Source organism: Diadema antillarum, unplaced genomic scaffold, assembly GCF_040938485.1.
Source record: "Diadema antillarum isolate AM-2024a unplaced genomic scaffold, OU_Dant_1.0 scf00000022, whole genome shotgun sequence".
NCBI classification, from domain to species: Eukaryota; Metazoa; Echinodermata; class Echinoidea; order Diadematoida; family Diadematidae; genus Diadema; species Diadema antillarum.
Window position 1 is genome coordinate 299,411 of NW_027270911.1, and position 144,179 is coordinate 443,589.

The 144,179-nt window shown below is 39.1% G+C and overlaps 4 protein-coding genes across 4 annotated transcripts; 3 read left to right on the top strand and 1 right to left on the bottom strand.

Moving 5' to 3' along the window:
* Positions 1-13,787: 13,787 nt before the first annotated feature.
* LOC139730794 (proteasomal ATPase-associated factor 1-like) lies at positions 13,788-88,467 on the bottom strand. The gene is made up of 11 exons (XM_071641667.1): positions 88,412-88,467; positions 88,268-88,308; positions 86,813-86,916; positions 85,131-85,220; positions 83,798-83,896; positions 82,665-82,815; positions 81,239-81,433; positions 80,503-80,594; positions 79,100-79,215; positions 76,103-76,185; positions 13,788-13,945 (listed from the first exon to the last, which is right to left on the bottom strand). Exons 1-11 carry the CDS (start codon positions 88,465-88,467, stop codon positions 13,788-13,790), a joined length of 1,185 nt encoding a protein of 394 aa, XP_071497768.1.
* Positions 88,468-91,414: 2,947 nt separating this feature from the next.
* LOC139730201 (UBX domain-containing protein 11-like) lies at positions 91,415-105,830 on the top strand. The gene is made up of 13 exons (XM_071641102.1): positions 91,415-91,485; positions 91,902-91,945; positions 92,597-92,743; positions 94,009-94,103; positions 95,849-95,903; positions 96,797-96,879; positions 97,602-97,740; positions 99,226-99,449; positions 101,077-101,154; positions 101,875-102,082; positions 102,561-102,664; positions 104,317-104,558; positions 105,698-105,830. The coding sequence occupies exons 1-13, from the start codon at positions 91,415-91,417 to the stop codon at positions 105,828-105,830; spliced, it is 1,623 nt and encodes a 540-aa protein (XP_071497203.1).
* A 15,659-nt stretch (positions 105,831-121,489) lies between these two features.
* LOC139730805 (cytochrome P450 2D28-like) lies at positions 121,490-129,071 on the top strand. Its single transcript, XM_071641677.1, has 6 exons — positions 121,490-121,838; positions 124,206-124,514; positions 125,808-126,107; positions 127,036-127,221; positions 128,005-128,211; positions 128,893-129,071. The coding sequence occupies exons 1-6, from the start codon at positions 121,490-121,492 to the stop codon at positions 129,069-129,071; spliced, it is 1,530 nt and encodes a 509-aa protein (XP_071497778.1).
* An 8,568-nt stretch (positions 129,072-137,639) lies between these two features.
* Positions 137,640-139,930, top strand: LOC139730814 (histamine N-methyltransferase-like). Its single transcript, XM_071641686.1, has 4 exons — positions 137,640-137,841; positions 138,337-138,471; positions 138,822-139,022; positions 139,566-139,930. The coding sequence occupies exons 1-4, from the start codon at positions 137,640-137,642 to the stop codon at positions 139,928-139,930; spliced, it is 903 nt and encodes a 300-aa protein (XP_071497787.1).
* The last annotated feature ends 4,249 nt before the right edge of the window (positions 139,931-144,179 follow it).

The following is a 144,179-nucleotide window of genomic DNA, read 5'->3' on the forward strand; positions in this document are numbered from 1 at the left end:
TTTGAACTTAACTCGTTACTTAGAAAACCGAACGTGCTGTATTCACGCTTGGAAAAAAAAATCTTGTATTCAGGGGGTTGATATTCTTAGACATCCCACACACACTCACCATTTTTGTTTCAAATGTATTTATTCGTCACCGTTCACATAACATGAATAATACAAAGGCAATAATTATCATAAACTGGTACAATGTTCTGCTGTACAAATTAAGATAATTTGGACGTAGGTAACAACAGCGATTATAATCTTTCCCGTGCAATGATGTACACATTTTTTTATTCATAGAAGTATATAGATGTAGAAATTATAACTAGATATCATAGACCCTATATAGCATCTAATTTTTCAGATTGATAACTGAAATGAAACACACACACACACACACACACACACACACACACACACACACAGCTGTCCCAAAAATAATGTATGGACATAGAGAATAGGGGAGTTTTGACCGTACGTAAACACCATTATATCTATTCTAGTGTGCCCGTGACATTTCATTCAGTTCATAATTCCATTCTGTCCTTGTTCAAAAACACGCAGACACCCACTCAACGCACAGGTAAAAATAAACGCCAGACAGGATGCCAAAACGACTAAATAATAATCGTATGAAATTGAAATATTGAATCCGCATGGCATTTCCTCAAGGCCAATTGCTTCCGCCTATATCCGACTGCTGTTACAAAATAGTTGAATTTTCAAATAATATTTTGATATTCTTCGTGTGCGAAAACATAATTAGTTGTTCAAGTTAAAAAGAACCAGATATGCCCACATACAGATACAATAATATTGACCAAGATGTTAACTGCTTTAGGCTAATGTCCCTTCTCCTATTACCTTTAATACAACACACCTATATTTAACACACAACACAAGGATGTAGGCAAGACTAGACCGACTCTCACAGATCAAAAGTTAAACTGAGGTATAGTGAGAAACATTACGAAGGCAAACACAAAACAAAACTACAGCACATTTGGTTGAAATGCAAAAATCACATACAGTACTTACAAATGAGCTAAATCATTTTTCTAAAAAAAAAACCTCAACCTTCACCCCTCTGCTTAATATTTCGGGTGCTGTTCGTTATTCCGAAGGTTTGCTTTTCCGAAGGTTCGTTATTCCGAAGGTTCGTTGATCCGAAACACGCAAATTCCCTATACCTAGAGGTTCGTTAATCCGAAAATGAAAAAGGGTTCGTTAATCCGAATATTTGTGGCGTTATTCCGAAGGTTCGTAATTCCGAAGGTTCGTTAATCCGAAAATGAAATTCGGAACAATGAACCTTCGGAATAACGAACCTTCGGAATAACGAGCTGTAACCAATATTTCCTTGCTTTCAATATACCTTCCCTTTCAAGAACATGTATGTTGTCATTATGAACGAAGAAAAACATACATTTGTACTTATGATTTAAAACAAAACCAAACTGGTTGTCTGTTCTGTACACCAGGTACTCTTTGACTGTCAGCCTCCATATGGTAATGATTAATGTATATATGTTTACCGTGTGCTTGTGTATGATCGATTTATTTTCATTCACTAATGCTACGTTTACACCATGTTCCCGGCGGCGTGTTTTTTTTTAGACGGCGCAGATTGGGGAAACTAAAAATCTATCGGGGACCCTATCCCTAAACCTAACCCTAATCCTAATCCTAACCCTAACCATCAAACCCTAACCCCAACCCTAACCCTAACCCTAACCCTAACCATAACCATAACCAAAAACCCTAACCCAACGTTTTTCCCATAGGTTTAACACGCGCCATGCCCCAATCTGTGCCGTCTTAAAAAAAAAAAAAACGCTTCCCGGCGGCGGCGGCGGCGGCCACGGCGGCTCCGTTTGCCCGAAACGTAGTGCGCCGTGGGTGGGTAATTTTTGATTCCCTTTTCTCTCCCCCCCCCCCTCCCCCCCCCCCCCTCTCTCTATCTCTCTCTGTAATCTAGTCTACTTTCTTACAGTCCTCTTTCTAATGAATATGTAGCTATAAGACGTCATTTACACGGCGTCTGGTCAGGGCAGACTACACAATATTTTCCGTCGCGTCCCACTACGGACGGCCTCCATGTTTTGCCATGACTTGTAACGTGCTGTCACTCCTTTTTTTTTTTCTTTTCTATTTTTTTTTCTTGCGTTCATGCCGTTTTACTACGGCCTACTAGGTTTATCTCCAGCACCGTGACTGCCGTAGCAAATACGTTTGTCAGTTTATAAATCTGACACGGCCTGTCACGTTTGCCTATCTCGCCCCCCTGCGTAGTCTCACGTCCATCCCGTTTTGTCCACATTGGTCTGAAACGTGGTTGCTGTGGCGGTCAGGAACATAGTGGAGACGTAGCATAAATCTTGTAGAGTCCCGTTGATGTAGGGCCTGTATTTCATCAAGCATGCGTCTGCTAGAATCCGTTGGCTGTCCGTAGATTGTCAATAGCAGCACTCACATCACACTTAACCCATTTCATACGAGATTCTGAAATATTCATTGACTTTGTCAAGGACTCGTGAGACCCCCTTTGGAAATGGGTTAAGACCTATATTACTCTGAGCGGAGACACTCACATGACTCAATGATAAAAGAAGAAATAATGATAACAATAATAGAAAAGTAGTAAAAAATAATATTACCAACAGCAATGACAATATAATGATAATAATAAAGATGATGATGATGATGATGATGATAATGATAATTATGATTATAATTACAATAATAATAATAGTAATAGTAATAATCCTCTTCCTCCTTCTCCTCATCATCATCCTCCTCCTAATCATCATCACCACAACCATAACAATAAATATCATCACTGAAGATGATAGCAAATCATGAGAACATATTATTTTTTGGATCTTTTGCTGTAAAATTCAATTTTGACATTAATGAAGAGATGTGAAGAGTCAGAAAGGGCAGTAAGGCAAAGAGAGGATAAAGAGCTGGAGATGGAGAAGGATGAAAAGGTGAAAAGGGAAAAGGAGGAGGAGGAAGAGGAAGAAGAGGCAGAAGAGGAGAAGAATGAGAAGGAGGAAGAGGAGGAGAAGAAGGAGGAAGAGGGGAAGAGGATGAGGAGGAGGAGAAGAAAGAGGAAGAGGGGAAGAGGATGAGGAGGAGGAGAAGAAAGAGGAAGAGGGGAAGAGGAGGAGGAGGAGGAAGAGAAGGAGGAGAAGAATGAGGAGGAGGAAGAAGAGGAGGAAGAGGAGAAGAATGAGGAGGAAGAGGAGGAGAAGAAGGAGAGAAGGATGAGAGGAGGAAGAGGAGGAGGAGGAGGATGAGGATGAGGGGTTATGCGGTGGGATGAGATGCGATGAAAACTTATCATCTCGTTGCAACCGGTCGACCTGCATTCCAGCACACACAAACACTACCCTGTGATGACTCCAACAAAAGTCTCTTGGGGTGAAGTTGGAGGTCATATTCTAACAATCTGAGTGCTAGGACTATGACAGGAGTACTTTGTGTGCATGAAATGACAAGAGGAAGTGAGCATACCTTTTCCTCAGGGACCATGGGGTAATTTATGGTCTATCAGGACTAGTTAGATGCAATTCCCATCTTGCTGATGACTTAATAGTTTTCTTTGATATTCACATGGAATTTTAAAAGTGTATTTGAATGGCATCACTGTGTATATTAAGAGAATTATGATATGCAGAATCTGAGAACTAAACCATCACATCTCCTCTCAAGACAACAAAATAATTGAGTCACCATTGTATTTTCTGTCCTAAAAAAATTTGGCACATAAATGACTTATGTTTCACATCACATATCTGTTTGAATTATATCATTTCAGGTAACTGCAACTTTTAGTTATCATCATCTATCATCATCATCCATCATCATCATCATCATCATCATCATTTTTATCATCATCATTATCATTATTATCATTTTTATCATTATCATTATCATTATTATTATTATTATTATTATAACCAGGTATTTAGGTAGGCTATACATAGTTCAACTACATCACAGCACTTAGAAAAGATACATGTACAAAAACAAATGAAAAACATTGTTAAAAGTGAGGTGAAAAAGTTTTCAACATTTTCGGAAGTTCTGCTGCTGTTGTATACTTACATCCCTTTTTAAGTTGTGAGAAAATGTAGTCTGTTGAAGATTGATGAAGAGAGACAGAGAGGAAAAAAAACCCCCACAAATAAAGCTTTCTTTACCACAAACCAGTTGCAAGGTATCTTTACAGAGCAAAATTTTTATTCTCAGAAATGTTGTGCACCGTTGACATTAAATAAATAAATTAAACGAGAACTTACCTGTTTGAAGTTTGATTTTTATTATTTGAGTAATAGGAGTGTGAGTTAATATGAGATCCCACTCGTACGCATGCGCAGTCAATATTCGTCGCCCAGGCAAATCTCCACCTAAGAAATCGGACTGTCTTCCGACGTCTAATACATAATGTCAACTTAGGTGAGAGAACTGAACCAAAGACCCAACTGGGTCAAGTGAGATTTGCCTGATCCATGAGGAAATGCGACCACTGTCACAATCCCACAATCTGGAAATACACTGTAAATTGACGGAGTAAGAACATTACCTTGAAGTTTGAATTGAGGGTGGGAGTGGAGGGCATATTAACTCACACTCCTATTACTCAAATAATAAAAATCAAACTTCAAACAGGTAAGTTCTCGTTTAATTTATTTATTATTTTTCGTAATCTCCGTTGTTCGTTAATATGAGATTTTGAAGCAAGTGGTCGCATTTCTGCAAAAACCAAGCAATGTATGGTGATAAGAATGACATAGTAGCTCACCAATAATACTCTTTCTCTTCAATGATTATCCAGTACCGCCATGGAGAACCTACATGTAGGTCCTGCCCTGATCGACGGCTTATCATAGAACCTGTTGAAGGTTTCCTCATTAGACCATCCGGCCTGTTTCAGAATGTCCGCTATGGGCACATCTGCTGTCTTTGCAGTAGAGACTGCTGCAGCCCTTGTAGAATGCGGTTTGAAAATTCTAGTGTCGATACCCGCCGCACTCATTGTCTCCTTTATCCACCTGGAGATGGTTTGCTTACTGGCTCGTTTGTGAGGTTTCCTATGACATATGAACAGGTGCCTTTCCGTATCCCTCATCACTTTTGTACGCTCAATGTACTTTTTCAGGTAGCGTACCACACAGAGTCTCTTCTCTGAAGGATACTCTTCAATTGTAGTCGTACTCCCTACTCTGTCGGAGGTCTTGTTCTGTTTTACCAAGTCACTGACATGAATCTCTACGCTATTATCCTTCCAAACCAGGCCATCAATATGAATGTAGAACAAAGTCTGTGCCCTTTGTGCCGAAGTGAGTGCGAGCAACATACACAGCTTATGAGTAAGTTCACACAAAGATAGCTTACTGGCTGGTGACATTTTGCGGAGATGATCTAACACGATTTTAACGTCCCAGATATGGTTGTACCGTGGCAGCGGAGTTCGTAAATGAAATACACCTTTCATGAATCTTGTCACCAAAGGATGTGTACTAATTGTACAGTTGCTGTTCTCCAACAGCACCACTGAGGCCAAAGCACTTCTGGCACAGTTAATAGCACTGTAACTCAACTTATGTACATGAAACAGATAACTCAAAAATTCTATAACACTTTCTACAGCAGTGCAGTGACTGTTCAAAGTTTCCTGTCTGCAATACTCTTGCCATTTCTTAATGTAAGTTCCATATTGTGTGCGTGTAGACAGTCTCCAAGATGCACACAACACGTCCACAGTCCTGTCCTGTAGTCCCTTTATCTCGAACTGTGAACGCCAATCCTGCAACAAAGAAGATCGAGTTTAGTGCAGAGTGGGTGGGTAGCCTTAGATACTGGTTGTGTCAGCAAGGATTTGCTTCTTTTCAAGATCAAAGGTTCTTCACTCATCATACTTGTCAAGAGAGGGAACCAGGCCTGTGTAGGCCAATTTGGTACCACAAGCAGGCCATGTGCATTGTCTTCTTGTATTTTCTGTAGGCATTTTGCTACCAAACAGAAAGGAGGGAAGGCATAAAAGAGTGCAAATTTTCCCCAGTCTAGTGTGAAAGCATCAACTGACTCTGCATTGGGATCTGGCAACCATGAAACGTACCTAGGTAGCTGAGCATTTAGTCTGGATGCAAACAAATCAATTACTGGTGTACCATACTTAGCCACAATCTTCTCAAAGCTATTCTTATCTAGCATCCACTCTGTTCTGTCATTAAAGTGTCTAGACATGAAGTCTGCCTCGTTGTTCTGGCACCCAGGTAAGTGAGCTGCTGACAGCCATATATTGCGTTCTATACACCAATGCCAGATGTCTAACACTACTTGATTGCACGTTTCTGATTTCAGCCCTCCCATGTTATTAAGGTAGGCAACAGCCGTAGTGTTATCAATCCTCAATAGGACATGTACATTTCTCTTATCTGCACAGAAGGATTTCAGAGCCAGTCCAGCTGCCAGTGTTTCTAGGTAATTAATACCCGATGTTTGAGCTGACTGTACTTCCTCTGTGGTCCACCTGCCACCTGTGTGAGAGGTTAAGTCTGTAGCACCCCATCCCTCTGCACTGGCATCTGTACGTAGCTCCAAATTGACCTTCTGTCTGACAACATGATTAAATGACTCATGAATATGTTCTTTCCACCAGATCAATTCATGTCGTGCCTCCATGGAAAGAGTCATAAGCCTATCAAAATGACCACAAGCTGCCTTAAGGGCCTGTACCTTGTCTCTCTCTAGATATCTGTAATGCAGTGGGCCATACTGTACTGCAGGGAACGTGGCAACTATTTTCCCTATGACCCTAGCAACCTTTCGAATGGATGGGGTGGCAAGGGATAAGAGGGAGGTGCAAACCTCATAAATGTCATCTTGTTTTTCCCTTGGCAAAGTAATGTGCATTGACCTAGTATTCAAATGAAACCCAAGGAACTCTAGGTCTAGGCCTGGGCTAAGTACTGACTTCTCAGGATGAATTAAGAACCCCAGCTCTGTTAGAAGCTTAGTGGTAGCTGAAACAGCCCTTTGGGTAGCATCCTTAGATTTCCCAATTATCAAAGTGTCATCAAGATAACCCATAACTACATGTCCTTCTGTTCTAAGCTGGGCAAACACTGGCTTCAGCATTTTTGTAAACAGTCTGGGAGCCGAGCTGAGACCATTAGGTAAGGCCTTGTATTGGTACAGTTTACTTTGCCAATAGAAACGCAAATACTTTCTCGATGATGGATGGACGGGAACTGAATAGTATGCATCTTGTAAATCAATAGATGCAATGTAGCAATTTGGGCTGAGCAGTGACAAGGCTGTATGTATGTTGTCCATTTTGAAATGCTGATAAAGGATGCCTGTATTAAGATCAGAAAGATCAAGGATAACTCGTAAGGAACCATTCTTTTTGGGTCTCGTGAAAATATTGGAGATGAATTCTCCATTCTCATGTTCGCAAAGTTCAATCACATTTTTAGCTAAGAGGCGAGAAATCTCTTCCTCTATTTGACTGTTAAGCTCTGAACTGCGAGATAAGTTATACAACTCTTTCCCTCTTACAGTAGGGAATTCATTAGGATCAAATTCGAGTTTGTATCCTTTGACAGCATTCAAAATGTATGGATCTGAAGTCAGGCTTCTCCATTTGTCATAGAAATTTTTCAGTCGTCCACCCACCATTGAACAAGCAAGATTTATGAGAGGGCATGTACTCACCTCTGCAGAGGATGAGGAGACTGTTGGTTTAACATGCTCAGTTACTTGCGGGCCCCCGCAAACCCCCGGTATTGAGGGCTCTGTCGGCCGCTGCCCTTGTTGGGTCTGGTCATCGGGGTGGCAGTGTGTGGCTTCCACGAACGCTGGCCTAAAAAAGGCCGCTGTACCGACCCAGCCTGTACGGTTGGCGTGGTCCACCCCGCTGATCTCATTCTACGGTAATTAGCTTCCGTCTGTCGGCGGTAAGGGTGATAATGAGACTGTGACTGCGAATATGGACGCTGACGGGAGTTACCTGTTGAGAAAGGTTTTGAGCCTTTCACAACACCGGCTGCTGCTCTTTGTTCTTCCTGGATGTCTTTGACTTTCTTTCCTAAGTCATCACCAAACAGCTGTTTGGTCACAGGGTTCTGAGGCTTGCACAAGTGTGCAAATTTTGCATTCAAGCCAGGTTTAATGAGGTCCTTCCTCAAGGCGTTCAGCTCAAAATTAGAGCTACACAGGAGTCCGAGAGCGTCCTGCTGTTTTTCTGACAGCTCCGAAGCAGAAAGGGTCTGCGCAAAAGCAGTGATGCCTTTTACAAGAGCGCTCTGAATACGCTGTAGCTTCAGGTCCCTAGCCCGGGTAGTAGGGTTGAGATTCTCCCAAATTGTCAAGTTGACTTTGGGCACGTCAAGTAGTGGACAGTTTTCTGGGCTAGTGTACTTCTTACCAGTCTCCTCTAGGGCAGCCTGTTCAAGAGTGTGGCTGACAAGGTACGATACCGACCCAGCAATATCCTCATCTAAGGGTTTCCCCACGCTGAGAGGCACTGCGAATTTTGCTGCGATAGCTGGGATGGCTACATTCTTGCCAGAGGCAGGAGTAGCATTACTATCTTCAGTGCTTGTATCAGCACTGAAATCAGAAGTCTGTGAGTCAGACGCTGGTGTAAGTTTACAGCCAAAAGGCCCATCATCTTGATCGCAGTCATACTCATAGTCAGATAAAAGGAGATTATCATCCTCATCTCCGAGACTTCTCGTGTCATGACTACTACGAGTCTGTGGATGAGAAAGTGGCAAATGATCCACCAATTTTCCCAGCATCTCTTCCAGTTTATTCAGACGATGTTCAAATTTTGAGCCACCAACACTAGTGCTTGGTCCCGACTTCGAGGTCGTGGTCTGTGGAGGCTCTGCACGAATGCAGGCCTGACTGTCCTTCTTTGAAATAGGATCTGCACGAATGCAGTCCTGGACAGCCCGAGAATCTTTGGCTAATATCTCAGAGTCATTCATGATCGAGGGCTTCTTAATCGAAAGGTCTGAGACCTCAGAGGTAGCAGCCGACTTGGCGAACTTCCGTGCAATCACGGGAGGAGGAGAAGTAATCTTCGCCGGTGCTTTGCCTTTGGCTTTCCCCGTGCCTTTACCACCGCGGCTAGCCGAGCTCGCCGCTGCCGTCTTACCCTTTCCCCCCGGATCGCTGCCGGGGGAGGGACCCGCTCGCGGTCCGCTGGCGATGCTGGTGGAACCCGCATCGCGAACCAGCTTCTCGTGCGGGAAATTCGGCTTCGTGGAAGAACCCGAAATCGCTTCCATCTCTCTCCAAAAATACTACCAAACGATCGGGGAGGTAAAATAACCTATGAAACCCCGAAAACTAGAACGCGAAAGATCGCAAAGTGAAAGAAAATCGGCGAAATTTAGAGCTCAAAATGGCGACTTGACCGCTAAGAAACACACGCTACGAATGAATTGACTGCGCATGCGTACGAGTGGGATCTCATATTAACGAACAACGGAGATTACGAAAAATAATACAATGTAGCAGTTGAATGTGACCAAAGAGAGTCATACAGAAGCTATATATAACACAAAGTTTATGATATGATAATAATACAGTACTAGACAACAGCGCATCTATGTTGTATCTCCTACCGTGTTTCTACATCATATCAAGGTAGTGAAGACCAGCACATAGGAACTTGAGCTAAACTCTGCTTCACTCTCATAGTCACAATAATGAGTCATGATAATAATTATTATTGACTCTTTATGTGCCATGGTGTAAACCCTTTGCTGCATTATTTTGAGACTGCAAAGTAATCGTGCTTTGGGACAACATTCTGTTTTTTTGAAATTTATGCGACTTTTATAGATTTTGGTTTCCCTGGACATGTAATGACCAAAGTTGTAGAGAAAATGCCAATCTTTGCTTTGATGTAAATTGTAGGGCAAATCTCTGATTGCTTTTCTTTCAAATGACCAGTACCTACATTATGATAGAGGTATGAATTTTGCGCACATAACAGTGACAGAAACTTATGATAATTTACCCACAAATCAAGAAGGGCACACCCCCTGATAGTCAATCACCGCGTAATATACATGCTACATGTGACAGGAATGGAAACGTGAGAAATGCTTTCATCACTGGGGCAGGCTTGTACGTTAGAGCAGAATATGCGAAGTTAGCTTGCCGTCGATTGAGTCGGACGTGCAAACATGGCACATAAAGAATCAATGTTTAAAATTGATCATTAATCAGGTAAGAAATCATATAATAAAGCAAATGTGATACTAACTTGACAGTCACTGTAGAGAGTTACCATGTATTTTCTCATTAAACAGAAGCAAAATAAAGAATAATTATATACTTCTAATAAACAATAAGACAGGGAAATAGAGTCAAACTGTATCAAGATAAATGCAGACTACCCCAAATGCTACCACAAAGACCAAAACTATACAATTCAAACTGACCCCATCAGCTACTAATATTTTCTGAAAAACCAAAACGTGGCTTTGGCATACCACTTGCTTCAATTTTGATTTATCTGATAAAGGATACAGTGCAACACTTCTCACAGATAAGTGCATTGCATTTATTGCTTCTCAGGCAATACAATTACTAAATTCTGAAGTACTGATACAGCACAGACCTATGGCTTGACATGTCTAGCAGCATCTTCAGCTTTATCATCTGAACGTAGCTTGTCATAGATTAGTTCAAAGAGTGGGCATCATATATCAGTTTCTTCTTTCAGATGGTACAAATTCTGGTTTGTAAAATGTTTATACAACTGGGACTTGCCTGAACATGCCCTTCATGTGTTGTCATATCGTTCGACCACAGCCAGGCAATGGTGACTTAAAGAAGAAGAAGAAAAAAAAGCTGTGAGTTTCAGGCTTCACGAAATGCAACTAACCTCCTTTGAACCCGGATATAGTGGGCATAATGTCAACTGAAACTCTGTTTATGGAGGCCTTGAAACTGAACATTGCTGGCTGAAACTTCCTGCAGTTCAGGTTTCCTTTCAAATTTATTGTTTGGGGGGGGGGGGGATATTGTCATCTGATACTGACCAACGTTTTTATTCTCTGAACAATTTGTTCATGGACTGGCCAACTACATAACTGTAAGGAAATGCTTTCATTGCAAGGTTGCGGAGGTATATTAAGAGCCTATCTGATCCGCAGCTGCGCCGGTGTGATTGCAAAAATACATCACGTGTGACATTCCAGGGTACCCTGGATAGAGACGGACATACGCTCTGACCTCGGAATATCTATCTCTGTAAAGAAACGCTACAAAGTTTTGTTTCCTTATTAAAAAAAAAAAAGAATTGGGACCCACTTATGCCTGCACACTTACAGTGAGAATCCACTCAATTTTCACAAGTACGCTTAGATGAACAAAGAGTTTAATCAAGTGAATAGAACTGAAACAAATTTATTAGCATCTCATGAAAAAACAGGTAGTTCCAGACCCACGTTTTCATGGGCTTCAAGTGTGTTCAGAAGATAGAGATATTTGTCGCAATCACATTGGCAAGCTGCAGATGAGATGAAGATGTCATGGCCTCGCAGGTCTCCTATTGGCTTCTGTACAAATCTTAGATCAATATCCTTTGTTTGTATTGAATTCCTGAACACAAATTATGTAGCATCCTTTCCATCAAATAAGTTTTGAGTCAGTTTTGCCATTGTCAAGTTCTGGGATCATGGTTGGCAGTGAGGACAAAATAATCTTTGCCATAATTCACAGACAAACTATCAAATAAGGAGTGTCAAAACAATTATACCACAACTTTCATAAGCATGCACAATATGCCAATGTGACCCACATGACTCCTAAAAGCATGCTAAAACAATGAAGTCCCATAAGTTTCTTAATTCTCTGTCCTAATCTAACGAAACCTTCACTGTTTACTGTCGTGTCGGTTTGCTCTAGAGTCTTGTCAGTGCAGTCAACGTGAACATAGAACGGAGTGTCCCTTTAAGTCAAATCCTTGTTGGCCACTTTAGATAATCAAAGTGTCGCAGCGCGTCAGTCGCCTGACGAGGAACCAGCATAGAACGTTTAACAGTTTGTAACGATAGAGGAGAAATGTTTTATGTAAAAATACCAATACCCTTTCTATTTTCTAAGCTGGTTTGAATACGTACTTCACTCCTTTTCAAAGCGACCTAATATATCAGCTTTCCCGATGTAACAATTTATGGAATTCATGTTCAAACAAAGAATGAAAAAAGAATGAAAAGGTAGACCAGGTGACCAGACTGGCACTTCACTTGGGGAAGCATCCATTTCCTTGTTTCGCGTTGCGTGTATAGCAAACTTTTAAATACTGATTTCCTGCTGTCAGCGTCAGTTATAAAGATTACTTGAATAATCATTACTTCATAGATGTTTATCTAAGTGAATTCAAAACCCAAAACACCTGTTATACCCCTGTTCCATAGAGATTTTTCTCATTGGTCACTCATCAAAAGCAAAGCGTGTCAGATTACAGTCTGATGAATCCGACTTGTGTTGGTCGACTATCAGATCAGTGTCAGACATGATCCGATGAAGCTAGATTGTCCAATGAAGGAACTAAGGTCAGAGCTTAGTTCACCACTGAACATCATTTCCAGTCGAAAGTCTAGTCAGTGTCGGATAAGTGCAAGGCAGTCCAAGAATTGCCGAGTCAATCTGATGTGTGTTAGACGTGTGTTGAGCGACTGTCAGACACATCCAGCTGACGTCCTTTGACAGCCTGCTGAGTTTTGAACGATTGACATCATTATCATTTTACCTCATTTGCATAGATGGCTGGGACCACTATCATTGTTCCATGGAAACATATGCAAAAGATGAGAAAAAAGGTACATTTCTTAAATACTTATGTACAGTGGTAACCTACATGTGTGCCAGATTTTGATGAAACTTGTCCAGCTACATGTACTTATCAGATTCAACTTGAGCATGGAGTGGTATTGTGCTTTAAAGTCACACATTTCTGCTGCTGACCACCATTTTCATGGTCAGTGTCCACAGCTGGTGTCCAGTGTAGATGAGAGGGAATCCTCCAGAATTTCAATAGAAGGTGTAGGTCAGGTCCTGCTGATTTGCACTGACTTCCTATCCCAGGTTGTTCATAATCTACAATGGAACCCCCCCCCCCCCCACCCCTCTTGTGTGATCCATTCACCACCAATGCATCCTATCACCCTTTTGCTTAGAGTTCCTTGAGTTTCTTGAGTGAGCTTCTTTTCCCTCCACACCCAGGAACTGCATTTCCATGATTTGGTGCAGTGTCCACTCATTATAATTTTTTTTTAAAACTATCTATTCTAGTGTGCATAATATTGTAGACCAAAAAGGAAATCAAAAATCTTGTTCTTTCAATGGAGTGTTTTGTTATTTGTATAGCGTGATTGCTTGTTTCAGATGCAGAATTTTATAAATCAATTTAATTGGATTCTTAAATTGGCAATACATTAAAGTTGTCCATCTTTAAAACCGACACATCTTCGAAAATATCTCCTCCAGGGTGTGCATATTCAATGAATTTAACCAGTTCCATCTAAAATGTCTCCAAGATATACTGAAGACATGAAGTGAAATTCAGAGGTGCCAATTTGATGATTTGATGATGATCGAGAAGATTATTTCAGCAGCAAAATATCTGTGGGGCCTTGATGGGTTAACTAACCCCTCTCGGGACCACACCTCACAATGAATGGTGTCCTCTATTCACTGGAGGCAAACTGGTTGCCAATTTGATGACCAAATGAGCTTAAAGCGAGAAAACTGCATCCTCATGTTGTCAGACTGTACTGCCGGATGGCGCCGTCGCGGCACGCCGTGTAGAGCTTGCTCTGATGAACGGCCAGGGAGTAGACGGGGTCGCAGTCGGGGCCCGTAAACTCCCTCAGAGATTCCGTCTGGCGGTCGAAGTAGAAGCAGCTGCCATCCCCTGCGGAAAGGAGAGTAAATCATCAAACAACAAGGTGTGAAGTGAGAATGATTACCTAGGTGCAGCGAATACAGTAGCATCAATCATTTCACGGTCAGAGTGTAGCATCCTCTCAATGCTACTCGTTGCCTTTTCAAGATCAAAATACATATGGCAAGCTTCAGATTTGAAGGTCAGAGCTAGCTCTGTGTAAGAATTTTTGCATATTTGAAATGTAACAGTGTACAAGTGTGTGCATTACAGTACATTTATGTCAATGTTCCTTACATATTCCCCTCACAACAGAATGCTAATCTAGCTGACATACTGTATTTGTGTATCAGCATAAAAAAAAAAGGAGTACCTGTGGTACAATGTAAATATGACGATAGGGGTACAATCAATAATTTGTCTTTTACCCCTATCGTCATAGAAATCCCTGCCATGGTGAACATTTTCACAAGCAATGTAAATATGTATTGCATTGTTGTTGTTTTTTTCTGACAAGTCTGAGTGTACATCTTAGATACTGCTTTGCGCTTGTAGAGAATGTTCAGTGTTGAAATACACTGTGATGTTCATAGCTACTCTCGAGTAGTTATGGTTGCTAATGAGTGTTCTGTATATAGTATTAAGTGTTTAGTGTTAAGACATAACTGTACACTGAGCATCTCCACTTTCATATCAGGGTAGATGTTCTGACATAAAATGGTAGTGTTCAGTGTTCAGTGTTAATTTTGTGCACCTTTAGGGCTCATTCACATTGTTTTTAGTGTACCGCATGTGCAAGGTAATAAACCATGCACATATGACTGTCTGTGTATGGTCCCTGATGAATATCATGGTTACAACTTTTACACAAACACCATTACACATGCACACAAACACATTCAAAAAAATGTGCAGACACTCTAAAGTTCACAGTCTTTGAAGGACCTTCAACTTCAGACCTGTCCACTGTGCCGATTTGGGTGTTTCTTATTGAATCCTCTACTTGTGGATGCAAATGCTGGACATCTCAGATTGGACAGTAGCATCTTGCACTTAAAACCAAAATTCTACTTTTACATCGAGGTCAATTCATATTCACGTTTAGAATCACCTTTCAAACCATGTTCGCAAACACCGTTTGTGGCTGTAGTGGTCGACAGTACAAAAACACCAACAAAGGTTTCTACGGGAATTATGTTTTATTCGAAGTTTCGCATTTTCGTTTCACTTGATTCCAGAATTATTTCCATATGTGTAACTCCGTTCTTAGTTCCATTCATGATTTCTTGCACAATTCCATGCATAATTCCGTGAAAACTGTTGAGTAATAATGCATAGTAAAGAATCATAAGTACATGTACAGCAAACCAATTATCGAATTCATAATTATATAAACAGAGTTTCTCAGATGAAAAATCTAATGAATACCTTTATAAACTTAATCTATTCACTTCACTATAACGTTTTTGCAATCAAAATTACATATAAATTGACAAATGAAAATGCAGACCAATGCCATAGGCATCTCAATTCTACTACCTCATTTAACATAATGATGCACAAGTAGATGAACTGGCTGAAATCTAAGAACATTCACAATCAAAAAAATGAATTCTTACTTGAACTGTCAAACCTTCAATTGAAATAATTATCAATATTTTCTTACTTATTTATCTTGGTTTGTAATGTTAAATTCTAAATTCAATATCAAATGTGTATACATACATATACATAAATACAAATAACAACATAACTTTTCAGAAGTTTTATGAGTGTGTACAGATATACATGCCCTACTACACAGCAACTGCAGTGTACATTACACTCACATCAACAATATATTTTTATAAATTCAATTTTATTAGCTGTTTCTAACTTTATACTTTAACAAATCATGATTTTACTTAAAGAAAGCAAAACTAACCTCTTTGCCTGCTTTTTGCAATGTATTTTGGATCCAATTCTTCAGTATTCCAGCAGAAAGAGGATCCATGTTGCTCACTACAACCTGCCTGTAGTCCAGTCCATATTGGCTTCTACAGGGTGTGCATGTGTGTGTGTAGCAGCTGTACATTTAGCTGTGCATACACATGCATGGTGCTATGTCAGGTGTATTGTCTAAGAATGTGCTACTACATAAAGTATATCACTCTGTACAAGGGTCAAATTGGCAACAGGCTGGGTGGGAACAATTTCAGGTGTACTTTCACCATATTTCATTGAAGCAAAATAAAACATATATATTTTGATCACAATTTTCATTCGAAACAGTTGCCAATTTGCAACCAATTTACTGATCTAATTAATTCTAAATGTTGCCAATTTTAATATCCTCAAACAATTTTGCATAAAATAATTCGTATGAGCCAATCCAACTTTAAACTATGATACTTTCATCACACCGTTCCAAACGCATTCTGAAATGTGACTCTCTCTCTCTCAAGTTAAATAAATGCAGCCCATGTGTCACCATATTCAGAAGTGAACAATGGCATACAGACAAATGCTAGTTTGATTTCTGCACACTTATCCTAACCGTTTTCTTTTTTGTTCTTTTGTTAAAGTGAAATCATATGACAAAACATAAATCAATAGAAAAAAAAATATGTGCAAAAAGGACTAAAAACAGAGTATAAGTCTATGATGATATTTGATTTGATTTTTATTATGTCTCTTGTCCAACACAGATCATATAATCCAAATGCAGAAAAACTTCTTGCTGCATTTTGCAAGATGACCAGCATAGACACACATGGAAACAGATGAAGAGGTTTATTGCAAAACGAGTCAACTCCATTCTTGTTAAGTTGAGACATTTACGATTAAAGCTGCTAAAAAAAAAAATGATGAGAAAATATGGGATATTTTTCATCATGACTTCAAGAATATTCCTTGTTACAAGTGAGATTTCACTGAAAGCTTTAATTCTGCTCCATCTGATGATGGGTTTACTTTAAAATGTTTAAAAATGTCACTTAGTCCATATTGCCATCAAACTCTTCAAATAAACACAAAGTCAAACACACATTATTTTCTATCTGATCACTCACAAAACTTAACAAATCAAAACTGATAAAAAAAGCTGGTGATCCTTGCACCGTCACAAGCATTGAGTCAACTGCTACAGTGAAGCATATCTCTTGCATCAAGGTCTAGACACAATTGCTGCACTTAGATTTAAGTGGCCTGGCCATATTACTTCTTAATGATTTTTCTGAAGATGTCAAGTAATAATGAAAGCAAAACGTGAAATTGCATCTTGACACCAAGGATTCCCACCCCCCCCCCTCCCCTTGACATCCTTGAGTCTGAGATTAGATGTCTCGAGTGCTATCAGTTGACAGTCATGACCTTCTGTCCGCAAAAGGAAGCATTTAAAATGCTGGTTTAACCCTTAGAGGCTTTGTTTGCAAATTGGCAACTAATGCAAGAGTGCTATCTTCACTGATTGGCACAAAACCACTATGGAAACTAATTGTCAGTGTATAGAGATTACCTGATACCCCTTTGGATCCCTATAGTGTTACTATGACCTTCCTGCTGGACTGAGGCACACTGTCACACTTGAGTGGGATCGATAAATTTGCAACTAGGTCAAGCTTCGGATGGATTACTATATGCCGATGAAAAAGCCTGCCAAGTTTAGGCTATTAGTATCTGGGCATATGTGACCCTGCACCTCAAAACAAACAAAAAGTCGCCAGACATGAATTTTTAGTTAAGACCATATTCTGAAAGACCAGATTTTAAGCTTTAAAATGATGTGTAACTCAAATCAAATGGACTCTCCTAACCTATCTAAATATTGGAAAGAAAGCACAAACTCAGGAAAAGTGTGAACTGAGAAAAGAGGCTCTGAAGTACAGTGTCTATTCAAGCGCTCGAAACCGTGCTGGCTGTGTGATGAATGGAACAAAAAACAGGAAGTAAACCACCAGAGTAACAACAATTGAGGGATTATCAGATTAAACTGAAATTAAGCATACCTCATTAACATATTCTGCCCATAATCAATGCCAACTTTCAAAGCAGTAGCACTATCCTTTCAAAAGTTAGCAGAGTTGAAAGTGAAGAGTGTGGACAAGGTTTTTCAGAAATGAAAAAGGGATTCTAAAGACATGCCTAATCACACTATTCTACCAAAAATGTTCGAGATAAACTGCTAAAAAAACACACTTTCCTGCCCGTTTTATGATACCAAATTTTAGCATAATGTAAAAGAAGACCCGCTCTTTCAGAAAATATGAAGTCAAGTTCGGCTAGGTTGACCCATTTCACTTATTTTCAGTCCTCACGCAAAATCAGTGTGTGCGACTTTATGTTCGTTTTGAGGTGCACGGTCACATATGCCGATGAAAAAGCCTGCCAAGTTTAGGCTATTAGTATCTGGGCATATAAAGAGTCAAATCTACCAAGTTGTTTTTCTGGTGCTATTTCTCAGTAGTATAAAATGTTTCATTCACTGCTAGTATTTCATCAGATAGAATAAAACATTCTCTTTCAATTGAACCCTACTTTGATCACATATGTACCATTGTCTATCAATATTGCTGATATCCAAAAACCTCCACATCACTAGATTTATAACTGATCTGTTCATTGGCACTAGATATCTTGATAGATTAAATTTAAAATTTCTGCCTCAAGTCAGCAAATTTTTGTATTTTTCCCCATTCTGATTATGAGCAAATAGATTATTTTAAGCAGTTCCATTAAAGATCTCTCCAATATAGGATGTGTACTACATGTACATACATATATTAATCATTCTGAGTTGCCAATTTGATGAGTATAAGGATTTTTTTTCTGCAGCAACTTTATCCCAGGACTTGATGCGTTAAAATGACAAAATCATAATTCCAACTGCTCTGCCCTCATAGAAAAAAAAAAAATCATGTGACACAAATGCGATATTAACATGACACAAATGGGATACTTAAAGGGGATGGCTAGTAACTGATCAGTGGGTAGCAGTGGGAATGCTGAGGGATGATTGTTCCAATTCTTGTGGGATTCATTTAAGAGTACATTATATATCTATTGTTGTGTGAAAATTATTTGCTTCGGAATGGTCTCATATTCAAGTAATGTGCAGTTTAATGTTTCCAGGTTAGCGTGCCTGGTCAGTGACGGGGCATTAACCTGCACATTACTTGAATATGAGACCGTTCTGAAGCAAATCATTTTCACACAACAGTACAGCTACTTATAATGTACTCTTAAATGAATCCCACAAGGATTGGAACAATCATCCCTCAGCATTCCCACTGATCCCCACTGATCGGTTACTAGCCATCCCCTTTAAAGCTATTACTTTGGTATCACGTATGAAAGCATTATGTCAACTATTGAGACAGCAATGGCTGTCATTGTGAGATACAATCACAATACACTGTGACTGTTGATGGTAAAATAAGATGCATCCATGTTGGATATCATGTTCTTGTGGTGCACAAGTAATGCATTTACATGTAGCATTGAGAGTCCTTTTGAAAATATTCATTGAATCATTAAAATGAAATGGTCGTAAGATGGAGGGTTGAATATCACAGTGAACTAGTGAACAATGGAGTAATTTCTGGTTAGCTCCTAAACTCATTTACCCTCATGGAGACTTTGAATTATATGTGATTTTTATAGGTTTTGATTATTTTGTTCTTTTGCCACAGGTAAGAATCTACATAATTTACTAGAATGCTAAAAGTATTTAACAGCAATTAAAAACTCTGCATAATTCTTACAGTTTGCAGGCAAATTGTTCTTTTGTGGCTTGTTAAAAATATCAAATGGAAAGAGAAGTGTTACAGTGATTTGAAACTACATACACAATGTATGTGATTATTTAATGGTTTTGGTAATAAAGTTTGTTCTTTTGTTGCTGCTACAATGTATGAAAGAATCACAAAAATGCTAGGAAATGTGTTGCACGGAAGTCCATTGAAACCAAGGAGGTTCATGGGCTCGAGATCCAACTAAATACACTGTACATGATTATTTAAGCAGCTGTCAGTTTGTTTGTTTGTTTGTATTTTTTTTTAGATGCACAAAAGAATTCCAGACTCAGGTACCTGCCTTTGTGCCTTTGATGATCGAAGTTTGATGCTGCCTCTTCTTCTTTCTGAGCAATCTGAAGCCTCATTTTGAACTCTAATATCATGTTGGGTAGATTTTCAATCTCATCCAGGAATGTGTACAAAAGTGCATCAGAGCTGTGTTTTGTGAAAGTGTTTGAGACTGTACCCTCCTGGAAAGGTGACTTAATCGCAATCCTGATTAATTCTAGCAAATAAAACTGATAGTGGCATAATATTTTTGGATAGTTCTTTACAAATTAATGTGTCAGATTAGTGTCCAGACATGAGTGGTCAAGTAGTTTGATTTTGATTTCATCAAACTTTGCCACATTTCTTGTCATCTTATTCCGAAAATGAAATGAGGTTCATTAATCCAAAAATGTAATGACGGTATATACTATAAAGGAACCTTCTGAATTATGAGCCTTTTCTTATTTTTGGATTAACAAACCCTTGGGATAACAAACCTTATTTCACTTTCGGATTACAAACCCTATTTCCTTTTTGGATTGGTGAGCCTTTGCAATAATTAACCTTATTTCGTTTTTGGATTAACGAACCTTGGAATAACAAATTTAATTTCAATTTCATATCAACAAACCATATTTCATTTTCGAATTGTACGACTGTAACTGTACTATGGCATCTGCAGATGTCTGTCTGTACATGTTCATGTTTACATATGCAGGGATATCGGGTGACACACCATCTATGCTTCTGCAACAATTGCTTCGGTCTTACTTTCTCCAAGGACTAAGGGTTCGTTTAGGGTTTTATGTTTAGTTTGATGTGAGGATTAGGATTAGGGTTAGGGTTATGTTTGTGGGTAGAACTTGTGTTTGGTTTAGCGTGCAGATATTTCATGGGGGCAAATGTCGCAGGAGCAAATGTCATGGAACTGGGCTATCAGCATGCCCATGACAAAGTCAGGATGGTTCCCTAAAAGATGTGAGGAAGAGACTTGAGGGTTACATTCATCTTAATAAGAGATTATTTCCAAATCTGGACATGGAGAGATTTCTGGGAGTCCTTTTGCACAATCACAGACCTGGCTGCCCTGGTGTATTCTGGGTTTTCCCTAATTTGTGTGCAGCCACACCAAGTGTGTTGAAATATGTATCTTCATTAAAAATCAAAGAGCACTTGAGATCCACTCACATACACATATATATATCCCACAAACTAAAACCAAACAAAAATTACACTGAATTATAGATGACAAGTTGGATCGCAGCTAGAAGAAATAGATGGCTCTGCATATTGCATGATTCGGGAGATGCTGATAGCGATGAGTTATGCATGGTGACACTCGGAGACGGAACGCATGAACTGGAAACACCGTCGGGTTCAAGGTCATTCCGTGGCCGAAAATCAAGAGAAAGAGAGGTAAATTGTGGGATGAGTCACCCATCCTGGCCACACAGGGTCATTTATCAATGATTTATCTAATTCCCCAGAGTCTTTTTCCGATCACAAGTCTAAACTTTGGGAGTTAATGGTAGCTGTGCTCTCTCATCCATCATGCAAATTTTCTGTCAGAAAGAGAAACAGTAGAGTCATACAAAACTGGGCCTCCGGTATACGAAATGAAGGGATGCAAATCCGGGGGAATTACTGGAAGCTATTATAGGATGTCCCACAAAAGTGAGAAGAATGCTGTACACTGGAGAAAAAAAAAGAAGAAGAAAAGATGTTGGAATACCACTACAAAGTCTATAGAGTACCAAATTGTGATGTCATGGCCATTCATCGCCATGGGAACTGGGTCTCTGAACAACCTCACCTGGTTAAAAAGTTTATGAGCACACCTGGTTCCAATCCAAGCTATAACAAAAGATTGGGACAAATCACCACTTGGGTTCTCTACTGAAGAGAAAGGAGAGGGGAAAGGGGAGTTCAGGAGCCTGTCAAGCTTCTTGACATGGTTGGGAGAAAGGGTCATTCTAAAACATTGCATTCAATAGAAAAACTTGACATGTGGCAGTGAAAATTGCTCAGCAACCGTGCCAGAAGCTAATGGAACCATCAGCAGAAGAACGGTAGTAAAAGCCAAAGTGCATTTTTTTTTTTTGGTTCAAACTTCGGGTGAAATTTGCTGTTGTCATGTGTAATGTTAACCCTCACTGCAGAAAACTGCCGACTTTGCCGCCTGACTTCAACTGGGACGTTCTGATCGCTTCTCTCCTTTCCCTGCCAAGAGTGATGCTAACCAAGCAGGCTCACCATACCTCATACACTGTAGACTATTTTGCATGCAGTAGACTCATGAAGACAACCACTCAATGTGCATCTCATCTACAATATTTTCCAATTTTTCTCTGCCACTGTAACATCGCACGTTTTCTTAGCCGTGTAGACGGATGGGATGCAAGGCACAAATTTTGATGTTTGTGATACATCCCAATGACTACAGGCCTACGAGAAAGATCTAATTTACTTTTCTTAAGCGGTACAGTTTTGCCAAGCTCTACCTGTTCTTCTCCATATATTGGAAGGAGAGCTATGTTGAGCGACACTTTTCTCAAGTTAGGAAATATTTTGTCGGCTCCTACTGTCCTTCTGCCAGCTTGCTCCCCAACTCTGCCAGCTGGCAAAGGTATCCTGCAATGAACCTGTCAATGAACAGAGATTAGCTAATCCCCTCTAATCCCCCGTGTATCACCTTGGCCTTCCGGGTGGGACTGCCGCAAGGGACATGTCCTAGAGGATTGTTCGACCGACAGCAATGCCAAGTTTGGAGGAAATTAAGTGAATGCCATTCGGAGGGGCGCCTGCCAAGTAACATCTGATAGGTGTTTGGCTGAATGGAAGGTCAGATAACATGAAGCGCGTTCGAAGCCTTTGCTCAACTTGACAACATCCTTTCACGTTTTTTAAAAACAATTCAAAATATTAATGGAAAGGACTGATTTTTTGTTTTCCTTGATGACATTGCCAATAAAATATGGCACATATGTGATATCCCAGCTCAAACCCACAAAAAGTCACAGATTAGGATTCTATGTAAAAAACCAAAATATGTCATTTGGGTTGACAGACTCAAATTTGTAAAGTTTGTCTTACTTAGGAGAGTAATCTCTTCTCTTCCTAATGTCAAAATTTGATGGCTTGAAACAAAACTAAAATCCAGATATTAGCAGTATTTTTGGATCATTACTTTATAGATAGGCACTGTTTCCACTGTGATTTTCTGTGATACCTCAGCACAGCACGCATGAGTGACCCTAATCTTTAACCCCTTCAAGACTAGTCCTGAATATACTAGGGCAGGTGTCTATAGGAAATGCATGTTACAAAATCAGTCCGTCCTCGATGAGTTCAATACTCTTTTGTCCCTTTTCTATGAAACTGCACCCCCTAACTCTCTCTTATTTCAATCACTTTTTTTGCATGGATTAGGATGGTCCAATTTAACAAGTTACATTAAAGCTCAGAGCTTACTCTTATCAACTATGTTTATAAAAAAAAAAGGGAAAATTCATTTTGGCCTACTTTTGGTGATTTAGAGCCGAGCAGTCACATACGCACCTGTGAGTGTTGCCTTAACGGAAATTCTCCCTTTAACTTTTTAACATACATGACTCATTGCTGAAGAGTATCACCTCTCAAAATGCCCTAGATTCTTGCTGGTAGCCTGATTCCAGCTCTTGTTTCATTATTTCTTCTCCCCCCTTCCCCCCCCCCCCAACCCTCCACTCCATCTAATCTCGGTCAATATCATCTAGCCACGGTGTGATGCAAATGATTATTTGAGATAAGATTTCACCCAAATCTCGAACAGGGACGGGAGCGAGAACATCAGCCATGCATGATATACTGTTTCAACTCTCTTCATAAAAGAGAGAGATAGATAGAGAGACAGAGAGAGAGAAAATACAGAGAAAGAAGATAGATGAGAGAGGGAGGGGAAAGAGAGGAAAAGAGGAGCACAGAAGGATTGAGGGAGAAGAAAAAAAAGGAAAAGGGAGAGAAAAAGAAAAGAAAAAGGGATAGATATACAGAGAAAGGTGAAGAGAAAGTATGCTATCTGGAGTATGTGAAGTGGGGGGGGGGAGGAGAAGGAAGAGGAGTATGAGGAGGCTGAGGAGGGGTAAGGGAGAGGAGGAGGGGAAGAGGGGAGGGGAAGAGGAGGAGGAGGAGGAGGGGAGAAGGGGAGGGGAGAAAGAGGAGGGTGGATGGGGACACACCCATACCGGTCTTCCTCTGGAAATCTTCCTTAGATATGAGCTGAGGCAGCTGGTGGTATATTGAAAAATAACTGGGGAGAACAAGGGTGAATGGCTGAATGTTGGGTGTGACATCCGAGCTGACATTACAATCTATTCATTTATCTTTGCCGTTACAGTGTTTTTGAATAGTTAGTGGAACCTTCATTTGAAGTAGACTACACATGAAGACTTTGTTTACTTCCTGGAAAAGGCATTCCTGGATGTACAACTTCCGAGAATGAGAGAATGGGGAGGAAGAGAAGGGGAAGGGGAGGGGGAAGGGGAGGATTCTGAGCAGGATTCTGAATGTGAGCAAATTGTACAACTTTGGAATGATTAGTTTTCATCAGATCCCTCCAGCAAAATACCCTTCCTATATCACGTGCTATGCAACATCTTATCATTCTTAACCCATTGAGGACGGTTTGATTTTGCTACAACGCGCATTTCCCATAGACTCTTCCCTGAGTATACTCGGGACTCATCCTCAATGGGTTGTGAATTTTCGAGGATAAAAAGGAAAAATACAAAAGAAAGTGAGAAAAAAATTGAGGAGAATCAACGCGAAGTAGAAACAAAGTGTAATAGGGAGGAAGTAGAATAGCAACAGAAGTACAAGGAAACAAGAATGTATTGGGGGAAAAGAAAGAGCAAGAATGTATGAATGAAGAGAAAGGTAAAGTGTACAACAACAAAAAATGAAGAAGAAAAAAGGAGCTTGTGAAAAAGAAGTGTAATCATGCATCAAAAAACTAAAGTAGCATAGTCTGGGGCCCCAAGTAGTAAAGATAATCCACTGGATGATTTCCTTAAATCCCAGTAAGGAGATCTGGGTCCTGTCTTATAAAGAGTTAAAATTGATTATAAAGTTGATTTCTATCAGAAGTCTACGGCAGCCTGTGTATTAAGGAAACTTAAAATCGATTTTATCTTTTGATAAAACAGGGCCCTGGATGGTACAGACTGACAGGCAGACAGACAAACAACCAGAAAACATACTTCATGCCTCCAGCAACAACCTTCAGGGCGGAGAATTTGGGCCTTTTGTTTATTTTTTTACACCAAGCAAATTACGAAAGTGGATAATTGTAAAGGTGACATGGACATGTCCTATGAAAATTGAACAAGTGTTATCATCGAACAAAAGAGCCCGCTACATGAACACATACCACAATTTCATCAATCTAGGACATTGTACAGAGACGCATTTTAAACATTGAAAGGACCGGCAATGCACTTCATATCATTTTTGTATGTGTCCTCTTTTTGAAATGAAGAGCATGTTTGGATTTTTCCAAAATATACGGATGACAGAAATGATTGATAGGGAGAGAGAATGCATTTTTCAACCTTGGAATACGCATGACCAATCAGCACAAAAGCCTCATAAAGACACCAAACCTCGATTTACTGGTTTTGTTGTTGTTGTTGTTTTATTATCTGGTCTCTAAGCTTTTAAATAATGATGTAACCCACTTCCATTAAAAAACACCAACAACAAAGAACAAAAAAAAAAAAGAACCCAAAAAACACACACACACACACAAAACAAAACGAAACATCACAGCAAGAGTACAAAAGTCAACAACCAAACATGCAGTAGAGAGCAATCAGGGAGGTACTTGTGTTTAACATGCATCTCAATAGGGAAAACTGATTCCCAAATCAGGGGGACTTTTATCTGTTTTCTCTTGTCACAAGATGCAGAGATAATCCTGTTCATGGGGAGCCGCTACAGTGTACAGAATCAGTAAGACTTGCCAGCTCAGGTAGTATGGTGATGGGTATAATAGATGATCACTATGTACTCTCAACCCTTAAAGGAAACCAAAGCCCAACATATGAATGATGATTGAGTGAAAGCAGCAATAGTTAGTAGAACACATCACTGAAAGTTTGAGGAAAAATTGGTCAACAATCCAATTCAAAAGTTCAGAATTTTTAAAGTTTTGGTGCCAGATTTGTTTCATATTAAGAAGATTAATAGATTTCATAACATCATGTTTGGACAACAATATATCATAAAGAAAATATATGGAGAATGCCACAAAATAGTATTTTTCATGAAAAGTACACAATTTATCGACTTGTTACTGACATACTTGAATGTTAAGGGCAATACTATTCCACCCGCTTTCTTAAATAGGTATTAAAGTCACACACTCTTTTACTACGCCAGAAAAATGGCTGAATTTTATTTTTATTTTCTTCATATTGTTGGCCATGGGCGACATCATGAAGTGTTGTAGTCTTCTTATGCAGTGGGGACTTCACCAAACTTCATAACCTTTAAATCAATTTTCGAATTGTCCTCAAACTTTCACTAATGTGTTTTACTAATACCGACTGCTTACACTCAATTCACATTTATATTTGGGTTTTGGTTTCCTTTGAAATGCCATGCAGGGAGAAAAGAGAGAACCCCCCCCCCCTTCCCCGATTCTTCCTTTCCCACTATAGCACTCTGTAAGCCACATCGATAGCTCTTGGTCTATTTGCCATCAAACAAAACCCATTGCTGTCTGAGAGGCCCAGCTCCACCTTGCTAAAGACATCAAGACAAACCGCAGACAACAATAGATGCCGCCTGACATTCTTTCCCCCCTTTTTTCCCAGATCACGATACTTCCTGACAACATTCGTGGAACCCTCCTCCTCTCCTAACCTGTTTAACCAATCAAGTGCAGGGGGAATATTGGTATAGAAACTATTTTGTCTTGTCATTATTTACTGTATATGCCGAAATGCATTGCAAGGTCTTTATTTTCAAGAACTTTTGAGTCAGGTGCTGTTTGCGAAATTAAAGACACGCGAAAATAATGACTCTGATCCCAATGTGAATGTGACACACTCATGTACATTTCTCTGTTCAGTTCAGTACTCCAAGATCACAAATCTAACCACTTGTGAAATTGTCGTGAAGCCCCTATTTGCAAAAAATTTAGACTCGCTAAATATGTATACAGTAAATGGCACCTCTAAATTCCACTTCATATTTCATACTAAAAGAGAGATTAGTTGAAACTAATCAAATTCCTTAAATTTGTACAAAAAAAAGGAAGGAAGCTGTCGATTGAAAAACTTGCCAATTTCAGAAACAGATACTCTACTCTTTTAAAATGTGCTAATAAATTTAGAATCATTTTTTTTTTAGACTCTTGAATATTCTGTAACCTAATCAAACAATCACTGATGAGCAACAAATAAAGACAATGTTTTACCCCAGTGATCAAAACAGTAACAATGAATAGTTTGCTAACGCAATAAAAAGAACATTCTGGAACCAAATTCTGCCACCAAAAGCAACCAACCAAACAAACAAACAAACAAACAACAAAAGAGAGACAATGATAACTCAAAATCATGCAACACCAACGACAAAGAGCAACCTCTAAAGAGGAGATTATTTCTTTTCTTTGTGTTTGTTTGTTTGTTTGTTTATTTGTTTGTTTGCATGCCTGTCTGTCTGTTTGTAAACTACTGTAATTAAAAATGCTACAAGGAACAGATGATTGACTTTTGGTAGTGAGCCAGACCACTGTCTGGATCCAGGATTTTTTTTTCATAATTTTTTTAAAGGGTTTTCATCAGCAAATGGGCCTCCAAACGATGGAGTTCAAGCTGCGCATATTTAAGGTGTGCGTATGCAGAGCTTATCCTTCTTTTCAGTGATTTTTTTACAGCTCTTTGTGTTCATTTTGTTAGAAATCATCTCCAGAGGGGGTAAAAAGAGTTTTACAGATCGCACTTGAGGCGCAGTGTGCAGTTCCAGCTGATGAGGTAGACTCTAAGACGAAATATGATTGGGAAATAAGGGTGACTACCAGCGTGCATGTATAGGTGGATAGGTGGAAATGAGTTGCTTGGCAGAGGTCTGCTCTCAGAGTGCTTTACTAGTTATGTATCGAAATTAACAGAACAGCATCAAACCATAGAATCACGGTTTGTGGGAATAGAGGGGTTAACAGTAAGCCCCTTGCGTGTCTCAAGAAGAGAGCTGGAGGAGGCTGCTGTCGGTGATAAATCAGCAGCGACTGGCTCTGATAGGGATTGGCGGATTTGGCTGTAAGAGTTGGAGTGGGAAGAGAGGGAGAGGGAGAGAGCGATGCCACTTCGTGCCCCCAGGTTCAAGGGCAGCATTCTGATGGGGCACCTGGAAAAATTGGATCACTCTCGCTTTTCTCTCTAACTCTCTCAAGCCCTTAACTCATCTCGCGCCGACATCTTTGGTAAACGTGTGCTACAACATTGAAACTCGGAAATGAATGCTTCTAAGAGTTTAATGATAAAGAAGGCACCTTTCACGTACGAAAAAATATCGTTCCCAACTTTCTGCAAAATAAAGTTCTATGTAGAGCTGGAAAAAAAGGCAATGCCCCCTCAATTGGCAGCCAGCCTTTGGGCCCTGCACATGACAAATTTGGGGAATGGGACTGATGTGCGGAAGGTCGGCATCGCAGGCATGCTGTCGACGAGATACGGACCAAGGTGAAGGTCGCAGTGGATTACCAATCCAGAGAGATGGGATGAATAATGCACTGTGGAATGGCAAAGGTTGATTAGCGTCCTCAACTCATACCTACGGGATTGTTGCCGAGGATCGTGACGACCTTGGAACTGGGGGACGCATCAGAATGAATATGTCGCAAACATGTGGATGGGTATCAAACTTGACAGCCGTGGAAATAGCGCCATTTTTCCATAAATTTTACTCAGAATTTTTTTTTCTGCACCTAAAACTTGTTTTGATGTAATACATATTCACTGCCTTCCATTAAATACTCCAGCCAAACGTCAGTCATCTACGTAAAACAGAAATGTTTACATACTGCTATTATTTGTGTTTTCACACTGGCTTGTGATGGAGACAGCTTTTACGGCACCACATCTGAGTAAGGTTTATTAGAATTAATACAGTTTTTGATTTGATTTTGATTTGATTTGATTTGATATATTCTCAGTATGCCATTGTCTTTTTCATTCTTTGCTGACGAAACAGGACAACAAATCATCTTCACATACATCTCACAAAGTAAGTTAGGAAATAAAAGATGGACTTATTTTTCATTTTAATCAAATTCATTGGTCTTGCCTGTCAGCATACAAAAAGAGGTAAATTCTAGCTTTTCAATTTCTCCTGTTTTTTTTTTTTTACTACTATGTTCTCTTCAGGCACTGATTATTTCAGCAGAAATATATGAAATCAAGTAATGACATATCATTCACGTATAACTGAAACCTTTTTCACATCAGGCATTCAAACCAGCTCAAAACATGTATCAAATCTAGACAATCAATGATTATTGATTTGAGAGGGAAAACTCATTACCATATATTTTCTCTCCCCCTGTAATCTCCCCTCCATCTAAAAATGATGACATGGCTGAAATATATCTATCGAAGAGCTTTTTTTTTTTGTGCCAGTATGCTCAAGTCGATCTGAATATACAGAACCGATCAACAAACTGCAAGTACAGTGAATGATTACGGCCATGTACCCATCCCGTGGGAGGGCGGAGCTCCCGTGAGAAAATTAATGAATTGAATGATTTGGTTACCTCCGGTACTTTTCTACAAGTCTCTTCCTCCTCGATATTGACTTCCATTTGATCCTTTCGCTCCCAATAACCCATGCTCTTCATCATGTGGAGCTAAGCCTTCTTTTCAGTGAATTCTTTTTTGACTCCTTATGTTCATTTTGTTTGAAATCATCTTCAGGAGGGGGTAAAAAGAGTTTTACAGAGAGTGATGACAAAAATAGAAATGGTGGTGGTAGAATGGAGGTCTGAATGAAGGAGGAAGAGAAGGAGAGAATGTTTGAAAAAGAAGAAAGAGGAAGGAAGATGAAAACAGAAAAAGAAGAAGTACAGATGGAGAAAAGGAATTACTGGTACTATGAAGACAGATAACAGCAAAACAAACAAACAAACAAACTCTGTGAGAGGAAAGTTAATGAGGAGAGAGAGAGAGGGAGAGATAGAAAGACATGAATGTTGAAAACAAAGAGAGGCAGACAGAACGAATAGGAAACAAGAGCACAATGTCAGCTGAGAACCAGAAAGGTGCTATTGCAATTCCGGGGGTATTGAGTTATTGGTATTAGGCTGTAGAGCTTGATCTTCTCTATATCAATGTGTCAATTTAAATCATTTTCACTTTCAGTGAAATTCTAAAAATCAGAACCACAAGGGCACTATTTCATCCCATATTTGGAACAATGCTTATAAATCTACCCACTTTTTTGTTTTTATAGAGTATATTTTTTCATGAAAATTAATTGTTTGTTTTTATTTGTCCTTAAATTTTAGAATGCAATAGTACCCTTCTTGTTTTCAACTGACGATAAGGAAAGTAAAGAGAGACGAGGGAGACAGCCTAAGAAGTGATGATGAAAAAGAGAGAGAGAGAGAGAGATGGTAGAAATGTAAGAGAATATGAGTAAGAGTGAGGGAGGGAGAGTATGACAAGTTTGGATGAAATAAAGGAGGAGGGTAACAGAGAAATGAGTGAGTAAGAAGAGAATAGAGAAGAGGTGTGTGGAGAGAGATAAGAGGTGTGTGGAGAGAGGGAAGAGGGGGAAGGAAGATGGATGGAGAGATGGTAAGGGAAAGAGAAGGAGAGGGGTAGAGAGAGAGAGAGAGAGTGGGGAGGACACTTGCCTATGAAGCCTATAATCTGTAAATTAGGTGGTTTTTAATGGATGAGACGTGATGTAAATGAGGAAAGGCATCGTTGAATGGCGAGATGGGCAGTGGCCTTGCTCATTTCCAGAATGACGATGAGCAGTCTTGCTTGTCCCCGCACAAAGGCACTTAACATGGACATTAAACCAGAAGCGCGGAGTGGGGGGGGGGGGAGCACAAACCTCTGCCAAGGCTAGTGGGGTCACTGACATCACAGAATTCTGCACGCATCCTTGAGAAAAAAAGAAAATATAAATATATATATATATATATATATACATATCCTGGATCGGGATCATGCTCCAGATTACCACCAAACACAAATCACTGTTACTTTTTAGCAGTGCATCAAAAATGTGGATTTTTGTATGGTTGATTTTCATATGCAATATCAGAGCATATTCAATGAAACACATAGACTAGTGGATGAGTTCCCCAAAGGCTACTGTAGTAAAGTGCTGTGCAATATTACACTGTATTTTTGCCTTTGTCTGTTGCGTGAACACTTGCTGAGCACACGCACACTTGCAACAAAGTTCGGGAACTCTCACTACAAGTGCAGAAACTCTTGCTAGAAGTGTAAGTCACTACGTATTTTTTAGAGCAAAGACACCTTCAAATTCTAATTACAAGGACATACTTTTTTTTTTTACAGTTTTTGCCTCATCTGAATAATGATCATATATGATATTAACTATAGTGATTGGCTTTATTTCATAGAATACCAGGGAATACTGCACTTGCTATTGGCAATATTCACTGGTATCCTATTCATTGGCATCCAACATGATATGAAATATCTAATAAAAAACAAAACCAAACAAACAAAAATGGCAGCAGACACATATGCATCCTCCTTTGAGGAGGTAAAAATTAAGTTTAATATCAGCTATATCTTTGTGCATTCTAAACGTCCATGATGAAACCAGATGCAAAGCAGCAGGTTACACTCAAATTGTGAATACTGCTCACAACAAAGCAATATCCATGCCATCTATTACAAAGGAATGCCCTCCCTCTCATACAGGTAAAGTTACAATTCCAATCTTTTAAAATCTTAACATGACATCAACTATCACTGGGAACACAATGTGTGTGTATGTGTGCATGTGTGCATAAACACCTACACTGTTAACCTGTTGAGGACAGGCTGATTTTGCTACAACATGCATCTCCCATAGACACCTGCCTGAGTATATTTGGGACTCGTCCTCAAAAGGTTAAGGGTGTATCTCACTAGAGGAGACTTTGCAGTGATTGCTGCGACTGATCAGTCGCTGTGACTCGTGCGACTTGAGAGACCAAAAGATGGCTTGTGTTTTCACCAAGAAGGAGACTCCAGGGCGACTTCAGAGACACCTCCAAATATTTAAGATGATAATTTATTCACCTGGAAGTTGCGGAGACATTGCTGCAACATCTCCAGGACATCTCTATGACGTCTCCGTTAACCCGTTGAGGGCGGGATGATTTTGCCATAACATGCATTTCCCATACACACCTGCACGAGTTTACTCGGGACTCATCTTCAGAAGATGAGACCGTGTATACTCGGGCAGGTGTTTATGGGAAATGCGTGTGATCTTTAAGAGGTTCTCAAAAGTTGCCAATGAGTCTCCTCAAACCTGGAAACCTCGGGAATAGAATTAGTCTCCGCGACTTGGCCGCAACTAGATGGAGACGTCTCAACAACCGGATGTCTCCGTGACCAGCTGGAAACTAGAAAGAGTCTCCAAAAAATTAAAGAATGTTTGATTCTCCCATGACTCCCCTAGAGACACGGCGACATTCCAGACGACGTCGCAGAGACATCGCAGAGATGTCTCTGTGACCACTCCACGAGCAGGGAGACTCGAGTTGCCACCAGGTCACCAACTAGTCTCCAGCTCAATGAGACACCGACTTTACATACATTATCGTGTATACCTCAAGCACAGAGGGAAACTTTGAGGAATTGGTGTTTGTTGGGAGTTGTATGGAGAGGGGTAGTTAATCACTGCTTTTAAGTGCACACAAGTAAGTGGCAAATCTTCAAAAGTTTGTAACCATCAAAAACACAAGAATTTGTTAGAAAAACTGACACATGAATCTAGATGAAATATCTATAGAAACAATGAATCTCCTTCATAATTTCTGAACATTTTGTATAACATACAAATCTTCTGTTATCTGCACTGTCACACAGTTTGATATTTCAGTGATCATAATTAATTCTCTGATCTCATAAACGAAATATTAAGCCACTTTTTCTCAAAATTTCAGAGATACTAGTAATGAATAAGCATCCACTTTTAAACTATCACTGTAAATCGTCTTTCTTCATCTGTGAATGATATCTGTTGTGATAGAGAAGCAATTACAGTTAGAGTACAATCATTTGCGATCATGAATTGGAGACTAAATGCAGATCTCTGCTTCAGCTCCTCTTCAATACAAGTATCGTTGATTGAAAGATAAGATGTCGGTAAAGACAGCCGAAGCTGTAGGTGAGTTGGGGCGGGATGCAAGGGTTGATTCCAAATGGATCGTGGGGGACGTGGCACTCATTAAACAAAGTGGATTCTGCCAGGATTCGGGGTTCTGTCGAGCCATTAACTCGTAATCCCTGACCATTACAGTTCTGTTGTCCTTTTCATCTTGACGCGCTCACACGAGAGAGAGAGAGAGATTCGCCATTTCACCGACTCTGTTCCTCCTCCTCCCTTTTGTCTCGTCCACAAAAGGACCGATTAGAAGCATGGGGTATGAGACGAAGATTAATAAGTCCAGAGAAAATTGTGAATGACCCAGAGAATGGGTGCTCGTTCCCCCTTTCAGCAGATCTGGGTATGACTACTCATCATCAATATTCGTCTGCGTTGCAAAATTTGCATATGGGAAATTCACAAGAGATAATGGGGCAAAATGATAAGTGAAGTTTCCAAATTTGTGTCAAGGCCACTGGAACTTTCAGAGAAATCTCGCTGCTCATTTCGAAATATCAAGAAATCATGCATATATTCCTGCAGGATCTCAATTCTTTTTTCCCCTCACTTTTTCTCCCTGTTTCATAAATGGTTTGTTGCTTGTTTAAAAATACTTCATTAACCGCTGCCCCCCCCAAAAAAAAAAGGAGAAATAAAATGTTACAAGATAAAGAGATGAGAGAAGAACAATTAAATCACATTTTGCAACTTTCATTTCATATTTCCATCTAACTAAAAGGGATCTACTTTGTGGGACATTCAATGTACGTGGATTGTCTCTGCTTCCGTTCAGAATGAAGACGCCGATCTTTCCGTTCAATCTGAATTCTGACAGCTACTCACACTTATCAAATCGCTCTCCAGCAAAACACAATAAGACAGCCAAAAACTAATCAAACGAGGCCTCGAAGAAGACAAAAACGAGTCAAAATGCGCCTCCATTCCCCTGATTGCTGCTTAAAATGGACGGAGAGAGGATGAGACAGTTCTATCGCATGAGCATTGTTCCCGTCGTGCTCGCTCCGAAAAATGAATTTAATCGGCCTAAATCCAATCACATATATACAGGATATGCAGTTTAACAAAACATAAAGAAAGCCCAGATTTGTAACAGCACAATAATTTGATTGCTCTATTTTCTTTCCATGTATGGGCTCAATTGGATGACTTTATCAGATTGCAGCCAAAAGAGTTTTTCTCTCACAAGCTATCAAGAGAAAACCTGATTTTGCTTCCTGAAAGATTCATGATTAAATGAAAACCTTGAAGGAAAACAAATTTAAAACTGCAAAAAACTAGAGAAATAAAGAATCATCTAATTTTCAGAGAATAAAAAAGAAAAGTTGGGTATGAACAAAGAGTTGATTAAGAACAACTAGTAAAAGCCAAATTGAACAAAGCAGTAGTTGCACAGTGGACTATACATTAACAATGACCCCTAAGCCTGGGATACTGCACAGTCGGTTGTTTAAACCTCTAAACATTGAAAGGTGCGGCTGAGTTATTTTAACCCATTGAGGACAGGCTGATTTTGCTACAATACGTATTTCCCATAGACACCAGCCCAACTATACTTGGGACTACTGTAAAAGCGGAAATTCTCGCGGTGTTGAAACTTTCGCGCATTTCGTGCAACCAGAAAATAGCGCGAAAATAAAAGCAAGAGAGTATTTTTGCTTGCCATACGTTCCTGTGCGTGATGTCTTGATTCCCCGCAATTAAAAACTCGCAAAACTCTTCTGACCCGGCCTAGCGCAAAAAATTAGTCGCGCGTAAATATCCACTTTTACAGTAGCGTTCAACGGCTTAAGATGACTTCCACCAACTCGCCTAGCTACTGCAAAGAGCAGACAGGTGGCCAGGACAGTTGACAGGCAATTAACCCTTTGGGTACATGGGTGCTTGATTGTAGTTTGTCTCCCTTCATCCTTGAAGCATTCACAAGATTCCAACAAACTTGACCTATTTACAAGTTGGCCGGCCCATGCTCTTGGGTGTGGCGATGTACCTCAGACCTACATAGGAAGAAGAACCTTCTCCATTACATGATTTAGTTTGCGAGTTCTGAGTTGCCTGTCTCAGTAATTAGGTCAGGTGTCCCAACAATCTGATGTAGCCTGCCCTCTATTGGTGACATGTTGCAGTATGGGTGCCCATTGTCAGCCCGACCCCCCCCCCCATAAAAAAAGCAGGATCTCTGTTCAATGACTAAAGTATGATTTGCCTTCTTACAGACTTACAACTTTTGTCAGAGACTTGAACCATGAAAAAAAAATACTGTATGTGGCATATCTTAGTGTTTCTTTTTTTTATTATTACAAATTTCACAAGTCACCTGAAATTAACATATTCGATTATCTGTGAAAGTATCGGCCCCCATGACACAAATGTGCTGTATATCATCTCTAAGGTGAAAAATCACTAATTTTCTCCTAAAAAGGGATAATACTTTTTTTCTTAAGAGTGAAATGACGATCAATAGATAATGAAGTAAAGCCCTTTTTACACTTGTGTTTCTTAACCCCGTACTTCCTCTGACCCAGGACTATCGTTAGTCGTGTACCAATTTTTTCAGCTTTTTACACTCGCCAATAAATCCCGTACTAAGCTCTTGTCCTGGGTTAAGGAGAAAACTGACCTTTTTACACTCGTATTTCTTAGCCCCGTACTTTCCAAACACATGAATATTCATGATTACGCTGTGCACTGTACAAGTACATGCACGCACCAGCAGTACATGATTACCTCGTTTCTGATTGGTAAGTGGGGGTCGGACTTCATCTCCGTCGCTTAGCCCCGGATTATTTTTTCATTCTGTTTACACTCGCTTGCTTGGCACCGCAATTGCGGTGCTAACCCTGCTATTTTGCAGGGCCAGATAGTACGGGACTATCGGTGGGGCTAGCCCACTTTCGCAAAAACAATTGTAAACAGAAAGTGGGATAAGGAAAGTCCGGTACCAACGGTGGGGCTAAGGCCCCCCCCCCCCCCCCCCTTAGCCCCACCGTTGGTGCGGGACTAAGCAAAAATTTGCAAGTGTAAAAAGCCCTTAAGAGGTCTATTTTAAAAGCACTAGCTTCCAGATATCAGTTCTCACTATTAAGACGGCAGAGAAATTTAGGGATTCTAACAAACTGAGGACCACAAACACCAAACATGAATTACCTCTTGTTTGCCTATCTCCCTTCTCCTTCTTTCATTCTCTCTCTAGTGCCATAATCCATTTGGCCTTCGGCCTCATGGAATATGGCCCCAGACTGTAGATATTTGCCCGTATTTCGTGAACAAGCAGGGGGTAACTAATATAATTAAGAGGGGGCACCTGACTAGAAGCCCGCCCTCTGCAGGCAAGTCGCTGCCAAGTCAAGGTTGCCCATCAGAAAGGCCTAAGGTAAACAAATGACAACCTCCCCGGCTAATTTGGCTGACGATGACGGATCATCATTGTGTGTCCGGAATGACAACGGCTGATAGATCAGCAGAGCTGTAATGTGTAGAGACTTCTTCACCATGAGTGGGTTTACCTCGATCCACACCTGTATGGTTTAGTTTTCCTTTGCTCTCACATGATTGAAGGCTTGCACGCCCACTGGCCCGTGGGCAAGTCAACACTTGTGATTGGGCCAGTACTAGTATGACATAATTCCAGAGAATGTCACTGACTACTGGCCTGCAATGGACCTGCTGATGGTTTTCGAGTTCGACTGTCGAGGGGAAATTGATAACGGAGGCTACGAACGCTTTCTGTTGCTTCTTTCAGATTTTTACTCTCATGACGGCAATTGTGATTTAGCTGTATCTCAAGGCTATCACACTTTCAAATTCTTTACTCAAGTCATCCCATATCTTCCCTGTACACCTCTGTGACATCCAAACCTTCCTCAACGATTACCTAGGTTTCAATACTTTTTCCTCTTGATTGCATGAATTTGACAAACTCGGCAAGTCGGTAATTGGTTTCACATTGGGTTCCCGCTTCGAATCCAGCAATAGTTCGTGACAGTCATAATGGTGCCTGTGTGCTATGTTTGAAGCCTAATGCAGTTTTGGGGTAACCATATCTAATGCCTGACAGAAAGGTGAAAATAAAGATAATGGCAAATTATTGGCCTATTGAGGATGAACTGATTTGCTATAACATGCATTTCCCATAAACCCCTGCCCGAGCATACCTGGGAATAGTTCTCAATGGGTTAAGCACTAACTCTGTGGCACCTAGATATTTCCTGCAATACCATGTCACTGAAGTACTTTTGTATGTAGCAAGGATCATAAATTTCAGTTTTTGTAAGATTCAAACTTGCATGTATTGACCATGCATATATATCTTAAAGAATAATCCCTAGAGTGAAAAGGGGATGCAGTTGTGATACATTGTACAAACCAAAAAGCAAAGAAAGACACAAATTTTTGCACACATGTGCTCCAACCTCACGGTCACCGGTGGATTCATGTATTTCAGAAGGGGCAATATCAGGTGATTCCGTCAGCATAGATATCCTGAAGAAATTACTGGCAGTAATTGAATAGATTTAATACAAATTACCTACACTTAATTCCATATTCACATGATTTTTTTGTCCAATTAATTGTCAGGATCACGAAGGACTGCGACACTGCAGAATGACAGGTCGGTGTAAATATTGTATGAATAAATAAAACTTGGATATAAAGTTATACAAGATGCCTGTCCAGGCAAATAAGAGGTCTTCAGAAATCAAATTCAAATATTTTGGCAGAACAGTATATGGGCATACATATTGCAGCTCTAAAACACTGCATAAATCAGGTGTTGTTCCTCGCATGGAAAAACATGGTTACACCCATGAAGAAATACGACGGAGCAGACTGAAATTTGAGAATGATCGCATCGGACGCTCCACAGACTGAGTCAGCCGATGACATCGATACCGCAGGACGCGCGAATCCAGAGTTTGAGTCATCTTCAGCCTGCGGGCCTTTCCACGGAAGACAGGATATTTTGACATCCACAGATATGACAACCAAGTCCACAATATTGCCTCCGGAGAATTATTGTGACAATACTGAAAAGAAAATGCCACGAGACAGCTTCTAACGCAGGTTCTTCATCAATGAATGCAAGTCAAATAGAAAGACAATACCGTACCAATGATAGTGGCTTCAAGGGCATTCTCAAACATTTGTTTTATGGAAAAGACAATCTAAGAAGCCCTATACCACAAAAAAAACAAAAAAAAAGAAGAAGGAAATAACTGTGATATCAACTTCAATAGTAAAGGCTACTCAATGGCTATAACACTGGCAGCAGCAATATTCATCAGCACTTGTAACAGCTAAATGGTATATGTTACTACTTCAAACAATTTCCACCTTTAGATAAAAGAGAACAGGTAAAACATGAAAATCTCAACACGCCCGTTCACACGCAAGGAAAATAGAAAGTTGAAACGCCTTTCGAATCGCGCCTCAACTTTCAATTTTTGGTCACCTGTTCACACGTGGAAAAAAAAAAAATCTGAAGTTGAATCACGATTCAACTTCAGATTTGTTTCCGACCATTCACACGCACAGAAAAATCATGCTCCTTCCGAGGACGATCTTGGACACAGTTTAGTATCGAGGGCATCATCTCCCGAATGTGGTCTTGGTGTCAAACAAAGCTGGTTCCATGTTTTCTGCATCAGTACCTTCTTTTCTTTCGTTTGAAGAACTTAAAAAAACAAAACAACAACATCAACTGAATATAGGAATCATAATGGCAGTGTAATTATTGTTACCATCTATTACAGAACGTGGCACTATTTCTCTATAACTTTGCTGTGATATTAGCACATGCGTGCATAACTCATGGAAGACAGTCCCCAAGTTCACATTAGACCCTGCATCGCGGGGACAGTCACCAGAGATCTTATCTAAATTTTTACGACTGACCATTCACACGGCTATCTCGACTGTCCCCAGAGCTGCGGAGGGCAATCGGGGCTTGGGGGCAGCAGCTATGCCACTTGAAACAAGACATTGCACATTGTGCACATTTGATGACTCCAGCCGGACACTATCACTTTCATAGCGTTACGGTCACTCTCCCCTCCAAATTTTGTCCCCGGACTCGACTTGCTTCGCAGGGGTAAGGGGTAGGGGGGAGGGTGGACAAGTCCCAGTGAGCGTTCTCATTATGGCTTTTGAGGATTAAGTCCCAAGGGGTGAGACTTTCTCCGTGTTGTGGGGACCAATGTGAATGTGGGGAGTATAATTACCAGGCACTTTGTACTGATGGACTCGCACCTAAACAATTGAATTCCAGGGGAGTCCCAGGTTTTTCATACTAGAGAAGCACTCTTAGAGCGCAGACATCCATCATTCAAGCAGTTCATGTCCACCACTGATCTTGTTCTTCCATAAAGATCAGTGATTTCCATTCATACATGCATGCTAAAAAATTGCCCAATTTTCCAATATAGAATCTTTTTGTATACATCAACAGCTTCAAGCTGAGTGGTGCCTTGCCCGAGCAGAACATGCATTTTAGTGTGCCCATGCAAACCTCAAATAAGTGCAGCTTGAACTCCCAAGTTCATTGACCCTACCTGCAAAAGGATAAAAAAAAAACCTTCACAAATCCATGAAAATACCAGAATTTACTCATCTTTTCCTTGTGTCATTATCAACCTTTCCTGTAAGTTTCATCCAAATTCATTCACAACTTTTTGAGTTATTTTGTACACAGACAAACAACGCGAAATTGAAAACATAGAACCTCCTTCCTTGGTGCAGGTAAATATTGGTAAATTCTGTTATTGTTGAAATTCTGCAAATGAAACATCTATTCACATACAATGTACATTGTATGAACAGCAAAGGCTTCAAATAAAACATTTCACCCCTTTTTTTTGCTCCACCTAATGAAAAACTATGAATAATATGAATATAATCCAGAGAGATACAGCATGACACTTCATAAATCAGATTTGTGAGAATTGATGGGTTAATAAAAAGTGTTTCTTATCTTCATATGTATGATCTGGAACACTGGGGAAAACAAGGAAACAAAAGGACAAAAGACCCTTAAAGAAAATCAACAAAAATAGGAGCAGCTTTGCTCTTTCTCTCAACGAGCTTCCACTAAAATGTGACAATTTGCTCCAGGCTAATGGAATTAAGAAAATTGATGCTAGAATTTTGTCTCCTCTCTCAGACATTTTTTTCCCCCCTTGATGGTGTCTTAACAGCAACTCCTTATAGAGCACAAATTTTTTTAATGCCTTCTTCCCTTTGAAAAATGAAAGACTTTTTCTATGGCAGCTAGAAAAGGCGTGCGAGACGGCAGAAACGTGATCACGCGATAAAAGGGTTCAAGGTGATAGATGTTGGATGAAAAGGGGGATAGTTGTGACTTATTAAGACAGTGATGCTGGTGGTTGTAGTGGGTGGATGGGGACGGGGTGGGGCTGGATGTGGTATGTTATTAAATAGATTGGTTTTTGTCTCTCCTTACGCGGCAAGACTGCAGCGATGATCGCAAAGGGGGCGATGTCCTACGAGTAGCCGAATCAATTAACCCAGATGTTCTCGGTCAAGGCTGAGTGTGTCCCTTTCCTCAGGTAGAGAGGTGGGCAGTTGCACAATGGGGGAAAGGAGGGGTAGTGAAAAGGATGGACGATTCCTCAGTGGAAAGTATTCATAAAGGACTAAGACTTGAGTGTTAATTCGTTCTGTGCCAGGGTCATTAGACGGTGTGTGAAATGCTATGAGTTTTTCTGTGCCAATCTGCCTTCAAAGCACTCTATTAAAGTTGATGTAACTCTTTAAAGGATAAGTTCACCTTCATAGACATGTGGGTTGAGTGAATGCAGCAATTATTAGTAGAACACATCAGTGAGAGTTTGAGCAAAATTGGACAATCCATTAAAAAGTTATGAATTTTTAAAGTTTCTGCTCAGTCATGGCTGGATGAAAAGACTACCATAGCTTGTGATGTGTCATGAGTACGAGTATAAAGAATTAATAAAGAAAATTCAACATATTTCCATTTTTCTCACATAACAAAAGAACACTCAACTTCTCTCTTTCAGAAGGCAGGGAGAATAATATTACCCTTAACATACGTCAGTAGCAAGTCAAAGAAATGTGCACTTTATTCAAAAAGTAAAGTTTTGTGAAATTCTCTTTTTATTTTCCTTATGTAGTTGTACACATGTGACATCATACACTGTAGTAGTCTTCTCTTCCAGCAGTGACTGCGCAGATACTTAAAATATTCATAACTTTTGAACGGATTGTCCAATTTTCCTCAAACTTTCACTGATGTGTTCTACTAATATTGCTGCATTCTCTCAATCCTTATGTATATGAAGGTGGACTTGTCCTTTAACTCTAAGGCGTAAACCCCCTGTGCACCACATTATTCTGAGACGGCAAAGCATGAGTGCTTTGGGAAGTCATTCTGTTTCTTCAAATAAAGCTGTGTCATTTTTCACAGAAGCGTTAATGTTGGAAATGCAGCGCTGCAAAGTTGTAGGGAAAAGTCAGAGCTTTGCTGTGATGTAAACTCTGTGTCAAAGATATGGTTATTTTTCTTGGAAATGGCCAGTATTCATATCATATCCCTCAAATAGACTGCAAAATTGCATTCTTGGTCATGATTTCACACACATTCATGAGATTTACTTGAAAAAACCCTCCAAAAGGTGACTGCTCTTTGATAATCACCACGCATCGCAAAAATAAAATAACCACAGTTTGTTATTTTGAAATACACCAATTCCCATACCTAGATGTTCATAGATCTAAAAATGAAATAAGTTTGTTTAACTGAACATATGTGAATTTCTACTGAAGGTTCATTAACCCAAAAATGACAAGAAGGCGCATACTAATGAACCTTCACAATTGCGAACTTTATTTTCTTCTGGGATTAATAAAACTTTGGAATAAAGAACCTTTTTTTTTTCAAATTTGCAAACCTTCGGAATGATGAACTTAACAATGTATTTCATTTTTGGATTAACAAAGCGTCGGACTGATGAACTTCATTTCATTTTCGGATTAACAAATCTTCGGAACACCGAACCCTTATTTCATTTTCGGATTAATAAACTTTCAAAATATATGAACTTCTGACTCATGAACTGTAACCAGTATTTCTTTGTGTTTGCCAAAGGGTGAATCCATCAAATGTCATTTGGCAATGATATATGAATGACTTCTCTAAACTAGTTGCAGGGCTAAGTAATACATGGCAATACAATGCATATTACATGAAGAAAGAATGATAACCCATAATTACTGCACTTCAGCTTATACTCTGTACACGTACATTATACTTGTAAAGCTACAATTGTATGATTATGGCTTTAGTATGACTAGTTTCAGTAATGAATGAAAGGATGTCACTGGGTTCTGTCCAATGTTCTGCAATCCATTACAGACTGTAGAATCAAGCTATACTGTAGGGAGACTTTTTTTCCCCTTTCTTTCTTTTAAAGAGGGGAGGATTGCTACAGAAGTAAGCAAACAAACAAACACAAGCAAAATAAATGTAGTCAGTGACTGCTGCCCTCTATTTTGAGCGTTATCCAACTTTTAGCCGGCAGAGTTTAGCAGTCACTGCCCTGCTTGATCGCACAGACAGCCGTAATACACCCACAGAAAGCTTGGCAGAGGCACTAAACCTTTTTTGTGGCAAGGGGTCCACAAGCGGATCAGAGAGGATTGACGGATGAAATGACAGCAAATGAATATTTAAAAAAAAAATGGCAAAGTACTCGAATAATCTCACCATTTCCAGAGCAAAATCTCAGCTGTAAAGACACAGTGGTGACAGACATTCCCCCACTGAGGTCAGTGACATTTATGGCAAAATATAGCAGAAGAAAAAACTGCAAGGATAAAAACACCTCTTCGCATTTCGACACTGACCTACTTGGCTGTGAACCATGTCTATAATAGACATGAAGGCTAAAAGTCAAAAGGAAAAGTGGTCACATGGAAAATGCCTAAGTTGCGAAATGACAAACAGAAAGATATCATTAAAAAAAAAATATATATATATAGGCCTATAAGACATTGAACCATGTCTCATCTGATTGACAAATGTAAAGCTAAGAACATAGTTTTCAAGTTTTCTAGGCTCAAAAGTCATCTTCCACCATTTGAAAATTGCTTGCTTGCAAAACAGTAGGGCCTTGATTATCCAGCCATGTTGGGACTGGCAGGCATCCCGATGAGTGATTTGGCTGGATAAGAGAGATGCTCAAATACAGTACATCACTTTCTAGCATACTGTAAACGTGGAAATTTTCGCGGTACATTAATTTTCGCGGATTTCGCGCTACGTTCGGCTAGCGCGAATTCAAAAACGCGCGAATATATCTTCGCAATTTTCTATGCATATTTTGAACAGCCTGGTGCGCTTCGTCGATGATACTGCTACGTAGTACAGACATGTTTACGCATATAGCAGTATCATCGCACGCACCGCACGCACCGAGCCCACGGCCGATTGGTGTGCTACATCCCCGCGACTACAGTACTAGTCCTACAGAACATGTATCGAGTAAAATACATGATACGTAGTTGAGCGCTTGTACTCGCACTCGCGCCGCTCGCTACGTACTTTGTCGCTTATCGTACGCTGGCATCGCTGGATGAAAACAGCGACTGTGTATTAACCCGCTGCCGAGCGCGAATTTAAGAACCCGCGAATATGTTTTCGAGCCGCTCAGTGCGAAAAATTAATCGCGCGAAAATATTGACGTTTACAGTATCATGCTAGGGGTATACACATGGTCTTCTTCTCACTCAGTGCTTCTCTTTGAATTACACACACACACAAACACAAACAAACAAACAAACAAACAAACATCAATTTGTTGAGGACGAACTGATTTTGCTCTAACACACTTCCCATCTAGCCACCTGCCCAAGTATACTCTGGACTAGTCTTCAATAGGTGTTACGTTTAACAATCCACAAAACATGTCTTTACTGCCTTCCACAAGTAACTGAAATATTTGTCTCCACGCGTAGCTCAGTAACAAGATTGGCGAAGCAGAGCAAAGGCGTGGCCCCAACATGAAAAGTGGCCGAGCAGCCTGCAGCTAATAGGCTTAAAACATACATTGCCCCAGAGTGTGATCTTCAACCTTGAATCGCTCCAGAGATGTAGAAGTAGAATTGCAGTAAAGGGCTGCGTTTATCTAACTTGAGAGAAAGAGAATCACATTTCAAAATGCCTTTGGAACGGTGTTTGCAAACATGGTTTGAAACGCGATTCTGCGATTCTCGGGGTGCAGTGTTTATCTAACCATCACACAATCGCGATTCGAGTGTTGTCACTGTGCAGCTGCTCTGCGCTGTTCGACCCAGGAAGTAAAGGTCAACTGCATACCACCATACATTTCTCATCATTCACACACAAATAATGGGTAGAAAACACAACCAGAAACAGCTGGGAGTTGACCTTGAGATATAAACGCGTTTCAAAACAGTATTGCGTTTATCTACTCACAGAAAGGCGATCGTGGTCTCAAAGGCGATCGTGGTCTCAAACGCATTTCAAAACGCCCTTTGAATGGCGTTTCAAAACGGTGTTTCTAAACGCGCTTGAAAACATGGTTGTGCTTATCTAACCCTGGAAAATGCCTCAAACACGTTTAGGACAGTGATTCTGCCTAAAAAATATGTTAGATAACTGCGGCCAAGGCTTAACCACAGAGGATATCACTGCTCCCTAAAATTGAGCTTGTAGGCAAAGCATGAACATCAAACTCATTCTATTACGAGTGCACACATTAAAGGAGTCAGTTTCTAAATCGTTCCCATCTGGAAATCAAATATGGATGCCAGTTCCAGAGGAATGATGCTTACTGAAAAGTTATTGATATTTCAGGGACTGACAATTAAAACACAACAACAACAACAACAATTCAAACAAACGTTTTCATCTCATGCCATATGTGGAAAGTATCACCGGAACATGATGTACTACTGATCAACTTGATGACAAGAACTCATATAAGTAAATTTCTTTGTGTGAATACAGTCTGTTCAGATAGGGAAAGTGATTGTAAATAAAACATTTGTCTTAACTTTGTCATCTAAATTGATCAACTGATTTGTTTCAGGAATTGTTGATATGACTAGATATTTATCATGACTGACAATCATTTTGAAAGAATGCCAGGAAGCATAAGATGTGCGGAAAAAAATTATGTTGGAATCACCTGTGTATTAGGCCCATTTACACACAAGGAAAAAAAAAAGGATTTTGAATCACTACACAAAAATTGATTGTATCAATTTGCTCCTGTTCATATATATATATGGCAACAAGATTGCAAAGTTGTACCATGGAACTGGAAAAAGAAAGAAATTATTTTTCAAATTACCTTTGGTGTGATGTTCACAAAACTGCACAAGAAAATAATCATGAGGGTGTAAAACACAAGAAGAAAGAATTCATGATGAATTCATTTTTGCATCCTGTTGTGGATCGCTGTAGAAATAGAAATTTAAAACCTGTTATTTTCGGCTGTGTGTTTTACAGGCCTGGAATCTTTGGTGTCTTTCTTATACAAGTGGTTGAGTCTAATCTGTGTACTGCATCTTTCTACTGTCACAAGTAGATACTTTCACTTCTAATCATGTGTCTTGATCTGTGACTATACTACTGATATCATACAATATATGTATTCTCTTGTTCTCTGTTTGTCTGTCTGTTTGTTTGTCTGTCTTACTATCTGTCTCTCTCCCTCTCTTTCTCCATCTCTATCAGTCTACATGCATATACAACCTATCTATCTATCTGTACACAGAACTGTTTATCTATCTATCTATATCCATCGATCAAATTATCTATCATTTTATCTATCTTTCTATCTACCTGTCTGTCCGTATATCTCTTTATCTATCATTCTACATCTCTATCTATCTATCTATCTATTTATCTATATATCTATCTATCTATCTATCTATCTATCTACAAGTGTATCTATCAATCTATCTCTGTCTAGCTATCTACCTATCTATCTGCCTACCTATATATTTATCTTTCTACACCTATTACAGACACTATCTACCTAGCCTGTAAAAGTGGTTTCTTTCGCGGTGGTTTTATTTTCGCACTTTTTGCGCTTTGAGGTTGAACCGCGAATTTAACATCACGCGAAAATGTTTTGAACTCGTCGCTTGTACAACGCTATCATTACCGACCGTGAATTTAAACACACGCGAAAAAGTCCGCACCGATGGAAACCGCGAAAGTTTCTGTACGCGAAAGAAACCACTTTTACAGTATCTATCTACCTACCTTTATATTTATCTTTCTATACCTATTACAGGCACAAATATGTGTGAATAACGTATACAGTATATATTTAGCAAGTCAAATTTTTCATAAATTGGGACTTTTCAACAATTTCAACAACAAGTGATTTAATTGATTTCACTATTGTGGAGTACAACAACGGACAGAGAAATGTATGCATGCACATTGCATTCATATCGGGATCAGAGTCAATGCTCTTTTCGTTTGTTTTAAGATTTGGGAATAGCACTCAACTCGCAAAATTCTCGCAAAATAAAAACCTGCGAACGATAGGGCATATTATTATAAAGTAAACCCACATGCCTCCTCCTCCTACTCACTTACCACCTCCCCCATTGTTATGACTTCTGATGCGTTTCTCTGTACGTTAATTTCCTGCCCGAGAGGTTGGTTGCCTCAGACACCGGAACCTTGTGTATTAACTGACATCATTTACTTTAATAACCTCTTGAGACTGATGATATTACTAAGATGATTGCTTCAGGCGAGTGAAAAATGTGTTTGCCCTCTCTCTATCTATCAGAGCTACGTGCAGACAATTCTGAAAATTTTTCGTGCGATCACGGGGGAAATATGAAGCACTCTCCAAACAAGGACAGTGAACCCAGAACATATTCTTGTGGACAAATCATAAACCTACAGAAAAACAGATGCTTGTGGAGGTAGGTCCACAAAAAAAAAGTAAAAAACAATCGTTTCAAATACACACGCATGCATTTTACACTGCGCGCACACATACACACACACACACAAATGACAAAGAGAAGACGGAAAAAACACCAACAAAACCGTCCTGGGCACAGCATTATCAAAAGTAGAAAATAATGTACAGTCTGTAAGTACCTACAATATTTGTCATCATTAGATACCCCTTAGAGAAGAATTTACCCAAAATGCATGATACAATGTATGTGGTTTCACTGAATGTGGAAACATTAGAATGTGAATATAACTTCTTCTTTTTTGCTCTGTTTTTTTAGCTACCCTTAGAAGGCAGCTGAAATGATATCACCCGCAACATGGGCCAGTAACAAGTCAACAGACTGTACGTTTTCATTTTAAAAAATAAATTGGAATTCATTTTTTTTTTTTTTTTTTCTGACATGCAGCAACTGCTGAGACGATCCTGGAGATCGAGATCGTGCTACATGTTTTCTGTGTATGATCGAATACAGCTCTCACTGTGCATCGGCACAGCATAGTAGACACATTATACAGAAATTAAATAGCCCTGCCACTGTTTGAGTTTTCACAGTAATTATAAGCAAGATATGTAAGGTTGAAGTTCACCTCTTTACTGGACGGGAGCTAGGCCTTCCGTGAGAGATAGTGGGCTTGTGTCTGCATTTAATCACAAACTTCACAATTATCAAAGTACTTCGTGAAACTGAAACAGGTATTTAACCCACTTTACTCTCCTTCTACGCTAAGAAATCTGAAACTTCATAAACAGAAGATAATTGTCTGACAGTCACAGGTCTACCAATGAAGGCCACCGAAGTACAGTCCACTTGCTTTAACACCAACAGTGTAACTTATAGTCACTCGGGGGGGGGGGGGATAGTCATTAGAATGTCGACTGCGTCTTTAATCATCCAGAATTCTTGGGGCTGAGCCCACTAGTCATTGGAATCACGCAGGATCGGCTCACGGCTTGTCAATTAAGTCTCCTTGGTCAAATTCTGCCATATCTTGTGGCATTGGCATCGGCCTATCGGGCAGGATATGTCATAATTAAATCAACACTCGGAGGGGATTATGCCACTGACATGTAATCTTCAGAGGACTCTGCGCAATTTTTCCCCCCATTACCTCTCGCAGACTTCATGTACTACACCACTTTGTATTTTCTTTGAAATGGGATATGAAAATGTAATTGGATGGCTTGACAAAATCCAAGTGGTGAGGGCTACCGACTCACATGGATAAACTTGGATGCAGCGTAAAAATTGTACTTCAACATCAGAGTAATTAGCCATTGATTTGGTGCAGTCTTCACGATACATACTGCTACAAATTGTTGGTCCGAACTAGAGTTCCCTGTCTTCCAATCCTCAACAAATTCTGGATTAGCACTTAAATCATGATGATTAAAACCCAGCAATGCAGATTTAACCCTTACATTGCACGAGTCTCGGCTATGTCCAATTGACTCTGATGGAAACTCTGGGATGGGGGCCTGCTTCCCAGCAGGGAAAAGGTTAATGGCAAATCACTGGCGAGCCTGCCAAGTTCTGACCACATGAGTCACATGATCATGCTATCCCTCCACTGGTATCATGACGGCAAAGTGTTGAATTTTGGCTAAAAAAGATAAGGAGCACTCAATCTATATCTGGCAGTGAAATTTTGAGGGAGTATCTCATGACCACCCAACTATTTTTTTCTTTGTTTGTTTAAAGCTAGCCCTTTGAATGCGTGTTGCAATATGATCACCACACGTGATCTCTCGAGCAACTCTGGGATATTGTGTATCACATGTGCATCACATTGTGCCAATCTTTTAGATATCCCACGGTGCTTTGCAAGTGAAAGCCTACTGTGGAGCTTGATCGTTATTTATGTGCACCAAAGTATCTAACTGTTTATAGGAACTGTCAAAACATTTTCATGTTACTCTGACACGATGGCTTGTCCAAACATCAGAACCTCGCTTGTATTCCTCAGAATTTTTAAAGGGTATAATAACTGACGTTTGATATTGGAGAAAGATTTGATGACAACTCGGAGGAGGCTTTTTCTTTTTCTGCGAATTTTAATTACAGGAATCACAATCCGAGTGACAGGCAGGTAAACATTACGTGCCGGTTGGTGGCCACTCATCCACATGGTCTCCATGGAAATGGATGAGTCAAATATATATACACACCAGAGGAGTGAATCAATGACTGACTGACTATCTTTTGGTGCCTCCCAGGGCACACGCAGCGGTGCCTTTCGCTCATCAATACAAAGTGGGCCTTTCACATATGTCGGGAGGGGTCCGAAACCCAATCAGGCCTAATGTGTGTTTGGCTGAACATCTTTGTGATTGGCGACACTGCCTCCGAGAGATGAAGCAAGGAGAAGGACAAGGGCAATACAGAAGAAGATGAGGCAGAAGAAGATGGAAAAACTTTAATAACGCTGGCAGGGGTGTGTTTCTTTTATGCCTACTTGAAGATCTTCATGACCGCTCAGTGCGCAAAGTGCGACAATTTCAGAAATTGGGCTACCCTCTGCGTCCGGCCATTTAGATAAATGCTACTGATTTTCTAACCATTTCTTCTCTTCTTAACCTGGAGGTACTGTAATACGAGGAATGTTTGTGTGCACTTTAATTTTGCAAATTTCGGGAGAGCCAAGATTCGCGAAATTAAAATGCATGCAAAAGTTCTTGCCTACACTCCTTTATATGCCATGAATGCCGGTGGCAATTCGCAAAAAATTTCATGCTATGAAAAACACTGTTAGCTCTGATTTGCAAACATTTCATGCCGCGAATATATTATGTTTCACAGTACTATAAAGGGCTTTTGATGTTTAAGGACAAGTTTATCCAAATATAAAATGTGCGGATCGAGTGAATGCAGCAATACTGGTAGAAGACATCATTGAAAATTTGAGGACAATCAGGCAATATGTGCAAAAAGTTTCTTTTTCCTATTTAAAGTTTCAGTGCCGACATCGCTGGATGAGATGACTACACAGTTTGCAATGTCACCCCAAGACAACAATATAAGAAAATAATCACAAATGGAATTCAGCATACAGCGTATTTTCATATTTCTAGCAAACTGAAAGAACAATATTACCCTTTATGGCATGTGTCAGAAATAAGTAACGGAAATATGTATTTTTCTTTAAAAAATGTGACTTTAAGAAAATCTCTATATCAATTTCTTTATAGTTGTACCTTCTACGTGACATCACAAACAATGGTAATCTTCTAATCCAGTGATGGCTGCACAGAAATTTTAAAAATTCATAACTTTTGAAAAGATTGTCCACTTTTCCTAAAACTTTCAGTGATGCGTTCTACTTATATTGCTGCATTCAGTAAATCCACAGATATATTTGCGTGAATATTTGGATGAACTTGTCCTTTCAAATTCATCTGTGGCACAGTGGATAAGACTTCTGACTTCCGATCGGAGGACCCGAGTTTGAATCCCGCCCAGTGCTTATGTCCTTGGACAAGATGTTCTTACCCATGTCCCTCTGGACTGAGGTGTATTAATGGGTACCTGGCAATGCTAGGATAATAATAATAGCAGGACCCTCTGGTAGAGCAGTGGTAGTACTGAAGAGGCTACCCTGGGTATAAGTAAGCCTTTATCATTATTATTATCATTATTATTATCATCATTATTATCATTACTACTACTACTACTATAACTACTACTACTACTACTACTACTACTACTACTACTACTACTACTACTACCTACTACTACAACTACTACTACAACAACAACAACAACAACTACTACTACTACTACTACTACTACTACTACTACTACTACTACTACTACTACTACTACTACTACAACTACTACTACTACTACTACTACTACTACTACTACTACTACTACTACTTTTGGGATGGGTGGGGCGAGGGGAGACAAGGTGGGGCAGAAGTGAAAAATTCAAGTAGCACATCATCTTACTCTATTTTGAAAACTGCCCTGAAATGCTGTTCACGTACAATGTACACCCTACAAATTATGCAAAAGTAGAGAAGAAAAAATGGAGAACTTTTTTTCTCATCTGTACTCTTTGCTCAACAGGGAATATAAAAGAAATATGAAGTGTCTGACAGTGACATTTGAAGCATCCGCCCTCTTTTTCTATTACTAGACCAAGGATGGACTCATCCAGTCTGCAAGATAATGAGATACATTTATGAGCGAGTTTTGGACATGTATGTATAGCACAAACAGAACCATTGACCTTTCTTGCCTCATGGGATCTGTCACTAAAATTAGGTGCACAAAGAAAATATGGCATCTTCAATACCTCATGGGATCTGTCACTAAAATTAGGTGCACAAAGAAAATATGGCATCTTCAATATCACATTAGGTGAGCACAAAAACATCATGGCCTTGTGGATACAACAGTATACTAGTGAAAGAAAAAATGAAGTGGGATGTGGTACCCTTTCACTTTCCACATTATAGGTTAGATATAGAGCTATTTAAAACACTTTAACTTTCTCTGTCAGTCATAATGGGGGGGGGGGCTTCTAAGAAAATAAAGGGAAACATGATTGAATAAGTTATGCAATGAGTTATGTGCATTGCTATGTCAGTGATTAAATCAACTATTGTTAGGCATACTAGAGCCCCCCAGTTATGGCTGAAACAGACATCAGCATAAAAATAGCACAAAAACAGAACACACCTATACTGGATATAAGTACTATAATCATATATCTACAAATACATTGCCTTCAAGCTGACATTTATGATAATAGAGTGAAACAAAACATTCCAAAAATAAGATCAGACAGACATGGAATTGCTAAATTCGTAAAGGTTGATGTGTAATCAGTCTGAGAAAATAGTAACTTATGGTCAGTCTTCCGATTATTATGAGGTGATATATGAATTATTACATTATGTGGATGGCTTTGTTGCCTCATACGTATGTACCGTTGATTTGCAAACAATCTTTACAAGATCTTCCTTTTTGAAATGAAATGATGAATAATATTCGCAAGTCATCATATCCATTTTCACATCATATTATGTAAGAAGTATGGTGATTTGGCAATGATGCCTAAGAAGAACTAGACTGAGGTTGCTTCAGAACTACTCAACCATAAATGTGACTTTTATGATAGTTCTGTGTCCACAACATAGATAGAATTGAGAGGTCTATTCCATCATTGCCCCCACACATTCGCATAATTTGGGTTGTGACAGGTATCACTATTGAAAGGGGATGGCTCGTAACCGATCAGTGGGAATCAGTGGACTGCTGGGGGATAATTGTTCCAATCCTTGTGGGATTCATTTAAGAGTACATTATATATCTACTGTTGTGTGAAAAGTATTTGCTTCAGAACGGTCTCATATTCAAGTAATGTGCAGATTAATGCCCCGTCACTGACCAGGCACGCTAACCTGGCAACATTAAACTGCACATCACACTTGAATGTGAGACCATTCTGAAGCAAATAACTTTCACACAACAATAGATAAATAATGTACTCTTATCCCACAAGGATTGGAACAATCATCCTCCAGGATTCCCACTGATTCCCACTAATCAGTTACTAGCCATCCCCTTTAAGGAAAATGAGTGATTTTGAACATTTCTGTGACTTTATCATTATCATATATCCAATGTCGTGAAACTTATTTGCTCATTTGACTCTACATTATATCTACCGCAGTCAATGCCAGCATAAAGAGGTTTTTCTCGTTAGAATAGTGACTTCTTAATTTCAACCCATCGCTCATGTGAAACTGAAACCCCCGAACTGCCAAATCAACTTCGCATAGACATCAAATTGTCTGGTGCAAAATGGCACAATAAGTTTGCAATAGTTGCGACTGTATATGTTGTCTCAATGTCATTGTAAAAATATTCTCACAGGGGCATTTCACCAAGCATTTTTGTCAGTGATTTTCACTGACAAATTTGCCCTCAGCCAATAAGATGCAAGGATTTCAGTAGCTTAAAACAGTTTCATGAAACAATCAAAAAGAGATGTATATGTAATATACAAACATGATTTCGAGAACAAACTTTTGATTTCTTTCTCCCTCAAAGTTCTAGTATATTCAAATTACTTCACATGGACAGCACAATTATATTTTGAGCTCTGTATTACATTGTCATAGACTCATTGCTTTAATAGTGGCCACATATATCTGATAGCTCATCTATTAGAATGCTAGTTGAACAAAGATAGTTCAAATTCAGAGAATCATTAAAAATTTATGTGCAGACTGTAATCACCATGCATTTTTTGATTGGCACGTACATGCACATACTTGGTCCAACAAATGAACACAGAGCTTTTGGCGTCCATGGTCTCCTTATTGTAAGTTTGAGCAATGAAAATGGGAACGCAAGCAACTTTTTTTTTTTTAAATTTGGGGGTGGGGAACGGGAGGGCTGCTGTAAGAATTGACTTCTCCCCACCCCCTTCTCTGCTTCTCTCCCCCCCCCCCCCCCCCCCCACCAGTACCCCACCAAAGCCTTGTTGCAAAGTGGTTACGTGCTGCTAACAGCACACACTGGGGATGCTTGGTTGTGGGGAGGCAAGGTGACACTACAGCACGGAGTCACGCCGGGGGATCACTTTCGAATAGCGGCGAACTAGATAGATCTCACTCTTCCCTCAAGCCCCGCGACCTTCACGCTCTGGTTTCGAGAGCGAGACAAACAAGACGCTGCAGGGAGGGCAGTATTCACACTCTTTTTAAAAAGAAGTGTCAAAGGTATCACAAAGCTACACGTAGACAAGAAGAACTGACAGCAGTCTGAGAAATCTCTATTTCAGTAATATTGACTGAGTGGCATTCAGAAAAACTTCACCACATTGAGTTAAAAAGAATAGAAACAACAAGAATGCAAATATTAATGCTGTTTGTGTTCAAAGCAATACAAATGAGAACCCTCACCCTCCCCTCCCTCCTATTCCAAAATAATAGATGATTACCCTACGTCTTTCAACTGCATCACACTAATGATCAGGGATTGAAAAGTTATACAAAATCATACAGAAGTGTTCACAACAATTGCACAATATCGCTCTAATAAAAAAAAATGATGAAGACAGTGAGAATGATCATGAATAATAATAATCATCAAAATAATGATACCACTTCTACAACTACTACTACTACTGATTATGATGATGATGATAATAATAGAAATAATGAGAATAATAACAATAATAATAATAATAATGTACTTTTTGTAGTTTATTGTAATTAAGTATGTCTTAGAGGCCCTTTCTTATTTCTTAAAAAATCATTAACACACTCAATCTTCACTTTCCCTAAACCTCAGTACAGGACAGTACTACAAATTTGAAAGCTGGTATTAGTCATGGACAGAATGTGTTAGAAGAACATACTTAGTTAAGCATAATCTTATTATCCCATTATTATTGTTGCTACGGTGTTTTACATCCCATTTTTTTTTTGTAACATCCATTGCACAGCTAGCATGGCTTGATAAGACTAAAAGCACTTGAATGGACCCAATACTTAGAAGCCTTTTTCTCAGTACACACTTTTTCAGAGTGTGTGCTTTCTTTCCAATATTTAGATAGGTTAAAGGCATTATTTATCATTTGCAGATGAAACAAAAAAAAAACTAGCTTTAGTTCTTCAAAATATGAGTTAGGGATAGAAACAATCAATGTAAAAATGTTAATCAGTATAAATCAATATAAGTATTGCTAAATATACAATATGTGAACAATAGTTATAATGAAATTGTTTCTAGAATAAACCATCTAGAGTATAGTCTACTGAGAAAAATAATGATATCTCCTTATATTTTAGGCTTTATTGTATAGCTTTTATATGGTAGGATGTTTTATGATACAACTTACCTACACATATGTATCAAATGTAATTAATAACTCAAACTTTTTTTTTAATCACTGCTCTCAGTGGTAAGCAATGCCTTAAAGGGAGTCCATTTGAATTGAGTTATTCATCATTTTAAAGCTTAAAGTCTGCTCTTTCAGAATCTGCCCTTAAATGAAGATCGCTGTCTTTTTGTTGGTTTTGTGATGCAGGGTCACATACACTCTCCTTCTCTCCCTCCCCATCTATCCATCTTTTCCTCCTTCTCCATATGTTTCTCTCTCCATCCTTCTATCACTCTTCAGCACTTCAGTCTCTTCTTCTCATTCTCTCTATTTCTCTTCATTATATGTGACCCGCTACAAAAAAAGGATCCTAAAGTCGCTGACGGGCGAGCCAAGCATGGCCCAGAAAAATACTATTTTCAGGCCTTTCCTTTGATCATTTAGCTTCGAAATTTCGGCAGATGATAGAAGATACATTAGACTACAAAATTATGTAAAGACGGAAATCCGAACGTTTTGACAGATTTTGGTGATCTGACTTCAAACTCGATTTGCTCGGCTCACCCGTCAGCAACTTTAGGATCCTTTCATTGTAGCAGGTCACATATATCTCTTCAGAACTTACACATTCTAGTAAAATATATCAATATCTTACTGTCTCTCTCCCTCTTTATTTATCTACCAATCGAACTACCTATACTATTTATCTCTCTCTTTCTCTCTCTCTCTATATATATATATCTTGATGTGTCTCTCCAGCCTTTCCCTGTACATATAGGACAGTCTCTCTCTCTCTCTCTCTCTATATATATATATATATATATATGATCTCTCTCTCTCTCTATATATATCTTGATGTGTCTCTCCAGCCTTTCCCTGTACATATAGGACAGTTTAATTAGATCCTCGCTGCTTACAAATGAACTCAAACAGAGATGTGGGACAGGGGTGAAGAAGCTGGGCTACGAAACCCCCAAGGAGTAAACAAGGCGATGCTCGAGCTATTAGCCATCGGTCTTCTGCCAGCTGGGTGACTGTATGCACACCGCCTAGCGGACTTCTGTCGAGGCAAAATAGCACCTCGGGGAAGATTTTTTTAAACAGGACAAGAAGTAGAATCCTCTTTAACTCTTTATGTGCCATGGTGGAAACTCCCTGTGTGCCAAATTTTTATTCTGAGATACCAACGTAGTCATGCTTTGAAAACATATTTTGTTTTTCAAATCTATGTAGCTTCTATACATTTCTGTTAAAGCTGGACGTATAGTGAGCAAAGTTGTAGAGAAAATACCAATCTTTGCTTTGATGTAAATTGTATGACAAGTCTGTGATTGTTTTTCTTGCAAATGACCAATAGCTACATTACTGTAAATGCATGAATTTTGCACACACAATAAAAAGTGACAGAAACTTAGAATTTACTCTCAAATCCAGTAGGAAGCACTGCTTGATAGTCAATCACCACATAAAATGCAAGCTATGTGCAAGATGAATGGAATCAAGAGAAATGCTTTCATTGTTCTGCAGCATTTGGCGATTTATTGATCATTTTGGGTGGGTTTGTGCGTTTGTAATGAGCAGAATATGTGAAGTTGGCACACCGTTGACTGAGTCGGACGTGCGAACGTGGCACATAAAGGGTTAGTGTCACATTTCACAAAATCTTTTAATACAGGCAATTATTTTTATACACACACTCAAAAAAATATCTTTCCATATACCAGTATATACATGTACAGTAGGACCCTATATACATAATAACACATGCGTGAGTGCTTGTGTGTGTGTATTTCTGTGCATTTTATTTCTTTCACCTTTTTCTAAATTTATCACTTTCTCTAATTTCTACAAAGTATACAAACACATGTGCCTGCTCTTTGCACATATAAGTATAAAAATCAGTGTTCTGATATGTTTCAGTTCCATTTTTCTTCCTGAATGCTTATATGATTGAATTCAGACAAGTGTATGATTATTGAAATCAATGGTACACATGATTCTTCTTCTCCTGGCTTTTTAATGACAGTATGGAAAAAGAAAAGTGAATGAGACAATTTGTCAGATGGAGAAGGTGGGTGGGGGGTGGAGGCGGGGGTGGGGCAGGGGAAGGGAGAATAGGTGGGATTCATTTCCATGCACATCTTCTGGAATTGAGGAGAATCGAGGGAAGGCGCCTTGCAAGCGGCCCAGTTATCTCGAAGTGTTTGCTTCAATTTCTCAGCATCTGCAGTTTCTTGAATATTTTAAACGGCAAGGCTGTCTATGGAGAGGGGACTGTCTGGCCCTTAAAAGGCAAATTACGACTTCCATGTCTCGAAGCACTCACAACGCATCTAAATTTAGGTGTACAGACATCTTATGCTGTGCAATCATTTGATTTAGGGTGAACATCACGCACCAATGGTACTTAAGTCAACAGTTTTTAAATCTGGAACAGTCAGCTAATAAAATACATCTCAAGTTGGCAACCTAATTCTGGACGAGTGAATGTACAGAGCTAATCTGTCCTACTATCATGTTCAGTTTTGATTCAGTTTGCGTGGCAGACTTTGTATTATTAAAGTGGATAGGTTGTCAGATACTTGTGTATGAAGTGTTGCCTTCAAAAAATCCATTCGAAACAGAATAAACATTTATGATACTTTAGACAGAATACCTTACACTGTTTACATTGGATGGTGAAGCAACTGACAATGGCAGTTTGCATGATTCACTTGTGACAGTTCTGCCAATTTGATCGAATACATCAATACATGAGCAACGATCAATTGTGACCCGCTACAACAAAAAGTTGGGGTAGGACAATTTTCTGAAAATGACATGACATTATTCCCTTACTCTTCCACTTTAATTTCATACACAACACGACTCATAAAAGTACTCGGTTTTAGAGATATCGATGACTTTATTAGCGCATGTCGAGTGGTTTAGGAAATCAGCGTTTCGAGAAAACCGTCTTCAAAGTTTTCCTTCCGACGCTATCATGATCAAGGGGAGGCAAGACAGTTTTAACCTCTTGACAATTAAGGCATGCTCTTAGCAACCTTCGCAATGTTTATTCAAGCTTAACGCCAGCAATCTACGCACGACCAATCAGTAACCAGGGTGCCACGCACTGATGAATAAGATCACTTTCTCGTTGCTAGGGGTAGATTGAGTCTAGTTGCGGCACTAAATCTAAATCTTCGGATACTTTTCTGTTCCATTGAAGTCAGAAAATCATTGTCCAGAAAAAAGCTAATTTCTTGCCTTTCCTTTGATCATTTAGCTCTCAAATTTCAGCAGATGATTAGCGATACATTCGACTACAAAATTATGCCAAAAACAGAAATCAGATTGTTTTGACCGATTTTGATGATCTGACTTCAAACTCAATTTTCTCAGCTCAGCCGTCAGCGACTTTAGGATCCTTTCGTTGTGGTGGGTCACAATTACACTTTGTGTCCATGATCTACTGTCCAAGCTAATGTCTCATTACGTGCTTCATATTCACAGGACTAATTGGGTGTTTTTTTCTTCATGTCATAAAAAATGACAGACAAAATGTAGACATAACCAAGGTCCTTTGGGAGAAGCTGCAGTATAAGTTTTGTGATTGCAAAAAAAAAGGCTTGTAAGCATTTTTTTTTCTTTATGTAAACATAAAGCCTTGGCAGAGCTCTTTCGTAAAGCTACAAAGACACAATAGATTCAATGTAAATTTGAAAGATTTCATTAAACTAAGGATATTGTGCTGGATGCACAATTTTAACAATGCTGTCGAGAAGTATGAAATACACTTGTATTTGCCGGTCCCATCCATGCTCATTGATGTCAGTAATTTTACTTTTCTTTAGGACCCACATTTGTTTCCTCTTCTCATTGGAAATTCAGTTTAATTTGTTCTAGTATACTGTAATCCAAAATATGATGGACCTTGAGCAATCTTTTACCAAGAGGTATTTAACTCTTTATGTGCCACGTTCGCATGCCCGACTCAGTCGACGGCGTGCCAACTTTGCATGTTCCGCTCAAACGCACAAACCCGCCCAAACCGATCTATAAATTGCCAAATGCCGCTGTACAATGACAGCGTTTCGTGCAATCCCATTCCTGTCACATGTAGTTTGCATTTTATGTGGTGATTGACTACCAAGGGGTGTTCCCCACTGGGTTTGCGAGAAAGTCATAAGTTTCTGTCACTGTTCTGTGTGCAAAAGTCATGTCTCTACAATAATGTATCAACTGGTCATTGGAAAGAAAAACAATCACAGATTTGTCAATACAATTACATCAAAGCAAAGCTTGGCCTTTTCTCTACAACTTTACCCATTACCTGTCCACGATAACAAAAATTTATAACAGTCACTTAGATTTAAAAAACAAAACATTCTCCCAAAGCATGACTACATTGCCATCTAAGAATAATGTGGCACACAGGGGGTTTACACCATGGCACATAAAGAGCTAAATGCATGACAGTTTCTTTCTCATAAGGGCAGAGTATTACCGCAAGGCTGTAACCGCATCCGCGCTTTAATGTGTGGTGCACAAATGTGGACATTGGGAGAAGACGGGGGGGCGAAAACTTTGAGCTTGGCGTCCAAGAGGAAAGATGACACCCTTGTAGTGCATGCTTAGCCCAATTCTTGATGTCAGATTGAAGTAATACCCTCCTGAAACGTGTCTCATTCCCGGGTGCTAAGGACGGCGCAGTGTCCACAAGCGCTCGTCTCCGAATGCAAATAGGCAAAGTCTGGAGGGTGGGGGCTCTTTGCTCGAGGACATGGGAAAGTGGAACAAGAAATTGGATGTTCCTCGAAGAGTGTGTGGGTAGGATTTGAGGGGCGGGAGGAGCGACCCATTAATGTGATTAACCCTTCTCCCTCCAGGACTCTCTCCCTCTCTCTCTATATCTCCTTCTCTTTCTTTCTATCTCAATCTCGTTCTCTCTGTCTTTCTATCTCCCTCTTATTCTCTCACTCCATTAATTTTCCTCTTAAAGGTAGGGAATCCCATTTGCATGCCTTAAATGAAGAGTTGTATAAATACAGTGGTATGTTGAAGAGAGTATCATTTTAGAAACTCCCATAAAGTATTGAAAGTGGAGGGTAACATTCAGTACACTTTTATTGACCGTTAGATTTTGAATTGAATTTTTTTCGGGGCTCACCATAAATTCCAGTACATTACTAGGCTACCTTTGCAGACCCATGCACTGCATGTGTGTCCATCATGTATATTTTGCGAAGAAAGTTCCTCAAAACTTACAAACATTTCTATATACATTCTTGCCACACACTCTATATGTTATTACATCAGCTCTTATACTTTTAGATTTGTGTTTATAGATAAAAAAATACAGAAGACTGCAACAAAAAGGCTAAGTGTGGCTGACACACAGAACTACTGAGTAGTTGAGTTTTGTGCATTATTCAAATTGTAGATAACTGTTGACTTCCAAATTTCTCAGCAGTGGCCTAAACAAGTCCCCTGAGGTTCATATTTAATGTTTTGCTGCATTTTGGGAGGTCTGTAAAAGGTATCCCCTACCTTTAACCCATTGAAGATGAGTCCTGAGTATACTCGGGCAGGTGTCTATGGGAAATGTGTGTTGCAGCAAAATCAGTCAGTCCTCTATGGGTTAAACCTTTAAAATGTTTTTTTTTTCACACTAAATGACAGTCATTTTGAATAAAGTAACATGGCTCTTCCTGCATTGACACCTGGTAACAAATCGCTCCATATCACTTCACGGTGTAGAACCTAAAGGCAAACTGTATACTATACAACAAGGAATGTTCGCGTGCATTTTGATTTTGCAAATTTCGCTAGAGCAGAGTTCCACGAAATCAAAATGCATGCTATGGATCTTGTCTACACTATGTGCATTGAATGTTAGAGGTAACTTGCGAAAAATTTCATGCTGTGAATGAGGCCGTTGCCTCCAATTCGCGAAAATTTCATGTTTTACAGTGCTAGTAGAAGCAATGCATGCAATGCCCTATTAAACCTGAGAACTACTTATTTCACACCAAGCAAATGGTTCATATACAGTCAAACCTGCCATAGTGGTCACCTGTCTATAGTGACTACCTGCCATATACAGTTTACATTTCCCCCCCCCCCCCCCCACCCCCCATAAAAGCCACGTTATAGACCCTGTCTATAGCGGCCACTTGTCAATAACAGCCATTTTTTTGTCTCCCTTGGGTGGCCCCCTTACACAAGTTTGACCATATGAAAGTAGATGGTGTACTGATTGCAAAGTTATGTTTGAAAGTTATGACATCAAAATAGAGCATCCTTACATGTGTGCCTAGATTTATATTTTCAGAGGTTTAGAACCTGTTTTCCTTCTTTTCTCTTTATCATCTTGTATGCTGCCATTAAGAGGATGAACTATAGAAAGCAGATCTCCCAACCTTTCTGACTGAAAAACAGGGTGATTTGGCTCAAAAGTAGGAAAGAAAGAGCAGCTCCCATAGGAGTGTGCAGTAAAATTACCAAGAAAAAAAGAATTAGGAAACTTCTATTGAAACAAGAGCTGGGAATGGTCAAAATTCAGATCATTTCCTCTTTCCTCAAAAAATGCATGCTTGGGAGGTATAAGAAAGGTTCATGTTTCTGGTTTTAGAAGCAGAAAAAATTGTCATGTGAGAGCTTCTCAGCAGGAATAAATACTCCTGCGATATAATCCCGAGGCACTGGCTGACAAAAACTGCTTCTTTTGCATTAACTCACTTCCATTCTTGCATTTCCCATCACAGCCGTGTTCTTTATGATTAACCCTTTAGTACCTGAGGGCTTACAGAAGAACATGCTCCTCCCACTGAGCACTATTTGTATAGATTCACTGAATTTATATGGGCCATGACGCGAGAAAAGGGCCCTTGGCGCTGTCGCACACAAAGGCCATAAAATCGCGCGGAAGTTTGACAAAGCGATACGCGCAAAAAGATCTACTAACTACATCGTAGTGGTGCAAGAATGCATAGGAGGATCAAAAAGTGGCAGTATTTGGGCAAAGCATGCTTTTTTGAATTTCATGATTTGGGCACTTGGAATTTGAAAAAAAAGGTTTACATATCTAAATTTGTCAGAATTCATTCTACAATTTGGTGGTGAAAACTCAATTGTGGTATTTTATGCCCTAAGGGCCCTTTTCTCACGTAATGACCCATATGCTCTCTGTGTACATTGATTTTTTATTCTTTATGTTTTTTTTACATTAATAATTTTGTAGAGTTGGCTGTAAAAGTTCTCCCAGAGTGACACTGGTAAAGGTGTAAACTTGAACCTATTATTTTTAGATTGTACAGTAAAGCACAGTACACATTGCGTGTTTGACTTTTCTGACGGAGTACAAATGCAGAAATTACACATGTACAGTAATAGTACTCATTAATCAACAGGTTTTATTATAGTTACATTTCAGAGCAATGGTGATTCAACTACATCAAATAATACATCAGTCTCCAAAATATTTTTCTCTCACTTTTCCTTTATTTTGCAAAAAGTGACCTGAAGAGAACATTTTCAATAAAACAAGTCTGATACCTGTTGCTCCTCCCCCCCCCCCAAAAAAAAAAATAGGAAAAATAAAAAACAAGGAAATATAAAAAGTTTTTATGGTTCTTATATGTTTGAAGTGAAGAAAAAATGCAAAAACATTTCAGTGTATCTCATGTGTTATAGTCCATGTCTGGAAAAAAAATACACCCAGACGAGAGCAACATGGTAAAGGACAAAACAAGATTCTAAGAAATATGATCATCTGATATCTCATATCATATCCATGCAGGGATGAAGTAAGATAAGGGACACAAGATCGATTGGAAGGCTATATGAGGTGCAAAAACATGTTGTTCAGAACACGAGCTTTTCCTCTTCATTACTTTTTCTTTTCCTTCATACAATTTTATCTCAGTTTGAAATATATGTCTAGTTTCCTCACAAACATTTTTTTTTAATGGAAAAAAACAATGACAAAGTGAGCGATGGTGATGAAAATGTATTATACCAAAAGGGGATGAGTATCGACAGAATATGTGTGAGTATAGAATTTACGAGGGTGTTTTTTGAGAGAAGCGGATAGATAGGTACATAGATAGAGTGAGAGAGAAAGAGAGAGAGAGATAGGTACATAGATAGAGTAAGAGAGAAAGAGAGAGAGATAGGTACATAGATAGAGTGAGAGATAGGTACATAGATAGAGTGAGAGAGAAAGAGAGGGAGAGATAGGTACATAGATAGAGTGAGAGAGAAAGATAGAGAGATAGGAGCGATAATGGGGAGAGAGAGAGAGAAAGAGGGAGATGAAAATAAAATTGATCAGGAGGAGGAGGAGGAGGAGGGGAGGAGAGATGAAAATGAATAATCACTTGATGTCGGGTGGTATGCCTCTTCCTACCGTGGAGCAAATATTGGCCTTGGAGTTTGGAGAAAGCCATCCATTTGCCCGAGGCTTGACCTACATACAGATGAGGAGCTCGGCAAATACCATCAAACCGGGATTAAACCCATGCAACTCCTGAGCCCTACCCATTCCCCTCATCCCCCTTCCCCCCCCCCCTCTACCTCCCCCATCCCCATCCCATCCCCTGCGATGCATCCGCACCTTTAAGGCAAGTTTCAATCTACCCAAGATTGCTCTGGGAGAAAGCATCCGCTGACAAAAAGGTAATTATGCTAATGAATCAGGTTTAACCTGTTGAGGACGAGCTGATTTCGTTTTTACAGCACACATTTCCCAAAGACACCTGCCCGAGTATACTCGGGGACTAGTCTTCGGTGGGTTTGTAATACCAAGAACGTTATGACCTTTCAAATGTGGCAGAATCCTCTCTTCTGCCATACCTTGTTCATGTCAGAGAAGGTTCGACTGTCATGCTATTACAACACCATTTGTGACCCTGCACCTCAAAACAAACAAAAAGTCGCCAGACATGAATTTTCAGTTAAGACCATATTCTGAAAGAGCAGACTTTAAGCTTTAATATGATGTATAACTCAAATCAAACGGACTCTCCTAACCTATCTAAATATTGGAAAGAAAGCTCAAACTCAGGAATAGTGTGAACTGAGAAAAGAGGCTCTGAAGTACAGTGTCTATTCAAGCGCTTAATCTTTACCAAACCGTGCTGGCTGTGCGATGAATGGGACAAAAAGCAGGAAGTAAACCAACAGAGTAACAACAATGAAGGGATTATCAGATTAAACTGAAATATAGCATGCTTCATTAACACATTCTGTCCATAATTAATGCCAACTTTCAGAGCAGTAGCACTATCCTTTCAAAAGTTATTAGAGTTGAAAGTGAAGAGTGTATACAAGGTTTTTCAAAATTGAAAAGTGGACTCTAAAGACACACCTAATCACACTATTCTACCAAAAATGTTCGAGATAAACTGCTAAAAAAACACACTTTCCTGCCCGTTTTATGATACCAAATTTTAGCATAATGTAAAAGAAGACCCACTCTTTCAGATATATGAAAATATATATAAAAATATGAAAAGGTCAAGTTCGGCTAGGTTGACCCATTTCACTTATTTTCAGTCCTCACGCAAAATCAGTGTGTGCGACTTTATGTTCGTTTTGAGGTGCATGGTCACATTTGCACATTACAATCATTCACTGGTGTTGTACCCAAATATCGCTTATTTCAAATTTTCTCAATAGGGCTCTTTGTCCATGACACAGTATAAGGTGAATCAGGGATGTTATGTTCATTTGAGGACAGAGGATTTGGATACATTCTTGCAAATTTATCAAAGAATCTACACTGCATGATTTGTGGAAAAATAAAAAGAAGGGAAGTCACATGGCAATACCACAGTCACACAAACACCAAGGCTATCAGTTTGATGTCTGCACAATTAAAACAAAATAAGAGTAAAGGAAACCAAAACCCAAAGAGCAATGTGGATTGAATGAAAGCAGCAGCATTAGTATAACACATCAGTGAAAGTCCGAGGAAAATCAGACAATCGATGCAAAAGTATTAATTTTTAAACTTTTGGTGTTGTAATGACTGGGTAAGGAGACTACAGTTGTACTTGAGTTCATGACATCATGTGTGGACAACAATATACAGTAAATATAAAAGGAATTCCACAAAAATTCATTTTTCATGAAAATTACACATTCCATCAACTTGATACTGACATATGTTAAGCGTATTAATCATTCCCCCCTGCTTTCTGAAAGCAGTTAGTAAAGTGCTCATTCATTACGCTAGAAAAGTGAAAGCATGTTGAATTTTCTTTATATTTTCTTTATACTATTGTCCACACATGATGCCATAAACTCAAGTAGTCTCCTTATCAAGAGGTTCCCATACCAAAACTTTTAAAATTCATAACTTTTGCATCGATTTTCCAATTTTCCTCAAACTTTCACTGATGTGTTCTACATGTACTAATATTGCAGCTTTTACTAATCCACATTTCTCCTAGGGTTTTGGTTTCCTTTAAGCCTTCTTGTTTAATTCCAATATTGTTCTAGAACCAATTGCTGGTTCCACATACACAGCACCTATTCATTTGAAAGTATCGTTTGAAACAGAATGCCTGCTGTTGAACACAATATCTAACCCTGATGTGAAATAACTGCTTGAAATACCTTGATTAAAAAAAAAGAAAAAAAACTTTAATATCTTAACTCTTTATGTGCCATGTTCGCCCAACTCTGTTGACGGCGTGCCAACTTTGCATATTCTGCTCAAATGCACAAACCCGCCAAAACCAATCGGTAAATCGCCAAATGCCACAGTATAATGAAAGCATTTCTTGTGATTCCGTTCCTCTCGTATATGTGACCCTGCACCTCAAAACAAACAAAAAGTCGCCAGCCATGGATTTTTAGTTAAGGGCAGATTCTGAAAGAGCAGACTCTAAGCTTTAAAATGATGTATAACTCAATTCAAATGGACTCTCCTAACCTATCTAAATACTGGAAAGAAAGCGCACACTCTGTAAAAGTGTGAACTGAGAAAAGAGGCTCTGAAGTACAATGTGCATTCAAGCGCTTAATCTTTACCAAGCTGTGCTGGCTGTGCGATGAATGGGACAAAAAAAAAAAAAAAACAGGAAGTAAACTACCTGAGTAACAACAATGAAGGGATTGTCAGATTAAATTGAAATTGAGCATGCCTCATTAACACATTCTTTTCATAATTAACGCCAACTTTCAAGGCAGTAGCACTAGTTTTTCAAAAGTTATTAGAGTTGAAAGTGAAGAGTGTGTACAAGGTTTTTCAGAAATGAAAAAAGGGACTCTAAAGACACACCTAATGACACTATTCTACCAAAAATGTTGGAGATAAACTGCTAAAAAACACACTTTCCCGCCCCTTTTATGATCCCAAATTTGAGCATAAGGTAAAAAAAGACTTGCTCTTTCAGAATATATGAAAAAGTCAAGATCAGCTAGGTTGACCCATTTCACTTATTTTCAGTCCTCACGCAAAATCAGTGTGTGCGACTTTTTGTTCGTTTTGAGGTGCACGGTCACATATAGCTTGCAGTTTATGTGGTGATTGACTAGCAAGCGGTGGTCGCTACTCGCTTTCCGTATGAATTACAAGTTTCTGTAACTGTTTTGGGTGCAAAAGTCATGCCTTTACAGTAATGTAGCTACTGGTCATTTGAAAGAAAAAGACTCATATATTTGTCATACAATTTACGTCAAAGCAAAGTTTTGCAATTTCTCTACAACTTCGCTCACTATATGTTCAATGTAACAGAAATCTACAAAGTTACATAGATTTGAAAAACAGAATGTTTTCTCAAAGCATAGCTACGATGGTATCTCAGAATAATGTGGCACACGGGGGGTTTCCACCATGGCACATAAAGATCTAATGCATGATTGCAATATTTTGAAGTTTTGGCAGTGCAACCAGAAACTGATGTCTGTTATGGAAGAAATTAACTACATATTGCTGACAGCATGTAAACTCTTTATGTGCCACGTTCACATGCCCGACTCAGTCAACGGCGTGCCAAATTCGCATACCCTGCTCAACGCACACACCCGCCCAAACTGATCGATAAATCGGCCAAATGCCACAGTACAATGAAAGCGTTTCTCGCGATTCCATTCCTGTCACATGTAGCTTGCATTTTATGTGGTGATTGACTATCAAGCAGTGTTCCCTACTGGATTTGCAAGTAAATTCTGAAAAGTTTCTGTCACTGTTTTGTGTGCAAAAGTCATGCCTCTACAATAATGCAGCTACTGGTCACTTGAAAGAGAAACAACATAGATTTGTCATACAATTTTCTTCAAAGCAAAGCTTGACATTCTCTCTACAACTTTGCTCACTATATGTCCAGGGTAACAGAAATCTATAAAAGTTACATAGATTTTATTGACAGAATGCTATCCCAAAGCATGACTATGTTGGTGTCTCAAAATAATGTGGCACACAGGGGGCTTGCACCATGATAATAATAATAATAATGATGATAATAATAATAATAATAATAATAATTTAATAATAATAATAATAATGATAATAATGATAATAATAATGATAATACATACAATTTCTATAGCACCATTTTCCATTCCGATTGAATGCTCAAGGCACTTTACACTAAAGCAGAAAGACTCAAAATACATGTACCATAAAAGAAGAAGAAGATGAAAAAGAAGACATGAAAGTCCGTCTTCAAAATGCACTGTCAAACAAATAGGATTTTAGGTGGCACATAAAGAGTTAACCATGGCACATAAAGAGTTAACAGCTGACACCTTTATAATATCTCAGATAGAGGATTATCTAGAGTGACGCAGGGCCATATCACATCATTGGGTCTGCGGCAGTGACACAAAAGAAAATTGGGCAAGTGTGCTCAGATGGTTCATACTAGGTGAATAAGAGATGGATTTTCTGATATGTTGCAGTCTACATTGGTGGCTGTTGGGATGCATTCCTGCCCAGCATTTTCTGCAGTCGGTAATATACCAATCTAGTCATGGTGCTGATACTGCTTAATCAACCCTTACTATGCTTTTCTTCACCTATTGGCACAGATGTCTACAAACTAATTGCAGATGAATAGAGATGACCTAATTCCCTTAATTCCTATTGTGTCATCATGACCTATCTGTTGGACAGAGTCACGTTGCTACGCATGAATGGGGTGGCTATCTTACAATCAGGTCAGGTGTGGAGGAATTATCAGATTAATACCGATGAAAAAACGTATGGTGACTTATAGCTTACGTGTCTGGACACATTAGAGAGTTAATACGATGTGGATCGTGATGGGATCAATGCTATAACTTGGTCAGTGCCACACTTAATCTGTCATAAGATTTTGGTCGCACGTGCTATCTGGCCAATTCTTTTGTTGTGCCACACTTCAAACTAATGCAATAGTAACCAATGCAATGATCATACAATTTCGGCCGCTTGAAACCGCCTCACGGTATATTGCACAGTCGATGACTATGGTGGCACTTCATTTGGGAAGATGGGTAAGAGCACAACAATATCTAACAATGCCTTGAGATAAGGCTATCCCCAAAATAAGAAATTTGTAATGTTTCACTCAGAAAATAATCAAAAGCATGACACAGGCATCACTGGAGTCAAGTGACCATGACGGATTATTTGAGTTTCCACTTAAGTGCCATGGCAGACTATCAACTTTGCGATAAATACGCCTACATTTCTCAGTAAATGATTCTAAATCACTAGGACTCTTGTTGATTCGATCTGTATTCTAAGAAATAAATCCTGTCCCTCTGTGGGAGAAAAAGAAATATTCACCTTGATCAGCACAATTCTAAGAACCATACCTCACATCTCAAAGATGGAATGATTTCTGAGTACGTGCTTCATAAAGGTCGGAAGCACTCAGAAAGAAAATAAAATAAGATAGAAAAGAGGAAGCAATGAAGGTAAAAGCTGTACATTCACAAGAACTTGAAGAGACTCTTTGTGAATTCCACAAAATGACGCTTCAGGGTGACAAATTCATTTGCAGATTGTATGACAGCAATCTGCTGGATGAGTGTCCAGCTGTAACATTGTGAAATGTAGGCATTTTCATTTTTCAGCAGTTAATACATGGGCTAATGTCAGCCACCATTATCAATCCAAGTCCAACTTATTATGATGTTACTAGGTACTTCAGGAGAAAATTTGTTGGTAGAGCTGTGGAATACCCCCAAAATGAAGCCACCATGGCATGTCAAAGGCAAGGCTACCCCATTTGATACAGTGCTTTGGCTGCCATGTTTTTTGCTCTCCTGAACATTTGACAGTTTGTATAAGTATATGAGGTCTTATCGCGCGGCGACAAGTATATTCTACAAAAGCAAACATTATACTCAGGGTATTGGTACATTTTAAATATGACAGCAAAGTAATCAGACAGGAATCATATGAAAATAAGGCAGCCACCTGCTACTTCAGTATCCCCGTATGAAAATATAGATCGATCATGACATGACAAAATAAAAACAAAAACAAACACACACACACACACACACACACACAGAAGCGAGACAAGCTCAGACAAAACACAAGATACAAAACACAACAAACATAATGGGGAAATGGAAGCATATACAAACTAGGTGTAGTCTCTTCCTAATGGGATTACTCTTCTTGACCCGATAGCTGATAGCCACTGGACTGGCGACCTTGACCACCTCGCCTTCCTCATTCTCTCACTCTCGCTCGTCCTTTCACTCCCTCTTTCGCTCCGGCCACTTCACACCTTGAGGGGGAGATGACCGGCTCGGATCACGTTTTCACGCCGTGCGCTAATTGTCAAAATTAGGGCAAACCACTGTTGGGGAAGCATATCGCCGCGGAAACAAAAAGAAAACCCCAAAGACTGCTGAGAAAATGAAATTCAACAACAACAGCCACAAGCAAGGTGAAAGATGAAGAAAAAATGACAACTTTCCTTTGTTGTTGTTGTTGCTGCTGCTGTTGTTTTATTAGAGACCAGGTTGTTGTGAATGCTTTACTCTCGGAATGATCAATGTTGGTAATAACATAACTATAAAAAAAAACAAAAAAACAAAACAAAACAAAGCAAAATGATAGCAACCTGACAAATGTGCTCCTTCACAAGTACATAACTATACTAAAAACGATAAAACTTCAATAAAATCTGATTGATTCTAAAGGCACTGAAGTAGAAGCTTGCTTTGACCTGTTGAAAACTAGTCTCAAGTACACTCGAGCAGGTGTCTATGGGAAATGCATGTTATAGCAAAATCAGCTCGTACTCAATGGGTTAATATTCCCTTTGTTTGAGGGAGCATACATGTACATGTACTTTGCACTGATACCTTACCCCAGGTATTCAGTTTTGAAGGAGTGTGTGTTCCTCACAGTTTTCACTTCCTAGGTTAGTCTTCCCTATTTTTTTTGGATTATTTCTTTTGTTCTACTTGTCTGTTTTCCTTTACTTTTTGCTGATTGACTGTTAAAGGGTGCGTTTATCAACTCTTTTTCTCGGCAGAAACAGGTTTTCCAAACAGCTTTCAAGGAATTTCTACGAGTTGATATTAAAATGCAAAGCTGTTTTGAAAGCCCTTTCGGAAAGCCTTTTCGAAAGTCGCAAATTTGTGCTTTCCGAAACAGGTTTCCTAAACAGGTTTTCAGAAACCTGTTTGTAAAAGCCTTTTGAAGCGAGATAAACGCAAAGCTGTTTTGAAACGGCTTTGTACTCCAGTTACGAACCATGCACGCCTTATGACCTCTTCTCCTCGGGGTCGAATTGTGCAATGCAGCTGTGCAGTGACAGGCCAGTTATCGTGTTCGCGAAGAGTTGATAAACGCAACTATTTTGGAAGGGCCGTTTCTAAAGGGCTTTGGAAAAGGCTTTTGAAAGCCGTTTAAACAGGGGAAAGATGATAAACGCAGCCATAATCAGATAGCAGACACTGGCAAATTCCAAAGTGCTTTTCAAAATGCTTTTGACCAAGATTTCTATGCTCATTCACAGCAAAACCAGAAAAAGGAGAAATGAATTCAAATTTATGCATATCATACTTATCAGGTAGCAAAACACCTGTTTACAAATTCCATAAAAATGGATGTCTTCCTGAAGTTTGGTTTTAAAATGAAAGCTGCAAAATCTGTCATGCTCTGAGACGTTGTGTGCAAATATCCCTCCCTAAGACACACACAAGTAAACAACATTTTCAGGTCATAATAGCAACAAATAAACAAAACCCAAGCCTAAATGAATTGCACACATACATATACACACACGCGCGCACGTAAACAAAATTTTCAAGGCATAATAGCAGCAAAAACAAACAAACAAACAAACAAACAAAACCCAAACCGAAATGAATTCCACACACACACACACACTCACACACACACACACACACACACACACACACACACACACACACACACACACAAATAATTATTGAGCCTCACTAGAATGTACAATGCGTATGTATGATTTCCAGAGAAAAGTGATATGATTTAGGGCACTACTCCCTCCTCATAAAGACTGCATAATCATCTCGGGAAATACCGTACATTTGGCGGCGAGCACAGGCATTTTGTTTTTATTTTTTGGTTCTTTTTATGTCATATTGATGAAACTGCGTGCCAAACTAGGTTAGTCAAGGTCCCAGCAAACAAAGCCTGCCTAGTTTCCTTTCCTCCCTCTGCCCCGGCCGACCAAGGAGAGAGAGAGAGAGTAGCAAATCTCAGTAATCATACCTTTCCTCAGTCGTGTGGTCAACACGCAAATTCTGGAGGATGATGTACTCAGGCTAAACTGGGGCACGACCCTCAAGACCCAGAAAACATCTCATTTTCAGCCTGTTTAAACCCTTGATGTGCTTTGAGTGCAAACTGGCACACAAAAACATAAGAGGTTTGTATACAGTGGGCAATGTCCTTGGCATAAAAAGGGTTAATGGATTTGTTCCCTCTTCCCAATCCCTCTGCCCACCCCCTACCCCCCCCCCCCCCCCCCCCCCCCCCCCCCCCCCGGCAAACATTCTCTAATTTTCTCCATGTCATGATCTGAGTGGGCATTTAATATTTTGCTCAAATATTAGAGGCCTCCTTTGATATTTCTACTAATGAATGGGAGATGATTGTCATATTGATATCGAGTGGATTTTAATCCCCGCCCACATGATATGCCATCTGTATTTTGGACTGTACAGAATACACAAAGCATGCTAGGTGTATCCCAGTTGAGTTGAAAATTACATGTACATACTTTAGAAAGTATTATTTGTATCATTCTACGTGCAATGTATGGCCTTGTAGACCCCCATCATGTTTAATGATGATGCTGATTACACTATTTGAAACCAAATTTACAGTAAATATTCTTTATCATTATTGGTAAATACATCATCATGTTCAACTCATCACTATATAAACATACAGGGGAGCCTGCCTTGATAGCAACCACCTGTATAGCAGCCACCTGCCGTATGCCGCCATTGAAAAATCCTCCTGCGCGAAAAGCCCTGTTAAAGGACAAGTCCACCTTCGTATACATCTAATAGGGATTGAGAGAATGCAGCAATATTAGTAGAACACATCAGTGAAAGTTTGAGGAAAATTGGACAATCCTTTCAAAAGTTATGAATATTTTAAGTATCTGCGCAGTCACTGCTGGAAGAGAAGACTACTACAGTGTATGATGTCACATGCGTATAACTATAATAAGGAAAATACAAAGAGAATTTCACAAAACTGAATATTTTTGAATAAAGTGCACATTTCTTCGACTTGCTACTGACGTATGTTAAGGGTAATATTATTATTATTCCCCCCTGCCTTCTGAAAGAGAGAAGTCGAGTGTTCTTTTGTTATGCGAGAAAAATGGAAATATGTTGAATTTTCTTTATTCTTTCTTTATATCGTTGTACATACACATGTGACATCACAAGCTACAGTTGTATAGCAGTCTTTTCATCCAGCCGTGACTGAGCAGAAACTTCAAAAGTTCATTACTCTAGAACGGATTGTCTGATTTTCCTCAAACTTTCACTGATGTGTTCTACTAATATTGCTGCATTCACTCAACCCACATGTCTATGATGGTGAACTTGTCCTTTAAAACCCCTGCACATAGTGGTCACCTGTCTGATGCAGCCAGCGGCCATCAACTTTCTTTCCCTCGGTAGACTTCAACCTGTCTATAGCAGCCACAGACCCATACGGAGCCGCAGCTGAGCAGACAATTCATCATGTTTTGTTTTTTTTTGCTTTGCAGCAGTGCTAATCATTCATGGCAAACGTTCAGTGATCACCACCACCGCATTCACCGGCCATTCAGCCACAGTACAAGTTTTGTGTAATGCACATGTGAAAAGCTTCCTAGCTGCATGCATGCTACTGTGTAACAAGTCAATCAATACCGACATTGTTCAATGCATGAAACACATTGTATGTACACATACATGTACCTTCAAGTACTGATAGACGTATACAACAATAATATGTAGGACCTACACGTAATCAAGACATACCCCGGTACATAAAGTCAGATAACATGTCTATAGAGGCCACCTGTCTATAATGGCCACCCTTCTCATCTCCCTTGGGTGGCTACTGTAGACAGGTTTGACTGTACATGCCATATTTCATCACAAAATGTGAGCTTAATTAGTACAGATCCATGTGGATGCGTTCCTTTGACTGTATCAAAAATTGCTGTAAAATACAGAGAACTAATCTAACAGGAACAACGACACACACACAAAAAAACCCCACACAACATGAAAATAGCAGAGAGAGATAGATCATGGTTGCATCTGTGTGTGCATGGACACATCTCGTCAAGAGAGGGCAGCATTTCAGAATAAAATGTGAGATCAGTCCATGAGCACATCTGTATTATGATTTTATAGCTACACATTATGTCCATCCATCTGCATAAACATAGTGTATAGAAGTCTATAATTGTGCACTGTATCTGTTATTCTGTCCTTTAAAATCTTCTCTCTTTCTGTTTCTCTCCCTACTCTCTTTCTCTCTCTATGTTTCATCAGTATGTCTGCCTGTTACAAGTGTATATCTTAATTCTCTCAATGATGAAACTATACCTGTAAAGTAAGATTACACAATGTACATTCTATTTTCTTCTGCTACACCTCGGCTCCATTTCACAAAAAGTTGATATGTGACCGTGCATCACGAACAAAAAGTCGCACCCATTGATTTTACGTGAGGACTCAAAAAAGGTGAAATGGGTCAACTGAGTCAATCTTGACTTTTTCATATTTTCTGAAAGAGCTATCCTTCTACATTATTCTTTAGTTTAGGATCACAACATGAATGGGAAGTGTGTTTTCATCAGTTTTTCTACAACCCTTTTTTTGGGGAAAATAAAATGATCAGATATGTCTTAGAATCCCCTTTTCATTTCTTGAAATCCTTCACACTCTCTTCACTTTCAAGTCTAATAAATTTTGATAGGATAATGCTACTGCTTTGAAAGTTGGCATTAATCATGGACAGAATGTGTTGATAGCACATGCTCAATTTCAGCTTAATCTGATAATCCCTTCATTGTTGTTGCTCGGATGGTTTACATCCTGTGTTTTGTCCCTTTCATCGCACAGCTAGCACGGCTTGGTAAAGATTAGGCGCTTGAATAGACCCTGTACTTCAGAGCCTCTTTTCTCAGTTCACAATTTTCCAGAGTGTGTGCTTTCTTTTCAATATTTGGATAGGTTAGGGGAGTCCATTTGAATTGAGTTATACATCATTTTAAAGCTAGAGACTGCTCTTTAAGAATATGCCCGTAACTAAAAATCCATGACTGACAACTTTTTGTTGGTTTTGTGATGCAGGGTCACATATGATAGCAACTCTTGCTGGAATGGCAATTGTCATGGTAATGACAAGAATCCAGCTTCCTGACTGGCTGTTGCTACTTCAGGGAAGCTGCCATTCCAGTAAGAGTTGCAATCCTATCAAACATCATTTATGAAATGGGGCCCTGTTATACCTGATATATTTGCAACCTAGTACTCAATAAAAAAAAGACACACACACACAGAACTTTGTGCATAACAGATATTGAAAGTTTTCTTAATCTGTGAAGTCATAATGTAAACACCAGTGAGTCATTTGGAAATGGTTTGTTGAGCAATAGTGGAGTATGAGATGTGTTGTTAACCCTCAATTTCTTTCTCTTCTTTCATATCACAAGAAAAAGAACAAAGAGTGTGTCACATTGTCACTTCATAACAGAGCTGAGAATGCTTTTGTGTTTTATGTAAACATCCTGTAATTAGCTCATGCTGGTGCAAAATGATACATGATTATAAGGAAACCATCGGAGACAAGTACTGCATTACTGTAACACACTGGTCACAAGGGGGCAGTATTGCAGTCTTCAGCCTGAGTGTACACAATGATTCAGGAGCAAAGACAACAGTACATGGGGGTATAGTCTTTATCACAGGCTTTCTCTCTGTAGTGACTGCAAGAGGAACAAGCAGAGGGTTGCTACATGAGACTACTCAAGCTACCAGAGAGAGTCAAAACCATGCAAGAGAATTCTGGTTTCACAGTATCCATATTTTCACTGGTTGAAATTAAGCCGCTGCATCTGGGATTAGGGTGCATCAGGTAAAATACATCTATGGGCATTACAGTGTAAAGTACGGTAGGCAACGAGTTAAAAGATGACATGCAAATACCAGTTCTTTGTCCCTCCTAGAGAAACGGATTGGTGCATTGTACAATTCACAGCTTGGCATTCTCAAGGCAAATGGATAAGTTGAAGGGAATGTGGTAATTTGCTTTGAATATGTATGTGTGTGAGTGCATTTTTTATGAGTATTCTTATTTGCCTCCACATCTCTCGTTACAATGACTATTTAATACAGGACAGACATCGAAAGTGTGACAATGTTGGAAAATGAGGAAGAGCATTAAAGCTTGAGTCTTACTTGTGCCCGCAATGAAGCCATCTTTGTATCCCATCATGCACTGCATCGGAGAGGCCGACTGCTGGAAAACTGAGAGTGGTCCACTGTGAGAGGACAAACACATACAATACATGTATACAGTATTACAAAGGATGTTGCCTTTTCTCCAAATATGCATCGGTAATGACAAGATGCAAGTAACTCAAGATGTTGGTTCCTAAAAAATGTTCATAACATTCCCCAGTCACTTGCTGTGTGTTTTTATTTATCATTTTCTTAATATTTATATCCTAATAAGCAATCAATGCTTTTTAATAGAAGAACTAATTGCAGAATCTGGTGGCTTGGCTGAAAATGAGAATATTCATATTTTGTCAGAGTTCATAAGTTTTATATGTAAACTACCTCCTGTCAAAATTTCATTTCAAGAATGTCTTGAAATATTTTCAGTTACATTTTTGAAGCATGTTACAGTGGTGTTCTTACAAAATCACAATTCACAAAAGTGGCTTAATTCTAGTCCATGGATTGTGCAAATATCGTTTTGACTGGGTAAAAACACATAACCCACTGCATACACCAAGAAACATGCAATGATAAAATTAATGCACACTGAAATGTACAGTGTCAAATGTATGCCTATTTTCTGCTTGAGTTAGTCCTTGGACTGGCTTTAAAGATAATATAAAGTTTTGGTACCTCAAAAGTTTCCCTGAGTTTCCTTGTCTTAGTTTGTGTTTCAGGTTAAAGTATCTTTCATATAACTATTAACACTGTGAGACTTACTCGCCCCAAAGTGCTCTCATGTCTTTAATAGTAATCATGCAATAATGGTTTCGTACAATACGTGTATTTTGATTGTCGCGGTACCGCGTCGAGTCAACTAACGGCTCGTTTGAATTTTTCAGAGCCCGCTCTGCTCTGGTACGAAACCATTATTGCATGATTACTAAGACATGAGAGCACTTTGGGGCGAGTAAGTCTCACAGTGTTAGTTATATGAAAGGTACTTTAACCTGAAACACAAACTAAGACAAGGAAACTCAGGGAAACTTTTGAGGTACCAAAACTTTATATTACCTTCAAACCACTAAAAAATACTTTGTGAATTTGAGCCATTGTGCTTCAAAGTGTTATTGCTTTCATGCACTGAAGTGAATTTAAACTTCAACTAGAAATGTCGCTACGGCGACTGATGCCTCCGCCATAATGCATGATTCTCCCAATAGGTGTATAGTACAATGTCTTCACAATGTGTGATGACAGTTTCACATAACTGGCAAAATATCGAAATAACAGGTTTGTCAGAAATATCTTGAATGTTCACTTTCCACGAACTGGGTTTGCTATAATTGTCTATTAAAGAGTGCAGGTACACATATTTGGGGAATTGAAAATTTTTACTTGACTACTGACCGACCTTATTATAAGTTTATGCATTGAGTATCATTTTCAAGGTATGAAGAAAGAGTGTAATTACAGTACAAAATATATCTCTTTTTTTCATATCAACCTGACCTTTGACCCTTGACCTTTGACCTGCTGGCTGGAAATTTCCAAGAGAATCTCCATTAAGTGATACATGTACATATATTAGATTTTAAAACTAATAATGCAATCATTGCATATACTAGTATATGAGGGAAATAGTGACATTTTGAGGAGTTGACCTTGACCTTTGACCCCCTGACTATTGACCCATGACCCCTATATTCCCTAGATAATCCCTGCCAGTCAGTACATGCATATGTACCAAGTTCCATGAAGATACATTGAACCATTTGCGAGAAAAGTGATATTGCAACATTTTCACCTAAACTTTGACCTTTTGACCTTTGACCTTATGACATGAAACTCTCTCTGGAGAATCTTTACGCAGTAGTACATGTCTACACTAAGTTTCAAGAAAATAACTGCGGGCATTGCATAGATATGGGGGAAATAGCAACATTTTTAGCATTTGACCTTGACCTTTTGACCTTTGACCTCTTGTCAATGTCACTAGAATTTACTCAACTAATTGTCCCATCATACATCATCCTTGGACCAAGTTTGGTGAAAGCTGCTTCATCCAGTTTTGAGTTATCACGTAAACAGATAGATTTTAGGATTTGACCTTGATCTTTGACCTTTGACCTCTGTCCGATTTCACTGAAAAACTAATCAAGTAATTGTTCCATCATACATCATCCTCCAACAAAGTTTGGTGAAATTTGCTCCATACAGTCTTAAGTTATCGCGTAAACGGATACAATTTCATGATTTGACCTTGACCTTTGACCTTTGACCTTTAGCCGATTTCACCCAAAATCTAATCAAATCAATGCCCCATCATACTTCATACTTGGACCAAGTTTGGTAAAATTTCAGTAAATATTATTCGAGTTATCGTGTAAACGAAAGCGGACGGACGTACGGACGTACGGACGGACGGACGGACAACCCGAAAACATAATGCCTCCGGCACCACTTCGTGGCGGAGGCATAAAAATTATTCTATTGTTTGTCTGACTTCTGGTTGCTTCACCACTATTGTGGAGAGTTCCTCTGAAAGTTAAGTGGAATAAATCATAAAACGTGTGAAAATGTGGTGTCTGGAGACTTTAAAGATGCCAAAATCTGCCATGTTCAGTGTATTTATTGGGCTGTCATAGCGATGGGTCAAATTACTTGGTCACATTTCAGGCAACTATACTTCACATCAGTGACTATACGTGTATGTCAAAAACCGCAACAAAGTAAACAGAGTCATCAGCCAAAAATTGGTGTGTCAGCACCTTTTCTGAATAAAGTCAGAGATCATATATAAAGAGGAAGAATTATGGCTGAGTTTATGGGCACATAGGGATTAAAATAAAAATTCTCATATCCCTGTTGGATAACATCTGCATCCTAGCATGACAATTTTCTGTCATAAGTGAGCAGAAAGCTCTAATTTTGACAAGCAACAAACCATTTCAGTACCTTGTGTTCTTTGTGTGTTCAGGTTAACGCAATTTTCATGGCAAAAGTACTCACCTAGTGTTCCTGATGTCGAGGAGATAGATCTTGCCATCCTGCGAACCCCCAGCGACGATCTCGGAGGTCAAGAATGCGCAGCAATCCATGGCTGCCTCACAGGGAAGACGAAACACCTAAAAGTGTCCACAGACATGAAATCCATTATAGTCATTGAGGACAAGCTGATTTTGGCATAACAAGCATTTCCAACAGACACCTGCCCAATTACACAGTGTACTAGGGACTATTTTTTGAAGGGTTAAATGACCACACATGAGTCTGGTGTACCAACACATTTAAATTTCATACGTAGAGCCTACTGCCACAACAAAGGTCACATCTTTGAATGGTACAATGCAGACTGATACATCAGTATGTCGGGACAAACACACAGAAATATCCGGGGGGGGGGGGGGGGGGGGGGGTGTTTCATAAAGCTGTTCTCAAAGTTACGAACGACTTAACGACTGGTGATCAGTTCTTGTGCTGAATTATTGAAATTCTGATAAGTATAGCACATCAGAACTGATCACCAGTCCTTCTTAAGTCGTTCGTAACTTTAAGAACAGCTTTATGAAACACCCCCCCAGGTCTTATCAGGTATTCATGATGAATCTTTTCCCTCCAAAACTTGCAACCTCATTAAATGATATAATCATAATTATACTCAATTTTATAGTACTCATCTCTCTCAGTTTGTTTGTTTTTTTAACCCTCTTATGACATACGCCCTCTATATCCAGAGAGCCTAAACTCTACACATATTATGTATTCAATACAGACAGACCAGCAAATATTGGAACGGAAGGCCTCAATAGCATTATGAGAAGCGTCTGAAAACATTGTACCGTATGTCCCCCCCCCCCCCCCCCCCCAAAAAAAAAAAAAAAAAAAAAAAATTACAACGGGACCCTCTGCAATGATATCTTTGAAAATAGTGAATCAATCCAAATACAAATTCAGGGTACAAAACTATAACTCATTGCCCACATCTTACAGAAAACCCCATTTGATTTGCTTCAGTGGTCAAAGAGATATGAGGATGACAGGATTCTCTTCCCTCCAAGTTCTGACTATTGTATTCACACACAAGAGCATCCACAAGTGCTAAACTTGAAAGAATCAGACTCAAGACATGCCTTACAACAATCCACATTTCTCTGTGACCGCTTTGTAACCAAATTGAATGGGGTTTTCTGCAAAATACAGCTAAGATGTTATATTTGAAGACCCTGAAGTAGCATTTAGACAATTTAATCACATTGGGTGTTATCAACGCGAATATCCGATTGTAATTTTTTTTTTTTTTTTTTTTGGGGGGGGGGGACATACAGTATATCTCCAATCATGTGAAGGTGGAATATCAAATATTAGAAATGAAAGAGGTATTCTCTCCCTCCCCCATCCCTCTCCATGTTTACCTGTTGCGTACTGGACAAGCCGTAGCCTTCCAGACTGCCCCCTTCACGCGCAAGCAAGAGAAGTTTGCCCTCCGTTCCGATTTCTCTGTCAGCTGAAATTGGGAAACCACACGTCGTGCAGAATTAAATATTTCCATTACGATTTCAAAACCCTGCAGAATGAAGTTCCTCCATCAAAGGGATTCAAGAATTTGCATCTATGATCTTTTCATGAGCAATTTCAATAAATCATTCGAAGAATGTAATAGCATACAATAATGACATTATATCAGAAAGACACAAAATACACAACCATGTAATAGAATTGCAATGTATTGACATATTTTGTGGTAACTAAAGTGAACAAAAGGAAGAGAAATTCGATGCAACACGCATTAAAGAGAACTTGTATGGCTGTTGGCTAAAATAAAAAAAGGAAGAGAAGGTTACCAAACACCTGAAAATCAATAGTCAAAAGCACAATATTATTTTATCATAAATATAAAAATGTTTTACAGTATGTAGTTCACTGCAACATACATTAAAAGAACTTGTATGGCTGTTGGCTAAAATAAAAAAAAAGGAAGAGAAAGTTACCAAATACTTGATAATCAATAGTCAAAAGCACAATATCATTTTTATCATAAATATAAAAACATTTTACAGTATAAAATTCATTGCAAACACAAACAAGAAGCAAGATGAAAGTGAAAATGTTGCAAATGCCTGCAATGATGCTGTTCGGGTCTCAACTTACAAGGTGAAGTGTCAGCCGATCCCAGGTCAACGCCCTGACATGCTGGAGCCACCGCACAGCTATTGACGGCATCCGACCCCTGACCTATGACCCCCAGACAGCTCGACTGGCCGCAGTCCCACAGACGAGCCGACCCATCCAGGGAGCAAGATATGATATTGCGCCCTCGGTCAACAATTGCCGTGTCCTGAATACCTGCATAATTTGCAAGCAAGGTCACATATTATTTTCTTAATTTCTACATGGCAAGAAACAGAAACTGTTTTATTTGTTTTAGTCTTCTCTTGTTACACAGCTGAAGGTTTAGAGAAATTTTGATGTGTGCTTAACTTTACTGCATCTGATAAAATGACACTTTATCATGAAATGTAATGGATTTTTTTTAATAATCAAACATAATTTGTTTCTCATCATCATCATCAAAAGAAGACAAAGGAAAAAAGGAAACATTTGTCTGTGACCTTTAATTTACCTTGCATTAATGCTGGTACATGTACATTTCTTACAAAACATCCATACATGTAGGTTTATTAAGTTGTTAAAATCAGTCAGTTAAAATGTAACAGAACAATAGAAGGTGATCTACTTCTCACACCCGTGAAACTTTGAGTCATCCAATGTTCAAGGATGTTCATCTCTGTCCTTGGGGCTTAATCTCTTCCTGACATGCAATGCTAAGTTTCTTCAAATGAGACAATCTTTTATTTCTTTTATTTTTTTTTTTACAGAGGTACCTTGGTACATTTTTTTTCCTTCTAACATATTGTACCAAAACAAAAAAAGTTCATTGCTCAAACATGTTGTAAAAGGGGTACATGAACACAATGTCTTTACTTTTCTATGATGTGCCAGGAGTAGAAAAACTCTGCTGCTCAAACAACATTGTGTCAATAGACATACATCCAACTTTGGTGGGTTTTAAAGGGATGATATAGTTTCGGTTGAGATGAGATTTTTTTTTTGTGTGTGTGTGAGATAATGAGAAACCACTTATGAAATATAAAAGGGAATACAATTCTAAGAGGAATTCAAAGTTTCTTTGATCAAAATTGGTTTTGAAATGGCTGAGATATCCAAAAACAAAGAGGTTCTAATAAAAAGTGGGACCCACCTTTTATTTGTTTCACTTTGTTTCACTTTGTTTTGGGATATCTCAGCCATTTCAAAACTTATTTTCTTCAAATAAACTTTGAATTCCTCTTTAAAATAGAATTGTATGCTCTTTATTATTTCACAAATGGTATCTAATTATCTCGCCAAAAAAGTTTAAACTTGAATTCCCCATCTTAATCAAAACTATATCCATCCCTTTAACTCTGCCCTAAATGAGATGGTCACAAGACATAGACTGAAAATGTAGGCTTAAAATAATTGAGAGGTCGGGAGTGAGGGACTGGGAGTGTAATATCTATGAATGTCTTCCCACCTCTCTTGTGACCAGTGAGAGTGACCGGGCAGCTGCCGTCCTGAGCTGACCATATCTTCAGCTGGGTGTCCAGTCCACCGCTGAGTATCACGATGCCCGAGGGGAAGAAGCGGCAGGTGACCACCTCGCCGGCATGCCCCTCTAGCTCCCTCTATAGGTGAAAAGTGGGACATTTCAAGCTCTTTTATGAGTGGAGATGAAAACACAGAACATAATCAATGCCAAATCAAACCTTAACACATCATTTGTACATCAACTGCATAATATACATTTTTCAAGATAGGTTTTACATGTCAACCATTAAATGTGTCATTTGTTCCAAAAATACACAGAGAGGGATAAATATCTGAGTGAATATATAAATCTATTTGATTTGAAAAGGAGTCCTAGCAGTGAATTGCCACTAAATTTGATTCCTAATGACTCCTTTCAGCATCGTTCTTTCAACATGTAATTCACCACTAGCACATCCTGTACAAATATAGAATATAAGTCTGTGTGGTATATTCTGTAGTGTTTTCATTTTCCTTCATTTTGCAAGTCAACCAATGCAGACAGATTTTAATAACTTGCAATAATTTTGCCTCCTGCGACACTTATGCAGGAAAATTGTTTACTTTGATTTCTTTTAACTTTGAGACATGAAGTCACCTACAAAGGTTTCTTGCTGTAGCTTGCTGAGCAAATAAATACTGATCTGACCCTGACCACATACACCAGAAAACGTGGTATGTCATGAAGGTGCATGTATGATATGACAAATATGTATGATCAGTAGCATATAGCTGTGATATGTAACAGATAGGTAATTCTGTTGGGAGAAAACGAAACAAAAACAAAAACAAAGAAAGGCAAGTCAACAAGTTCTCACATCTAGTAGTCACACATTGACATCTTAATGGAAATTCAGTCTGCATATCCAACAGAGATGTCTTTCAAAACAGTCCTTTGGTTTGCTTTTTTTATTTTGCTCGTTTTGTTTTTCTCTCCTCAACATATCAGATAAAAGACAGCTTGACTTTGAATGATATTGTCAACCTGGGATGCAGACAAGCATCTGACTGATATTGAGGGAAAGAGATATAGAGATAAAGTTCTTTAAAGAGTTGAAAGGTCATGACCCCAGCTCTCACCCTGACGATTCCAGTGCTGGTTTCCCAAACTCTGAGACTGCCGTCAGAGCTGGCCGACACGCCAAGGGCTCCTCCAGCAGAGACGTCAAGGCTGTGGATCTAAGGAGAAAGAAATCCAAGGCATGATATGACTGATTGCAGGATTTCTATGCATGGGTCAATCAACGTAAGATCCTCCAATTTTCAGACATATTATCACTCGACTCCCTCCCATTTCTTTTAAAATCCCACCAAATGTTACCCAGAGTGTCTGACAGAAAATCCGAAAATATTTGCCCCATTGCTAAGGTCAATTGGTTGCTAAGATACAGCCTACTATAACAACCAATACGCATTCCAGCAAATGAGTTTATTAAAAAAAAAGTAGTCATTATTCTTAGATTGACTGTTGCCTGGATTTTTAAGAATGGAAAAGCAGAAGATTGTCCAGATCCTTCTTACACTATAGCTATAGCTATAACACCAAATCCAGAATCTTCCGAAAGGTCAATGACTTGAATGTATGGCCAAGTCAGGCAGGGAGAGGTCGTTTCAAGCAGAAAATATCTGCTTGAAACAACCTATTCAATTGGTACACTGTCATAGCTGCAATGTGATTAATGTGCAACATTAACACATGAGAGATGAACTGTTTATGCATGTATTCCAGGGGGACTAGAAGATGCCTTTGGTATCACAAGCAAAAAGAGAATAATTATACACAACTGTAGTAAGCGCATTTTGTCTGTTCTTAATATATCAAAAGTACATAAGAACATGGGTAGTAGTCCACTGAAAGGTTAAGCTCAGTGTTGCTATTTATAGATGAAGTTTTCAATTTGAATGTTTTCTCAATTTGTGTGTGTGTGTGTGTGTGTGTGTGTGTGTGTGTGTGTGTGTTTTTTGGGGGGGGACATAACAAAACAACAGAAGAAAACTTTCCATTTGTCCAATAATGGTTGGCAAAAATGTTGGAACTAAACAGAGCAGTAGTGTGCTTATTGTTAAATGTGAATGATGGTGGTGCAGTCCATCAGCAATACTAGTTGAGCATACAGTGGCAATTACAACATCACAGAGTATGGTATCTTCAAGCAACAAATATACATTAAATAAAAGTGCAAGCTCCTCAGTCTTATTTTGCACAGGCTGGATGAAGAGAGAAACACAACAATGTATTATTACAGTGTATTTATGTTGTAACAAATGCAAACAGAAGGAAACTGACCAGAAATCAAATGAATATAATTTATTGGTGGAAAAATGAGCAAAGAAAATGGGATTCCATCGCGATTTGGAATCCCGATGGAATCCCATTTTCTGTGCTCATTTTTCCATTATTTATCTTGCTTACACTCTTCTGGTGGATGTCCTCCATGGAGGTGCTTGGAGCAATGAACCGCGTGGAGACATTCTTGTCTGGACATGACACAACGACGCTCCTCTGACAAAACAAAACAAAACAAAAACAAAAACAAAAACAAAAACAAGCATTAATAACAAAAATATTCAAATGGAATACATTCTTCTCCATCAATGACCTTGGTTAATAACAAATCACATTGTAGGAAAAGGTTTTATGATTAACATATCAAAGAAAAAATAGAATTTTTTTTTAAATACAAATCTAATGTCATTAAACGAAATATTCTTCATTCTAGAATTTACATTGGAGGCAATTTATTAGAATTTCAAATATGCAACAAATAGCTGAATACAGCTTCATTTCATTGCAAAAAATGTAATCATGTTATTATAATAAGTTCACAACTTAAAAGTTGGTAGAAGACATGCTGATTTTCTATTGAAAAATAATAAAAAGACATATGAGTAACATCAATTTTATAGGATTTCATGATGTAGCATAGAAATTACTGATTATTCTCAAAGAAACACAAATGATCTGGGCCTTATTGCATAAAAGTTACTATTGTGGTAACTTTGCCATCCAATGATAACTACCATGGTAACAATACTCAACAACCAATCAAAATCAAGAATTCCATGGAAGTTACCATTGGATGGCAAAGTTACAATAGTAACTTTTATGCAATGGGCCCCTGAACAAAGAAAACAAAACAGATGACTTTCCAGAAATATACTGCAGGGGAGGTTTAACAACCAGTAGAGACTAGAAAAAAGAAGAAGAGATAATTCACCTTGAAAACTGCATTTACACACAGATATCATAAGGCAGAATTCTCCTCATCCTTCTCCTCTATCTACTCCTATGCTCATGGAACACTGATGATTTGTAATCTCAGAGAACATTATATTTTGAGAGCAGAGGATCAAAAAGATTCAATGAAATGACTTTCTAGATTCAGTATATGATGCAATATTTGGTACCCTGGGGTACCAAATGAAAATCCGCCATTTTGTTGAATTAATTTTTTTTTTTTTTTTTCAGCGCTGTACCCTGGCTTACCAAAAAATGTGTAAAAATATTTTTAGTATTATTTTAGTATCATTATGCACAAAAATGTTTTCTTATTTGTGATTATGCAACAATTAATGCATGCAACTGATCATTATTTTCTGCTCTTAACCTTTTTCTTTCGCACTTCATCTCTTATTATCGACCATTCACGCACGCGTAGAAGATTATAAAGATGGCAGCCCCCATGATCAAATTTTGAAGAAATATAGTTGATCGTGGGGTGAATTTTCTGGGCTTTCGGTGATTATTTTTTTTCTTCTGAAAATAAAAGTTACGGTAGATGATGTTTACAAAATGGTGTGGTGCTAGAAATTACTTTGAAAAACACTTATGGTGCTAGTTCATTGCGACGACTTTGCCGTATCCGAATTCGGAATCGGCGTATCTGAATTCGGATACGCACTATAAATAATGGGCATGAGATGGCGCTATACAATGCGGTACCCCAGTGTACGGCGTGCCGAATCATATCACAATGTAATATATCAAAAGAGCAGCAGAGTCAATCCAAAAGTAACCCCAAATGAAATGAAACAATTGGAATTCAATGACAGCATGCAGACATGAAAACTCAAAACCAAAACTACCATAGTCACCTTAGTTGTCTCCGATACAACAAAGCCCTCGGATGCTATGATATCTGGAACTCCTTGGTCGTTGACCCCTTGTGACCTCAGCTCACCTTCCACAGTCTTCTCACCTTCAATATCATCAGAACAAAAGATGGAAAAATCACAGCAATGCCCAGGTCAACATTCTGAATTTACTAGTACTTTACATATCAATTTAGACAGTGAGTGAAGTCTTTACTTAAACAAGAAGTAAACTACCTATGGATCTCAGCTACCAATAACCTGTTCCACAATTCTGTATGTCATGCAAATACATCTGTATAAGCCACAGCAACACTATTATTCATGAATAACAAGTGCAGTTCAAACTTAAATTCCTAAACAAATATAGTTTGCAAGGTACTGAATAATTAAAATCAATACATTCTACAGTTATCTATTTCATATAATACGGTTGGTTAAAAGTATGTTATCAAACTTTTAGGTTGTGAAAGCAGAAAATAGAGGTCTTTCATAGATTTTCACTTTAAAATAAGCCAATACTTTCATAAATGTCATGTTTCACACGCACTTTAATATTGTTTGATATATGCTTTATAACAGCAGGCAAATGCTAGCTAGTTCTGTACTTTGCGGGCAAAATAAAATGGTTAGCTTGCAATGGTAAAGACCCTAGGCGGAATTTAAACTGGAGGTGGCAGCAGATTAAGAGGGTGGACAAGGACATGGGATAACCTGCTGCATTACTGCTATGAATGATACTGGCTGGCCTAGCTAGGGATTTCATAGCTGTGCAATGAATCATGAACCCGTTGATGAGGACGGTTTGATTTTGCTACAACACACATTTCCCATAGACGCCTGCCCGAGTATACTCGGGACTCGTCCTCAACGGGTTAATATGATAAAAGGATGGGCCTTGGCCCTTGTTAACCACATTGGCCAGGGTTAGGGCCTTGTCTGCAATACCAAACAATATTAAAGAAGAAGGTACAATAATGCAGGAGGTACAATGTAGTCTGCAGATACTGTTGGAAGTGCATTCAAGGGGTGGTATAGTTTTGGTTGAAATGGGGATTCAGGTTTTAACATACATAAGCAATGACATATTTACAGCAGCAGGGGGTCTACAAATACCGATAGAGGCAATACACAGGTTCTACATGACTACAGTTGTTCTCAGGGTCTCAGATTGAAGCAGAATGCACTCTAAAAGTAAAAGTAGATCCGTCATTACTAGCTGCCATTTCACATCACAGTTAAAAGGCCCGTTCAGAAGTCTTACACATTTAACTTAATGAACAATAGCCCTACTGACACAACGAACACAATTTCCAAGGCTCAACGACAACGGTCTTCATAATTCACGTAGGGGGTCTACACGAAAAGGGACCGGGCAGGCAGGAACTGTCACCCCGGCACCGTCGGCCGATACTCCCAACGGCATGCCGCTCATCCGCGTCGTCGGAGCGAACTTACCCGGTGTTCGACAAGTTATCCATGCAACTCCCTCATTTTCCCTGTAATGATACAAAAATTACACAAGATTTAGAGATAGCCATACACAAGTTATGATAAAGCTGCTAAGACAGTGCAATCTACGCAAGGACATTGTAACCTCACCTCAAACTGCGATGCCAGTCGCTCATTAATGATAGTCTGCTACGGTTCGACGCCATTTTCATCCACATGAAATTGCAAAAATACGTGATGTGCATGCCCGCCCCCTAACGATCAAGTGTATGTAGGAAGTTATCGAGTCTTTCTTTTTTATAATAATAAAAACGGCATGCAGAAAGAAAGAAAAAAAAAAAGAAAAGAAAAAAGAAGGAAGGAAGGAAAGAGAGAACGAAAGAAAAGAAGAAAGAAAGAAACAAACAAACAAATAAAGGAAGGAAGAAAGAATCTAAAGAAAGAAAATAAAAGAAAAAAAATAGAAAGAAAGAATTCAAAGAAAGAAAGTACCGGTAATTAAGTAAGGAAGAAAGAAAAAGGAAAGGAAAAACAAAGAGAAAAGAAAAATTGACTTGGGTCATCTATCACTGTGCCGTAATTGGAGCTTGATACTGTTCACGTGCAAGAAGGTCACACATGTATTCCCCTTCGTTCACCTGTGACTTCATCCCAAGTGAAACACAGTAATGTGACAGAAAAGCAACAACTGAATAATATCATATGCAAACAAAACATTCTCTCCTTTTTCCTGCAATACATTTTATAGCAAAATGAACTAACTCCATTCTTGTTAAGTTGAGATAGGCCCTAAACTTTGTGATTAAAGCTGCTATAGGCAACGAAATTAATAAGGAAATAAATCCTTGTTATATATGTCACAAGTGGGCTATTACTGGAAAGGTTTAATTTTGCTTTATCTGATGATGGATTTACTTTGAAATGTTTAAAAATGGCGCTTAGCTCATTTTGCAGTATTAAAACTCTTCAAATAAGGACTAAGTATGTAAGGCCCTATATGATTACATTTCCTTTCTCAATAGAAGACTGTAAATTAATATAGTACTAAGCTCGTACGTGCAAATTAGATGTCTTGATGATAACACAATTTAACTTTTAAAACAAAGCTTGAACAATTACATCATTTGACATACTATAAGATTTTTTTTCTTTTTTTTTTTTTTCATGGAGAGAGGAGCTCTAAGGTCTTCAAAGGCAGATATGGCTGTCCAGGGCATGAATTCCAATTTACGATTATCAATTTGAGTTTTTGTTTTTGTTTCTTTTTTTTTTCAAAGAAACAGTTAATGAACTTAAGTGCACATGCTCGACTATAGATATAGGATTGAACTGCAAAATACTTGTTGAGCTATCTACATAAGAATTAAAATTTTAATATTTTTTTTTTCCCCCAGGGCATGGGAAGGAATCATCTTTAAAATTAATTTTTGTGTTCTGTTTTAGGCAGGGCTCTTTGAACTATTGTTGTTGTTGTTGTTGTTGTTGTTGTTGGTCTTGATTTGAGTAGAGAGAATTAGGTCTTTGGGTTGATATTCTAGGTCTTCCGGGTCTCTCGGTATTTGAGATATAGTCACATTGACTCTTTAAAATATAACTTAATTCTAGATCTATTGAATCCACTGAATGAAAAGTAAGATAGATCACAGCGACCAAGTCGGAAAACATCACAATCATAGTATCTTCAGGCTCATATACAGCTACAGTACCACCATATCCATCTGCCTTTTTGCCACCACGGGTGTAAGGGGGCGGTGGGGGGGGGGGGGGTACGTTATGCACAGTTCACGACACACCCTGTCGGTTTCTGGATCGATGGGACGTGCAGCTGCTAATGCGCTGCGACGCTGTGTGGATGGGGGTTACGATGTATGTGCAACTTAACTGGGTACGGATTTGTCAGACTAATTCGTTTGTTGTTGCTTGGATGCGGACGCCTTCATTTGCGCAGAACGAAACGATTTTTCTCACTCTTGAAGTTCGAGTATTAGGGTCAATCTACTCAACTTTATGGGAATACTAGATATCGAAATCACCCACATGTGACGTGGCCATTGAATTTAACCATTTTTGTTGATTTTTCTGGCAACGTATTGATTTGAGGTAGATCAGAAGGCGATTTTCGTGAGTACCCTTGTTGACGTGTACTGTTGGCTGTCGTAGTCCCACCCCTTAAAAACGATGGAGTGCAATCGTTGCCATCATTTTTAAAACTGGAAATGGAATTGATTATTCTTGATAACAGCGTAAATGGTCGGAAGTGAAACAGAAGAAGTTCTAACGTTATAAGCTAATAATAAATCATTTGACGTCTTGAATACGTTACTGTACAATAGATTTGGTTGAAAATAAAAAAAGACGTAAGACCGAACTGATTAATTTTCTATTCTACTTCCTACGGTACGTATTGGGGTCGCTGCTGCGGTTAACTTCTTTTAGGACCTATGCTATAGAATCTATGATGAGCACTAGAAATGTTTGCACCTCAGATCTGAAGTTATTGTTATGGAATGTTAGATATCAATAAAGATCACTCATTACTGAATCTCTAGCTATCTTCAGTGAAAGTATTGCAAGTGATGCATTGTGACTTATGATGCTTGAGCAAACCTTATCCTAAGAGTAAACCTTTTTTTAGAATAGGCACTGATTTTGTTCCATAAAATCATAATATACATTTGTATGTATGTGCTTGCCTTGCCCTTAGCCCGACCAGATGCCACGCCGTGCTCCGGCGTCTCCATGTGCCGGCCACTTTCTTTTACATCAACTCTCCGTTTTGTATAGTTAGTAGTGTATTTCTATGTGCCTAGAGTTTATTTAAAGCAAGGATGGCAGTCCAGTTAATAGGTTCTCTACATCTGTTCTAGTGAAGTTCCTGTTTCCTGCTAATCCTATATATTTATGAATTATAAGTTCACACATTATACAGTTTAATTGCTGTTGATCTAGCAATAGCGTTATTGCCATCAAAGATGATTGCGGAAGTTCGTCTTCCGTACACTTTTTTTTTTTTTTTTTTAGCAATCCTGTACAACCCAATTCATCCTTTATCATGAGGCAGAAGAGTGTTCTCATATGGGAAAAAAATTAATTAAAGAGCATTGACTATCTTTTTTCTATCATCCATATTTTGTGCACAGGTATCGTCTCACAATGAGTGACCCATCATCAAGCCTTCGGAAGAACAAAAAGATGCCCCTCCCAGGGGTCAAACAGCCACCCGGGTATGCAACGTCTTTTAGATTGTTGTTGATGTTTTGTAATGTTAATGCATGCAACCCTAGTAGAATATCGTGTTGTGAACCTCTGAACACACCACTAAATGGATATGGTATCATGTACATCTCAGAAAGTCAGCTTTCTCAAAGCATTTAATGTATAATATGGTGACAACATTAGTCTAAAAATACAAGAGAAGTATATGGTAATGCAGCAGTGGTATCCAGTATGTTGAGTAAAAAAAAAAAAAAAACAAACAAACAAAGAAACTTACAGATTGATGGTAACATTATGGTATGAGCCATGGGAATCAAACTCAATTTACATGTACAAGTGTAATTTCATTTGCCTTGTTAAAAGGAATCATTTTGTGTTTTGTTGTTGTTCTTTTTTTTCCTTCTGGTATCCCTGCTGCTTACAGGCAAAGGAGTGTACCTTTCAGAAATCAACCAGCGGACTTTCTTGGTGAGTGACACATGAAATATTGTCTTTCACATCGAGCGCACACTGTGAAGTCTTCATTTACATCTCAGCATTCTGCACTCTTGCAATGATTTGTTCCATAATATGTAGTGTTCCAGTGTATTAGACAGTGTTGATGGCTTACTGGTAAACTGTACTTTTACCACTGACATCAAGTATGTGTTGTTGTTTTTTATGAAAAAAAAAGGAAATATGTGTTGTAATAAGATGACAGTGTTTGTGGCAGTATTGACTAGGATGGGAGTACAGTATTTGTGTGTAGTGTTGTATTATTTAGTGATCATACAACTTGCTAGCTCATGACCATGGACACTAACTGGGCCCCATTTCATAAAAGATATTAGGATTGCAACTCTTTGCTATAATGGGAGCTTCCCAGAGAAACAGCCATCAGGAAGCTGGATTCTTGTCATTACCATGACAATTACCATGCTAGGAAGAGTTGTTATCACAGCAACTTTATTTTTATGAAATGGGGCCCAGTTGGACAGGATGCCTTTGGTTGAAACCTACAAAACAATTTAAACCAGATTGATTTTTTTTTAAATAGAATTTTTTAATGTTTATTCAAAAACTTTTATAGGCATTTAAGAGAAAAATTGATCCTAGTTCTGATTCTTTCCACCGAATCAGCCACCCCTGAACTTGATGACATGGATGACATTCTGCACAGGACTTCATCCAGACTATCCACAACCAGCATCAGGACTGACCTGGGGTCAGTCCCAGGTCAAAAGGTCAATCACCTGCCCAAGATCAGCTCCAAGGACAAGAAGAATGGTAGGAGGCCTCCTTTGGGGAAACTTTATGATCTTGCCCTCAGACGCCATGTGTATGTTTTGGGGTCCTGTAAAAGTTGAAATTTTTGTGCATTTCGCGCGACCAGAATCTAGCTCGAAAATGAAAACACAGGAATATATTTTGCCTGCCTTATGTACCACTATGTAATATGTTGATTCCACGGAATTAAAAACATGCACAATTCATCTTACCCGGCCAAGAGCAAAAAAATTACTCACAGGAAAATATCCACTTTTACAGTAGGGGCCTATGGTATAGTAGAGTGTTTTGAGAAGTGAACTACATTTTTGTGAAAACTGTAATCTACTGAACTAGAACCAGTATCAAACCAAGCGAAGATTTTCAGGAGACTTAAGATGTGTACAGAGATACACAGATGCCTACATAGACATGAACGGAAATAAAGGGGGCTTGACCTAGTGACATGTGCATACAGGGGATATTATAAATAATGCTCTGTGCATGTATGACATTTATGAGGATGCTCGCGTCATTAAATAGCAGGAATGCCAAGTTCAAAAAATTTTATGAGTGAGATTTCATGACTCGGCATCTTGGCGAGCGAATGTGCGCGCGAGCGAGGGTGTGGGAGGGGTTTTCCCCCCCCCCCTGTGGCCTCCCACGGTAGGGAGCATTTTCAATTTTTCGCTCTTAATGATGCGACCAGGTGCATACTTAAGTGACTATTTTCTACTTATTTTGAAAGACAAAAGGAAAATATACCTTCAATTGCAACTATCATCTTAATTTTTTGAGCTATGCTCATTATTATAGGCCCAAGTTGCAGACTTCGCCCGATGCGTGAGAAAAATGGGTGCCATGCGTGAGATCGTGAGACGGCCCCTAAATGCTTGAGTCTCACTCAGAATGCGTGAGACTTGGTAGCTCTGAAATAGGAGATAGTGACACTGAAAATAGACTAAAATAGACATGAGGGAAAGAGAAAGAGGGTGGAAGGGAATGTGAAAATGCATTGAAAATTATGATCTTAAAATTTTCTTTGTCAATATATTCCCTTATTAATATGTATCCCTGAGGTTAGCTTTAGCTGTAGTGTATACTTCAACTCTCTCTCTCTCTGTACACTACATGTATTTCTGCAAGAAGAGGTGTCATGCCCTTAGTCCTGTATAAGGGATTGATAAGTTTCTGCAGGTGACTGAAATATGTCCCCTTCTCTGCTCCCCTATTCTACTCCCTCCCCCCCCCCCCACACACACACATACCACGCCATTTTCCTGCAGCACCTTCCGATCTAGACCTGATGTCCAGCATGATGAGCCGGATTGCCAAGCTGGAGCTGCAGGTCAAATATTACGCCAAGGAAATCATTGAAAAGGTGAGAGGTCATTCGGCGCTTCAAATCATCCACATTTTTGATTTGATATCGCAGCATGGCAATTGTCAAATGTACGCTCTTTTGTGTCCTTGTTTTCGTATTGTCTGACATACTGCCTTGTGCATTGTGAAAATTCTTTCTGTTCTCTCTCTCTCCTCATCATTCAATGCATCAAGATTTATCATCAGCCTCTTATATGGAAATTATTTCCCAACTTTTGACAAGAATTAAAGATAATAAAAAGTTTTGGTACCGGTACCTCAAAAGTTTCCCTGAATTTCCTTGTCTTAGTTTGTGTTTCAGGTTAAAGTACGTTGTCTGTGAGACTTACTCGCCCCAAAGTGCTCTCATGTCTTAGTAATCATGCAATAATGGTTTCGTATCAGAGCCGCCGCCGTACGGCGGCGAGGTACAATGTAGTATTGTACGAAACCACTGACTGCGACCAGCGTGCAGCCCCATACGCATAGCTAACTGCGACCAGCAGCCCCATACGCATAGCGTAATGGGGCTTCGCATTGTAGCATTCAGGATCATGACAGATTTAGTATCGCGGGTAAATGTCAACTTAAAATCCAAAAATTTTTTCAATTTGAAGACTTACCAATTAAGTTGAAGTATTGAAAACAGGCTTCGGACAACGCTTGGTTTTGCCAATAGTCCCTTTCTGTTCGAATTGATGACTGAATGTGACTCGGTCGAGAGGACCTTGGGAGAGCTACATACACTGAATACTACGGCCAGCGCATGCGCACACAAACATCTTATCCGTTCATGGATTTGAAATTTGTGCGCATGTGATGTGTTCGCATGCACTGGCTGTAGTATTCAGTGTATGTAGCTCTACCAAGGTCCTCTCGACCGAGTCACATTCAGTCATCAATTCGAACAGAAAGGGACTATTGGCAGAACCAAACGTTGCCCAAAGCTTGTTTTCGATACTTCAACTTAATTGGTAAGTCTTCAAATTGAAGACATTTTTGGATTTTAAGTTGACATTTACCCGCGATACTAAATCTGTCATGATCCTGGATGCTACAATGTGAAGCCCCATGATGCTATGCGTATGGGGCTGCCGGTCGCAGTTAATTGCATGATTACGAAGACATGAGAGCACTTTGGGGCGAGTAAGTCTCACAGTGTTAGTTATATGAAAGGTACTTTAACCTGAAACACAAACTAAGACAAGGAAATTCAGGGAAACTTTTGGGGTACCAAAACTTTTTATTATCTTTAACACTAATCTTCAAACTGATAGCAACAAACCAGTTCTCAGCTCACAAAGATAAGAGGTTTGTGCTGTGAGCGTAGACATGTTCTGTAGCTTTTGCATGATGTTTTTAAAATGCTTTCATTTTTCTTTTTGAAAATTTGAGAAATTTATGACATTAGATGTAGAAAGGAATCATATCAAGTCATATTCCTAAGATTTTGAATACTACGGCAGACGACATGTACACCTTCTATTTTGTTACCATATATCGTAACAGTGACCACAGCAGCAACATGGGAAATAAGTGCCATCATTTTGTAAGAAGTGATTTTACGGATTCCCCATGATTATTTGAAATGATTACTGATTGTTATCAGGATATCAGCTCACTTATGAAATTTGTAAGAATAAAATTATGTACATGTAGATATCATGTACAGTACACAGTGTAGCTGGATTCTTATGATGTCACATTATCTTTTAACAGAACTCCTTTGAATATGTTTTTTTTTTTCCTTTCATTTCACTTCAGGACAAGAGAAATAATGTACTAGAAGAGAAGTTAAAATTGATGCAGAAGTACCAAGGTGAGACACCATTTTCTGTCAAATTTCTCGTTAATATATTATTTTAATGTTTTTATGATGAATTCAGACTGTCTGTTAGAGTTATGGATGTGATAGTAAAACAAGTTTATTTGTTCTTGTAGAAGCAAGATACCAAACTCCTTTCCATTCAGGTTGTCCTTATCTGTCACTAATAAATGTGATATCCCCTTCTAGCTCCTGCTCGGGGGAAGAAAAGCTTTTGTTGTCTTTCAGACATAAAGAATTTCATGAATGCATTCCCTGTTTGATAACTTTATCAAGGTGTGCAGGTTTTCTTTGTGAAGAAATGTATGTGTATTTTAGAAGAAAACGGTCCTCAAAGAAATTCTGCTACCTTTCATATGTATTCTTTCTCTTTGCTTATAAGTGGGGGAGCAGGATACATGTAGTCCCATTTGAACACTGTGCCTATTCAAGCCTGTTTCGCAAGGGAGCATAGTGGTAGTGTGAGGTCCGTTTCTAAAAAGATACAAAATACTGTAGAATGAAGTTCATTCCTGCAATGGCATTCATTACACACCATTCGTAACTAGTGGACAGTCAGAAAAAGATGCTGATATAGTGATTTTTACTTGTTAATCATTTGACAATCACTGAGAAATTGAAGGATAGGATAGCAAGAAGATATGCTGACTGAGGCTTGGACATGGTGTTTCTCCATGTTCAAAATACAAAATATTGTAAAAATGAAGTTCATTCGTGCAATGGCATCACACAACATAAAACTAGTGGACAGTCAGAGATAGATGCTGATATGGTGGTTTTTAGTTGTTGTTCACTTGACAATCACTGAGAAATTGAAGGGTAGCAAGAAGGTCAGCTGACTGAGGCTTGGACATTGTGTTTCTCTCCATTTTCTCTTTGCCCCACAGGGGAGTCGGATGTCGAGTCACAGAGGGTCAGAGAGCTGGAGAGGAAGTGCCAGTCACTCCAGGAGCAAATACAAGACATGGAGGTACAGTAGGCCAGTGGGGAAGGAGGAGTGTGTTACTAGGGCACGCCCTAAACAAAGTCCTGGAGTATTACAATGCGTAGGCTTCCAGATGCTCTGACAGATTTGCATTCATAGCATGGTGTGTTAGACAGATCTCGCGGCACCTTTGAACATAAGATCCTAGCTTCAGTTCATATCAGGCCTTGTGTATGCATCCTTGGAAGGAGGAGATGTGTTAGTCACGCCCTGCCGCCCTGACCCAGGTGTGCTGGTGCTGTCATACCAATGGCAAGACACATTGGGAGAAGTATGGACACTGAAGATACTGCCCTGGATGAATAACACTACGGCACCATCAATAGTGATGTAATCATTAATATTGTGGAGGGTTTTTGTTGTTGTTGAGATAATCAATTATAATTCATGTACAATTATTATTGCAATTTAGGTGAAGCAGTAATAGTAGTAGTTGATAGTAGAAGTAGCAGTAGTGGTAGTAGTAGTAGTAGTAGGAGTAGTAGTAGTAGTAGTAGTAGTAGTAGTAGTAGTAGTAATAGTAGTAATGATAATAATGATAATATTAATAATAATGATAGTAGCAAGTAGTTTTATCATTATCATTATAGTTATCAATGTTTTTTTTATCAGTTATTGTTATAGCAGTTAAAAGGTAGGTGTTTGCAAGTGTTTAGGATGGCAATATTAACGTAAATACACCTTGTCATGTCTTCTTGAACTTGAAGGACTTTCTTTCAGACTATGGCATGGTCTGGGTTGGAGGAACGCATGCAGAGGACGACCCACAAAGTTCAAAGGTCGAGGGGCTGTATGAAGACTTAACAGAGAAAAGAACTGCTGGCACAGAGTCTGTGTGGAGACCAGGTGAAATATTGTGCAGAATCATATATTACTGTCTCTTTTTGTCTGTTTCTCTGTCATTCCTTCTCTTTTCATCTCTCTTTCTTCTAATTTTCTCTCTTTCTGTTTCTTTGCTTCTCTACGAATTCATTCATTCTGCGATTTATTGAGGTACATGTGTACTCAATTTTTGTATGGCACTTTTTGCATTCAAATTGACTTGTATTGCATACAACGTACATGTACGTTGTACATGAAAAACCATACATTGTAACAAACGCAAAACACGTTTAACGTAGGAATGATTTCCCACTGTTAAGCAAGTGTAGCTTTTAATATGCCACGTTTGCACGTCCGACTCGGTCGACGGCATGCCAACTCCGCATATTCTGCTCAAAGACACAAACCCGCCCAAACCCATCGATAAATCGTCAAATGCCGCAGTACAATGAAAGTGTTTCTCGCGCTTCCGTTCCTCTCACATATACTGTATACGCTATAATTTTCGCGTACATAAATTTTCGCGAATTGCCGCTGTCACACATTTTCGCGAGTGGTTAAATTCGCGATTGGGGGACAAGAGAAAATATGAAGTGGCAAAGAAAGTGTGAATTTTCAACTTACTAGCAAATGAGAATGATACTACAATTTGTAGTTATACACTGCATGAAAAAGACTTGCCAAACTCTGCGAACTAGTAAGTTAGAATTCAACATTTTTGAAGTGGTTAGGTCCATCGCGCTAGATTTCTGACGAGTGGTCCCCTTGCGATAATGGATTTGCTCTCTACAGTATTCGTAAGTAGACGTGGACGTGCGTAAGAAAGCTTAGCCAGGATGGTCTGTTCGGTAAGCCGTGACATGGTAGTACTGAAATGTTCGTATCATCAAGGCAAGGGATTCATTTTGGAAGGTAATATTTTCACGTGTCGTTAATTTCACGAATAGCTCCCGACTCGCGAAATTCGCGAAAATAAAACCCCCGCGAAATATATAGCGTATACAGTAGCTTGCATGTTATGTTGTGAAAGACTAACAAGAGGTCTTCCCTACTCGATTTGTGTGTAAAATTATAAGTTTCTGTCACTGTTCTGTGTGCAAAAGTCATGCCTTTGCAATGATTTAGCTACTAGTCATTTGAAAAAAAACCAACAACAACATAGATTTGTCATAGAATTTACATCGAAGCAAAGCTTGGCATTTTCTCTACAATTTTACTTACTCACTATAATGTCCAGCTTAACAGAAAGATATAGAAGTGAAATAGATTTGAAAAACAGAGTGCTTTCTCAAAGCATGACAACATTGGTGTCTCAGAATAATGTGGCACACGGGGGGGGGGGGGGGGGGGGGGGGATTTACACCATGGCATATAAAGAGTTAAAGTGCAATCCCTGTTTTCAAGATTCCCACAGCATTCCTTTGCACAGATGATGCAAATTGCCCCCTTGAGTGGGTAGACAGTTCGCACATTTTCACACACATCCTATAAATTTCCATCATGCCTCAGGTGCCTCCGTTGTCTCGGGTCAAGGGGCCGCTCCAGACTTTGACCTCGTCCTGAAGAACATCCGGGAGCTGAACGTGCTTGCCGGGGAGGGGGAGAAGAAAATCCAGCACACAGTGGGTGGGGCACGGTTTAAGACCGTGGACTCCATACCGCTGACTCTGTTCGCCAATGGCATCTTCATGTTCAGCGGGCCATTCAGGTCCTATGAAGAGCCGGAGACCCAGGTAACTGCTTAATTGAATCGGCTCAATTTGTTGGAAATCATGTTTGTTTACAATGTAGGTCTGTTTGGGCATATCATACACCAGACAGGCATACAATAAATGAATATGCACCATAGAGAGGCATTTCGTATTTGTCTGCAATTACACATTTAAAGAGAATGTGCAATAGAGTACTGATGTGTGATGTCATAGCTATTTATCGCCACGGAAACTTGTGACCCTGCACCTCAAAATAAACAAAAAGTCGCCAGACATGAATCTTTAGTTAAGACCATATTCTGAAAGAACAGACTTTAAGCTTTAAAATGATGTATAACTCAAATCAAATGGACTCTCCTAACCTATCTAAATATTGGAAAGAAAGCACAAACCCAGAAAAAGTGTGAACTGAGAAAAGAGGCTCCGAAGTACAGTGTCTATTCAAGCACTTAATCTTTACCAAACCGTGCTGGCTATGCGATGAATGGGACAAAAAACAGGAAGTTAACCACCAGAGTAACAACAATGAAGGGATTATCAGATTAAACTGAAATTAAGCATGCCGTATTAACACATTCTGTCCATAATAAATACCAACTTTCAAAGCAGTAGCACTATCCTTTCAAAAGTTATTAGAGTTGAAAGTGTAGAGTGTGGACAAGGTTTTTCAGAAATGAAAAAGGGATTGTAAAGACACACCTAATCACACTATTCTACCAAAAATGTTAGAAATAAACTGCTAAAATAACACACTTTCCTGCCCGTTTTATGATACCAAATTTTGGCATAATGTAAAAGAAGACCCGCTCTTTCAGAAAATATGAAAAAGTCAAGTTCGGCTAGGTTGACCCATTTCACATATTTTCAGTCCTCACGCAAAATCAGTGTGTGCGACTTTATGTTCGTTTTGAGGTGCATGGTCACACTTGTTCTTGACAACCTCACGTAGTACCGACTATTTGTGAATGTGATAATTGCTAACCATGCTCGTACCCGGTTCTAACCTAATGCCTGAAGCCTTGTGCAAAGGTATTTTGTGTATCTGGGGCCCGAGCCGTTTCATAAAACTTGCTATCAGTGGCAGCTGCCACATTTCTATGACAAATTTGCTCTCAGCCAATCAGATGCAAGGATTTCAGTAGCTTAATTGTCACATCTATGACAACTTGTCACTGATGACAAGTTTAATGAAACGGGCCCCAGCTCTAAACTATAACAAAACACTGAGAGGCCATTGTCACTTTGGTTCTCCATAGTCTCTTGTTGAACAGTGAATTTCTGTTGTGAATGTTGACTACAGGGAAACCTAGTGAAGATGTTCTTGCTCACAAAGAGGCAATACTGCTTTTTAGTAGTTTCCATTTTTCATTACTGCCTTTTATAGCTGGTTTCTATATTAGTTCATTTCTAGCGTGGTGAAAATCGACAGTCCTGGTAACCTTGTAATGATGGGATTTCCCTGTACTGGAAAAATAACATAGAATGGGTGTTCAAGTTTCTGTAATAATACATTGTCAAACATTTCAAGGTGATCGTTTATGATACGTGGAAATGTAATTGCATACATTTTATCCTTGGTAGTGTTATGGGTATTCATCTGTTTTCACTTCAAAGTAGCTACATTCTCTTCAATCCTTCTTGTTTGCAGCGATGTATGCAAGACTTGATGGAAGGCTACTTCCCGTCAGAGCTGCAGTCCCGATATCCAGACGGCGTACCCATCAATGTGAGTTTGGTGTTAGTGTAGTGCTGTAAGATGTGCATGTCAGTTATCTCCAGCTGATACAGGTGTATCAACTGCAGTGTTCGTGATTGGTACACTCTGCATTTTTTATGCTTTCCCAGTCCTGGGAATTACCCAAACAATGTACCTGTCAAATTGAGTTTGGTATTTAATAGCAGAGCGCTATATGACCTAGTGTCATTTCTCAAGTTTTCCATGGTGTGTAGAACTGGTGAAAGGTGAATATTCAGTTTGATACTATCTCAATTTGTGTATATTTTGGTCTTTCAGTCTTCCTGTGACTGAAACTGAAGAACCATTATCCAGAAACATATCTTCATATCTTACACACTATAGCCACAAAGACAATGTTCTCAAGTGTTGCTACAGATATCATGAGAAAGCTTTAGATTTTAGACGTGCGGACGTTCAAAGGGAAAAAAAACATGGTCTGAGCGTGCGCTACTGCGCACGCTCAGACCATGTTTTTTTCCCTTTGAACGTCCGCGCGTCTAAAATCTAAAGCTCCCTATTATCTAAACCAGTCATAACCATCATTTCAGAATTCTGCTGCTGCAACTCATTAATGTCTTTCATTTTGGCCGTCGAAGGGTTAATTTGCAATGAGCCCAGTTGACTTTCTGTTAAAGATCCCCACACTGCTTTCCTTGAAGTTTTGTGTCTTTTCTTTTTTCCCCCTTCTTTTGTTGTTGTTGTGATTAGGTCAATGACCAGCGGGACACAGTCTTCCGGGACCAGCGAGTGGAGGAGAACTTTCCGGGAACGGGACTCACTCTGGGCGGTGACACAGACTTGCCCTCCAGACTGGTACCCTCCAACCTTGATAAGGCTACAAGTATGGAGAGCAGTGGGCCGCCAGTGAGCGAGGGTCATACACCACTCCAAATGAGAGAGACCAGCAAACCCCCAAGTAAGATATGACTTAAATCTCCAGGCCCCCAAGTCTTAAAAAGGGTCAAGATTAAACTTTACAAAAAAGAAAGGAGAAAAAGAAAGGCTCTTCTTAAGCCAATTATGGAGTGCTAATTTCAAACTTTTAAAGCCATAATTTTGATTATTTCCACGAATGAATGAGTTGAAACAAGACAAGAAATCATCAAGTGATATGACACTCCTTACTGAAATTTCTAAATCAAAGTTTGTCTCCATCTTTTTTTCTTTTTTCTTTTTTTTTGTAAATGTAGGAGTTTCTGAAAATTACATCATTATTCTGTTGCATTTTATGCAAATTTAGTATGGTTTTCCCCCATTGTGTGAAATGTGTGTTTTTATTCAGTGTAATAGCTGTTAATCCTACTGGATTTGTATGCAAATCATTGCAAAGATAGAGAAACTGATATGAGTATCCTATCTTCTAATTGCAATCTTCTTTGCACATCCTCTTGCAGTCGAACCAATGTCCGTTGACCAGTTCCTCAATAAGCTTCGCCCGACGGTCACCAGCGACGGGAAAGTGTTGGACGTTCGATCTTCAGTGGCTGACTTGCTGAGGGTGAGGCAGAAAGGAAATGGGCCTTGCGTTTTATCGCAAAGGAAAACTCCCGAAACTTGTGTGCTTATGATGTGTACTCCCCAATTTATGATATGTTTGTGAAGCTCACGGTGGTCAAAATGTTCCAATACTATTTGAAGGTTTCAGTTGTTGAAATTTGGTTATAATATGTGTCATTTGTACCTTTATGAATATTCTGGTTTCATATTCTTCTTAGCATGGTGTGTAAAATCTTGTAGAAAAAAAAAAGATACAGCAGCAATTTTCTAAAGGGATCCACACATACAACCTGCAACATTTATTGAGGTAATGTAGATAGGACTGTGTACATAATGTTGTTTAGCAAATATCGTCTGGAGATAGATTTGATATCAAAATGATAACATACTTCAGAGTTCTTGGTAAGACTACTGCGAAATCTTTCTGTGCAAATGGAAAGTATTTGTGTGTGCTCATGTTTTCTTTGAATACTGTAGAAATCTATTTGCCTGCTTTGGGGGCAAAGGTCAAGCTTTCAGGGGAAATATTACACTCATTACTCTGACTTTAATGATCACAGTACGCTTTCATTTTACACCTTAAAGGGGATGGCTAGTAACTGATCAGTGGGAATCAGTGGGAATGCTAGGGGATGATTGTTCCAATTCTTGTGGGATTCATTTAACTCTTTATGTGCCATGGTGGAAACCCCCTCTGTGCCACGTTATTCTGAGACACGAAGGTAGTCATGCTTTGAGAAAGAATTCTGTTTTTCCGATTTGTATAACTTCTACAAATTTCTGTTTAAGATGGGCATAATAGTAGGCAAAGTCAAAGAGGAATGCCAAGCTTTGTTACGATATAAATTGTATGACGAATCTATTTTCATTTTTTTTTTGGAATGACCAGTTTCTACATTACTGTAAAGGCATGGCTTTGGCACATAAAACCGTAACAGAAACTTAGAATGTACAAGCAAATCTAGTTGGGAACATCGCTTGATAGTCGACCACCACATAGACCTAATGCAAGTCGTATATGAGGAGAACAAAAGCACGAGAAACGCTTTCATTGTGCCGCGGGATTAGCAGTAATTAGCGGTTTATCGATCGGTCTTGGTGGCTTTGTTTGTTGAGCAGAATATGCGAAGTTGGCACGCCGTCGACTGAGCCGGACGTGCGAACGTGGCACATAAAGAGTTAAGAGTACATTATGTATCTATTGTTGTGTGAAAATTATTTGCTTCAGAATGGTCTCATATTCAAGTAATGTGCAGTTTAATGTTTCCAGGTTAGCATGCCTGTACAGTGACGGGGCATTAAACTGCACATTACTTGAATATGAGACCGTTCTGAAGCAAATAATTTTCACAGAACAATAGATATATAATATACTCTTAAATGAATCCCACAAAGATTGGAACAATCATCCCCCAGCATTCCCACTGATTCCCACTGATCAGTTACTAGCCGTTCCCTTTAATAGGAGGTCACAACTGGGAGATGAGTATGTTGTACTTAACCCTTTGGGTGCTTTGAGTGTGTATTGGCACAGAAAACCACACATCGAGCCATTATACTTGTACACTATCCAAAGTCCCTGGCACAGAGAGGATTTAGGAAAACCATAAGTAATCACACTTTTGTCCCATTTGGCCTATCTTGTCTGTACAGGAGGAGACAATACCAAACGCAGTTACTGTCGTGGACACCCCCATCGTTCAGGACATCCGAGAGAGGGCCATGTCGGGCAAGCAGGGTCACGCCATGGAGAGGCCGCTGTCCGCGAGGGGCTCTCCGAGGAACAGAGTGACAACTCTCCGCGTAAAGTCGGAGAAGGGCGACCACACGTTCATCCTCAAGCTGCGGTTCAGGGACACCATCCGAGATCTGCGGATGCATCTCAACAAGGAAAGGTACACTGTACGGCGGAAATCCTGAAGCTTTGATTGTGCCAATTTTTGATAGAATCTAATAGTTGGACCGCAGTGCCCTAGTTAATGAGGAATACATGCACATTTTGATTACGAATCTCGTGCAGCTAACGTGCGCTCAGAGTGTGCAAGCGCAATACGAGATTTGGTGAGATTTTCTGGAGAGTCGACTAAGAAGCGAGCAATTGATCAGGTGACAAACTTAGTGTCACTTAGTCTGTGGATTAATAGTTATATGAGATTGCACTCTTTCTATTTTGAATGTTATTATATAAATCTACATTTCATCAAAGTTAAACATAAAATACTTTGTAGTGAAAGGCGTTTGACATATCGCCACATGTTGCTGGTCCTAATTTTCTCATTTCCTTATTCAATTGTCTAATTTCAATGTAATTTCGGCCCTGCTGAATTTCTGTGCTCCCCAACAAAATCATTTGCCATCATAGAAATCCTCCGATATCTAGAGAGCAAATTATGATTTCCTTGAACCATGTTTCAGCTCATTATATGTGCAAGTCATCTTACGTTTATGCATGAAAGATTGTGAAATAAAGCATTTTTCTATGTGCTGCGGTCTGACTGCTAATGTTAGTTGAAAAATGTCGAGTCTGAGATGGCAGATGGCATTTTAACATTTTTTATTCATTTATATGAGCGCAAAGATGTAGTCATGAAACGTGACAAAGGTTTTAAGGTTTGCCTCTACTACAATACATTTTGTTACAACACACACACACGCACACACTCATAAACAATTGCGAAAGATAATGACAAAGATAACATCAGTGATAACAGGGACAACATAGTGATAATAATTGTAATAATGGTAATAACAACCAAGCACACTGGCAAGGTTCTGACACCAATTTGAAAGATAAGAATTTATCTTTGCCCGATGCCAAGGCTATTGATGATAACGACTACACTCTGATTGGTGACGCTGTCTAAAATCAGCCTTCGTTCTTTTTCACTATGCACTGTACGTTTATATTCAACATGTTCGTACCGATGTCAATATATTTATAATACAAGTTTAACTTGCTGTCTGTTACTCCAGTCTTGTATTTTGTTGTCATTATTTTGTTCATGTTTTGCTTTTAAATGCAATGGTCCAACAGGAAATCGCAGTCTGTGGACTACGATCTGGTGACCACATTTCCCAATCGAGTCTACACGGATCTTGATTCCACTTTGGAAGAGAACGGACTGACGCCCAATGCTACCATTCTCCTGAGGCTGAAAAAGAGATAGTGCCGCAAAAGAGATAGTGCCGCACCGGACACTGCGAGCTTTGAAAGTGAGACTGGACGATGAAAATCATTGCACCTGATGTAATTGTACGAAGAGTGCCAACATATCAAATGAGAATTTATTATCAGAGATGACTTTTCCAACAATTGCAAGGGCAGAAACTGTTTTACACCTCTCAAAACCTTTAAAATTGTAAGATTTAACAGGTTAAGAATGCTGGCTGGTTTCAGAAACCTCACAGCTATTCTCAGTCTAGCTTGCCACTTATCTCTTGTTCTGAGAACACAAGTCCTCCTGTGAGGTTACAGTGTTGTAGAAGTTCTCTTTGTATGCCTGGCGATAGTCAAAAGTATGGAAAGCTATCATTCTAATTCTCTAAAACCTTTTTTTTTTTTTGCATGACATTTCCCCTGTTAGTAGGCTTAAAGGTTTTTGTTTTCTTTTTGTTACACATACTTTTGTTCATTGCATGCTATCCAAGTTTGGAAAAAAAAATGAAATGAAAATAATTTAACGGTGACAGGGCACAATAACGGCATAGTAACTTACTTACTTACTGCCCCTTCCAAATCGAATTTAATGTCCTTCTTGTCCTAAACTGATACAGTAACTTTGCGTAATGTTGACGATGAAGTTGAATTGAACTGAATTGAAAAGGTGTTGACACAATACCAGCGTACACCATCATTTCAGTGTCTGTATCATATTCATGCAAACCAGAGGGATACACAGTCTGACCTGTCTGCAACAACCACTCGAGGGGGGAAAAAAAATTGGCTGTTATAGACAGGTGGTCTTTGTAGATACATTGTAGGTTCAAAATGACGGCCATTGTGAAGGACATCTTCTCCATGTATGTTAATCAAATAGCCTGCCCCTTCAAACCATCACTTGTTGCCTTATCTACTGTAAAACATGATATATTCGCGGCATGAAATTTTCGCGAATTGGAGCCAACAGCCTTTTTCGTGGCATGAAATTTTCGCGAATTGGTACTGGCATTCAATGCATGTCGTGTAGACAAAAGCTTTCGCGTGCATTTTAATTTCGCGAATTTTGGCACTCACGAAATTTGCGAAATTAAAATGCACACAAAAATTCCTCGTTTTACAGTATGTAGACAAATTTTAGTGGCCTTTGTTTATAATACAACAGCCAACAAAGCTATGGCCAGTTGTTCTATTGCCATGCACCGTTGGGCGGTCGTGCACAGTTGTCAGTCATTCAGTCAAAACTGAGTCTCTGGTCACTGGTCGCTTTATGCAGGTGGTTGCTGTACACAAGGATTTTAACTACACATTTTCTATGTGAGCGATTTCCACATGGTCACTTTATTTGGGCAGGTGGTCTTTAGAGACACATGTAGATGGTCAGTAGAGCGTCTCTTGTTGTAATGCAGCAGCCTTTTCACTATGCAATTAGATCTTTGAATATTTCCAGTGGAAATGATATGTGTACAGTGTACATATGAATTTTACGATCATTTGAAAGCCATCACCGAAAAACCTCTAACCATCGAATCTGAATGGAAACACTTTAGTGAACCTTCCTCCTCTTCCACATCAAATAACACCTTGATCATTCTCAGACTTGATAGTATTTCAGTCAAGAAAAAAAAAATCATGTCTTTTTCAAATTTATGTGGAAAGTGCAATGTGTTTTTGTGAATGTCAGTATGTGATATTTAGTCTGTGTATAAATTACCGCCTCCTTTTTTTCACGACTATTCAACTGTGATTCAAGTGTTTTTGTCATCTAATAATACAAAGCAAACTAGTAAGTCATACATGTAGCTTTCATGCCAATTCATAACTATTTGGCACAGTATGGTAGCTATTTCAATGTAGAACATTTTCTGAACTGTGGAGATATTTGCATACAACCTGCTTGAATTCATATATCAGAAGTGAGCTGTAAGTCAGTCTTTTGAGTACAGATTTCTGTGAAAATTACATGATGTGTTACATGCACAGGGATAAAGGGAGGAACATCCTGATCCTGAATTCATAATCTTTGACAACATCAAGTATAAACATGTGACTTTGTGCTCGACTGATGAATGTGACTACCCGGCTCAAAACCCACGCAGTCAGAGTAGGGTTCTCTGAAGTGGGCCAAAATAGTCATTTGGGTTGACTGACTCAAGTTGTTAAAGTTTGTTTACTTGCGAGGGTAATTTGTTTTCTACTACCTATTGTCAACATTTGGCAACTTAAAACAAAACTGAAATCGGGATGTCAGCAGTTTTTCTGGGCTACTTCTTTTTTTTTTTTTTTTAGGGGGGGGGGGGATACGTAGGTGCTGCTTTCACAATTATTTTCACTGATACATCTGCACTGCAGGCCTGAGTGACCCTAATGAGCCCTAATCATTCTTCCCTTTCCCATGAAAGTCCACCTCCTAATTAACTCTCTATCAAACATTTCACTCACTTTCTGAAAGGGTTAGGATGGTCCAACTCTAACTCTTTGAAACCATGTAGAAAAGCAAGAATTCATTTAGGCCTAATTTTTGTTGGTTACGAGCCGGACGGTCACACTCACTAGTCTATTAACAAATCTAAAAAGAACAGAATGTGTTTACAGTGTACAAGACATGCCAGTAATGGTGTGATGAATCCTTTCTGCTGTCCACTGCAGTATCTTCATCAGATCTTGAATGACACTCTTACATGCACCCATTCACTGCTCCTGACTGCAAGCTTAAATTGGTCATAAAATTTGAGAAAAATGTTTTCCTGGCTCCTGATTAACAGCTGCTCCAAAAAGTCCAAGCATTCCAGAGAACATTTTAGGATGTTGTGTTGGCCATATCAGACAAGTCAAACATTGCTTTTGACACTGAAGTTTATATTTTATCTGATTATGCAACAGACTTTTCCAAACTGTGATGTATACCTGTGGTGTGCTTTACCAGGTCTCATTTGCCTAGAGCATAAAACCACTTAATGGCTGTGTGTTGTCAATGAAGTTTCTACATGTAGTACTTCGTAGCAGAAGTATGTGAAATGATGTTTGATTTATTTGCGCTGACCTTTTTTCCCCCATTACAAAACTGGGAGATGGAAAAAACTCTCTATTCTTTTTCATGTTGGTCAACTAGACTGACCTTGTAACCTTATGATATTGGAAAGAAAAGGCAACGCAAAGACAACGATTCTGAAAGCTATGTGCCACACTTGTTTTTAATAGTGCATACACTGTAATTGAGTTGAAGGCAAGGTACTCTGCACCAGTGCCTTCTACATGTAGGTGTAAACAATGAAATAGCTGAAATTCTTGTGTGAAAATAAATACAATTGATACACATGATCTTATGTAATTATGTATTGGTCTCATGTACAATTTGTACTTGTAGTCTGTAACAGATAATGTCCTTTTTTGATGATTTTGATGTCATACTGAGTAATATGAGATGAAGAGAGGGTGGGGTGGGGGTGGGGGTAGGGAGGAGTAAACAGAGACAAGACACTGGTGCCAACACACAGTGTCTGGCCATTGATCATTAAGATAAAGAAATATGTCAAATCAAAAGCATTGTGATGCCCCGCCCCCTTCCACACCAACGAGCACATTAAACAGTATTGATCAGGGCAACCTAGGGTTAGGCTTTAGGGTCTAGAGTAATGGTTTGGGTTAGGATTAGGTTCAGGATTAGGATTAGGGTTAGGGGAAGGGTCTGGAGTAATTGCCCAGGGGGTAGTTGCCCTAGCCCCACATTAAATAAAACAAAACAAAACACAGAAAAAAAAGAACATTCTGCTGCCCCTGCAAAGTACAGTACACTCATCGAACATGGTTAAAACAAAACTTGTTACAATAAAGTAAAAATCCAGGTTCCAAACTACTATCTATGCATCTTGTACTCTGTTGTTTAGCTGTAATGAAATTTTGATATAGCGATTGAAAAATGCCAGTCCTGAGGACTTCACTAAAACGGAAGTTGCCTGCATTTTGTACAAGTGACTTTTTATAAAATGGGCCAACATTATTATTGCCATTATTTACAGGGTAGTACCTATCATTTGCACAGAATTCGGGGTAATGTTGTCCTAAATACGTCGGTACTAGTACACGTTTGTATTACCAATGGTATATTCTCGTGATCAAATCTTTGAGTTCTCTTCTAAAAGCAGTTCTGTAATCTTTCTTCAATATCAACAAGTAACTGGCATTAAACACTGTGTGACTGAGATACAACCAAAAACTCGTCATGTACAAATGGGGCGAAGCGGGAGTCCCACTAGCATCCAGGAACTGACACAACCATAATGGTCCATGACACAACACAAAAACTGAGAGAGAAAGAATCGCGATGAATAGCGCCCTCTTCATGTACCCAACCTTGACCCACAGTCCTCCCTGACGAGGTCCCAAAGCACGCACCATCGCTGTCTCTTGTGCGTTTATTTTCCTGGCGTGCCTGTATGTTATGACCAGTAATCCAAAGTACGCCATATCGATTATTGTCGCGGGGCATATCGTGGCCAAAACGAATCCAACGAAGTGTATGTCGCGCAGTCCCCGTAAATCCACGGAACAGATTCTAGCTGCAGTCTCGTACATTACCGTCGGCTCCGCTACGTGAACGGCAACCAGCGCAAAAACCAATGCTGAAATACAAAAATTGATACACGTCCATGCCCACATCCTCACTGGATTCACAAACCTTTGGTACCAAAACGGCATTGCTACGGACAGCAGGCGATCCAGATCTTGCTGCACGCGCATACTCAAGGAGTAGAACATGGCAAGAACTAGCCATCCGCTACAAGCAAAACAATACGGCTCCCGAAGATGCCAGTCGTTGCTGGAAACCACCGGAACGAGGAGAAGAAATGGAATGGCTATCAAGATGTCCATGACTGCCGCTGTACGTGAGATCATCCGAGCCGAATACGACATGTCCTGCCAAGAACGCAGTGTTCGGAAGTGAACAACATTCAGACAAACAGACGTGACAGACGTGACAACTATGGCGCAGGCATAGACAATGACCACCGAGGATGCTACGTCGTCACTGTCATCCGCATGGTGGTTAGATGAGTCACCGGGTGTCGGATGTTCCGAAGCCATCTTCGTGGGATGGAACTGAAAACCTTTTGGGTCCATTGTCTTAGGCTCCTACACCAGAATCCATCAACTTAGAGCCTTCAGTTGAGTTGGCAATGGAAGCAGAGTATTTCGGCTTTCGGCTTTCGGCTCCAATTGTACACCCAAGAGCCTTCACAAGAGCCCTCATCAACCTTAGAGCCGCCCATGTGTGCTCTATATTTTGCAAAGGAATTGCGCACTTTGATGTTTTGCATCAACACTGATATGAAAGGAAGGACGCTATTTTATGATAGTAAGTTATGATAGTAAATCACATGTTTCCTCCACCGTTTAACGGGTATTTCTGAGATCGACATCCGTATACTCGGTCAAAGTAAACGAGTGATTGTATAAGTCCTGACCAGAAGTTTGTGCTATTTATAGCTCCTGGAGTACTCGGGGTTTTCATCAGCTATAATATAGATCATTGCGCTGGAGATGTCAAATCGGAGATCGAAGCTAGCTGACTCCAATTCCTGCTGCCTCCAGCAGCTCCAGCGTTTAAAATACCTTAGAGTTCCTCATCAGCTAGATACTGTTCTTTGGTGTTGTCATTTTTGATCTAGTGGTCGAGCTTTCATCTTTAACAGGCTATTTCGGGTTTTACTGGTAAAATGTATTGAAAGGGTGCCATATCAAGTACCATGACTGTAGAAGAATGCGTTGGTCTTCCACAGAGCTGGAGACTGCAGTATCATCAACCTGTCACAGGACAATGCTACTTCGATGTCAGATTACAACCAAGTGTCCCTCATCACCAGTCTAGAACCTTGCGTTGTCCCTGGCAGCTGCCATGACGCTACTATTCCATAATCCTGCAAGGCTGTTTCGACTTCTAGATCCTCTTGGAGCGACCAATGGCCCTTGGTCAGCTTGAGAACTTTGCGCAGATACACGGGGACGGACACCACGGTTCTACCTTCCCTGCGCTGTACTTCACCGATCTTTTGTGAGCGATTTTTTCTTCTTCTTCTTTGTTCTGTTTGATCCCCACAATCTGTGCAAGCAATTGTTATATCAATCCTCCATATTGCGTATCAAGTAAAGAGAAGAAATATGCATGAAAAGACACACTCTGTCTCTATTATTGATGCCAGTCTTTAAAATCCCGACTATCCGACTTCGCGTACACGTGCAGAAGAGGTATACTACTGGAGAATTGAAGACTCAATCCATCTCCCAAAATGTACGGCGAGAGGACTTCTTGTAGATTGCCATGGCCACTGATAACAAGTGGGCAAAACTGCATGATAATACAATATGTCATGTCACCATTCAGCGAAGTGATGTAATGCGAACGAAAATACTTCCCCAATATAAACATCAACGTCACACCCACACAATAACCCTTTCGCGGCAACAATGGCATTCACAAACCGATAGCGCGAATGAGAGGGCTATTACAACGAAAGGCAATCAGAGCTTAATTTGTTAAGCAGTGACTGACAGTTTGTCGCTCATAACAGATTTAAGTCTCATCCGAGAGAAAATCTGTCATCCAAACGTGAACAATCGTGATTTCTTCTCTGTCTCCCGCGTTATTGATTATTGATATGTCCATCCAGCTCCAATCCCATCGCTTGATTACAAGCTTCAATCGCATGGGCGATTCAAAAATTGACGGCTTTCACGATGACTTTATGTAAGTGAAATTGGTATAGAGTAGCAAAGTGTGATGTCATTAGCCATTCATTGCCATGGAAACTGGTTCTAAACAACCTCACCTGGCCAGAGTGTTTCTGCACGCACCTTGTTCCAACCCGAGCTGCGACAAAAGACTGGCATTATCACTTCGATACATGTACTCTAATGAGGAGCCTTTGAGAGAAGTCACAGCATACAGTTCGCCAGATTTGACGGTTCTTTCTGATATACAAGTTTCAAATCAATAAAGTCTTGACAGACTTTGATAGTCTGGAAGATTTACGATGTTTAGGGGTTAAATTTGCTGCTGTCCATCGGTCACAGCTCGTTATACCGATGGTTCGTTATTCCGAATTTGATTTTCGGATTAACACATCTTCGGATTAACGTACCTTCGGAATAACACCACAAATGTTCGGATTAACGACCCCTTTTTCATTTTCGGATTAACGAACCTCTAGGTATAGGGAATTTGTGTGTTTCGGATTAACGAACCTTCGGAATAACGAACCTTCGGAATAGCGAACATTCGGAATAATGAACAGCACCCCTCTCCATCAATTGTGTTAGAGGCATTATTTCCCATTTTGCAGATGAAACAAAAAACTAGCTTGAGTGTTTCAAAATAGTTCTACAATGTGAGTTAGGGATAGCAACAACCAATGTAAAAAATTTAATCAGTACAATCGCTGCTAAGAATTGTCAAGTGTACAAATTTGAACAATAGTTACAATAAGACTAAACCGTCTACAGTTATAGTTTAATGGGGAAAATAGTGATAACTCCTTATATTTTAGGCTTTATTACAAAATATTTACATGGACGTTTTGTGATAAAAGTGACATACATATTATATGTATCAAATATTTTTTTTTTTAAATCACTGCTCCCAATGGTAAACAGTACATTTAAAGGGATGATATGGTTTTTGTTATGAAGGGGCTTCACGTTTTCAACTGTTTTTGTGAATTAATGAGAAACTTCTTAAGAAATAAAAAAGAGCATACAAATTCAAAATTTATTTGATAAAGATTGGTTTTGAAATGGCTGAGATATACAAAAACAGAGAAGTCCTAATAAAAGGTTTGACCCACCTTTTATTCGGACCATTTTATTTTACTTTTTTTTGTCCCCGCCGAACGAGTTCGAGCAGGGGACTATGAAACGGGCTCCGTACGTGTGTGTGTCCGTGTGTCCGTCCGTCCGTCTGTCCGTCCGTCCGTCCGTGTGTCCGTGTGTCCGTGTGTCCGTGTGTGCGTCCGTGTGTGATCAAAATCTTCAATTTGCTACTTCTCTGTCATTTATTAGCCAATTTTGATTCTGTTTGCTTTATATGATAGCACTACATGGGAGCTTTGAAACTTCTACACAGAATTTCAGTCGTGACCTTTGACCTTGACCTTTGACCTATATTGTACATTTTGCTACAAAATGCTACTCCTTCGCCATTTCTAACCCGATTTCGATTCCGTTTGCTTTATGTGATGGCACTAGGTGAGGGCTTCAAAACTTTTACACAGAATTTTGACCTTTGACTTCTTTGACCTTTGACCTTGATTTTTGACCTGTATTGTACATTTTGCTACAAAATGCTACTCCTTCGCCATTTCTAACCCGATTTCGATTCCGTTTGCTTTATGTGATGGCACTAGGTGAGGGCTTCAAAACTTCTACACAGAATTTTGACCTTTGACTTCTTTGACCTTTGACCTTGATTTTTTGACCTATATTGTACATTTTGCTACGAAATGCTACTCCTTCGCCATTTCTAACCCGATTTAGATTCCGTTTGCTTTATGTGATGGCACTAGGTGAGGGCTTCAAAACTTCTACACAGAATTTTGACCTTTGACTTCTTTGACCTTTGACCTTGATTTTTGACCTATATTGTACATTTTGCTACGAAATGCTACTCCTTCGCCATTTTTAACCCGATTTCGATTCCGTTTGCTTTATATGATGGCACTAGTTGAGGGCTTCAAAACTTCTACACAGAATTTTGACCTTTGACTTCTTTGACCTTTGACCTTGATTTTTGACCTTTATTGTGCATTTTGCTACAGAATGCTACTCCTTCGCCATTTCTAACCCGATTTCGATTCCGTTTGCTTTATGTGATAGCACTAGGTGAGGGCTTCAAAACTTGTACACAGAATTTTGACCTTTGTCTTCTTTGACCTTTGACCTTGATTTTTGACCTATATTGTACATTGGCTACAAAATGCTACTCCTTCGCCATTTCTAACCCAATTTAGATTCCATTTGCTTTATGTGATGGCACTAGGTGAGGGCTTCAAAACTTCTACACAGAATTTTGACCTTTGACTTCTTTGACCTTTGACCTTGATTTTTTACCTATATTGCACATTTTGTTACAAAATGCTACTTCCGGCGGGGACATATGTTACGCACCGCGTAATTTCTACTTTTCCTTGTTTTAAAGGATATCTCAGCCATTTCAAAACCGATTTTCGTCAAATAAACTTTAAATAGCTCTTGGAATTGTGTGCTCTGTAATATTTCATGAGTGCTTTCCAATTATCCCCTAAAATGTTTAAATCTTAATCCCCCGTCTCAACCAAATAAAAACTATACCATCTCTTTAGTTTACGGACAGTTGAGTCTGAAAAGGCTATAAATGAAAGACCGAAATGAGGGAATCGGTTCACATGTGTGACGATGCACGATTACGCATGCAATCGTCATTGCCCAAACTCATTAAAGGAAACCTCCGGATGATTTTCAGACTTTTACATTTGAACAACTATAAATTAGTTATACTGAGTAGAGTGTTTCAGAATTTATAGTGATCGGGATGAGGAATAAGAATGTTTTCAAAAATATTAACAAATTGCAATGAACAAGGATGATGACATTGCAGCCTCACCCTTAGAAGGCATGAGTTGGGGCTCAAGGAAGCAGAACAAAAAAAAAGAAGGCATGCATAGATTCTACGCAGGTGAACTTGTTAATCTAGCGGTATTGTTATGGAATTACACGGCTACATTTCTGAACATGGATTAATTGGGCCTCCTATGTCATCATTATTGTTAAGTGTTAAGATTTTTCAGCGTGTCGGTTTCTCTGCTCAAGGACGACAATAAATTCCATAAATCTATACATGGAGCTGTCGATTTGTGTACTGTAGATGTGACATTATGAAAATCGTCTGGAATAGTCAGGTGACGGCGGAGATGATGGGATCAAAGAAAGACCTTCGTTATTAGTTCGTGTGTATAATAGGTCCATGGGTCCATGGGCGGGGTAACGGTTAGACGACACGTCAAAGCTCACCGCTGAAGGTCACTATTTTGATACTCAGTGCACTGAAGTGGTTATCCCATGGACCTACTTAAGATTCACTTACGACTTTTAACCAATCCAACTACTTTGAAGTACGGGATCCGCCGCCACCTGACTTTCCGCATCTCAACATTGGCGGATCTAGGCGGGGGTGCACTGACAAAGGAACTGTTTCCCTAATTCTGGTTTTATTTCTGATGCGCCTTTTCAGGATGAAACGTCTATGAATAAACGCCAATGATGAGAAACAGCAAGCGTCAGAACATGACTAATTTCGTGTCATTTGCTTGGCAATTACAGACTCGCTCGCTGTCGCTCGCACATACGACCTTTCCTATTGGTGAGACATACATATCCGCTTCCCTTACTGTGTTTTATTTTTTTTCACTCGGGAAAATATGTCCGGAAAAAATGGAAAATGAGATTACGAATCGTAATCAATTGGCTAAAAAGTTAGCTTTCTGTTTAAAAGAAAGTGCATTTCGCTAAAGCCAGAGTTACACCAGGATCGAATTCTCCCGAATAATGTTGGACCGATCTGCCCGAATACGGCCTGAATTGGATTGATTCGGAACCTATTCGTCTCTGATTCGGGGAGCTCTCCGAATCAGAGGCGAATAGGTTCCTAATAGGTCCCGAATCAGAGCAGAATCGCCAAGAATCGACCCGAATCAATTTTGGGCATCCCGAATAAAGCCGAATGCCAACCCAAATAGTGGCCAGACGCGAGCCAAATGTGGCCAGAATCGAGCCGAATGTGGCCCGAATGCCCCAATCACAGCCGAATAGAGCCGAATGTCGACCCGAATCGGGACGAATATGCGCCTCCCTGCACGCGTATAGCCAATCTGGCTACTTATATTATTCGCGAGGCTATTCGGGTCATTCTGGCCGCTCATTCGACCTTTTCGGCTGCTATTCGGCCATATTCTGACCTATTCGGCTCACTCGCCTGTATTCTGTCCTGTATTCGGGCAACGATTCGGATGGACTCGGGGAGGCATTCGGGGCATTGTTGGCAGATTCAGCTCTATTCGTGATGTTCGGGTCTATTTTGTTAGCTGATACTCCCCTAATGACACGAATAGGCCCGAATCTGCCCAGAATGCCCCGAATGCCTCTCCGAATTCAACCGAATTCCATCCGAATACATCCCGAATGTGGCCCGAATGATTTGTCGGGGCCACATTCGGGAGTGTTTTGGAAGGTGGTCGGCTGGTTTTGAACATTTCAAAACGAGCCGAATCCCTCCACGAATGTTCCAGAATCCCTCCCGAATTTTCGCCCATTCGGGGAAGGAGAACAGAATGCTCCCGAATCCACCCGAATATGTGTATTCGGATGGATTCGCAGCTGAATGGGTTCCGATGTAACCGAGGCTTTAACGAAATGATGAATGTCCATGTGTAGTATTTCCATGGTTGTATTTAAAGGAACATAAGGTCGCCACGGTCGCTATGGTAACCACATTAAAAAAAAAAATCTTTTCAAGAGAGTGCCAGGCATTGGAGATCGAGGTTTGTCAGCCACTTTCATAACTAATGTCGGTGAGTGTAAATAATTATTGTTAAGATGATATTTTATGCTGAATCCGTCATCCGAATGTGCTTACTAGTTTAAGTTGGGGCGTTTCTTTAATACAACCTTGTAAAGGCTACCAGCCTTCCTCGGAGAGAAAGCGCCGAAGGTAGCCGACTACTGCTCATCAAAACGTGCTGTGCATATAGAATTCTTGGATATGATTCGAATCCCAAGCATGATTATAATACGCTTTGCTGAAATAGGCATATTATTTTTACCCCTGACGTCTTTACCCCTGACATTTTCACCCTTGATATTTAATCTCCGAGAGCTTTTTCCTCTGACATTTTTACCCTTCACATCCTGTACCTCTTACATTTTGTACTGCTAATATTTTACCCGCATGGCATTGCTACCACCAACATTCTTACCGGGTACCACACAAAACCAGTGACAAAGGGATAGCCCTTATGTAATTGGTATGTATAATTTGTTTACCATACATTGTACACGATATATATAATACTAGTATACCATTTTGTAGACTTTTTTTTTCTCTGAGTGCTTGAATTCAGAGTATGAATGAACAGCAAAGCAAGCTATTGAAATGTGGGATAGAAAATAAAAAAGTGTAGGCAAAAGGAAATATAATCCGAATCAATTCGACAGTCAAGTACTTAATTGTGTCCACGCAGTCAACGAAACGATCCAGATATTAAGACAGTGTTAGTGTTAGTGTTTTGTTTTTGTTTTTGTTTCTTCAGGGAGAGATAAAAGTTTTGCTGCCGTCCAGTTGTCACTGAGATGGAGTGGGCGATATATTTATATTTTTTCCACGGCTTGTTTACCCTGACCTGTCTTTGTAGTATGCGTAAGGTAACGTTGGAATCATGAAGCTATTTTAGGAATTAATCTTAAAGACAAACTGATAAATCTCAGGATTGGTTTTCTTCTTATTTTTTTTTCTGCTATTGATCCAAGCCCCCATGTTTGACTTACGTCTTGCTCACAGCCTACATCAGACTCTTAGGAATTTTCCATGTTAGAAGTGTTTGTCAAAATTGGCAACAGGTTGGGAAGAGATCTTATATTGAAAATGACAAATCATTGAGTTCAATGTCCCATATACGTGCGAAGTAGAATAGGCGTGATTATTCCAGAATCATCTACGGTTTTCCCCTTAGTCCTTCCTTTTTGAGTGTGAATGATGATAATAATAACAACTATAATAATGATGATAATAATAATAATAATATCATTATTATCAATATATTGTACAATATATATATACATATATATATATATATATATATATATATACAAATACACAGTACATAGGAGGGCTCCCAATGCAGAAGATGAAGATGTTGATAAGAAGAGGAAGACTTGTGTGAATGCTGAATTCTTAATGATGATAATTATTACGATTATGGGATTTATTGAAATCATTAGATTAAATGAGATATATGTAAGATGTATTATGAATACTACGATTATTAATATTTTAGTTTTCTGCAACAATCATTGCAAAATATTTTTGTTTGATGTTATTTGTAATTTGTCACATCTGTGCTGTTCTTTGAACAATGGCTAATTGTGTGTATCTCTTGAATGTTACGCTGGTGAAAGGCACATTTCCACATTCGCATTGTGGACAATAAAACATTCAATTCAATTCAATTAATTTTTACAGAAACGTTTAGACTAAGCAAGAGGGCGTGTACAGTTGTGTTTAGTTTTGTTTTATTTTGTTTACTTCTTTTCGTTGGGGGCTGCTCATCGGAACATTAACTGTCTTGCCACACATAATGTACGCAAATTATAAGAGATAAGTCATGCTATCTAATGCCAGGCCAGTATGTTGTAGTTACAGATTAATGGTTTTTAAGGCCGTGTCCTTGGTATAAGTTTATCGGAGAGATTCTAAGGGAGGGGGCTGGACATGAATTATCTATATTGCCTTAACCGGGATCTTAGATACACTAATAATATAGTTAGACAACTTAACAAGTTGCTCATTTGTCAGTAGAAAAATATATGTCACAGACAATGGCAGACGTTTTGCTAGAATCGTCCTAAAAATCATAATGTTGCAGAAATTTAGACTTATCACAACCTTGTGCATTTATCGAATCTATTTATTGCCGAATGGAACAACTGGTCATATTTTGCGATTATTGCTGTTATTATGCAAGATTGATCAGGTGACGATGTCATCTCATCAAAAAGTTTCCATCGACCTGCACAATATATACATAATATATATATATGTATATATGCATATATATATATATATATATATATATATATATATATATGAAGAGTTTGTTCGCAAAAACCGATAAGTCCATATTTGCCCAATGGGGATATTTGCGATTAAAGTTCAAGAAAAATAAAGAGAATAATAAGAAAATTTTTGCTTCTTTTGACCATAACTTCAAAAATGTACCCTTATATGTAGTGACCAATATTATTATTTAAAAGGTATTATTTTGTACTTTATGACAGAGACCGTACTTCAAAATCTTCAAGTATAGACTTATCGGTTTTTGCGAACAAACGCTTCATATATATATATATACATGTATCCATAATATGATCTGTCATGCTCAAAACATCTATTTCATTTCATAAACAGACAATAAAGCTGAAGAAGACCGAAGGTCGAATGCTTCAAACAGCCGGCTTCCTGCAACATCTTTTATCATCATTACATTGTCTCGACTATAATTCTTCCCAAGATGACAGAGGCGTGCGGTACGAGAATCAGCATCATCGCACTATATATATATATATATATATATATATATATATATATATATGTGTGTGTGTGTGTGTGTGTGTATGTGTGTCTGTGTGTGTGTGTGTAATGATATTTCACGTGGAGGTATAGAGATCTACTAAGTTGGTGACGTATGCTATTTCCACATAAATGTCATCTGTTTATTGGGCAAAATTGCACATGCTCATGAACTTTATTTCTTTTGTGCGTTGTAATAAGTATACTATTAAATTCAATCAATGCAATTGCAGATCAAGTAATATTTCATGTAAGGTAATAATCATAAATTTCGTCAACTTGTATCCTGTCTGCAAGATAATCTTTTGTTGATTAAACTGTATCGAACATGTTTTAAAACACGAATTTGTTTTCTGTTGTAAGTGAACATAGTTCAATTAATACGCATTGTGTAGCAGGCCAAAGACTCATAGAGTTACCGAAAGAAATTTGTGTTAAAATGAGCCCTTCACACTATTAAGTTTACACATTTTCAATTCTATGAAAGTAGATACACGAGGAACCCATTCTATTTCCATGATTTCAGTCTTCTTAACAGTGTTTCGATTGCAATCAACAATTTCTTGTTTATCTACGTTTAGGTACCTTGTTACATGCGAAGACTATCAGCCAGTGTATCCTTTTGCACTCACATACATGGAGGTATTTATCCTCTTTTTTCTCCTTTTGCCCCCCCCCCCCCAAAAAAAAAAGAAAGAAAGAAAAAAAAAGATGGGATGCCAACTTACCAAAAGAGATCTTATAAAGTCGCGCTCTAAGTATGACAGGATGATAATTACCGATTACCTTAGGGACATTGCCCTCGATGCTATACGTAAAGAGACAAAAATGGAATGCCTATTATACCCCATGGTGATTGGTAGTGGAAAGATGCACGACGACAAGGGACAGCATCATGGATTGATGATAATAGCCGTGCTTGTTTAACCTTACTTTATCAGGATCAAGAACCATTTATAGCCCAACCATTATCACTGCCAATCTGAGCCACACGAGATGTTGGCCCGTAAATAGATTTTGTTTGACAAAAGAAGATTGTTGACCCTCCTTTACCACCACAAATTCTCTATACACCAGTGATGACAAAAACCGTAAGCCTCGGATTTCCTATTGCATAACACGACGACCGCCATTCCAATAGAAATGCCATTATACCTTCTTCGCAGTTTAGTGAGCAATCATACCATTGCTCTGCCGACACGATAGAGTTTTGAACATTTTGTTCGAAGTCACTTCTCGATCGACGGTTAACTGCGACAGTTTTGGCTTTCTTGTGAGAGGTTCCTGGACGCGGAAACATGATTTCCGATAAAGACTCGTACACAGTTTTTCTGATCTTCGCTGCGATTATCATCGCCGTGATATGGTACGTTCATCAGGCGAGCTGGTGGCGGTATCGCCTACCTCCCGGACCGCTGGGTGTTCCGGTTCTCGGGATGCTGCCCTATCTCGACCCCAAGAATCCAGCGAAGAGTATCGAGATGATGTCGAAGCGATACGGAAAGGTGTTCAGCGGGAACCTGGGCAACCACCGGGCCGTCTTCCTCAACGACTACGAGACGATGAAGGAGGCGTTCTCGAGGAGTGATGACAGCCTCAGCGATCGACCACGGATCTCCGTCTTCGAACTCTATAGCAGCGGGAACGGTAAACATTAATCGGGATTAGAATACAGTGCATTATCAACGAACACGATTATAACGAAATTCCGGTTACAGTGAAGTAAAAATTCGGACCCAAACATTATCAGCTCTATGGTTCCTATTGTTTATTTGTTCGGTTATAACGAAATTTCGATTCTTATCATAACGAAAGAAAACTGCCGGTCCCGAGGATTTCGTTAATATAGCGGGAGTCCACTGTATTGTGAATGGGTTTAGGTGCCTTAGTTTCAGCTGCGTAGTGAGATTTATGTCGTTTCGTAGAACAGGAGCGGGAATTGTGAAGCGGGAAAGAAAAATAGGAAGCAAACTAAAAGCAGGAAAGGAAGCTATGTAGGTTTACGGGGGAAGAGAAAAATAGGGTCTTACGTTGAGCTCCTTGTAGCACGATATTGACAGACAGTTTGATTCTTGGACCAGTAGCTAGAAAATCATCATTGGGAAGAACGGGAACTTGAAGACAAAATAGGTTAAAGGCGCCAAGTGAATGACGAAAGAAGACCATATAATGTCTAATGTGTGAAAAGAGTCTGCAGGTACTTGTGAACTTACGTCGAATAGCAACATTCATAGAGGGAAATAATATTTACACGACCTATCAACGTCTTCCACTGTATTGAGCGACGTCGGCAGAAATGGGAGTGAAGATGAGAAATTGGTTAAGATCTTGATAATTTAGCCTGGGACATGCCTTAAGAAAAATGTCAGTTTCCTTTAACCCAACGCTGACAATGGAGTACGGCCTACGTTGCCCTGCTTGTCAAATTTAGATGGTGACGTTTGTGACAGTCGTCATCATTGTTATTGGTATCGTTGAATCATTCTCATTTTATTATGACTTTGATCGGTTAAAACAGCAAACGCCCATGCGATTATCGCAGTTTGTTTTTGCACACATATAGACTAGATGGAGACGTGGGGATAGGATGGGCGATATGTCTAAATTACAGATTTCGTTTGATGAATGATATCAAATGATGTACGAATTTCAAAACATTCTCCGTCTTTGTGTATTAATGTTTACTATTGTTTACTTTGCAAGTGTTCATCTTGTGCGATCAATTAGCATCAACGGCTTTGTTCAGAAGAAATCATCTCCTATAGTATTGTAAGATTCTTTTGTAAACGGGGTTAAAGGGCTTTTAACTCATTCTTTTTATGCTTTCTTTGTATGAATCTGTATAATTTCTTTCTTATGTATTCGAGCACGAGTGTATATCACGGTCAAGCAGCAGCATTGAGGGAAATACTAGCTGCTACCATTTCATGTGTGTGTGTGTGTGTGTGTGTGTGTGTGTGTGTATTTGTTTCTTTGTGAATAATATGTGAATATGTCTGACATATGTGAATATTTTCTCGTGAAGAGCTATCAGTGGGATTGATTCATAATCGAGTTATTTATGTTGAAGAGAGATTTTCGCAGTATTAATTGAAAAATGGATTTGTTTCTGCTTTGAATTGTATTTGTATTGTTTTTGTACCTGTTACACCCAGAATGGGTTGATTCACGTATGATTTGAATGAAATCAATAGAATGTCAAGGAAAAAACAAATGATATTGATAAAATTGAATTAAATTCGAATAAAATATAAAACAATGATTATGTATTTTCCACCTTGATTATGATGGATGCTGTTTTTGTTTTTGTTTTTAATTCAAAATGAAGATGACAATGACTGATACTATAATAACAATGACACTTCTGCCAGAAGAAATAGCAAAATTAAATGTGTGAGTACAGTAGAAAGAAAAATTATCGCCGAGTTCTCAGCTACAAATGTTTACCGGTATAGCAGTAATGTTACTTGCAGTGGAGCAGTTTTTGCCATCTTACTTTTACAAATATTGTGTAGGGCAAATCAAACCAGGGGCAGAATTGGAAGCGAAAGAGGGAACAGTGTTAGGCTAATTTTAGTGGGGAAGCAGTCGTGTCTGAGTGTGCGAGTGCGTGGAATTGTGACCTGAAACATTCATCAAACTCCTGAAAGCCACAAGTCAGGAAGGAAGCTGAAAGGCGCCCACGAAACAAACAAACAGTAATAATTGCAACTCATTGACAAATTGCCCTACATCGACGTAAGTATGCACTGAATTTAGCAATATTTTAGTAGTAGCCATGACAAAGGAACTCATGGGCATACATACTCAAGCAGGGGCAATTTGTCAATCACTAACTCTTGCAATAAGAACAACTCGACGGAAAATTCTATCAATTTGAATAAACAATAATAATGCTTTAATTTTATTGTAAACTGTTCATATGTTTCTTTGGTTATTTTTCCTTCTCTATTTTTTGAAGTTTTTTTGTTTTTGTTTTAACGTTCTTCTCCATTACCACCTGTCTTTCCGAAGGTGTTGCGTGTTGCTATATTGACAACCACTGGAAAACGCAACGTCGGTTTGCTCTGCGAGCCCTTCGGAACTGCGGTATGGGACGCCACGACGGGTTCCTCTGCAAAGAGATTGTGAGAGAGGCCGGCACAATGTTGGACCGCTGGACGGCGAAGAGGGATCCCTTCGATCCTACCGTCGACATAAGCATGATGGTCTGTAACGTCATCTGCAAAATGGTGTTCGGAAGGCGATTTGCGTACGAAGACGAGGAGTTCAGGGAATTTGTCCATATGATTGACAGAATCTTCCAGCTGAGCGATGTGGCAGGTAAAAACAAAAACAGGAAAAGTATCCATCCATAATCTATCTATAGGCCAAGTGCACATGCAAGAAACCAAACGCCTGGCGTATCATACTTTATATACAGTATAGCTAGTATGGTCCAAAACCGATTGATAAGGGTCATATTATGTTTTGTAAGTACCACAAAATAGAAAACAACACACACACACACACACACACACACACACTGCTCCAAACGAAACACTGACATTCGTTTGAAGAAATAACTGAAGATAAAACCCAAGTTTGGGACTGATCAGCAAATAAAAATGATTCATTGTAAGATTGAATTGATTTGAATTGAATAACTGAAACTGCACTGGTCTTACACTCGAGACACAGTGAACAGTTCCAGCACGTTTGTTTTCATATTTCACATGACATCTATTCATAATAATACTAAGTAAAACAAAAAGAATACAAACAAGCAAGATACAAAATATGATATAAATCGGGTCATGAATAGAAAGTGTGCCGGCATACATGTACATAAGACAATTCTCTATAACATGTGAAATATGATGGAACCGCAAAAGCAAAGCTTGTAAATGCAGGTTCCAGGAGAAAAATACCAATGTAAATTTGTTATGCAATGGTGATAGGACACAAAGTACTAATGACGAAACTGTTATTAAAGCTAAAATAGCAAGGTTCAAAGGAAAGAAGTAGCAAAAGGAAAGAAAAAGAAAAAGGAAAAACTAGGAACCCAGAGAATAAGAACTGAGTGAAAAAATAGCATATAGATACACAAGTATGCGAGCACATGTCTAGAATCAAGTTCATAACGAGTTCAAAATGTAAAAGATAAAGAACAGCACAAAAACCAACCAACTAATAAAAACAAAAAGTCTTTTTATTATCCAACATCATCTTGTCTTAAATCCGCTGATTTGCATATCAACGTGCATAATTATTATAACATGGTGAGTAAAGAATATCATTCCACTGAACAAAACACTGGCAGTCTTGTAGCTTGTTTGATAAAACACGTAGACTCATTCAATCTAGCAAAGCTAAAAATGGAAATTCTAGCTGTAGAAAAACTTACTAAAATCAGGAAGAAACAGGGTCTACTATACCCTTCAATACCCTTCTTAATCTGCAAACAGTGTTAAATTATGATACACCGTACGTATATCCTCGTTTGTTTCTTAACCCGCTAACTTTCAATGCAAACAATCAAAGTTTCCTACATGTAGAAACTTGTCGATCATGTTGCTGATTGTAATCCGCTTTTCGCATAATTATTTCTTCTTTTTTTTCTCTCTTTCTTTTAAGGCGTAGTCAACTACTTGGACTTCATGAAATACGTTCCTTTCAGCGGGTACAGCGAGCTCGGGGAGGCTTCCCAACGCCTTGAGAGCGGGCTCTTTACCAAGGAGTGCGCGGAGCACAGGACTACTTTCGACATCGACAGAGAACCACGTGACCTCATCGACGCCTACCTATTAGAGATGGAGAAGAGAAAAGAAGCGATGGCGAGAGGGAGCGATGAGGGACTATCGATGGGTGGCTTCACCGACGAACAACTGATCCATTTCATGGCCGACATATTTGCAGCAGGAACAGACACCACTGGTACGGAAAAAAAAGACATTTTGTCCGTCTGCCTATAAAATTACCCTCGTACTGTCGTAGAGGATGTATTGGGATTACAGAAAAAACATATTAATGATCGAAGGGCACACATTCTACTTGAAAGAACATAGTGTAAAAAATGGTGATAGATTGGAACATATTGAACAGTGTGAACCACAGTGTACCAGAGCGTGATCACATTGTCATCTCCGTGAACACACTGTGTAAACTGAAGGTTCAGTGTTCAACACAGTGTGTTCACGGAGTCAAACGCACTGCGATCACACCGTGAGACGCTGTGTTTATTCTGGCAGGGTTGACCAATCTCAGCGTTATACGCAAAGAAAGAAACCATATCAAAATGATTTCGAGATAACAGTTACTGGCAAAAGGAGATAAAACGGTGCCGACACTATACGATGACACACAAAAAGACAACAACTCTAAAGCAAATAGATGAATAAAAGATGAAAAACAACAAAAGTGTATACAGTCCTCCTTTACATCTCACAATAATATAATCTTTCCCTTGTTTATCTGGAGATTAACTGGTGCTGTCAAGGCTGTTTGTTACCATTATCGATGACTTGCCACTTACTTTAAATTGCCACAGCATTTCAGAGATGCTTGTGTATAATCCTTGCAAAAGAAACTTCCCTTTTGTACGTCGTACGCAGCCCAAAGGAGGCCTCAATAATTCAAAGAAATCAAAACTTACGAAACAGATCATTTGTAATATACAGTTCTTGACTATCGCCATGACAGAAGACGAAAATTTGCACTAAAGTAGGGCGAAGATGCCAACAAATCCATCCCACGGAAGGCAGTCCCCTTCCCGCAGATTGCACTCTAAAGACCACAAAGAGTTCTTACTTACCCCCAACGGCCTGTTTGACAGGAACCACTTACTCTTTTTCCTTCGCTGCAGCCACTACAATTAGATGGACAATCCTTCACTGCGCGAAATTTACAGAGGTTCAGCGAAAAGTGCACGAGGAGCTGGATCGCGTTGTTGGGCGTGGTCGCATGCCAACCATGCTTGACAGACCCAACTTGCCCTACACTCAAGCGCTTCTAGCCGAGAGTCTTCGGCACCCGTGCCCGGGGCCCTTCGGTATGTATACACTGCGGTCTACTTGTGGATAGGGATTAAGGCTCTGCATCTGTGAACAGGAGCGTCTAGATGTTAACCCCCTTTTCCTTCTCGACACAGGTGTCAAAATATAGGCACATGACAAAAAATGTGAGTGTAGAAATGGCAGGGCCCTCTTAGAGAAACAGTGCTTCCTCTGAAAAAAAAAGCTACTCGATGTTAATCAGACCATGTACCCTCATAAATATCATTATCATAAGAATTTCCCTGTTTTTTCAACACTTCAATTGATGACCGGTTCCACCGCCGCCCATGAAACCTTACTCACCACCACTGCAGCTAAAATGGGAAAAATCTGTGTGAAGGCACACACGTAACACGGAGGTAGACAGAAAGCCTATCAGTAATGTTGTTAACCATTATCAATGGTAGCGAGATTCGTTCGATACAGACTGTTTATCATGATCACTCTCGGCAAAGTACAAAGTTATCTCTCCGGGCTATTTTTCAGGGCGATGCTTAATGAAAATATGTGTGACGTGTGACGCCAAATATTACGATTCTATATTTGTTTTCCCTTTCCTTTCCGAACCTACATTATAGGAGATGAATAAGTTCGTTTTAAGAATCTGTCGCAAAGTTCTTGAACAATTGTCGTGCTCTGGTCACATAACATCTGGTCACTTGGATACATTATGCCTTTTCTTTAAGGATATCAACAGTTGGCCTCCGTAACAAGTTGTGTTACGGGAATGCTAACATTAAAGTTGACCAGTTTAATGCCTCGACTTTGCTTTGTTTCAGGAGTGCCCCATGGGGCCAAAGAAGACACCAAAATCCTTGGATTCGACGTCCCCAAGGGAACGGTTGTCATCGGAAACCTGTACGCGGTTCTCCACGACCCCGAAATATTTACTGACCCGGAAGTGTTCAACCCGGATCGTTTTCTGGACCAAAATGGCGAACTCATTGCTCCTTTGGTGGAAAAAGCTAACATACAATTTGGGATAGGTAGGTGCCGTCTAGATCTGATGTCAACATTGAGCTTTCATTTTGTAATTCTGCTGGAACCGCCTCTGTATATTGTCAATCGACTTCTTCTCTAAAGTAGGCCCTATTTGACCTAGGTAGCATTTTTTGATCAATCAATCTGGAATCAGAGTGTAGCAACATACATGACGTTACTCTTACCAGAGCTGATTATAATCGAGAAGTGTTAAAAGATAATATTCTTGTTAAACCCCCCCCCTTTGTTAGAGCTCTGTATTTCCTACTTCGAGCATATTACAATTTTTAAGGAGTACAGAGTTCAATAAACGCGCAGTATGAGACAGATACGCTTCAGTATTCAAATTAAAAAAGAGATTCGACATCTGCATCTAAATCACTCGAATCTCTCCTTCAAGAACAAGCAGATGGAAATTGAACATTATGAATTGACATTATTTTTTTAAGTATGTCGTTCCTGATCTCCTCTCGCCAAGCTTTTACATTAAACATCACTCACTCTCCATTCCTTTGTCTCCGACATACAACCCCTCCTTCCTATTTCTCCTACTCTTCATTGCTTTCTCTCATCCAAAACAATTTTCTCTCCCCTCCTGTTCCCCCGTACATCGTATCTTCTATCTCTTTGCCTGGATCCTGGACCACCAATTAACTTCACCCATCCTCGATCTTTTTTTTTTCCAGGAAGGAGAGCATGCATTGGTGAGAAGCTCGCCCACACGGAACGCTTCATGTTCGTCACGCACATCCTGCACCGCTTCACTGTGGAAGCCCCCAACGGTCCCGATTCCCTCAGCATCGAATCCTGTGGCGGTCTCGCCCGGAACGCGGCACCATACAAAGTGCTATTAAAAGTGCGGTAATAAAAAAGGATAAAGAAAAAAAAGCAACAAAACAAACAAAGAACTATAGCAACAGACGAACATTGAGAACGATCTATAAGTCTTGGAAGAAAGCTGGTATGCACTGACCTTTATTCGATTGTGGCTTTACAGACAAGATGGATGACATTGGAAGGATTAGTATCGATATCATCGTCATGGTATCGTTATCGCGATCATCATAATATGATGAGTAGTATTAACTACTTATATGATAACAGTGTTATAACGTTTGCATCATTAGGATTTTATTGTCGATGGTATATATTGCCACTATCGATTTAGTAGCCACATAGTTGGCATCATGATTATGAATTGTAACGATTAGTCACAATGATCGGCATGTTCAATTTAGTAATTATCATTTCCAGAGTCTGACCATTTTTGACAGTCAGTTGACAGTGTTAGCGAGCCATAAAACACTTTTAAAACCACAAACTCGTTGACAGTTAATGCTTATAGGTGTTTTTATGATCTGTTTGAAAAGGGACGACAGGGAGGTAAGTGTGTTTACATTACGAATTTCCACGTTCTTGTCAGATGTACATTCTTGAAACTGCTGTATTTGGAAACATTTGTCATCATTTTGTACACTTTCGACTTTGCTATTGTGATAACTATCAGGCATCGTTTCGTCAAACTGGCAACCACTCTCTAGCAAGTTACCTTAGATTTACTACATGGCGCACCGGCTTCCATAGTCAATGGCTTAAAGGGACGGTATAGTTTTGCTTGAGACCTGATGGCTTCATGTTTCTAACTTTTGTTAGAGGGATAGTGAGAAACGTCTTATGAAATATGAAATAGCATGTAATTCCAAGAGGAATTCAACATTTATTTGATAAAATTGGTTTTGAAATGGTTGAGATATCCCCCCAAAAAGCAATCCTTATGAAAGATGGGACCCAACTTTTTAAGGATTGCTTTGTTTTACCTTGTTTTTTGGATGTATCAACCATTTCAAAACCACTTTTCAACAAATGTTGAATTCCTCCTCAAAATGGTATACTCTTTAACATTGCATGACTGGTTTCTCAGTACCTCGCATAAAAAGTGAAAAGCTCAATCCTCATCTCCACCAATACTATATCATCCCTTTAATGATACTTTGCTCGGGTAATCAAGAAAGAAGATACAGTGACAATTTTGGTGTCTACAAGTGTTTAACTTTACACTCAGACACATTGGATGCAGTGAAATGCACTACGAATCGTTTCATTATAATTTCCATTTTATTGGTTTTGTAAGTTTTCACGAACACAAGTTTTACAAATTAAATACGTAGTCAAGACATGAAAGTATAATGGTACATCATGATACTGTACGATATAACTTTACACAGGCTTGCAAAATCGATGGGCAATAGAAATTGTATTTTCCAGTGTTTTTCTTACATTGCTGATGGGGTTACAGGGGTTGACAAAAAAAAAGTAGAGCCTGAAAGCGTGACAACCCTGAAAGGCATTTACAGTGTGTATTTACTTGTGAAAAAAAAAAACAACAACAAACATATAACAATTTTGGATTAATCTGAACTAAAATAACAAATGTGAAATTTCTGCTTAAAGCATAGTACACTGGTACAGTCCTGTCTCTGGTGAATGCATCAAAAATCTGGTTTAGATGTGAATCATATAATTATAATTCTCCTCGACAACCATGGAACTTAATAAGGGGACTTTGAGATCATTTTCTTAATTCATAATTCCGTGTTTTGTACTGTATTATGAAGAGACTGATTGAACGATGGGTTACGCGCCATTTTCAAGACTGAAGTAAGTCCGTCATCTATATTGATGTAGAGTACAGCAAAACCTTTCCAGTAACGCCTCGCTTGTTACATAATAAAGAATATTCTTGAATTCATGATAACAAATCCCACATCTTCTTATTAAGTACTATGTTTCTTAGCAGCTATCATTGAAATTATCTCAAATTAACGCAAATGGAGTTAACCTATTTTTGCGATTAGACTCTTCAAAATGTATTCAAACGTTGAAAAAAAAATCCTGACAACCTGAATTCTTTTGTCAGCTCGACAACACGGAAGCTTGTCGAATCATTTTCTTCCTACCTAGCAACAGCAGAAGCCACAGTTGGGGGGTAGGCCCCCCCCCCCCCACACACACACACATACACATATATATATTTTTTTTTTGGGGGGGGGGTCTGTTAAAAAAATCATTTAAAAAATCCGAAAAAATGCTCCTATATAAGTGCATTTCCACACCCATGTTATACTGGATGGCTTTAAGAAACAGAATAATATCAGACGATAATGAGGATTTCATCAAAATCGAACCTTGAATTCGGAAGTTAAGGGATCTCTCAAGTTTTAGAAATATATACTAGCAATATAACACAAGCAAATTGGAAAGAGCGATTGAGGCATCACTTCATAACACTTCCATGTTCAATTTAGATATCATTTAAATCATGTTTTGGCGTCAATGATCTTTGATCACAACCCCTAGGTCATTTTTGCGAGGTAATCACAAGACTTCAATGTTTTGATGAGTGGATGATTGTCATTCTTATTGATTTTGTTTAGTGATGAATTTGCGAAAATATATTGGACCTCAATGAGAGACTATCACTTGCCATGATCTCTGCTAATTTGAAGATGTATAGTTGCGACTACAATCACTAGCATAAGTCTCTGTTACAGTCCAATTTCGATCAAAACAATTAAAAACATGTAATATAAAATGGCACGGTTTCGAGAGATATTCAGTTTAAACGGTACCATTTTTTTTTTTTTTTTAGAGAGAGAGAGCCGTTATCTACATCCTTGCTTACTACTGATATCATAATGGATAACGAGGGGAAAATAATGACCACTCCACTAGTTTACTTTTCAAACTTTACTGTTTGCGGGTCAAAGTTCAAACGAAATGCAGACATGCATCACTGATTGTATAGTGTATAAACCCATAAACTATAGTATAAATACCATGTATTGTAAACACGATTTTGCAAATCCATAGTCCTGGATACTTAGATATATCTCTCATCAGTTGTTTATACATTCGGGACGTATATTTTTGTTCAAAATGCATCACAAATTTACAAAATACGTACTACTCAGGTGATAGAGATCTGACAGTTATTATTGGTAGCATTTGTGCATTTCTACATTAATGTATGGTGCGCAGCGGCCATTCCTCTTCTAAGTGCTGTTTGCAGGAACCAGTAAAAAATGCATTATTGTTTCTCTGAAATAAATGACAAAACTTCTACATGTACATCTCAAAGAAAGAGAGAGCGAAAGAGAGCATTGACGCGTGTGACTAAATACACACTCACATACACATACATACATAAACTTATGTATCAGATAGAAGAGAGAGATGGCGAGAGAAAGAGAGATTATGTGTTTGACAGGGAGGGAGAGAGTAAATATAGGGAGGGAGAGAAGTGGCCGGGCTCAAACTGTCATTATACACTGTACATCTGTTCTATGCTCTTGTATAATGACACAACCTAGATTTAGGCCAATGTGCAGGAGAGGGGTTTCGGGGATGGGTATAGGTGATCATTATAGACGGGTTAGAACTTTGATGATAATTGTGAGGGTTCCTGCACAAATGAGTTTTCTGCGTAAGATGACACAAATACTGTCCATTTCAGAATTTCATACGCACAACAAGAGATTATAACATAGATTTTAAACATTTTGCTGGAGAGAACCCCAGGGTATACCGCAAGAAGAATTTTGGAACAAGTGTTCATAAATGTTACTGATCTTACTGTTTTGCTGTGGTCAAAATGGTAACACTGACGTCACATGGGGGCGTTGTTTCTCTTCCATGCTGTTTTGTAAATGCTGGCCCAAATCCAGAGGTTATGATAACAAGTGTAATAATTTATATGTCTTAAGTACATTGTACTGGTCGCAATATGAACCTTGTCACCTTTGTGTGTGTGTGTGTTGTTTTTTCCAAATTGTCATTGGATTTAATAATTTAAATCTATCAATAATTTAAATCTATGAATTATGTTTCAGGATCACTTTAACTATGCTAATGTCGTGATCACTCCACGCAGACATGGAAAAAGAAAAACAAGTTTTATACTATCGTTTTATACTATACTATCGTCTGCCGTGTCAGTTTTACATGGTGGTCAATCTCGTTAGCTCACATTGCCATAAAAGTGCAATTATGAAGAACGCTTCATGCAGTGTTTCATAATAACAGAATGATTATTACGCTCAATTGTCGGGTTAAGCTATGCAGCGTTTAGTAATCATTATGACATAGGCCCTACGTGTTTGGGGAAAAGTTATCGGAAGGTATAAAATATTCTCAAAAGTTTTCTTTCTCTTTTTTTTTCTTTTTTTTAGAGGGAGGGTACTGTTACCAGTTTTGAAGAGCCATAAAGGGAAGGGGGCTGCAGCCGCCTATGACCCCATCCTGTCTGTTTTCGGGACCAGTGATATTATGTAAATTATGTATGTGTATTACATAATCTTATATTCACCTACAGATGAGTACTACTATCTCCATTAGATCAAATAAAAGCGGGAGAATGCAAAACTCTTGTGATAATTTGAAGTAAACGTAATTTCCGCACTATCGGTCAACACGGCCACACAAATAGTGACGAGGAGAACACAATAACTCTTTGAGATGCACACGAAAGGTCCGCTTGACTGCCACATATATGAGAGTATTCCAGAACAAGTGTGACATCGAGAGAAGAACAGGAATTTTGAGCAAGCAGATGCTGTGTCTGGTCAGGTCTATCTTGTCGACGCCGCCCCTGTGACCGAGGACGACATTCAACACGGCTTCCGGTAAGGCAGCAAAGATGAACCCGACCGTCGTTGCCGCCACGAAGCGGAAGGCCTTCCTCCTGGAAGCTTTCGCTTTGGCGCGAACTTTTTCCAGCTGAGATGTTTTCGTGATTCCCACCTCTTCTCTCGTGGGGCACTGCTGCTTTGCAAGAACCAATTGCATGCGTTTTCTTTTCTCGATGTGTCTGCGAGTAACGAGGAGGATTTGGACGTTGAGCGCTACGATGATAACGACTTCAACCATGACAAGAGAAGATCGGACGATGACAAGCAACTTAACCGAATGCATAACGTGACAGAGACCAAGAATGGGATTGAATCTTATTGGGTTATATACATCCTGCCTTATCAGAAGCAAGCAAGCGTTGGACAAGAGAGGTATGATGGTCATTGTGATGAGAACACCGACTCCTCTGCGTTTCGTCATCAACAGGCGATACCGCAACGGTCTACAGACTGCCACGAAGCGGTCGACGTTGATCATGAGAAGGTATGAAGCCGAAAGAGTGGGAAGGACGCTCAGAATGAACCCGGTGCTCACGCAGACGACACGCTGCTCTAACGTTGGTGATTTGACATCAGAGGACAATACGATCTGAACTAACAGAAAGAGCGATGCGGAAAGATCCGACACGGAGAGAGCCATGAAGAATAGTTTACTCACAGAGGAAATGTCGTCCAGTTTTGGGAGAATGATGCAGTTCAAAGAATTGAATATCACGCCAGCGACTGCGCATGATCCCAGGTAAATGCCAAAGCCATGGTTGTGTCGTTCGCCGAGATTGAACCGGTCAAAAGTGTCGTTCATGGGTGAAAACGAAGGCACATCTTGCAAGCCCTCCGTCACAGAGTCATTCACGGTGAAAACGGACATGATGTGAGACACTGTCGGTAATATCCTTTAATAACCTTTGAAAAAGTAAACTCTCCAAGCACATGAAACTTTCGCTTTATATCATCGCCAATTGTGCCCACGTCGTTGCTACAATGTAAAAATACCCACTTGGTGCAAACCTTGTTCCACTAATCGTTTTCGGGAGCTTAACAACACCATTGTAAAGACTGCAGTTAATAATTATAATCCAGCCTGACACAAATTGCGTATCGGAGACGCCAGTATCAGCCTACAATGGCATGGGGCTCTTTGGATCACAAAATTTACGTAAATGGCACACACAGAACGAAGGACACAGGATTTGTGACAGCTAATGAGCATGGTCAAGCAAGTAGTAATTAAAATGCAATTAATTGAAAATGCGGGTTGCAAGGGTGGGGGATGGGACGTGGCTGTAGACACAACTAATGCTACTCAGAGTGTTTTCGAGGAGCATCAGTATACGACACGTCGTGTACTTAACACAGTGTTCATGCGCGATAGCACACGTGATTCCCTTGTGATGATGATGATGATGATGATAATGATAATGATAATCATAATGATAATAATAATGATAATGAAAATGATAATAATAATGATAATAATAATGCTAATAATAATGATAATGATAATAATAATAATGGAAATAATGATAATGATAATAATAATAATAATAATAATAATAATAATAATAATAATAAAATATACATACATACATATGTATGATATAGTTTTACATGTATATTACGCAAATTATAGTAAGTAATGTCACTCCCATGACTGCCTCATAACATTTGTTCTTCACAGCTGCAAAATCATTTTGACTGATGATTTTGTGTTATGCACCCAAGTTTTTTTAACTGTTATCTTATTTTAACTCCTCACTGATTGGACAGAAAGAACATACATGAATTACTAGTAGTGGACGTCTTACACAGTCATTTTGGAGAGAGTAAAGATTTGTGTGCAAGTCATCAATCTATCGTCTATGTTTGGCATTATGGTTCCTAAAAACTCGGTGGAATATAGTTTCATGACCTTCCTTAGGTATTTCCGTGTATTTTCCCATACTGCTTGTTAATTACTTTGATTCAGCTTTTATATGTTTCAAACTCAACCATAACATGGGGAGTCAATTGCACTATCCATTTGGCAGAAGTCTTGAACAATATTTAACTGCTCCTATTTCGTAGGAGAAGAAAAAAGCGGGGTGCCTGCAGACCCGGTTCTTAGTGCATACCTTCGAACAGATTACCTCGATGTCTTATCAGATAACTATACCAATGACCTCATAATTTTTTTTCTCTCTCTCTCTCGGCTCATAAAATATTAAGTGGTCTGACCAGAGTTACGTGGTTCAATAATGCTGTGCGCAAAATATTATTGCGGCGATCGTTCAGGATAGGGACGTGGTACAGTGAAGGTAATAGTCCAATTTATCCAGGACGTGGTCCTATCGAAATGTGATGCTTACGTATAATCATCTAGATCCGTTTCTGAATTGTGCAACCTTCCACATTGCTGTCGTGGATATTACAAGACAGGATGAAGTCAGTCGAACCGCGATATGCATGCGAAGGGATTCAGCAGTGTAGCTTAGACTTGAGTCGCACGTACTAGTTATACAGTATAATATTATGAACTTGACCTGTATAGTTTCCCATTGCGAAGAATGCTGTAGCCACGTTTATGTGCAGGTGTTGTAGCTGAATGGCTGTACAGACATAAGTTTCGGGTCATTGTTGTTTTTATCATAGCCACAAGGAATCACAGCTGCATGCTATGACCCGAACAGTTTGCTCTTAGAGATATTGCGTGGAGGTTAAGGGCAGCAATGCATGGTATTACCTGTACATCACCTTTCTCCCGTATTAAAGCATTTCATATGCGGGTTAAATATTGAATGAAATCAAACAAAATTTACTTGGTCGATATATCAATCGCGCTGGCCAATATACACTCAATTGAATGTAAATGTGAGCAAATGTTTATCTCGTATGCTTAATTATCACAAACTTTTGCGTTGCGATCGTGTTGGGCAAGGGTCACCTCTCGCAGCATGGAAGCTAAATGTTCACAGTATAGGATTTCATGCAGTACATATTGCTGCAAACCAAAAGAGGACGTGTTTAATGGTATACTCCGGGAGTATACTATCTTGGACTGTCGAGCATTATGGGACAATTTGGGTACTATGAGGCAGTTGTTCAACTTATGGCCTCAGTTTCTACCAATTAGAATCGATGAGGTATATATTTTATAAACCCTGTAATAGTGTATTTTCATGTGAGCACACGTGTGTGCATTGTGCATTGACCTACCCGCCTATATGGCAAGAATTAATCTGTTACTTACGACGAAGACTGCTCGAAATACATGTAACTTGGCACCTCAAGTCAAATAGGCTTAGGACTACTCTTTAAACATCACCAGCAATTTTACTTGGATGTTTCTGTATGCTAGCTGATTGTTTCAAATTTGCGGGCATATCTGTTTGGAGGTGTGCGTGTGTGTGTGTCTGTCTGTCCATGTGTGTGATTTTTTCTTTCTCTCTCTTTTTTAAGGGGGGGGGGAGTCCATAGAACTATGAAGGTAGAGATGCATTTTTTATACAAAAAGAATATGAATTTAAAGGAGAAAATCTGAAAAAAAAAAAACATTCTAGAAAGGGACAGTCAATGCATGCGCATACACTTCCCATACCAGGGTATTGTATCTTTTACTGCCAACATTGTTTTCAATAGATTACACACAAAAAACAACAACAATGAAGTTTGATTTTTTTTCCTCTGCTTGAAATCGCGACAGTAAAGACAACTTTTCTCGGTGTATTGTCGCTTTTATAAAGTAACTGGAACTAGTACAGATGTGAACGATGGCTGGCAAAACACTGCGGAGCATCACAACCAACGGGGATTATTACCAGAAGGCATTCCGGCTGTTCTGCGAGAAGTGCGGAAAGGCCAAGGTGGACCGAGAATGGACGAGGAACGTGTTCCCTTCGGCGGTCGTCGACAAACTTCGGCCTCTTCCGAAGGGACAGTCATTACGATCACTTGGAATCGGCAGTGGAACAGGTGGGCATGGTTCATGCAAAAAAAGTGTGTGTAACCAGCTTGAGTAGAGTTGAAGTACTATGTAGATGATCTTGCTGGTTGTAGGTCAGTAATGATATGTTAAAAAAAAAACTATCGTTGGAAAGAATATGATTACACTGATGCATAGAAAGCACCTTCGAAAGATCTCAAGTTACTAACAAAAAAAAAAAACCATGTCAATTAAGTACACTTTGAAACTTTGTCCACTACAATATCTATAGCGGTAATAAAATTAGATACATAAAGTTACATTGCATGAAATAGAGCATTTTTCAAGTATGGTGACACGTTCAAAGCTATAAACCACACGGCACAAAAAGTTTAATATCAATTTCACCAAACCAAAATATTATTTTCATGCAGTTGGTGGTGTGAATATTGTCACTCGAAAAGAATCAGTTGCACTAGTCAGAGACTTGCAATGTCTCTTTGAATGTTCGTATGTTTGTTTGTCTTTTTGGATTTTGTGTACAGGGGACTTCGAGTGTGCGCAACTTCAGGAGCTCTCGAAGCGATTCGATCGTATACGTCACACTGTCGTAGAACCGGCACATGCATTCATTCACCAGTATCAGACGAGTGTTGAACAGGACAAAAACAGTTTTACAGGTATGGTCGATAGATACGTATCACATGTAAAATACAATTACTACGTCTGGCAGAGCAGTGGGCACACTAAAAAAGGCTACCCTGGATAGGGAAGACCACAATAAATCTTCATGCTGTTTTATGAAAATCTATATAAGCGCCAAGAAACGAGTGAATGACGTCATGATGACTATTCTATGCATTATTTCATATTGTATCTGTTATTGACGTATTATACCTGAAAAAAGACCCAAACAAACAGGCAACCCCAAATCGAAAGTCTTACTTCATTTCGGTTCTCCTTTTTCCCCTTTATCTTTTCTTTGGTAATTTAATTGCCTTTCCCTTTGTATTTGTGTGGGGTGTAATAGGTGTCGAGTTTGAATGGAGGGAAGAGACTATGCAAAAGTTCACGGAGTCTTTCCGTTTGGCGAACGAAAAGACGTCCTTACACCATTTGATCAGCTCGGTCCATTCCATCTACTACGCCGAGTCGCTGCCGGAGACGCTGTGGTGTTTTCATGACCGGCTGCTGGAGAACGGAGGAATACTCATGGTTGCTGTTACCACAGGTTTATTAAAAGCGAACTCTCCACCCAATATTTTTTTGTTCAAGATATAATTTATTTATTTCGGTATCATAATTACTTTCGTTAAGACAGAACATCGTAAAGTGGTCTGGTGCAGAGCGCCAAAGGCAGAGGGTTACGGCTTGTCGAGAGCGGCTGCGCAACGAAATAATAATGACATCATTCTTAAAACATGTAAAAAGGTGTAGATTTATCCATTTTCTTCGTAAACCGGATGTGTCATAAATCGAAAGGCATGAGGAGGTAATGAAATGAATTATCGGAAGATTATTATTTGATTGATGTTTTACTGAAAGATATTGATGATACGAATTGTATTAATTCACAAGAGTTCTTCTGTATCAATTGGAAACAGGGGGTAGTTTGACAGTAAGACAGTTCTTCCATTGCAGCCTACTGAATATTGTCGATATATCTCGAGAATGGAATGGGATATCAATGTCATTCTTGTTTGAGATGCACGTATTTCTGAATTAATCACAATGATTCCCCCATTTTTCCTCATGGTCTTCTTACTTGCATTAGGAGAGTCCAGTAACAGTAAGTTTGCTCGACGGTTTCCGGACCTCTTTGGACGGGGCACCGGCACTAGCGTTTTCGACGGAACGGCGGTCAGAGAGGCTCTCGACTCCCTCAAGTTCCCGTATGCTGTCCATAACCAGCCGTCTGCAGCAGACATCAGCGTCGTCTTTGACGCTTCTTCGTCAGAAGGCAGCAATCTGCTGGACTTCCTGACCCACACCATTGACTTCCGGGGCACTGCCCCAAAGCCGTTGCTGGACGAGGTCCTGGCGTTCCTCCGTTCTGAGGAGTGTTGTCGGCTGGACGATGGCGGCGCTGTGCTGTTTGAAAATCCCTGGGACACATTCGTCATTCAGAAGAGCCTCTGAACCTGTTATACCTACACATGAAAAAAAAACCAAAAAACAAAAAACAAACAAACAAACAAACAAACAAAAAACAAAACGTGGCGTTTGAGTTTGTTCATGTGCAGATGGAAGTTTGTTCTTTGTTAGACAGAAGAAACAAAGACCTGATGACATGCATGTTTAGAACACTTCATGGTATGACCCCAGAATATGATCTGTATTGTGTCTGAATCTTTTGATTATCTTTCTCACCCTTACTCTTTGCGTTTGGGAAACAAACTTAGCTGAATACCCAAACCCTTTGCCGAATTTCTAAAAAGATCATTTAAATATCGAGCAGTATTTATGTATAATAATTTATCGTCAGCTGCTCTATCAGCTATAAATTTAAAAGTTTTTTAAGGATTTGTACAAATTCATGAATCCCAGTTGTAATGTATTGTCAGTTGTGACAGGATAACCGGGTTTGTTTGCTCTGTTCTGTTATGTAATGCTTGTTTAAGTGATGTCATGTGTGTATGTTGTAACCTTTATCTCTGTAGTATTTTTTCCGTTCTCTTTTCAATTCATTTCTATGTATCACTTTAATCAACTATGTCGTGTATTTCTTTGTATATTGTAAATGCTTATTTAATGATAATTATGTAACTGGACCACATGGAAGACCAGTGGTGCTATGGCGGCACCGCTGAATATGGGCATTCCAGCCGTTCTAAACTGTATTTTTTTAATGTTTTTAACGGAAATAAATGCCTACCTACCTTTTTACCGTGACGATAAGGACATGTTGCAGTGACAGTCGAATTGTTTTGATGCATCATTCCATACAATGTGTCCTTCGACCAGAACATAACCTTACTAGAGCGTCATGTGAGTCTTCTAAAGCTAATCATGGTTCTCAGAAGAGCTCAAATCTACCTTCCACCATTTAGCATTTCCTGGCAATATAGTGCTCATTTGCTTTGATTTAAAAACCAGTAGATTTGTGATATGTGTTTTCATATGGTATACATTACATATTAATTATCTGCCATATCATGTCATTTTATTTTTTTTTCTCCCACTCTCTGTCATCGGGGATCTGCTGCCAAACACACCAAAGTAATTATTGATTGCAGTATTGATTTAAAGGGAGGTCATCTCAGTAGAATTACCTGTCTATTTCCTGATATTCTGCCTCTCGGGAGGTAGGTCTGGGTTTTTCTCTACCGACTGAATGTATTTACATATGATTATTTTGTTCTTTGGAATGATGGAATTGTAATTGCATGCCATCCGACTTCTATGACATGTGCTCGTCATTCCGTCATGGTCACGTTGACTTCCTTCCGCTGCTGTACGATGACTAACACTTCTCTGCTAATTCACTGAATGAACTGAGTTCAAGCTCGAATGCCCACATGGGAATTTGAATGCTCTAGACACGCTACCTCACAATCCGACGAATTTGAATGGTCTCGATGTGCATTCTGATTTGACTGATCTAAATGCTACAATTTGACCGGAGTCTGTGCGAAATTGAATGATCGAAAAGCGAAATAACTGAATGACTATCTTCAAGCCGCTGTCGCTTTACGTGAATTTGAATGAACCGATTATCAAACTTAATGGCAAACGTGCGAGCATGACTGCAAAAATCTATACAAAAGCAGTTTTAACCATACATATCAAATGAAAAAACACTTCCATAGACCCTTGTTCCAGAAAAAAAACTTTACCTATTCCATCTACAAAATATATGCAGCCCTAATTTGTTCCTTTGTTAAAGCAATTTCTTTTTCTTCATATCTTCTCATAAGCGCTCTCAAATTTAGGAATAATACCTTTCGACCTAAATCGAATATGCGATTTCTTTTTCTTTGTATCTTTTCATAAACTTTCTCAAAAGTAGGAATACTTTCCCACCTAGATCGAATATAAAATATTTCCAAGTGAAATAAATGCATTACAACATTGGATATGATGGTCGTTTATGATAATTTCGAAGTGGATATCTTTCAACTCTGCATTCCTAATATCTGTCATCTCAAACGTGTTTATGGTGTTCCGCAACAAAGGCTTCTCATACACATAATTATTCTAGAATAACACAATGTTCATAGTAAGGTTTCTACCATTGCTTTTACAGGAAAAAAAAAACAATTGCTGATTATTTTCAACAAAATGGAACTTGGAAAAACCTTTTATTTGTATAAATAACTGCGTGTAATAATTTGAACTGAAATTTCCTGACTTTTGTTAAGAGCGTTTTTCTTGATTTTTTTTTTTGAGAATGTAAAATCATTGTCACCATCTTTAATTCGTAAAATGTATAGTTATTTTGCTTAAGATTTGGTATAAAATGCTCATACACCTGTCTTGATTGGACGTCTTGAAGCCAAATAATATTTTGTAAAAATGTTCAACGAAATACTGTTTATCTCTCTCTCAACCGCATAAAACTCATTATGTATTCCTCATATTATATTTCCCATCATAACTGCATCACGTCTTCGTTATGCATTATGGTTTTCTTATATTCCTATTTTTCGATTTTGTGTTTCTTAATAGCAAGTGGTGCGTGTGTGTATGTAAACATGTGTGTGCGTGTGTGCGCGCGGGTGTGTGCGTGTGTGTGTGTGTGGGGGGGGGGGGTCCTTCAGCCCTCACGAATGTTGCAATGAACATGGTTTTACTGATTGTTACTAACTCGAATGCGATTGCACGAGGAAGGGGCTTACAATGGAATGAGGACTGCCAAAATGGCAGCTAGTGTCTCACACTCATACACACACACACGCACACGCACACACACACACACACACACACACATACACACACCCTCACACACATACACCACACAATCTCTTGGAAAGGAGTACCTCGTCTGGCAAGGAATTACCAATTCGTTAATTGACGCCTGTAAGAAGGAGGTGACATAAAAAGGAACGGGACATTATCGATAGGACTAGACGCGACTGTAAGTTCTAATGAGGGAAGGTTCTATCGCCGCACACTATGTTCAAGGCAACTCATTAGAATGACGTCGTTTTCCCTCTATTTCTCTGTGGATTTGTTTGATTTGGAATAAGTGAGAAATAGCCACAGCGATGTCACCGTTCGGATATTGCCTTTTGATATTGATAATTGGTAAGTTTGTCTCTGAATTGATCTTAAGAGTGGATTTGTCACTAACTTTTCTCTACTTTTTGTAATTGAAAGTGGACCAAGTGACTATACCTACTACAATTATTTAATAATCAAGCATATATGATTATAAAAGCATCCTGTGAGTATCATTATCATGGTTGATATGATGATGATAATGATTGTTATCATTATCATCACCACCATTATTATAACTTTATTTTCTACTAATGCTCGTATCATCAATTCCAGTGTTGCCGAAAGATGACCCCCCCCCCCAATCGTATAAATTTGATGCGAGCTTTGCGGTATTGTGTGGACTTGAAATTGTGCAATGTTTATGTTTAACTTTTAGCATGATTGATTTTTTCCCTCCCCCCCCCCAATATAGAATCCAAAATATTTCTTTTTTCATTTGATACAATTAAGACGGGGACAACAACATGTGTGAGTGCATGCGATAATGTGACGGTCTTGCAAAGCTCCCATCCTCTTTCTTGGAAGTCTGCGGCAAATTTTCTCTTTCATGAGACTCCCAAAATAAAATCAATCAAAAAATGTAGCAATCTAAAGTGATTTTTAAAATACTTCTGGAGACTTCAAAAAGATCCAAAAATTATAACTTTGTCAGTTTACAGTGTAACTTCAGATATGTGAATCATTGGTAAAGAGAGCGATTTCATAAAACATCTATTTTACAAACTTATGGGGAAATTGTGAGATACATATGACGTCATCGCCTTATCAAAATTGCATGTCTGATTTGGACCATTTTTATCGCCTGGCCCAAACCAAAGATTCTATAACTTTCATATTTCCTGTCCAACTGGAATTAATTGCTACTACTCTGTTTGAGTAACGTTTTTCCTATTATTGCGCCCAAATGGAACAAGGATTAGATGTCTCCTTTAACCACAATTTACTTCAACTATCATTTATACATAGCTGTAAATTGTAAAGCGCCGACAAGGCGAATGCAACGTTTCATACTAGTAGCTACGGGGCAGGTACACGTACTAGTATTTGCAAATTATACGCTTGTTAAACTTGGCAATGATCTAAACATTGTCCTAATATCGAACATGCACCCTGATAAACGAGTTGTACGGTATAGCACTGCACGCCTATCATTGCCAAGTTAATG

Bases quoted from the DNA above. Each gene is read 5' to 3' on its own strand.
- LOC139730794 (XM_071641667.1), bottom strand. From the start codon at position 88,467: ATGGCGTCGAACCGTAGCAGACTATCATTAATGAGCGACTGGCATCGC. The intron at 86,917-88,267 runs GTAAGTTCGCTC...ATGATATTGAAG, and splicing joins GATAACTTGTCGAACACCGG to GTGAGAAGACTGTGGAAGGT. The intron at 13,946-76,102 runs GTAAGACTCAAG...TCCTTTCCGCAG, and splicing joins TGGCTTCATTGCGGGCACAA to GGGATGGCAGCTGCTTCTAC.
- LOC139730201 (XM_071641102.1), top strand. From the start codon at position 91,415: ATGAGTGACCCATCATCAAGCCTTCGGAAGAACAAAAAGATGCCCCTC. The intron at 91,486-91,901 runs GTATGCAACGTC...TGCTGCTTACAG, and splicing joins GGGGTCAAACAGCCACCCGG to GCAAAGGAGTGTACCTTTCA. The intron at 95,904-96,796 runs GTGAGACACCAT...TTTGCCCCACAG, and splicing joins ATTGATGCAGAAGTACCAAG to GGGAGTCGGATGTCGAGTCA.
- LOC139730805 (XM_071641677.1), top strand. From the start codon at position 121,490: ATGATTTCCGATAAAGACTCGTACACAGTTTTTCTGATCTTCGCTGCG. The intron at 126,108-127,035 runs GTACGGAAAAAA...CCTTCGCTGCAG, and splicing joins AGCAGGAACAGACACCACTG to CCACTACAATTAGATGGACA. The intron at 127,222-128,004 runs GTATGTATACAC...GCTTTGTTTCAG, and splicing joins CCCGTGCCCGGGGCCCTTCG to GAGTGCCCCATGGGGCCAAA.
- LOC139730814 (XM_071641686.1), top strand. From the start codon at position 137,640: ATGGCTGGCAAAACACTGCGGAGCATCACAACCAACGGGGATTATTAC. The intron at 137,842-138,336 runs GTGGGCATGGTT...TTTTGTGTACAG, and splicing joins TGGAATCGGCAGTGGAACAG to GGGACTTCGAGTGTGCGCAA. The intron at 138,472-138,821 runs GTATGGTCGATA...GGGGTGTAATAG, and splicing joins GGACAAAAACAGTTTTACAG to GTGTCGAGTTTGAATGGAGG.